At 33.6% G+C, this 144179-nt stretch overlaps 9 protein-coding genes and 1 pseudogene across 18 annotated transcripts; 5 read left to right on the plus strand and 5 right to left on the minus strand.

Annotated features, from left to right (window-relative positions):
• Window positions 1-4110: 4110 nt before the first annotated feature.
• On the plus strand, window positions 4111-6915 carry LOC145587444 (F-box/kelch-repeat protein At3g23880-like). The gene is made up of 2 exons (XM_081644176.1): window positions 4111-4205; window positions 5427-6915. The coding sequence occupies exon 2, from the start codon at window positions 5465-5467 to the stop codon at window positions 6551-6553; it is 1089 nt and encodes a 362-aa protein (XP_081500302.1). The 5' UTR covers window positions 4111-4205; window positions 5427-5464; the 3' UTR covers window positions 6554-6915.
• A 2668-nt stretch (window positions 6916-9583) lies between these two features.
• LOC145587445 (putative membrane protein At3g27390) lies at window positions 9584-15181 on the plus strand. The gene is made up of 10 exons (XM_081644177.1): window positions 9584-9729; window positions 11836-11944; window positions 12071-12263; window positions 12434-12570; window positions 12678-12966; window positions 13181-13287; window positions 13396-13567; window positions 13881-14076; window positions 14160-14400; window positions 14550-15181. The coding sequence occupies exons 1-10, from the start codon at window positions 9636-9638 to the stop codon at window positions 14773-14775; spliced, it is 1764 nt and encodes a 587-aa protein (XP_081500303.1). The 5' UTR covers window positions 9584-9635; the 3' UTR covers window positions 14776-15181.
• Window positions 15182-15519: 338 nt separating this feature from the next.
• LOC145587446 (F-box protein At3g07870-like) lies at window positions 15520-22396 on the minus strand. 2 transcript variants are annotated; one of them, XM_081644180.1, is made up of 2 exons: window positions 20288-22396; window positions 15520-15799 (listed from the first exon to the last, which is right to left on the minus strand). In XM_081644180.1, exons 1-2 carry the CDS (start codon window positions 21461-21463, stop codon window positions 15731-15733), a joined length of 1245 nt encoding a protein of 414 aa, XP_081500306.1. In that variant the 5' UTR covers window positions 21464-22396; the 3' UTR covers window positions 15520-15730. The 2 variants fall into 2 exon arrangements, with proteins under 2 accessions (XP_081500306.1, XP_081500305.1); XM_081644179.1 differs by having other exon boundaries at window positions 20246-22396.
• A 20000-nt stretch (window positions 22397-42396) lies between these two features.
• Window positions 42397-52631, minus strand: LOC145587447 (F-box protein At3g07870-like; annotated as a pseudogene). The gene is made up of 2 exons (XR_014101268.1): window positions 47866-52631; window positions 42397-42712 (listed from the first exon to the last, which is right to left on the minus strand). The product of XR_014101268.1 is annotated as an F-box protein At3g07870-like (transcript).
• Window positions 52632-63309: 10678 nt separating this feature from the next.
• On the plus strand, window positions 63310-66521 carry LOC145587448 (putative F-box protein At1g32420). Of its 2 annotated transcripts, XM_081644182.1 has the most exons (3): window positions 63310-64981; window positions 65792-66303; window positions 66402-66521. In XM_081644182.1, the coding sequence occupies exon 1, from the start codon at window positions 63799-63801 to the stop codon at window positions 64912-64914; it is 1116 nt and encodes a 371-aa protein (XP_081500308.1). In that variant the 5' UTR covers window positions 63310-63798; the 3' UTR covers window positions 64915-64981; window positions 65792-66303; window positions 66402-66521. The 2 variants fall into 2 exon arrangements, with proteins under 2 accessions (XP_081500308.1, XP_081500307.1); XM_081644181.1 differs by having other exon boundaries at window positions 65792-66521.
• A 6682-nt stretch (window positions 66522-73203) lies between these two features.
• On the plus strand, window positions 73204-80347 carry LOC145589409 (putative F-box protein At1g32420). Of its 5 annotated transcripts, none has more exons than XM_081645953.1 (6): window positions 73204-74478; window positions 76681-76901; window positions 77004-77616; window positions 77815-77863; window positions 79765-80018; window positions 80113-80347. In XM_081645953.1, exon 1 carries the CDS (start codon window positions 73264-73266, stop codon window positions 74431-74433), a length of 1170 nt encoding a protein of 389 aa, XP_081502079.1. In that variant the 5' UTR covers window positions 73204-73263; the 3' UTR covers window positions 74434-74478; window positions 76681-76901; window positions 77004-77616; window positions 77815-77863; window positions 79765-80018; window positions 80113-80347. The 5 variants fall into 5 exon arrangements, with proteins under 5 accessions (XP_081502079.1, XP_081502080.1, XP_081502081.1 ...); XM_081645954.1 differs by having other exon boundaries at window positions 77004-77195; window positions 77313-77616; window positions 77815-80018; XM_081645955.1 differs by having other exon boundaries at window positions 77004-77065; window positions 77313-77616; window positions 77815-80018.
• A 29078-nt stretch (window positions 80348-109425) lies between these two features.
• On the minus strand, window positions 109426-109824 carry LOC145588531 (uncharacterized). Its single transcript, XM_081645175.1, has one exon. It carries the CDS (start codon window positions 109822-109824, stop codon window positions 109426-109428), a length of 399 nt encoding a protein of 132 aa, XP_081501301.1.
• An 8440-nt stretch (window positions 109825-118264) lies between these two features.
• Window positions 118265-120536, plus strand: LOC145587450 (glucan endo-1,3-beta-glucosidase 4-like). Of its 2 annotated transcripts, none has more exons than XM_081644184.1 (3): window positions 118265-118393; window positions 118596-118871; window positions 120315-120536. In XM_081644184.1, exons 1-3 carry the CDS (start codon window positions 118327-118329, stop codon window positions 120347-120349), a joined length of 378 nt encoding a protein of 125 aa, XP_081500310.1. In that variant the 5' UTR covers window positions 118265-118326; the 3' UTR covers window positions 120350-120536. The 2 variants fall into 2 exon arrangements, with proteins under 2 accessions (XP_081500310.1, XP_081500311.1); XM_081644185.1 differs by having other exon boundaries at window positions 118281-118393; window positions 118602-118871.
• Window positions 120537-121054: 518 nt separating this feature from the next.
• On the minus strand, window positions 121055-125949 carry LOC145587449 (uncharacterized). Its single transcript, XM_081644183.1, has 5 exons — window positions 125792-125949; window positions 125618-125688; window positions 125452-125532; window positions 125289-125332; window positions 121055-121358 (listed from the first exon to the last, which is right to left on the minus strand). Exons 1-5 carry the CDS (start codon window positions 125871-125873, stop codon window positions 121259-121261), a joined length of 378 nt encoding a protein of 125 aa, XP_081500309.1. The 5' UTR covers window positions 125874-125949; the 3' UTR covers window positions 121055-121258.
• A 9397-nt stretch (window positions 125950-135346) lies between these two features.
• On the minus strand, window positions 135347-139004 carry LOC145587452 (uncharacterized). Of its 2 annotated transcripts, none has more exons than XM_081644187.1 (2): window positions 138622-139004; window positions 135347-137983 (listed from the first exon to the last, which is right to left on the minus strand). In XM_081644187.1, the coding sequence occupies exon 2, from the start codon at window positions 137875-137877 to the stop codon at window positions 135835-135837; it is 2043 nt and encodes a 680-aa protein (XP_081500313.1). In that variant the 5' UTR covers window positions 137878-137983; window positions 138622-139004; the 3' UTR covers window positions 135347-135834. The 2 variants fall into 2 exon arrangements, with proteins under 2 accessions (XP_081500313.1, XP_081500312.1); XM_081644186.1 differs by having other exon boundaries at window positions 135347-137988.
• Between the last annotated feature and the right edge of the window lie 5175 nt (window positions 139005-144179).

Here is a 144179-nt window from a genome sequence, read left to right on the forward strand (position 1 = left end):
GATATTTGATCTAAAATTATTTTGAATCGGATATTACATATCTGGAATTTGCAGTAAGTATGATATTTGTATCCGATATACGAAGTATTTGAAATCCGAATTATTATATGATTATTATTTTTCTAAAAATATTGTCATCAATAATATGCGAACCAATCAAAAAATTTAATATAGGTTTTTTTTTTTTTTTTTTTAAAAGATAAAGGAAATTTTGCAAAAAAACCATCTTTTATAAGCAATTTTTTGCAATAAACCACCATATATATATATATATATATATATATATATATATATTTTTTTTTTGGCAAAAACACACCTTAATCAAATTTATTTTTGCAAAACCATACCTTTATGCCGGAAAATGGGGTTAAACCCTATTTCCTGACGTTGACTAGCCCAACCCCACCCACGAAACCTCCCCCCTCCCCAGCCCAATTCACGAAATAACTCCCTCCTTCGCTCCACCCACGAAACCGCCTCCCCTCCTCATCCCCACCAACGAAATCAAACTTTTTTTTTCCACCACCTCGCTAAATCTGGATTTAAGGTGGTTCGAGTGTTAAAATTTAAGGTTGGGGGATACGGCTAGTGGTGCCGGCGCTCACAGTGGAAGGGAGAAGGGTGACTAGCGCTATAGAGGAGGGTTTAGGGTGGTCAACGTCGTTAAAAGGGTGTGTTTAGGGTGGTCAACGCCGTTAAAGGGGTGTGTTTAGGGTGGTCAATGCCGTAAAAGGGTGGTTTTGTGGGTGGAGTTGGGGAGGGAGGTTGTTTCGTGGGTGGGGTTGGGGAGAGAGGTGGTTTCGTGGGTGGATTGAGGTAATCAACGTCGTAAGATGGGGTCAAACCTCATTTTCCGGCATAAAGATATTGATTTGCAACCTCATTTTCCGGCATAAAGGTATTGATTTGCAAAAGAAAATTTGATTAAGGTGTGTTATTGCAAAAAAAAATTTATAAGGTGGTTTCTTGCAAAAAATTGCTTATAAAAGGTGGTTTTTTGCAAAATTTCCAAAAATAAATAATACAAAGTACTCGGTATGTTTTATTCATTTGATTTTTACTTTTCTATATTTATTAAAATTTAAATATTTTAGTTGTAGATAGCTTTTATTAACTCTTATGAAAACTTATTTGAATTTATTTTTTCTAAACCTATCTTGCCTAAATTTGGAATTGAGTTTGATAAAACTAAATAAGACCTTAGCATAAGTTTGTGAAAAAAAGGCAATCCATATCATCTCAACTAATTAATAAAAGTTCGTTTGGTGAAGAAAATAATGTACACAACCCTTAAGCCAATATATAAGTTGCTATGCTAGAAGTGGTAAAATAAATGAAAATTTTCGTTCATTACACTAATATATACGTGTGTTTGTGTCATGAATTATTAATTTAATACCAAATATAGAAATATATTACGGAGTAATGTTTATCTATAACTCATCAGGGCTACAGATATCCTTAGTTCATTACCTTTTCTTTAAAGAAAATTTAGATTTGTTAATGGACCATCTCAACCAAAAGGTTAAGCTGATGGTTGAGGCTCAGAATTATGTTTATACTCTATCACGCCCTCTCGGTATGAAGCCTCCCTCCGCAAAATTTTCCACTTGAAAGTGGGAGTGGATGAGATTTGAACCCGTGACCTTTGTGTCACGCTGGATCTGATATCATGTTAACGGGTCATTTCAACCAAAAGTTTAAACTGATTATTGAAGCACATGAATATGTTTTATACTCTATCAAGATTGAAATCCTTTAATTATTTTTTGTTAAAGGAAATAACCAATAGGCAAAATTCTAGACATATGGATCGAATATTTGTTACCCAAACCATATCGATTTGTAATCAGTATCAGATCAAATCCAATGTGAATTAATTTTTTTTTTAACATTTTGATCTTCAAAAAGACAAAATGTTTTGCATAGCCTAAGCTAAATTGTGTCAATTTTTCTTTGAAAAAATCAAATTAATTTTGCATATTAATTAAATGATTAAGCTCATACTACTCCTGAAGCAAAGGCCATTGTCATGGCTCTATAATTATCGAAACAGACTACCAGGTAGCTGTGAGTAGACTTTCTAAGGGTGCTTCCCACCTCACAGATCTTGACTCCATTTTAGGAGATGCCATTGCTTTAGGGAACTCTTTTGCTAGTCTATGCTGGGAACATGTTAGAAGGGGGAATGTAGTAGCTCATAAATTAGCAAAATTTATTACTTTTAGCTTTGAACAAATTTGGGAACATTGTAGCCCTTCAGAAATTGCTCCGTATGTACTCATGGATTCTCTAAATATGAATGATTAAGCTTTGCTTTTAGAACTGATAAGGGGGATTGGTATTTTGGCTATTCAAGCAAATATAATGCCAAAACAGCTCTTCAGGCCGAGCTCTATGCTTTGAGAGAGGGGCTGAAATTTTGCTCGATCATTCCCAGTGCAGTATCTTGAAATGGAAACGGATGCTAATATTATTAGATCCTTGCTCAACAGGGAATCTGAAATCATACACCATGAACTAGCATCTCTTATCATTGATATCAGCAGGTGTCTAAGGAACAAGGATGTGACTATTATTCTCAGTCATATTTCCTAGGGAGAGAAATTCTGTGGCTCATTATCTGAGTCAGCTTGCCATGCGAATGCACAGGGCATGTTCCGCACTATAGTGTTCCAACAAGTGTTCTAGTTGCCTATGAAGCAGATCGTGCAGCTTTACCTGCTCAACCTTAGTTATATCTGGAACTCTGTCTTTTATATGCTTCTGTTTATGTTTTGTGAAAACAATTTCTATTTCTGTTGGTTTAGTTTATCAAACTTGGTCCATGATTTGTATTTTGGGTTTATTCAAATCAGTGGACATTAGGTTGTAATATTTAGGGCTTTGCCCAAGTAATCCATGCTTTGTTTTATGTTTAAAAAAATTAAAAAAAAAAAAAAAGAGCTTTGCTCCCTTTCAAAAAAAAAAAAAAAAAAAGCTCATACTACTCAAATAAGCAGATAAAAAAGTTAAAAACTGACCAACTCACTCATGGTTGAATCAAATCGTATTATCGTATATATAAAAGCAAATACATCGTCAACATCAATCTTAAATATTTTAAGCATTGATGTCAATTGTCACGAGGATTCTAAAAGAGCATTCGAGCTAAAAATCCTAATACAAAAATTGATTATATGATATTAGTATCCGATTGGAAATTGATTTTCGAATATCTAAGGGTTTTTTTTTTTTTTTTTTTTTTTTTTTGACAAAGTTCGAATATCTAAGTTATTATACAAGTATTAGACTATTACTTCTCTTAAAAAAAATGTCAACAACAGTATGTGGTAGTCCAAATGATTAAATGTAATGTAGTTTTTTTTTGTTTTTTTTTAAACAACTTTGAATTTTTGTACATTTATAAAAAGAAAAATGATAAAATACACACAATTTTGGATGTTTAAACCGGATGTTTGTCACTTAAAATCGACTCGAAAGATGAATATAAAATCAGATATTGATATCTTACATTATTAAATTAGATACTTATTAGAGTTTTGAATTTGTATATACTACTTCCGTTACATATTATGTGCCAAATAATACCCAAAAGTTGCACATAATATATAACGAAGGTAGTAGGCCTTTACTCATCCCTACGCTAAACTGTGCTCATTTTGAGTTGAAATTTGAATATATCAACACTAAATCGACTAATTTATTAAACAAAAAGATCACCTTACCTACATATATTAGCGAATTAAAGGGCCAAACACTAACCAACTCACTCTATGATTGATTCGTATCGTGTTATCATATCAATTCAATTCGCTACATTACCGACATCCGTCTTAAATATAGTAAGCATTGATGTCATCTGTCACGGAGAATCTAAACGAGCATTCGAGCTAAAAACCACAATACAAAATTACAAAAAAATGATCATCAATCAAAATTCAAAAGAGATAGACATTAACAACCGAATTTCCTTGACGTGTTCCTTGAGTTGGAAGAAAAGTAGTGGACGCCTCTATCTTTTTCTTTATTAAATCAATTTCAAACAGACATTTTGCCTTTTTTTAAGGTGACAATTAAAGTTGACTAATTGCTTAACCCTCTTGTAATTTAAGTAGCTTAATTCACTACCCATTAATTTCATAGCATTTGTATAAAAACCCTTTTTGCTGTAACAGAAACCTAAAAACCCTTTCCTAATTCAGGTACTCTTCTTACTTTGATCATTCCATTTTTCTTAATTTTAGTGCCAAGTTTTGATTTTGTTCATACCCATTTCAATTTAACTCTAAAGTTGATACTTTTTATATTTTTTTCCAATTATTTCTTCCCAATTTTTAATTTTGTCTTAGCCCATGTTGATTTCAGTTTATTTATTGATTGAATTGATATTGCATGATATATATTAAATATATTATTTGATAATCTGATTATTAGAACAGGGTAGAATGATTTGGTTTTAGAATCATTCTTCTTATGGAATTAATGAAATTATTATACAGGTTGTTGATATTGTAGAATCTTTTATTTCTATTTTGATTTTGTGATTTGTATCAAGCTGAATCTTTGTCGTTGGTTTTAAGTTCTGATCATTGTCCATTATTATGAAGGTGGTTTGATGTTTGTTGGGTTTGGAATTTTGGATTGTAATGGATTAATTGAATAATTAATTTATTCTTTTGATTGTTTCATTGCTTGTACTATTTATTAAAAAATTAATTGCTGAGCATTAAATGGTGGTCGTGCTTTTAAATTAAGGGTCAATTAGAAACATCTCTATCATCAAAGGATAAGGTTGTGTACATCGATCTGGCCTTCTGACCGGGCCATTGCCAAGAGCCTCTTAGGAGGCACTAGGGTAATATCAGTATTGCTGTAATATTTCGTGTGTCGGAAAAAGGAATTATAGAGTGTTATTTCCTCAAAATACCATGTATAAGAAGCTAGAACATTTTGTGTTGGATACCAAAAAGATGCTAGGAGAAGAAGATTTTGGTAGTAAGCCTAGTATGTCTGGTGGATACATGAAGAGGCCGAACATGGATGAGGTTGGACCGAGAATAACTGTGTTTCTAATGGGAAGTAAGGGAGGCTAAGCCATGCTTAACAACTACTTAATATAGGAGAGGTTCTAATTGGGGTTGTAGTAGAAATATCTTGTTTTATTATTTGACATTTATTTAGAATTTAGAATATCCTTATAAAGTATGACTATGAATTCATAATGAAGGATCATATTGCTTGATAATTGTTGTTTAAGTTCCTATAGCATTTGATACCTTCGTGGTCAATTTCATTAAGAAAGACTTCTTATAAGATTAAGACAAATTGCTTATGAGATATTTTCTTGGCACTTTGTGTTGATTATTTTTGTATTCACTGTTCTTGGTCAGATTTGTGATGAGGAGAGTTTTGTTCTTTTTCAGAGTTTAACTACCAGCACAAAGCATTAAAAGAAGAATCAATGGCAACAGGGGGTTTATATGATGATTTGGTGCAGGAAATTCTAATGAGGCTACCAGCCAAGACTTTGCTGAGATGCAGGTGCGTCTGTAGGTCTTGGTATTCCTTAATTACAAATCCTGATTTCATTTTGGCTCACGTCTGTTACAACAAGGCTAAACGCCATCTTGTCCTTTTGCGAAGCTTTGATCATGCAGAAAAAAAGGTCAGGTATAAACTATGCCATGATAATGAACATTTGGATGAGATTATGACAATTGATTTTCCTTTTGTTAGTAAACATCATGATTATTTTAGGATGGTGGGTTGTGTGAATGGGTTAGTATGCTTGTCGGATGATATTGTTGAAGTAACAGATACTTTGATTTTATGGAATCCGGTTATTAGGAGATTCCTGACCCTTCCTGAACTCAAACTAGATGTTGAATCAACTGATTTGGGTCGATCAGTTTTTGGTTTTGGGTTTGACTCTTCTAAGAATGATTACAAGGTTATCAGGATTGTTTATCTTAAGAATCCGGATTTTGAAGCCCTCCAAGTTGACGCCAAAATTGCAATTTTTAGACTTAGCTCAAGTTGTTGGGAAGTTAATGGCTCTGCTTCAGTCCCTGTGCTTGATACCCGACAAGCTTATGTAAATGGTGTTATTCACTGGTTGGCTTATAACAAGCTAATTGTGGGGTTCGATGTGAAAGGCGAGGCATTCAAAGACATGATGCTTCCCCAAACCTTGCAGGATGCCAATATTAGCGATTTAACCATCGCCTCATGGTGTGACTTGCTTTCTGTATTTGAAAATGGGTATTGGTCAGGGAAGCTTAGTTTGTGGATTATGAAAGATTATGGTGCGCCTAAATCATGGGTAAAGCAGTTTGTGATTGAGTCATTTGTAATGGTCAGAAGTCTAAGAAGCAACGGCTGTGTTATACTGCAAAATATCGGTGGCAAACTAGTTTTATATAATGCAAAGACCAATCAGTTTGAGGAATTCAAAACCCATGTTGAGGGTTCTATTCGTGGTTTTCATATGAGATCATACCTAGAGAGTCTAGCTCTATTAGATCAGAAGGACTCACACGGTGTTCTCTAGACTGTGCTCGAATACCGTTGGATGGTTCAAGAAACCGATGAAGACAAATCTTACATGAGATGGGAGCTCAATACCCAGAACTTCTATCAGGATTATCGCGAGTTGTACATTCAGCCTGCCGGTATAAATAACTTTGTTTTTTTTTTTTTTTGCTTTGTTTCCCGTTCGTGTTTGTGTGTTAATATATGAATATAGGTTTTACATAGTGATGCTGCTGATGGATCTTGAATTTTCTTTGTAAATTCCATGGAGTGAATGAGGTCAAACTGTTGATCTTATTGATGCATCAGGTCACATTGCAGGATAAGATAGTGTTACAATTTTCAAAAGTGTGCTGTAAAATTATTTGAATCAATGTAAAAGTCACACCTTGAATTGATTTGATGAGCTTGTCTGCATATAGTCTATGATGAGTACATGAGACTGTATTCTTGACTTGAAGTCCAATGTTTATCCTTTACCCACTACCGTTGATCTATTGCAAAGTTTATAATGCATTTGAGTGCAATTAGAGTTGACTCATATGTGGAATTGCAAAGTTAATTATACATTGAGTGCACTTAAGGATAGTTGCTTGTGCGACTTGTATCAAAGATTATTTTATACTCAATTTGAGGGCATTTAATTATACAAAAATATAAAAAGAATTTCACGGTTTGGAACACAATGGAACATCTAAAGATATCACACCATTCGGAGCAGAGTTACTAATAGTCACAACTAAGGTTTCCCAACTATTAGGCAAAGAACTCAACATGAACAATGTTAACAATCTTCATAGTAGTCAACTTGTTAACATACAGTATAATAGAGATTGACTTCACACCTTTTAATTCAAATTAGTGTTAGGCCCAGGCGATATCCCGAGTTACTGCATTAATTCCATGATAAAAATCTTAATTAATATTTAATTTTTGTTGAATAACATGTAATATGGTAATAGTTTAGTGGCTAACACGTTGGAATTTAAACTTGGGGATATGGGTTCAAAACTTGTAAGAACCATACTTTTAGACATGGAGGATTAAATAAGGAGAGCGCTATGTGGCACCTAAACTTCTTTAGGAATGCCTTTCTGGCTTTGATACCAAGTTGTAGAGATCGAAAAGTGTTAATTACAACGCCCGCAATAATGTCACACACGAGACAATCAACCAACAATTCAATCTAATCAAACCAAATTCTTACACAACCAAATCACTAAATAAAATCAATAATAAGGCAGTAACAAAACCCAACAATAATAGATAAGAATCACGGGACCGTTTCAAGAGTCCAGCATATACTTCCCTTTTTGATAAATCAGAGGGAAAAGTACCCCAAATGAGGGACCATCAGGTCCATCTAGCAACAATTATGACCTAATCGGAGCTTAAAGCAATGATTCAACCTTCCAAAATAAAGCTTTTGATGCTAGGAACAAGCTGTTCAAATTTGAACTTTGAGCCCAATCCAACGGTAGAATTTTGGTAATGAACAGTTTTATAGAAGTTGCCATGAAATATCTGAGAATGGATACCCCTTTAAAAAACCTCACTTAGCTCTCTTGTGTTTTTTTGATTTTGTCCTTCACTCATTCTTTACTACCCTTATTTTCACCGAGGGTTGCTAGCACAAGCTTTCTCAAGAAACCACAAGTTAAGTCCCAAAATTAGACCTACTCCAAACAAGTAAAATGTTATAAAATGGTCCGAAGGAAAAATATATTTTACTACCACTTGAACCTGATCCATAACTTTTGTTTAAAAAAAAAAAACAGAACTCGATCCATAACACTCTTCATATTTCATATCATGACACCAATTGTTCCTCACTGGACAAAAAATTACAAAGAATAATAACCCAGGACTAGAGGTGTTAAAAGCATACCCGATTCGATCCTAAACTAACTAGAAAAATATCCGATTCAAATTTAAATTAGCGTGGATACCATAATTTGGTATGACTCAACTTTAAAAATTGGCCCGAGCCAACTCGACCACATCAAACCCGATCTGAATATCCAAATTGACACCTCTACTCGGGACATTGGCCGGGACATTTCTAGTTAATATTCCCTCCGTCTCATAATATATTTCTTGTTTTCATATTTTGGAGAACCAAAATATTATTCTTGTTTCTATCTTTAAATAGTATGTAAAGACCATTATAGCCTCACTTTTTTAACTTTATTCATTATACTTCTTAATTTACCTTTGAATTTTGCACATATTTTGTACTTTTTTCATTTTTCCTGTCTAACTTTTGTCTATGATTTTACTTTTTACTCTTATTAATGTAATTTATCCACTTTTTTCTCCTATTTCTTAAATACAGTGAAAAAACACAAATAAAAACTATATTATGAGATGGATGGAGTAACAATTAAAGTCATTGGGTGATTAATCCATAAAGCAAGATTTGAGTTGGATATGGTGGGGTTGAGAAGGACCCATCTAACGACACGGCACCAGCATTCATTGCCATTTAACTGACATGTGGCATCTTCTAGTCATGCTGCCACCACTGAATCTTCGCTATTTTCCCAACTAATTAAAATTTTCGTAACATTTATAATTAATTATGCACTCAAATATCATTAAAAGCAACTCTAATGGTTATAGTTAGGGACTTATTTGCAATTTCAATAATTTTCGCTATTACCTTGGCCACTGGAGCTAGAAAACTCAATTAGCTTGGTTAAGCAAATTAGCTTTGCCAAACTAATTTACTTGGGAATTAAACTTGCCAAAATTAAAATACTCATTGCACCAATTAAGCTATTTCCATATATTTTCTATTTAACAACTACTACTAAGCTAATAGCTAGCCATTGGAGCAAAAAATAACTAGAATGATAACTAGCTTAAAAACTTATATGACATGACAAGCTAATTATCAAATTAGCTTGCCATTGGAGTTGATCTAACAAACCAAAAAAAAAAAAAAAAAAAAAAAAGTATTACTATATTCGAGAAAATAAAAGTATACTATAATATTAATGTTAATAATAAGGCGGTTCATCAAATTCATATAGGTTAATTATAATTATTTTTCTACACGTACTATCAAAATTAAAAATTTCTAGAAAAATAAAATACAAATGAATGTACCAGTGGGATTTATAGCAAAGCTTTGGAGCTTCATCAAATTTTTGCCCTTTTTCATTTCGCTCTTTATTTTGGGCATCCTCAAAGGTTATACTTCTCAATTTTTTATTTATTTATTTTTTTAATAAATTTTTTGTTACAATCAATATATATATTTTTGTTTAATTTTTGCTTTTCTATTAAGAAAGTAGATATCTTTTGTTGCATGTTTTGTTATGTAATTAATTTGGAAGGCAAAGAGCTTGTATTCTTGCTTACTTAAGTTTTGTTATTTAATTAATTTGTAAGGTTATGAGCTTGTTTTCTTTCTTAATTGATTGCTTAATCTATATATTAAAAATTATATGGTTGCCTAACTTTTAATACAGATATAAAGTGTATGTGTAATAAATAATTTAAGAACAATAGGTTACCTTTGATTGAAGGTAGTCATTTTTTTAGGGACAATTGGGGAGATTACTACTCGTATTAACTTAAGGTGAATGATGTTTTGATGGTTACAGTTCGAGTTAAGAAACTTAATACAATCTTTGGAATCTCGTCTTATCACTAAGGCCCTATTCACTTTCCCTTAAAAAATAAAATTCAGTAAAAATAACTTCAGTTCAGTAAAAATAACTTCAGTTCAGCAAAAATAATTTCTATTAAGTAAAACTCAATAAACTTAAAGAAAAAAATATAATAGAAAATCAGTAAAAATATTTTCAGTTTAGTAAAAATAATTTAAGTTCAGCAAAAATAAGGTGAAGTGAACGGGGCCTAAGTGAGCATAAACTATCTCAACATGATACATAAGTACTCCGTAGTCCGTATAAAACTAAGTAGACAAATAGGCAATGCTAATTGAAAGTTTTTAACTCATGCATTGGAGGGTATATATAATGATATAAAGGTTTTGTAGTGTCCCAAATAATGGAGATTGTTAAAGTTCACTACAATCTATATTGTTCCTCTAGCAATGTCATTGAACTAACTATAAAAGAATACTTAATAAACGAGAGCCAAAATGAATGTATGGAATAAATGTCCACCTTATTATCTTATCAAAACTAAATCACTTTAGCTAGAATTTGAAATTGGATAGCCTATTATTATTTTGAACTAAACTAATCTGAACTTATAACAAATTTCATGTAGGATGGTGATTATGGTCTTATTGAGTAGTTGGCAGAAATGTAACACTACAATCATAGAGTTCCAAACGAAGCATCTAGTGTTTTTTTTTTTCAAGCACGTAGTGTAAATTTTAGTTGGTTGACAATATGATCATCACTAGTTGCCTTGCTACCATTCAAATCTAAATTGTATTGTATCAGAGATAGGAAAAGGGATACAGACATTATGAAAATTTATGCTAGCTGCATCATCCGAAACTTTGATAATTGAGGGTAGTCGAGTTTCATATCTAAATTATTATGTGTCAACCACATTCTTGTGTATTGACCTACCAAGTCTGGTTGTCCATGAGGATGTTAATGAGACATTGAGTCATTGAATGTATATGTCGACCGTGTTTATGATCTCACTTATTAACTTTGGCTTTGCATTTATTTGAAGATTTTCCGATATTATTAAGCTCGAGTCAAGCTCCTGGTAAAAGATTTTAGGAGTTGCCTGCACAATGTACAGAATATGTCAGACAAAATTGTTGTTTGAGACTAAATTATTTTCAGATGGCCAATTTGACTTCTTGTTAAAGGACACTTATTCTCATTTGGATTTTCCAAGAATCAAACAAGTAAATGCAAATTTACTACTCTGTAGTCTTAAACTTGGCTACAAACTCGCTTTTTGCATTTTGTATGAACCAATGACAGCCCCAAAAATATCTTGTTCTCTACTAGCAGTTTTGCAGTTCAAGTGTTACAAATCACAGTGTGTGCTTCTATTGTAGCAGATTATTGAAACCCATTGTAGCCCACTTGTGAGTGTCCCACATTGGAGAAAGAGGAGAGGTGGTTCCACTTTATAAGGTAGAGGAGTACTCCTACTATTGCCAATTGGTTTTAGTATGGAAGCTCCTAAGCTTAGTTTGTGGACCAAACTCTCCTCCTTATTCGGGTTGCCCAGGCCCAGATTCATACATGTAGTAATTTGTAACAATATACATCATATATAAGTGTGATCATGTAGGCTTTAGGCTAATCATATTTTGCACAAATTGATATTCTTGATCTGATTTACATATTACAGCTTTAGTCATCAGTCCGATTGCAGCTGGCATCATCGGTGTTGGAAACTCTTTGGTGATTATTGGACTTTGGCCTGCCCATATCTTTTGGACTTTCTACTGTGTAGCAAGGTGTGTTTTGTTCTCTTCATACTATTCTAGCAGAACAAATTATATGCCTTCATAAATCTATATCACTTTCATGGTATTTTACTATTGTGTTCTTAAACCTATTGTATTTTGGCATTTGAATAACAGAACAAAGAAACTGGGAATTACGCTGAAGATTTTGATGCTGCTTTCCTTGCCATTGCCTCTTGTTCTTTGGCCTATTGCTGGTATTCTTGGGAGCTTTCTAGGTGGCTTTGGATTTGGGTTTTTTTCGCCAATACTTGCAACATTTGAAGCTGTTGGAGAAAATGTCACTGACAAAACCTACCATTGCATAGTTGTAAGTCCAATTTGGTTATTATTTACCAAGAAATAGAGGATGATGACCATCCTGAAGGACCTCAAACATTATTCTTCTTGTCAACATTTTACTTTTTCCATTGCAGCATAGATGAATTCTATGGACTATTGCTATTTTGGATTGCTTACATTTGATATTTGTTGTCTTAGGATGGCTGTTGGGAAACGATTCAGGGAAGCTGCACGGTGGTACGGGACTTCACTGATTTTTGCTTCCACTCCTACTTCTCCTATATGGATGAGCTCATCATGAAAAGACCCGCTGATGAGAAGCCTCTGGAGATAAAGTAAAGATAAATTGTGTTTTTTCCAAAAAGATAATGTGCTTGTTCATGCATAAGAATTTTTTTAGGGTTGGATGTTTCTACTCATGCACTCTATTGTCTCTTTGTAGGCTATCATGGTTGCCGGGTTGTTTGTTGGTCAGCCTAGTCGGTTTGTTGATAGATGTACCTTTGGTAACAGTTCTTGCTCTTTGGAAGAGCCCATACATGCTTTTTACTGGATGGAAAAGGCTAATTGAAGATTTCCTTGGAAGAGAAGGACCGTTCCTCGAGACAGTATGTGTCCCATTTGGTGGTCTGGCCATTATCCTTTGGCCTCTTGCCGTGGTTGGATCAGTTCTTGCTGCATTTATGTCTAGTTTTTTTCTTGGATTCTATGCTGGTATTGTCGTTCATCAGGTGTGTGATCTTTACTTTGTGAGAGAGGATTTAATGTCTTTTTTTTTTTTATATATATATATAGCAAATATCAGATATAACATACTCCGTATCACAGAAGCAATTGCAACGTATATGATAATACGTAGTATTAATTCCTTACGTATCTAATATACTCTTACTAATATGCCTTGAAAAACCAGTGAGATGATGTTAAGTACTTAAATGGTCACAGGAAAAATCTTTGAGAATGGGAATTGCATTTGTTATAGCTGCTGTCTCACTCTTTGATGAGTATGCCAATGATTTACTCTATTTGGAACCCGGATCACGCCTTCCCAGGTATCTTACCGAACTTCAACCAATAAGTTTATTAATTTATATACAAAATTCTCTTCCCTCACTATCAGATTACAATTGAATTTTTATGGTAATTGTTGGGACAGCCAGGCCAAGATATCGTAATCATGTCCCTCCAGATAGCTTACATAGAAGAACCTCATCATATGACAGTGAAAATAATGTTGAAAAGGATGGAAAAGAAGAGCTAAGTGATTCAAAGCTTATCTCACAACGCTCGAGAACATTGAAAGCAGCAATTCAACAATATAAGCCTATAAAGGTAAGATGACATGCATGATCCTCAGTCCTCACTGAGTTTCTATGCCACTTTAGTAATTGCGTTACTACCACCGAATAATCCTGCACTAGTATTTACGAGAAATAATTTTATCACCTGTAACAATTCTTGGTTATGCGAGCCAAATCTCTCATTTTTCCCAACTTCGAAACACTTTCTTGATTTAGGAATGCAGGTTGGAAGGGTGTTTAAATAAATTAGAAGATAATATTGATTTTTGAATAGATGATTTTCTGATACAACTAGATTCGTTTCTCATGATATCTTACTGCATTTTATTGGTGAAAATTATTAGGTACTAGATTGGTTGTTTAAATCATGTGAGGTGAATGGAAGGAAATTACTTCATGAAGGTCTGATAAATGTGAAAGACATCGAAGAGTGTGTTGTGAAAGGGGACTGCAAGAAATTGGGTACTGCACTCCCTGCATGGTGCATTTTGAAGTGTTTGCTTGCCTCTGCTAAGTCGGATGCACCTGGTTTAGTCATCTGTATGGTTCTACCACACCTGACATCCTGTAATTTTTTCAGTATTGACGTGTATGCCCTAATCCTCGTGTGTTTCTTTCTGTAGCTGATGAGGCAGATTTGACGATTACAAATTGGCCAAGAGATAAAATGTTTCAGTGGCTAATCGAACCTTTGTTGGTCATGAAAGAGCAGATCAGAATATTAAATTTGGATGACAGCGAAGAGGCCTGTTTGCGACGAGCAATCATGATTTGCAAAAATGAGACACCTGAGGATTGGGATAATATTGGGTTTCCATCTGAAGATAATGTCAGAAGAGCACAACTACAATCTGTCATCAGAAGGTATGTATTTGCGTAACATAAAGATTATATCAATGCAACTCATAAAAGTAAAACTATGATTTTGCTTTCTACTTCCCAGCAATTTAAGTCATCTAGAGGGTTATGATTTAAAACTGCAAGTAATAAACAAAACATTATTGTCCCTCTAGATTGCAGGGGATTGTGGGATCCATGACAAGAATGCCAACTTTCAGACGGCGATTCCAGAATTTGGTCAAAGTATTGTATATGGAGGCTGCCAAAACTGGTGCCTTGGTGAACTACATTGTGTCAAACTCTACGGGAAAAAAAGCTACACAGAGTGAGAAGTTGGATCAAACCTCAGAAGAAACAGCTAGGGGAGGAAACGAGCATAACGTGGCAAATATTGTATAGGCAGGCATAGCATTTCTGAGATATTTTGGCAGTTGAGTTGCAGTCTTGCAGATGCTGGAATCAGAAAGGGAGTCTTTCAATGCCAATGAATGGAACTGATCAACCAACTATCAGATCTTTTGTAAAGATTAACTCAACTACTAGCCCACAGCCCCATAGTTTAGCCGGTGAAAGCAATACTATATACGAAGTATAGGTTATAGTTTTTTTATTGATGCTTTGCCAGAAGACCATGAATGAACTAATTAGTCGATTGCTCTCTTATAGGAATTAATTTTCTGATTTTGGTCGCTAAGGCACCTAGATGTCCTTGGTCCTCGATACAACCAGTTGTACCATATGCATGGTTCCAAGAATATATTATTTGACCCTGTAAACTCATTTGGAGTCCTTCCAAATGAATAAAAGAGCCAGCTTAAGTTGTACCATGCACATAGTACAACCAATTCTACAATCGTAGGTAGTAAAATGATTAAAATCCATCTTGTTTGTAGATAATATTTTTGATTAATCACTATATAAAATATCTTATATAAGTTGCTATAGTTTTCTGTAAGAACCTATAAATAGCTCTCAACATATTTGTTATATTTTCATATTTTATGTAATGCAAATTCTCATCTGATTGACAAACCAGATACTCAGATGCTAATTGAAAACCAGACACTGTAGTACTTCTAAAGAAGGGTAAAGAAAATTGAAACCAGGAAATCATTCAATTTAGATATGCAATCCAATAAAACATTCAAACTCACTAAAATCTCAAATAGTGTGCCGAGAACAGTAAGAAACAAAAACCACAACAAAAGAAAATAACAAGCTGCTTATGAGTTCGCAACAACGTTTATAACCTCCAAGGCTGCTGCAGCAGAGGTTGGAGTACTGAGAATTAGAGCAAAAAACTTTCTGAAAACAAATGAAATTGACAAGCTGCTAAACAAATGATCATAAACCACTAGGGAGGCCCACACCTACATCCCAGTCTCTGTCTGACATCTGCATGAGCATACCTCATCCTCTGGTCCTGTGAATTTTCAGGAAAAGCATGAGCACCTTTCACAATTATTTTGCTTACTCTGCTGACTTTATATAGATATAACACACTATTCAATATGCCCATAAACTATCCAGCCAGATATGAAGATTTTGATACAAAACAGACTATAACAAAAGATGACTCTTCTATATATATTAATAAACAGCAAAGAGTCAACATATAACTTAGGCAACTTCCTGTATCCAACAAGCTATAGCATTTTTAAACAGACTCATACATGCCAGACGGCCCAGACATACTCATTACTTCATAGTAACATCATAGATGTAGTTAGGTGCCTGAATTATCTCTGTTCCCTTAAAAGGAAACTGGAAAAGAGCTGTAAAATACAGAACACTTAAAAAAGCCACTTGAAAGGAAACAATTGTAGAGTTCATCATAATACAAACTAAAACGGGAAGCGGGGAAGATAATTTTTTAACATTGATCAGAATTTTTTTAGGATGTGGAAAGTAAGCTACTGATATATTTCTAGTTTTCAAATGCAACAATGAAAGAATCTGGTTTGGCTAAAGACATTCATGCTTGCTTCAAAAAGTCTAGGATCTCTAAATGAATCTTAATATACATACTTACATAGTATGAATGTGCTTTCCCCACAAAAATCTTAAATGGATGCACATACTACTTCAGCATAACATTTGACTAGTTCTAGTATGCTGCTAGAAAAACAGCTATTAAATATCATAAACCAAGATGTTTTCTACTAAATATCATAAACAAAGATGTTTTCTACTAAATATCATAAACCAAGATGTTTTCTACTAAATTTCTAGTTTATAAGTTACAACAATCAAAGTAACATGTCAAATAAAGTTGTATTCACATCAACATGTAAGTACACCCACACATAAAACAAAGTATTTGCAAAGAAACAAGACAAGAATGAATCCAGAGACACATAAGCAACATAAGATGATGAAATGACATATCATTATGTCCTAGAGAGAACACCCAGCTGTTTATAATACTAACCCTCCCAGTTGCCAAAAATGGTCATGAACAAAAAGTTCTCATGTGCGCATGAAAATATCAACGAATCAACCTGATGTAATTTAAAAATTTACTAATTTACCATGTATCCGTACTTAAATTATACAAATTAATACTGCAGCTAACAACCACTGTCACACTGTGCATTTGTAAGATGCCAAGGAAAATAAGGTCAAAGGAATACATAAATATATTTCTTACCTTACTAAGAAATGAAGAAATCAGTTCCCTTTTGTGGGTTTTTTCAAAAAAAAAAAAGAAATGGAAAAATCAAAAGTGGACTAGGTCATGACTCATGAGGGCTAAACAGCTTGCAAAAGCTGAACTCAAAGCATTTTTATCACCCTTTTTTTAATTTTTAAGCAAATATTTAGTTTTTTTTTTTTAATTCTAAGAGACTCTTGTTCAACAGCATAAGCATCCTTATTATACAAGAGTTTCACATCATTATCTGAAGTTACTAGTAAACCCTTAGCTAACAATAACAAACTGGTCAATTCTTCTCCTTATCATTTCAGAAAACATTCATAATCAATTGTAAGGAATCAACCAATCAATACTTTGTGCCCAAGTGGAACACTGTGGGAAGGGTAAATACAGAAAGAAATGCTACAGCAGCTGCAGCACTCAGCACATAGTAGTCATAAGTCTGGCACAATTTATGACTTTTATAGATATAGAACACACCACACTGATCCAACCACAGCTTGCATAAATCCAAGAAAATGAGATTTAAGAGACTATAAAAACTACAAGGTTAATTACATATGTACAGAACAAACCAGCCAAGTAATGTGACCTTTAATCCTTTTCCGTGATGTCAAAAAGTGTATCATCTTACGACAAAATAATTCCTCTAATGATAGTTCATAAATTGATGCACGGACGGCAATTTATTTGTTTCAACCGAAAAAGAAACTTTATCTGACCATTTATTGCCTCTAATAAAGTTTGAAATTAAAGTATTTTGCAATTCAAACCTGAGCATTAAGGTTCAGCCTTTCAATACAACAATAAGCACCAAGATTGGTAGTAATAACAGTGAATCAAATTATTACTTTCTGCATTGCAAAAGCAAGAGGGTAAATAGTAACCAAGATGCTGAATCACTATAGAATTTTTTAAAAGCTCTTATCTCGAGATATAAACGTAAACTAAGGTAAAGAAGAGCACAATGGATCTACAGTTTAGATCATTGCATAGATATTATTGATCAATTGTATGGATATTGTAAAATATATAAAATAATAAATAAAGAAGAGGAGCAAGTGTAGTAAGTCTGGAATGTTTTCATGTAGGTATATCTTTTGTAGATTTTATGATTAAGCTCAAGTACCTTTAAGGACAGCTTAATTAATGAATTTTATTCCATGAAATAATTCGAATTTTATACTCCTAATCAATGAATTCTATAACCCACACCCTAGAAGCAACAGAAATCCAATCTCTCCTCTCCTTTTTTTTTTTTATTTAATTTTTTAGAATCTTTTCACAAAGATTATTTGATCACTAACATTGATACATGGGAAAAATACAAGTTGATAAGCCCATTGGGCAAATATAGCAAAATTTGGGATGAAAAGGGTAAAACCACTAATGCCGGTATTTACCCCAAAACCCACTATTGGTGTTAGCGGTTTTAGGGGTAAAACCGCTATTGGTGTTAGCGGTTCTACAATTTTATACTAAAATATGCCATTTTTGCCCCTAATAGGGGAATCCACTTGATACGTGCTGGTCACAAAACATCAACAACAAAGCATTAGTCTCAAACGATTTGGAGTTGGTTATCATGAATCACCATAAGGAATGAAAGTGGAAGACAATGAGAGAAACATAGTGGCAACAGTGTAAGTTGGAAACTCAAAAGATGAAGATACACACATAGAATTTGATGAAGTCCCGTAAAAGAGGGCCAAGAGGAGATTTGAAGATAGGGAAACACATAAGAGGTTTGAAAAGGCCTTGCAAAAGAAAATAAATAAAATTTGCAAGCAGAATGAGAGTACACATATACGTCATTAGTTAATGAACCGTGTTAATACCCCTCTCTTCTCTCTAAAAACTCTAGCCTTCATTGTTAAACTTTGGAGGGACTTCCATCGGTTGTTACAGTTGAAAAGCCCCATTCTTTGTTTTTTGTGAGCCTTTTCTCTTTATTTTTGTTTGTTTTAGGTTTATAAAAACTCTTCCTCTTCTAGGAGAAACGTTTCTCCCTCAAAAGAAAAGGGTTTTCTTCTTCATTAGGAGAATTTTTTTCTCCAGCGAAAGAAAGGGATTTTTTTTTTTCCTCTTTTGAAGGGGGATTTGTTTTTTTGTTTGATAGATTGTTGTAGAGTTGTTTGAAGGGTAAAGATTTGTGCGGGATCAAAAAGGAAGTTAGTTTTTCAATTACAATCAAACGATGAGTCGGAAATTTTCTTTACGGCTACAACAGATCGATAGAACCCCTCGTCGAATAAGGTTGTAAATCATAATGATGTGAAAGAGGGTATAAAGAATGTACGATTTGCCACAACGATCGTAGCTTTGCTGAAATTTGATTTGATTCAATTGTCATGTATTTGTTAGATATAAATTTCTTTCTAGATTTCATTGACTTTATATTTATGAATTAATCTTTGTTAAAAAAAATTAAAAAAAGAGAGTATACATATTTAAAGTCAAGTCATTGTCTTTGCTTAAAATTTCTCCGTCCACTCTAACTGTCCAACGTCATATTTCCCTTATCCCCAATAGACTCATATCACTCTTAATCATCTTCCTCTTAAGAATAACATTTTTTTCCCTTTCCCGGATGGAATCTAGACAAGAGTTACTTATAAGTTCTAACAGTCCATTATGATACTTGATATTTGCACAGAACATGATTCAAAATTTAGAACATAGAAGTAAAAATTTAGAATATCTGCGTGAGTAATAATTTAGAACATTTGATTCGCAAAATTTAGAACATCTAATTCAGATTTAAAACATGTGCGTAAAAATTCATGTGACAAATATCAGTCACACACATTAGATCTAGCTAGATGTTTCAGGTTTACGTGACAAAGAAGAAAAGCATATGTTTTAAGGAAGGATATCAGTTAGACATGCATTAAAATTTGCAAGACATAGGGACTATAAATGCAAAATCTACACATGACCAAGAAAAACAAAATAACTCGTCCATGCAAATAAAGAGGAAAAAAAATGGACTAGACATGCTAGCAGAATATTATGACTAGATCAGAGACTTCACATAACAATCCACGGGCTTTTGGGGGGGGGGGGGGGGGGGGGGAACTTTAATATACACCCTGATTTGGGAAGCTATGGGATTATGACAGTCAGCTCATAAAATGAAACAACAAGATAACACTTTACCAATTGATGCAAGTTCAAGAACCCAGAGAGCCAGCAAGGAAAAAAGAAGCTTACATCAAATAGAAGGCAAGTGCACTCTATCCGCCTTATCCTCACCTCTGCATTCTTCTTCTCATTTTTTCGTTGCTGATAAGTTACACAATCGTCGTTCCCCAATAGAACCAGACTTTCCAAATAGAATTCTGCATGTGCAGCTACGTATGACTTCAGGGGCCGAAGATCCACAACTTCTACATCTTCCACAATCGGGTAGCCAATCCAGCTACCCTTCCCACATATAATCAATCCTCCATTCCTACTGACGCTAATTAAGTGTTTCTGTCCTCCATGATTCAAGTTAATTGAGAATAGTTTGGTCCATGACTCTTTCACATTATACTCTTTCATTACCCATATGTCATATTGATTCTCAGGAAGTTGATGGAACAGAAAAATAGTCCCAGAGGACCCCGCAATCCGATGATTTAAGCTAGCATTAAGTTTCCCACCCTGAGGACATGCCATTTCCACAAAAGTCTCAGCATTCAGACTAAATGACACAATACAGCACTGATTACCATCTTTGCGAGTCAAGAAATGGAGAGCGCCATTAACAAAAACCGGAACACTTAGTTGCTGCAAGGGCATAGAAAACTTGACACTTCTCCATGATTTAGTACTCAAAGAGAAAATGTCAGCGGAGCATGAAATGGGTTTAGTCGAAAAAGACAAAGGTTCACGGTCAACTCTCCTACCTGCTGGGCAATTACGAAACCGAAAGGAAATCCTCAAAATTTTATAGTCATTAGCTAAAGCATCAAAGCCAAACCCAAAAGAACATTTTAGGTAAGTCCGTGATGTACTACCAGGCGGTTTATCATAAAGATAAGGAACCGGATAAGACTTTCTGATGGCAGGGTTCCACAGAGTCACAAGGTCATAAGGGTCATCCCATAAGCAAATGAGCCCATCAACACAGCCCACAACTGTGTAGTACTCCCTTAGAGGCTGATAAAATGGAAAATCAAGTTCCCCAATTGTTTTCCTAAAAGTTCTTAAAGCACTAGATCTACACTTTTCATCAAATAAGGTGTAGATTTCTTTCTCGGTGAAACACCTAAAGAGCAGATTATAGTTACCAGTAGATTGGTTGTGAAGTTTGTGTGAAGAAATGAAATTGGGACTACTAATCAACAAAGACCAGGATTTGCAAACAGACCTGAATCGCAGCAGAGACTTCGTAGGCAATCGCACCAGAATTTTCAGCACCAATTCTTCAGGAATATCACTCATTTTTTTTTTAATTTCTTTTCAGAACAAGGAGAATGGGGGTGTAGATGAATCCAAAATCAGGTTTGAAAAGGTGTGAGAATGGCTGCAGAAACTATATGAAGGAATTGAAAGAGGATGGATGGCCTTCTGAAAACCTAGTCCACTATCCCTTCTGAATTTGGACCATCAAGGCTCCATTTACATTAAGTATAACACACCCAAAAGCTTCAACTCATATCAAAGTGAATCGAATCCCAAATGATACAGCCCATATTAATTGAATGTATTTATTCAATTCATTTATCAGAATGGAAATGAATGATTTCTAGCAGAAAGAATCCTGCATATTGATTACTTAACCATATAAAAATCACAACTATGATCAGATTGATCACATCATATAATTTAATAAATACTCCTTCCGATCCTTTTTGTTCTATCGAATTTTAATTTTAGGCTGTTCTTTTAAGTTCTACCCACTTTGCTTTATTTTATGAACAACAATACGACATACTCTCTTTATCATCTTACCTTTCCAACCCCACAATAATTAAACCTTTTCAAACTCTCTCTCTCTCTCTCTCTCCCTTACTTTATTCACTTTTCTTTACACAAAGCCACCTTTTAACATCCTCTCTCTTACGTTATTTTACACCCACTCACAGTGAGTAGAACATAAAAGAACGGCGGTAGTATTAACTAGGTTGAGAAAAGTTTGATTTTACTGACATAATCTTAATGATATATTTGATAAGAGCTAAATGGTAAAATGCTCCATAACAAATGATGATATTTACAATGCTAATGCAGGGAGGAACCTTCAAGAACAGTATATGTGCATAATCTTCTTCAAGACAGATTTTTTAACATAAAAATAAAATTATAAAGCTAACATCTTAAAGAAGCTAAAGGTAACAAAGTCCTAAACCTGTTTGACTATTTACACTTCCGTTTATTTCCCAATAGGCCTTTTGGTAAATTAAGGACGTGCTAATAATCCACAACAACAAAGTTCTGAAAGAATAAGTCAAACAAAACTCTTATAAATACAAACATTGATTGCTTGAAAAACTTACCCAAGAACACATCTAGCATTACATAGATGAATTTTAATATGTGTAAATTAGGGATGTGTTTATATTTCACCACAACAGTGTTTTGGAAGAATGAGTCAAAGAAGACGCATATAAATGCGAGCACTAATAAAGTTGCTTGAAGAACTTATCTAAGCAGAAATCTAGCATTACATTGATAGATAAAGCCAGATACACACCTTTGTCCTTCCCATCTCTTTAATAACAAATAATGGTCTTTGTTGCTGACTTGTTCACAGCATATGCTACACTCATGAATGGATCCAAAAACAGTGAACTTAAAGTATTGTATGCTTGAATTTAAACAGGTAACTAAATCAGCTCAATTCAAGGCAAAATCATAGTGTTGAGCTAGCAGACTTCTGATAATTTGTTTCATTTGGGATCGGATAATTCTAAAACCATTCACCAACCGAGCACCAATACATAAGTATAGAACTTGATTAATGAACACCTATGCATAAGTATGAGGCCAAATAGCATGATTACAGTTGGAAATAACAACTCCCACAGAGATTCATAAATTTACCTTGTTTTAAGAACTTGTTACATTTTTATGTTCTGAATCACATTAGACCAGACCTGATGCAGATTATACCAAGCCAAAACTTATTTCAATTAACTTATTTGTAAATATCTTTAATTGTGTATCAGTATAAAACATTATATAAAGTAGATATTTGAAAATTACACTAAGAAGAAACTAACAAGATCCCACATAATAATATTTATCTAAAAAATTTATGAAAAAATAAGGTCAAAGGTTAACTTACCACATTAACAATTTATTCCTACTATAAACAAAGCACTTCTGCCACAATACTCACATCAAACAAATGTATAAAAGTAAAATAAATGAATGTATATAAATAAGTACAATAGATTTCCCCAAATTTTACAGAAAAATAACAAATGCAATGAGCCAACAAAATTGAACCAAGAAAGTTGTTACAAACTCAGAGGAAAAAGAAATAACCCATTATTAGGTAGATTCGGATATGACATATGCATTTGTCAAAGTATCAAATATGTCATTACCTCAGCAACTTCAGCCTCTGGCATAAGAGATATGACACCGTCATTAAGGAAATCAATTGAACAATTCTGACTAAATGCTTTCTGGTTTAAATATGAAATGATAGACAAATACATGGCAAGAATTGTAAAGTAATCCCAGTAGACCAAAACAGCAATCAGCACAAATACTCAAGAAAATAAAAAGAAAGAAAGATAAATCCAGCCACACACCTTTGTCCTTCCCATCTCTCCAATGGTCTTTGGCCTATTCTACCACTTCTTCATGAGATTGTTCTTTCCAGCTTCCATAAATAATCTATACTGAAACACTCTTGTACTTTCATAAAATACCAAAAGTCTATTAAGGTAATAACAATTTCATAGGAAAACATACTAATTGTGAAATCTAACTTGTGCAATACACTTATACTCACAAATATATGTGAACTCGTACTCAAAGAGCTTGAAATATAAGTGCAAAACAAGGAACAAGATTCATTCATAAGCTTATCTATTACAAATTTATGATATAAGCTACTTCCTCTGCTTATGTATTTATTTATAAATTATTGCAAAGTGTAGAGGTTGTACAATATCTAAGAAGATCAAGTCACAAAAAGAGAAAAAGAGAGAGATATAAGAGGGACCCATGAGATAAGGAATGCGATAGCTCAGATAAGCCAAATCATATCCAGGTAATGTTGCAATTAATAATCATATTGTTCAATATTCAATTACAATCCTGAAAATTACCAACACCGATTTTTCTACACAAAAGAATTTACACCAAAGGCAATCACAACAGGCATGCACAACAACCACACAAATTGAACAAATCACAAATAGGGTACCTTAAATGCTCTTCAAATTTGGTTTTCTTCTTGTATTAAAACATTACAATCATAGTCCAGGTTAAGAAGAGTAACCAAACAGCTCATCGAAGCATCAAACCAAGCCTGAGATCTCTCTAGTATCGAAGTATAAAACTTATAGGCAACTATCGTGAACGACTCTGAATATATCCAAATGTAACAAATCTTACAAGCATTCAAGAACATAAAAAAGAAAGAAAAAAACATCCCCGCTTAAAAAACCAAGCACTTGAATTTATTATAAACAATAAGGAAACTTTCACTGAGATGGCTTGAGATAGATATTTCTTAATTACATTGAGGTAGCCAATTTGGTAATTACATTGAATTGGCCTATTCTACCACTTTTATGAATTTGTTTCCAGCTCCCGTAAATAATCAATTGCTAATATACTCTTATTTTTCACATACAATACCAAAAAGTGGAAATAACAATTTCATTGTACAAATCTAACTCATTAGTTTAATACTAGTAAGGCCCTGTTCTCTTCACCTTAAAAAAATAATATTCAGTAAAAATAAATTCAATTCAGTAAAAATAATTTCAATTTAGTAAAAATAAGTTCAGTTCAGCAAAAATAAGGTGAAGTGAACGGCGCCTAAGTGTGAAGTCTAACCTGTGTAATACACTTATATTCACAACTAGGTGATATATGTGAACTCATACTCAAAAAGCTTGACATATAAGTACAAAACAAGCAACAAGATTCATTCATAAGCTTATCTATTACGAATTCATGATTTAAATTTGCAGAAAATCAAAGGAGAACAGAAAACACACAACCCTTTGTCTGCAGTGCAACCCCATCTCTGTAAACACCCATCTGAATTCATGGATTAATCTGGAAAATGACAATGTAAAAATCAATTAGTATTCTCAAAAAGTTAAGCAATGAAAGAAATATTACAAGACAACCATTGATTTACCTAAGAGCCAGTGTGTATACTGGAAAAGGGTTGAATAATATCCAAATAAAATCATCTAAATATGCTTATTTAATCATCAAATCTTGAATCTTTGGAAGGAGAAAGGTTCGACAGGAGGAGGGTGTGTACTTGTGTTGTTTCATTTTTAGAAGTGTTTATGAATGAATGATGAGGTGATTGTAGAGCGTAGACTGGTCGGTTTCTAAAAATAGGTTGGAAGGTCCGGTGTTACGGAGTATATAAGACGTGTTTAAACTTAAAAATGGCTTAAAACTCGCGTCAAATTTGAAGCGATGGAGTGAGAGTTATGTCAAATATGCAAATTAGTTACTCTCTATGTCCTAGTTTAGTTGTAACATTTTGACTGGACACGCTTGTCGATGTACATGTTTGACCGTTGGTATCTTTTATTATATATTTATATAAGTTATTAAAAGTTTATATTAAGAAACTATACATTAAAATAGACCAAAAAACATCTTACATGATTACATTGACTTTCATGTATTAGTTAAAAAAGATGATCAAAGGGAGATGTGTGAATAGTGCAAAAAGTCAAACCATTGCGAGTAATTTAAGACGGAGGGAGTATGATTTTGATTTTAAAACTTATGTTAAATTCTCTAAATTTGTGGTTTTCAAGTCTTTATTATTATCGTAGATGACGCATGACTATTCATTAATGAAATTACTTAAACTCGTATTTGATGTTTGTTTGAGAATTGAGAAATTACAAGTACTTTTAGACAAATCAAATTTGTAAGTTAAATTTGATGATATAGGTGGAAATTATTATTATTGTTGTTGTTATGATTATTAAAGTATTACTCGTATTCTTTTTACCAGTTTTGGTTGTTGGCATTAGTGATGGAGCTCGCCAATGACAATGACAGTGGTAATAGCTACTTGGCGTGGTCGTGGTGGTTGTGGTTGCTATGATTGTTAGCGTAGTGGTGGGATGAATCAAGAGAGAGAAAGTTTAAAGGGTGAGGTAAAGTGGGAGAGTGAATATTAGTAAATGCATAAGGTCGCTTCAAACGTAATGTTGGCGTTATCCATAACAATAAGCTAATTGGGTTGTTTGGTGGCGAGCTGATTCAAACAACTAATTTTTTAAGGGTGTTTGGTAAGCAACAAGATATTTCACCAAACACTCTTATACAACCAGTTAGTCAAATAAGCTAATACAATTAGCTAGGCAAAACCAGCAAATACAATGAACTTAATCATTCAATTTTCAATTATTCACCAAACATAGCCTACTTTTTAAACACTTTAGTATAAATCATAGAATGTGTATGAATATTAAAGAAAAATTTGATTCTAATAATCCAACCTTTGTCCGGCCTTATTCAATTAATCCAACCTTTCGATTATTCACCAATAATCCAAGCTTTGGGGTGTTCTATTTTATTAGGCTAAGGTGACCGGTACCTTTTCTTCATGTAATTTTTTTTTAATTGTTTTTATAGTTTTATATTTTTTGACAAAAATAAAAATGGATTAAAAAAATAAAAAAATTGTCCTGCCAACCCCTTACAAAGCAATACTTATGACACATATAATTTAAGCTGAATCTGATATTGGTTGACATGTTCTATGTTTCAAGAAAATTTTCCATTTAGAAACATTAGCTTAATAGCTTATCATTCACATGCAAAACTTATATCTGCACAATCTCTATCACCCATCAATCTATCTATTTATTAATTTACTTTAAATAAACCAAACTTTACTATCTTTATTATATTCACTTTAAATCAATTAAACTTCATTATCTTTTTATATTCACCTCTAATCAACCAAAATCCCCTATCTTCTTATGAGTAGTTCTTAATTTATTCATTTTCCTACATGTTTTTAGACGTTTTTCTTATTCCTTTTGTCTTGACAAACAAGTTCTTGTAAGATGGATATGTAGGCTCGGCTAATGAAGAAATCAATGGCTCTGATCCATTTATTATTTTCTAATTGTTCCATTGATAGCTTTCGCAATGAAAATATGGAAAATTTGATAATGTACTGCTTCTGAGATTTGTCAAAGAAAGCCTCCTTCTGTTGCTGTTATTTAGTATTTACAATCTCTAACAGGAGTACAGGACATACAGGCTAGTCATTTTTTTTGGTAATTCCTTATCCGAGGATCCAACCATATGCATTTATTAAAAGAAAGAATGCTCGTAATGAGGCGCCTCTAATGGAGATAGCTCTAATGGAGATATTACATAATCATCTTATGGTGATTTAACCAAGGCAATGTAGTTCACAATTCGAAGCACAAATAATTACAGTATGGAGTGGTGCATATCAGTGAAGTAATGAAAGGAGGACTTGTCCATCTAACAAAACTATAGAAATGAGATGCAAATCTTTACTACACTGAGAGTTATCCACACTTTGTCATATAGCATTAGAGAAATGAAAACCATTCAAATCGTTTGACATGCACATCCAAAAGAACAAGTCTTTCATCACTTAGAAACATTTTCAGTCATGTCATCCAAAAGAACAAGTCTTTCATCACTTAGAAACATTTTCAGTCATGTGGATACATCCTCTCTACAACTACAGACAGGTGCGTGTAAATGATCTTTAGCCAAATCAAGCACAACCTAAGATCCACTTACAGCAGATAATGCTTTTTAGGGCCTAATACACTTTAGGAAACCAAAAGGAAAAAAAAAACACTAACGTAAGCCAAGACAGCCACAACTCGAAAAACTTATCAAGTTGCTGCAGTGACAGACCCTTCAGAATTAATGCATTACAGCAAATCTGCATCTTGAACTTAATTAACCTGCAAATTAAGCATAAATTAGAGGGGGGAAAAAGGCATCAGTGTATTCACATATATTGCATTTCCTGATTCAGCATACCCTTGAACTTGCACAAAGCACTAAATAAGCAAACCGAGAATAAAGCAAGTAGAATTAGCTGTGTAATTATTCATTTTCGTGAGGAGCTAAGGAAGACACAGGATGAATTCAAGCCATATCTAACAGGCCAAAGGGTCAGTGCTAAATTGCTAATTACCAAGGATGTGAGAATAACATGAGCTATAGGGCCAACTGACCAATTGCAAAACTCTTAACATGATCAGAAGGTTGGAAAACATGAGAATGAAAACCGTCCAAAATTCTACATGAAACGCACAGTGGACATTGCAGGATCTTTCATTCTTTCAGTTAAACAATTCATATCACAGGGTAAGCTACTCCAGTGTGCTAATGGAGAAGGATACAATTCGCATTTCACAAGCTTTAAACATTAATGAACCCTAACAAGATTTATGATTTGATGTACTCGAAAGTCTCATACATACTCAATCACTTCAAACCTAAAAAAAAATACTTGTTAAAAAAATAGATAAAATAAAATAAATAAATAAATAAATAAATAAAATAAATAAACCCTCTTACATCTAGTTTCCACAAATCAATTCTGATGATTTTCCACTTTTAACTTCAAAAGATTTCCAACCAAACTACTAATTAATTCCATAATTCTATGACCATAGTTTATGTACTTGGTTTAACTATTTTTACACATCATTTTTATGTAGGTTCTGTTTGAACTAGATAGTAGCAGAGCAACTTGTATTGGTTCTCATGACCAGAAAAAGTGTACTTTGAAAAGGCTCACATAACAAACCTCTTTCCCGATAGCTTCCCAAACCTGAACAATAGGATTCATTAGTATTTATGTAAGTGTGATTATCATTTAGGATTAGAGTGGAACAAATCAATTAAGTTGTTAGAAAAAGATATTTAAAAGCTCTTAATTGTAGGACAAAAGCCAGCTTTAATGATTTGGGAAATTTTCTATCATCATTCTAAGTTGTTTTTTTCTGAAAAGATCAAATCTTTATTTTTTTAGATATTCATTTTATAAAATCTTTTTTAATTTCCTATCTTTAGCTCAAGGAATAACTTGAGATTATAATTTTTTCTACATGATACTTATTCAATTTAAGAGCAGGTTGGTTGAAGTGGAAGAGTGCTTCATGGCATTCCTCATAGATTTAAGGGTAAATTTTTACCGAATGGCAGTTAGGCCTGCATTGTTATATGGTACCGAATGTTGGGTTGTGAGGCATTGTCATGTTCATAACATGAATATAGCGGAGATATGTATGTTGTGACGGATGTGTGGTCATGCAATAAAGAATCGACTGAGGAATGAGATAACTAGGAAGAAAGTAGGGGTTACATCAATTGAATGCAATATCAGGTTAAATCGCCTAAAATTGTTTGGCCATGTAAAACAAAGACCAAGAGACGCTCTGATAAGAAGGCTTGAAGAGCGACAAAGTGATGGGAGTGCGGGGGGTACAGGAAGACATAAGAAAATTTGGGAAAGGGTGATTGAGAATGATATGAGTACTTTCGGGATTAAGTAAAATATGGTGTTGGATATGATGGAGTGGAGGGGGAAAATTCATATTGAGGAAATGCGTGTAATATGAAAAAGTGTGTGTTGCATTTACAAGAAAACAGAAGGAGTATATACTCGATCTTTTGTTTTTAATTTATTTAGTATTTACTTTTATTATTTATTTACCTTGTGGTTGGAAAACTCTACTTATCTCCTTGTTAAGGTTTTCTTAAAGCTTTGTGTTTTATTCCGAAGTCTTCTTAAAACTCTTTTATTCCTTTTTTTCCCTCCCATTTTTTTTTAACCCCAACACTTTTTAAAATCTTTCTTAAATATTATTTTTATACTCTTTTTTGCTTTGTTACATACGGTTTCTTATAATAATTCATGTTAGTCAATCCCTTATTTAAGGACTAAGGCTTTATTGTTGTTGTTGATAGTTATTCTCTCAGCCAATAAGTTTGTTAAGAAAATCTTGGGTTTTAACTAACTTCTTCAAGAGTGCTGCTCAGGATCAAAAATTTCATGGGCCTCAATTTTAGGACAACGTCCAGTAGAGAGAAATTCAAGGATGGAGTTAGTGGAGGGCTTCTATTTGCCTTCCAATTAAGGTGATTTGGAAATCTATATAATGACACTATGTTATTGTTTACTCTCTAAAGTGACTTTATGGGTAGTAAAAAAAAATTTACTCAAAAGGATTAAAATGGACAACAAAACCAATAACTTTGAGGAATCAATTAGATGATTGGTAATTGAGAAATTAACTCCAAAGGATCATAGAATTGCAACTTAATATGCTAAGCTTAAATCTCAACTCTATCAACCTGTTATCAATATGGGAAATATAATTTCCCACAAAGGCCTCAACACCAGTGACTTAAGATACTAGAAATTGAGAATAACAAAAGGATCAGTGCCTTTATCATAAGATTGGAAGACAGATAGTTATACCAAACTGGATAATATGCTCGTAATCAAGCTAACAATCTTGATTACTATGATTTGAAGAAGCTCTTATATAGTTGTATCTACTTTCAAAGCCAAAAGGAGCATGGTGAGGAACAAAGAAAGTCTGCCTAACGGGAAATTAATGTTAAATTACAAACTTATATACAGACAAACTACCAACAACGCTACATAAAAATCTTTATTCACAAGTTAATAATATTTTTAGGCATTGTTTGGTTAATGGGTTTTGGCCGAAAAAGAAAAGAAAGGAAGTGAATTTTATAATTTTCCCATGTTTGGTATGATAAATGATATGGGATTTGGTAGGAAAGGAAAGAGTCTTTACAAAATTTTAAATTTCCTTTCCTCTCAGAATTGGAGGAATTTGAGAGAAAAGGGAAAAATAAAAGATGTATCCCTTCTCTTCCCTTCATTTCCTTACATTTACCAAACACCGAAAATAAAATCACTTTCCCTTCCATCCTTTTCCTTTCTTTTCTCTCCCTTTCCTTTCTCTTCCTTTTCTTTCTCTTCCTTTCCTTTACTAATATTGAACCATAAAGGGCCTTAATGTAAAAGTAATAGGCTAAATATTATACAGTATGTGAACAAAGAGTAACATATAAATTATATCAAGCTTGGAAAGGCAAATTAAATATGTTTGGTTCGATGAGGTAACAACAAAAATAAGATAACCTGGAAATGCAACTTTGATAAAATTATTTCAGCACCTAAGAAACAACAAATTTTAAATTAGCTGCCAAAAAAACTTACAATGTTCCCCCAGATTGTCACTGCTTTCCACATACATGTCACTGCCAAAGCTTGGTGGTTACAAGAGTAGAATATCACCTCCTTCAAGTAGAACTAAACTCTCTTGGTAGGAATCCACATGCCATCGAGTCATAAAGTTACTTAAAATTGGATCAGTTAAAGGTCCAGGAGGCACATAATTCGCAACTCGTGCATCCTCCAGATCAGACGAAACTGAAAAATCATATTTCCCTACAACTACCAACAGCCCTTTCTTACTAAACCCAACAATACAATGCCTCGGAATACCTCCACCAGGGTATACTACTGAGAATAGCTTGGTCCACACTTAGCAACACCATCATCTCCCATAACCCAAATGTTGTATCGATCGCAAGAGTCGCAACCCCAATGATTGAATTGTGCAAGAGAGTCGCGAAATTGTATTAACCCGGAATTTAACAGGCTACCAGATTCAACATCTACAGGACACGCAATAACCGAGAATACCTCATCCCTCAAATCAAATGAAACAATGTTGTGCTCAAAAACAGATATTGATATCAAATGGTACAAAAAACCACCCACATTGCACGGATTAGAATTGAAACAAAATAATCAAGGGTCTTCCACGATTTCGTCAGGAAAATAGTCATTTATCAAACTCCTATATTTAATGAACATAACAACTTTGAAGTCATTCGACAAAACATCATACCCAAACCCGAAACACGAACTACATCTAACCCTTTCAACCGATAGGTTCAATCTCAACTCAGGAAGGGTGATGCACTTGTTCAAGGCAGGATTCCAAAGTATCACAGTTTTGTAAGTTTTAGCCAGATTTTTATCCCACAAACATATCAAATCATTAGCACTACCAACAAAGGTAAAGTAATCAACTGGGAAATCTAGGAGTTGAGTTTGGTTGAATTCTTCATTATCAGAATGCAAACTATAAAAATCATGCTCATAATTCACAGTATATTTCCTAATTAGAACATTATAGTTTTGACTTTTGAGCAACCTGATTATGATGAAGGTGTGAAAGGATGAAATGAGAATGGGAAATTAGAGAACACCAAGATTTACAAACACACCTGAATCGAAGCAACGATTTTACTGGCAATCTGATTAGTATATTCACCACCAATTCTTGTGGTAAATGCAAGTCCATTTTTTTTGGTAGGATTTTTTCAAGGCTCTTTCTTTTAAATGGCTATTCTACTTAAATTGTAGTACTTCGTACTACACAAGTACAGTACGAGTACTAAATTACGGGGAAGCTCCAGTTTTGAGGAACAAAACTAGTTTGAGGCCCAGGCGCGGCAGGCGATAGACCTGACAAATGGTTCATTTGGGTCGGGGGTCAGGTCACTTTCGGGTTTTGGGTTGATTTTGGGTCGGGTCAAGTATGTTCGGGTCAGGTTAAAATCTGGTCGGTGATGTTCGGTTTATTTTATTTGTGAATCAAGTTTAAATCAATAATTTTATACGAAGTATATATTTTGTTATTGTTATATAAATACTATAAATTCAGTTTATGAGCTTACCTACGGTTGAAGATGAACAATTTGAGTTATTTTGGTACAAGACATTTTAATTTCAATTATTAGGTAATTTTAGTTCGGGTCAATTTCGGGTATCGGGTCAATTACGGGTCAGGTCAACTTCAGGTCAGGTCAGTTTGGGTGTCGGGTCAAGATCTGGTCAACTCCATTTTTGGGTCGGGTCGGGTCAATTTCAGGTTTCGGGTCATTTTTGAGTCAATGTTTTTGGGTCAATTTCAGTCATGGATCGGGTCATTCGGGTCGAGTCATCGGGTCTGGGTCAAGATTGCCAATTGTACCGGGCGATACCCCGGGTTATGTTTAAATACAAAATGAAAAAATTACCTTCAGCGTAAATAATATCTTGGAGCCATTACCTTAAGATTAAATAATAAAATAAAGGAAAAATTGCCACCATTAATCCCAACTTTGCCTCGTCCACCAATAATAATCCCTTCTTTCGATTATTCACTATCACTCCCAACTTTGTACCCTATTAATTTCTATTGCATCCAACCGGTCATCTAACTTAATATAGCAGGTTACCTAGACACGTGATAGGTCGAAACAAAATTTTTTTAAAAAAAAAAAACCAAAAAACCAAAATAGAAAAGAAAACAAAAAACAAAATTTCAAAAAAATAACCAAAAAATAATAATAAAAAAACCTAAAACCAAAATTCCAGCCACCCTCTCCCTACCCCCTAACCCGCCGAAACCCTAACCCCATCCCCCAAACTCGCCGAAAACCGGCCGACCAACCCCCCTAAACCACCGAAAACAGCCGGCCGTTTTCGCCCCCTTTAGCCCCGTAGCACCACGGCAACCACTGCGCACCAGCCATGCAACACCACACAAACTAGCCACCGCATCTCACTTCCCCAGTTCCCCCGCCGTTTTCGCCCCCTTTACCGCCGTTTTCACCCCCTTCCCTGCCGGATCCCGCCTACCCATCCCTTTCCCCGTCGAATTTTGCCCCCTTTCCATTCCCCAATTTCCTTTCCCCGGTGTTGGTGCATGAGAGGAGAGACAATGGGGTTGTGGTTGTGGTCGTGGTCGTGGAGGGTGAAGGAGCAGGGGAGGGTGGGTGGTGGTCGTGGCGTCGACACCAGGACAAGAAAGGGGGTCTGGGCAGTAGTCGGTGCTCCGGGAGAAGGTGTTGGCTGGCCATGGGTGGGTAGGTGTGGGCTGTCGCTGTCGTTAGCTGGTTTTGGTTTTTTTTTTTTTTTTAATCTTTAAATTTTTTTTTTAATTTTAACCTATCATGATGTGACACGTGTGCAACTAATCACAAGTCAGCAAAATTTACCTCTTCAATCGGTTTCAAGTCATTTGGGTGCAATAGAAATTAATCCCTTACAAAGTTGGGAGTGATAGTGAATAATCGAAAGTAGGGATTATTATTGGCGAACGAGAAAAAGTTGGGATTAATGGGGACAATTTTTCCTAAAATAAAGTAGTAAAAGTAGTTGGGATAGAAAGAGAGATGGAGTAGTATTTGTTTACAATAAAAATGCTTAAAACTTTTAGAATTCTTAATGAAAAGTTATGACTCATAAAAGTTAATTAAGTAATAAAGTTACAACTCATGGAAGTTAATTAATTATGTAATTCTTAATGAAATTTTTTATTCATAGTAAGTCAAAGTGAAATAATTGTCTACTTTTACGGTGGTAATGAAAAGTTCAAATTCCAGAGATATAATGGTTTAAATCTAAGCCAAATATTGATAAGGAGGTTCGAACCCTTAATCTCTTATAACACATATGACTATTTAAAAAAACTACATTCAAAGAATAACTCAATTTTGGTTTACAATGACATTTGCAGTTTTGAAAAGCCTTTTAAAAAAATTATCAATTGCACGTATTAAGTGCATACTAAAGGTACTAAACCGTAACTTTAGGCTTCGTTTGACATTGTTGTGGTTGTTTGTTTAATAATACAGTAATTTAAAAATTGACAACAGAAACATAGATTTATATATATATTTTTCTTGTTTCATGTTTTTGGTATTTTAAAAAAAAAATGCAAAACTAAATACAAACTATTACAAACAAGCCTTTAAATACTTTCATTTGTAAGGCGGGTTTACATTAATTTTATTATAAGATAGTCATTTGTAAGGGTAACTTTAGAGCAACTCCAATAGTTGTAGGTAGGGATTTGCTTGCAATTTTAATAATTCCCTAGCTACTAGCTTGACCATTGGAGCTAGAAAACTCAAATAGGTTGGCTAAGCAAATTAGCTTGGCATGCTTGGGAATTAAACTTGCCAAAATAAGATGCTTATTACACCAATTAAGCTATTTCCATGTATTTTCTATCCAACAACTATTACTAAGCTAATAGCTAGCCATTGGAGCAAAAAGTAGCTAAAATGATAATTAGCTTAAAAGGTTATGTGGAATGGCAAGCTAATTGTCAAATTAGCTTGCCATTGGAAATGCCCTTAACTATTTTTATGGTTACTTTAACTCCTTAAAGGATAACTTTTAATTTGTTGTTGGTTTGTATTTTATTTTAACGTGTAATTTCTTATAGATTCTTGATTACATATTATAACTCGGCAAATATGATTAGTCTAACACATTATAAAAAATTTGTAATATAAAATTTATTATTAGAAAAATAATAACTTTTATAGTATAAAGCGTAACTTTATATACTTTAAAATAACTTTAACCCGTCTTTCAATAAATTAGCGTACACCCACGTTTTTGGAGAATTTGTGCTAATTTTTTTAAGTGTAATTACTCCACTTAAATTCTCTCATCTCACTCTTAAAAAAAAATAAAAAAATTCTCTCTCATCTCATAAACACCACTAAAATTACGGAGAAAGTAGCAATTTGGGTATAGATTACCGATACTTTAAATTAGATTTAGGAGAGCAATTATACCAATGAATAGTGGAAAAAAAAAGTTGCATTTATTATAACTTTGACATTTATGAAATAATTTTATTTATCAATAGAGAAACTGGAATTTCTTCTAAACTATAGATGTAAGACTAGCGATAAATATAATATAGATGGAAGACTAGTGATACAGTCTCAAGTCTTTTATTTATACTACCTTCGTTTTTTTTTTTTCATCAATTGCAGCATAGATGAATACTATGGAAGACTAGTGATAAACTATAATATAGATGGAACACTAGTGATAAAGTCTTAGTCTTTTATTTCAACCATTAAGTTTATTAATTTATAAACAAAAATCTCATCCCTCACTATCGGATTACAATTGAATTTTTTTATGGCGTCAGGTTGGGGGTCCTGCTAATGCCCCTGACTTTCGTTCTGGTACCCTGCAGCAATGGCTCATCCGCAATATTAAGGTACAAGTTCATAATAATTTATCCCCCGAAATATGGCCTACTTACTTTGCTATTGTGGTATGGTGGATATGGAGATGGAGATGTGCTGTTGCCTTTGGCAAAGCGCATGAAATTCCAGTAGATGTCAAACAGTTTTTACTTGAAAGATTTGAAGAAGTTTGGAGGGTGTTGGGTGATAGTGCAACGGATAACTCTCAAGTGCAACCTCGAAGGGAGGCCTTTATCAAATGGGCTGCACCTCCGTGTGGATGGCTGGCTTTGAACTCAGATGGCGCAGCAAAAGGGTCTCCTGGACCTGCTGGAGGGGGGGGGGGGTATTATAAGGGACTCAACAGGGAAGCTAATATATGCCTACTCTCTAAAGCTAGGCAATTGTAATGCTTTCAAAGCCGAGGTACTTGCTGCAGAATATGGACTAGAGTTAGCCAAAAAGTTGGGTGCTAGGAAGTTGCAACTACAGCTAGATAACAAATCGGTGGTGCAAATTTTGACTAATAATGATGAATATAATGGGGAGTGTACACATGATATCCTCCACTGCAAGAAGTTAATCAAGAGGCAAGAATGGGAAGTTAGCGTGATGCATATTTACAGAGAAGCAAATCAAGCTGCGGATTGGCTAGCCAACCAAGGGGTTTCCCAGAACAACAAATTTCAGTTGATTCAAGTCCCCCCCTTAGCTTTAGGGCGCATTATGCATAATGATGTAGTAGGAGTAGCTTTCCCTCGTTTTATTCCCCCTTAGTTTCTTTTTTGTAGCTTTTAATTTCTGGGGCCTAGCCTCTCATTTGCACCAAAAAAAAAAAAAGATAGTTTACGAGGAGAACCTCATATGATAGTGAAAAGAATGTTGAAAAGGATGGAAAAGAAGAGCTGAGTGATTCAAAGCTTATCTCACAACGCTCAAGAACATTGAAAGCTACAATTCAACAATATAAGCCTATAAAGGTAAGATGACATGCATGGTCCTCAGTGAGTTTCTATGCCACTTAAGTAATTGCATTTTACTACCACCAAATAATCCTGCACTCGTACTTGCGAGAAATAATTTTATCACCGGTAACTAATTCTTGGTTGCGCGAGCCAAATCTCTCATTTTCCCAACATTGAAACGCTTTCTTGATGTAGCAATGTGGGTTGGAAGAGTGTTTTAATAAATTAGAAGATGTTCTTGATTTTTGAATAAGATTTTCTAATACAACTAGCTTAGATTCATTTCTCATGAATGTCATGATATCTTACTGCATGTTGTTGGTGAAAATTATTAGGTTCTAGATTGGCTGTTTAAATCATGTGAGGTGAATGGAAGGAATTTACTTCATGAAGGTCTAATAAATGTGAAAGACATTGAAGAGTGCTGTGAAAGGGGACTGCAAGAAGTTGGGTACTGCACTCCGTGCATGGTGCATTTTGAAATGTTTGCTTGCCTCCTTGTTTAGTCGTTTGTATGTTTCTTCCACAGCTGACATCCTATAATTTTTTCAGTATTTACGTGTGTGCCTTAATCCTCGTGTTTTTCTTTCTATAGCTAATGAGGCAAATTTGACGATTACAAATTGGCCAAGAGATGTAACACCCCCTGATTTACTAACAAATAATAAACAAGAATTAAAGGAAAAATAAATAACTTTTGAATAAAATTGCGGAAGTATACACCTAAATCGGAGGTAAAACTGCCACACTCGACAACTTGTCAAGTGTTAAGGCTTACAAAAATCCCAATAATTACAACCCAATAAATCTAAGTGAGCTATTTATACAACTTTACAAACTCGATATATAAACACTAATCGATCACGTGAGCTCCTTTAGCTACGATCACTTGATCAACCTGCTTAAACAATCTTGACTGCTCATCATTACGGACAAATTCCAAAATAGATCGTCGCAGGGCCATCATAAGAAAAAGACATGGCCGCAAACACAAATAGCACAACAAAATAACACACACGTCAGCAAAAGCTGAGTAATCACCACATATCAGAATACAAAGAATAATATAATAATTAACATTACTAGATCAATTAAACAATGTAGTTCAAAACTACATTACACATTGTACTCTGAAAATAACCTTTATCAACTCAACCTCGAATAATAATACAATCCTTCACTCAATTAACTCATAACCAATAAGTGTATCATGCTCTTTGTTCTATACCTAGCCTTGGACATGAGTAATTCGAATAAATAAACTAACAAGTATAAAAACTTGAATACACTCAATATCCTGAAAACACCTTCAACCAGATCACATACGGGCCAAACCCCACTATAGGGGACCATAGAAAAATATAAATAAAGATTGTACCTCATTCTTAACTCATGATCATTATCTCATTACCAACATGCCAAGGACTAAGGTTTATAATGCCGAGCCTCAAACTAATAACAAAATAATAATGTTCACTCTTTTGATCTCATACTTTGATCAAATAACCATTCACAAACTAGTAAATAATATCTCAATAATGGCACATGTTCCCAAACAATATGACATAACTTAACGTACTTGATTAATAAAATATCTCAACTCTTACAGGGCAATAATACTAGTTCCCAAATATAATTAATAAATTCTCAAACCAATATAATAATTTATATGAGTAACCCTAAAACTTCAATAAAACAATACTCCCTATAGCAACAACATTAAAAACCCTAAAATTAACACACTTAATAAATACAACAAGAATAACAAGACAATTAAATCAGATCATATCATATCATAAAATTATATACATCAATCATATATATAAACTCAAGCATATAAATATCAAATTATACAATAATAATATAAAGCAATAATTATATAAACAATTCCAAAGTAAATCCTTGTGATTACATATAATAATAAGAGTAAGCAAGCAACTCCAAAACAACGAGTGTGATTACCTTTCGAGAAACAATTAAGCTAATATTAGAGGTATACCATTGCCTCTCGATCGATTCACGACTTCCAAATCAGGCGGAACTTTGGATAAGTTAGCAAGAGTGTTAGTAATTGATCATGAAAGCACTTTATATTTGAAAAGTAGAGTTCGATACGAATTTAACTAGATCCCACATAACTATATTTTTCCTAATGTATAAATCACAAATGATGGTCAAAGAAGATTAAGTGAATAGTGTAAAATTCCTAATGATGTAATAAAATAAAAACGGAGAAAGTATATTTTGTAGAATTTCGTTGAAACGACATCATGCCGGCATATTAAACGAGATACATAAGCTTATCATGATAAAAGTTTGGTGGAAAAATCATAATAATAATCAAAAGCTAAAAGGTTTATGAAGAGAATTCTATTTTTGATTAATAATAGAGCTTAAGGTACGGCTTTTCCAATACACAAGAGATGGGGAGGAAGCTAAGAAAACAACAAATAAAGAGGATGAAAGCTAATACTGAAGCTGCAAATAATATAGTAGGGTTTTAGAATATCTCAACAGGTGCTTATAAAAAGAGTTATACAACTAATAGAATAGGATTAGAAATAAGAAAACCGTAAAATTATATTTTAACAAATCATAAAATAATCGGGTATTACAATCTACCCTCCTTAAAATAAGTTTCGTCCTCGAAATTTAAAATAGAAAAAATTTAGGGAAAAATTATTCAGAAAAACCTTTTAAAATGACCTTTTTGTTCAGAAAAACCTTTTAAAAATTTTTTGGCCAAGAGAAACCAGTTTTAAATTTTTTTTTGTTCAAGACAATCAAGTCCTACTTTCCGACTGATGTTTTTCAGGCTTTAACCACGTGTTTTCCCACATGTGTATGTCACATGACTTCTAATTTTCTAATTACACTCCCCTTTTCCTAAATCAACTATCTTTTTCCTCCAATTAAACACTCTCTCTCTTTCTCCTTCTTTGTATCCTATTTCCCCTCTTTCTCTGCTCTGTGTTCTCACACCATTGTTGGAGTGCAGTTAATTCAAGCAATAGAAGGTTTTCCCAACAAGTTTCGACTCGAGGTAAGTGTTTAATTTGTCCATCTTTGAGTTTTTCGATACTTGAATAGAAATTAGGGTTCCCCCCCCCCCTCTAAAAGTTTCTCAATTATGCAACAATTATGGTTCAAGGAGGTGTTATGAGGTGTGAGTGTGGCTTTCCTGTTGCGAAGAGGGCTTCATGAACCCATGACATGCAAATTTTAAAGAAACAAATTAAAGAATCGATTTTTAAAAGAAAACTTATTGTTTTGGGTTGGTGAAAATTCAATGCAGCTTCAATTCCTCATTGATGATGTTGTAGCCATGGCAGAGAAGAGTTATCACCTTGTTGCTTGTTCACAGAGAGAATAGAGAGAAGGAGAGAGAGAGAGAGGAGTAGGAGAGAGAGTGTTTAATTGGAGGTTTAATTGGAGGAGAAAATAGAGTGGATTTAGGAAAAAGGAGGGTGTCATTAGGAAATGAGTTATCACGTGACACGCACATGTGGGAAAACACGTGGTCAACGCCAGAAAAATATCAGTCAATGTCGGAAAGTGGGACTTGGCTGTCTTGAACAAAAAAAATTTTAAAACTGGTTTCTCTTGGCCAAAAATTTTTTAAAAGATTTTTTTGAACAAAAAGGTCACAATAAAAGGTTTTTCTGAACAAATTTTCCAAAATTTAGGGTATTACAATCTACCCTCTTTAAAAGAAGTTTCATCTCGAAACTTAAAGTAGAAAAATAACTTGTAAATTTGAAAGAGAGTAAAAACTAAACCAAACTTTTCTTTTTAAAATATATAGATAGAATACTAAAATTATTAGGGGTATTACAGATAAAATGTTTCAGTGGCTAATCCAACCCCCTTTTTTTTTTTTTTTTTTTGAAGGAAAGATCAATCATTAATAAGAAGCCATACGACATCTACAAAAGAAATCAGAAACGATAAATACAATGAAAATTGAATCAAATAACAATTCTAATTCCGTAGAACTACAATAGCGAGTGAGAATTGACATTGATTAATACCCTCGTCTCTTGAATCGCTGTCCTCTGCAGCCTTTTTCTACAAGGGGGCCTTGCGATTTTTGATAGTTTTAGAATTGAACAAAACCTGATTCAATTAATTGTAGTCGTTGATCTGACAATTTATTCAACGCCGCACGAATCACCACCCAAAAAATTAGAATTTCCGATGACCAAAGAGAAATCATCTACACTGATCAAGACCATCATAAGGATGAGATCTATTATTATAAGCGATTAAAAAGAATTTGGGGGCTTACCACTGATCAAGAAACCAGTGGTAGCCCCTACCAGTAATCACAATAGAGATCAAAGATAGAAGGATGAAGGAGAAAAAAGGGAGAACATCGAAGGAATACCCTGAAAAAAAAAAAAAAAAAAAAAAAAAAAAAAAAAAAAAAAAAAAAAACACCCTCTCAAGGAGAAACCTAGTGAAAAAACTATAAGAGAGAGTTTGATATGTAGATTAGGGTTACACTTAGTGCCCTTTGGCTAATCCAACCTTTGTTGGTCATGAAAGAGCACATCAAAATATTAAAATTGGATGGCAACAAAGAGGCCTGTTTACGACGAGCAATCATAATATGTAAAAATGAGACACCCCAGGAATAGGATGATATTGGGTTCCCATCCGAAGATTATATCATAAGAGCACAGCTACAATGGTATGTAATTGCATAACATAAAGATCATATGGATGCAACTCATGCACGTACAACTATGATTTTACTTTCTACTTCCCCACAATTTAAGTCATCTAGAGGGTTATGATTTAAAACTGCAAGTAATAAACAAAACATTATTGTCCCTCTAGATTGCAGGGGATTGTGAGATCCATGACAAGAATGCCAACTTTGAATTTGATCAAAGTATCGTATATGGAGGCTGCCAAGACTGGTGCCTTGGTGAACTACATTGTGTCAAACTCTACAGGAAAAAAAGCTTTACAGAGTGAGAAGTTAGATCAAACCTTAGAAGAAACAGCCAGTCTAAAAAACACTATTCAAAATTTGAAACCAGGAAATCATTTAATTTAGATATGCAATCCAATAAAACACTCACTAAAATCTCAATTAGTGTACCGAGAACAACAGCACAAAACAAAACCACAACAAAAGAAAATAACAAGCTGCTTAATAGTTTGCAACATTTAACCTCCAAGGCTGCTGCAACAGAGGTTGGAGTACTGAAAATTAGAGCAAAAAACTTTTTGAAAACAAATGAAAATGACAAGCTGCTAAAGAGTTTGCAACAATGGTTATAAACCACTAAGGCGGCGACACCAACATCCCAGTCTCCAGATTTGATGCCATTACCCTTCTCTCTAATTGATATCCCCATGAACATGCCTCGATCATAAACCACTAGGGCGGCCCACACCTACATCCCAGTCTCTGTCTGACATCTGCATGAGCATACCTCATCCTCGGATCCTGTGAATTTTCAGGAAAAGCATGAGCACCTTTCACAATTATTTTGCTTACTCTGCTGACTTTATCTAGATATAACACACTATTCAATATGCCCATAAACTAACCAGCCAGATATGAAGATTTTGATACAAAACAGACTATAACAAAAGATGACTCTTCTATATATATTAATAAACAGCAAAGAGTCAACATATAACTTAGGCAACTTCCTGTATCCAACAAGCTATAGCATTTTTAAACAGACTCATACATGCCACACGGCCCAGACATACTCATTACTTCATAGTAACATCATAGATGTAGTTAGGTGCCTGAATTATCTCTGTTCCCTTAGAAGGAAACTGGAAAAGAGCTGTAAAATACAGAACACTTAAAAAAACCACTTGAAAGGAAACAACTGTAGTGTTCATCATAATACAAACTAAAACGGGAAGATAATTTTTTGATATTGATCAGAATTTTTTCAGGATGGGGAAAGTAAGCTACTGATATATTTCTAGTTTTCAAATGCAACAATGAAAGAATCTGGTTTGGCTAAAGACATCACATGCTTGCTTCAAAAAGTCTAGGATCTCTAAAATTGAATCTTAATATACATACATAGTACGAATGTGCTTTCCCAACAAAAAACTTAGATGGATGCACATACTACTTCAGCATAACATTTGACTAATTCTAGTATGCAGCTAGAAAAACAGCTATTAAATATCATAAACCAAGATGTTTCTGCTAAATTTCTAGTTTATAAGTTACAACAATCAAAGTAACATAAGATGACAAACAGCTATTAAATATCATAAATCAAGATGTTTATAAGTTGTATTCAGACTATTCACATCAACAGGTAAGTACACCCACACATAAAACTAAGTATTTGCAATGGAACAAGACAAGAATGGATCCAGAGACTACAGAGTACAGACATATAAGTAACATAAGATGATGAAATGACATATCATTATGTCCTAGAGAGAACACCCAGCTGTTTATAATACTAACCCACCCAGTTGCCAAAAATGGTCATGAACAGAAAGTTCTCATATGCACATGAATTTCAGTGAATCAACCTGATGTAATTTAGTAATTTACCACATGTCCGTACTCTAATAATACAAATTAATACTGCAGCTAACAACCATTGTCAGTTTGTCACACTGCATTTGTAAGATGCCAAGGAAAATAAGGTCAAAGGAAAGACATAAATATATTTCTTACCTTACTAAGAAATGGGGAAATCAAAAGTGGACTAGGTCATGAGGGCTAAACAGCATGCAAAAGCTGAACATGCGTTTTTCAAAGTGTTTTTATCACCCTTTTTCTTAACTTTTAAGCAATATTTAGTCTTTTGAATTCTAAGAGACTGGTTCAACAGCATAAGCATCCTCATTATACAAGAGTTTCACATCATTATCTCAAGTTACTAGTTAACCCTTAGCTAACAGTAACAAACTGGTCAATTCTTCTCCTTACCATTTCAGAGATACATTCATAATTAATTGTAAGAAATCAACCAATCAATACTTCGTGCCCAACTGGAACACTGTGGAAAGGGTAAATACAGAAAGAAATGCAACAACAGCTGCAGCACACAGCACATAGTTATCATAGGTCTGGCAATACACCAGGCACAACTTATGACTTATAGATGTAGAACACAACACTGATCCAACCACAGCTTGCATAAATCCGAGAAAATGAGATTTAAGAGACTATACAAACTACAAGGTTAATCCAGAACAAGTCGGCCAAATAATGTGACCTTTGTTCATTTTCTGTGATGTCAAAAAGTGTATCACCTTACGACAAAATAATTCCTCTAGTGATAGTTCATTCATTGATGCATGGGCAGCAATTTATTTGTTTCAACCGAAAAAGAAACTTTATCTGAACATTTATTGCCTCTAATAAATTTGAAATTAAAGTATTTTGCAATTCAAACCTCAGCAATAAGGTTCAGCCTTTCAATACAACAATAAGCACCAAGATTGGTAAGTAATAACAGTGAATCAAATTATTACTTTCTGCATTGCAAAAGCAAGAGGGTAAATAGTAACCAAGATGCTGAATCACTATAGAATTTATGAAAAACTCTTATCTCAAGATATCAACATAAACTAAGGTAAAGAAGAGCACAATGGATCTACAGTTTAGATCATTGCATAGATATTATTGATCAATTGTATGGATATTGTAAAATATATAAATTAATAAAGAAGAGGAGCAAGTGTAGTAAGTCTGGAATGTTTTCATGTAGGTCAATATCTTTTGTAGATTTTATGATTAAGCTCAACAGCTCAAGTACCTTTAAGGACAGCTTAGTTAATGAATTTTATTCCATGAAATAATTCAAATTTTACACTCCTAAATCCTAATCAATGAATTCTATTACCCAAACCCTAGAAGCAACAGAGATCCAATCTCTTCTCTCCCTTTTTTTTTTTTCAGAATCTTTTCATGGATTTTAATTTTATCGTTTTTTTTTTTTGGAATCTTTTCACGGATATTATTTTATCATTAACATTGATACATGGGAAATATACAAGTTGAAAAGCCAAGGGGCAAAAATGGCAAAATTTGGGATAAAAAGGGTAAAACTGCTAATGCTGGTATTTACCCCTAAACCCACTATAGGTGTTAGTGGTTTTAGGGGTAAAACTGCTATTGGTGTTAGCTGTTATAAAATTTCGTACCAAAATATGCCATTTTTGCTCCTGATGGGGGAATCCTCTTGATACATGTTGGTCACAAACATCAACAACAAAGCATCAGTCTCAAACGATCTGAGGTTGGTTATCATAATCATCAATTCATCATAAGGAATGGTTCGGAAAAGTGAAAGAAGAGAAGTAATGAATTAAGTTAAGGAAAATAAAATAGAGAAAATGAAAACGGAAGAAAATGAGGGAAACATAAGTGAGGGCATTGTAAATTGGAAACTCAAAAAGATGAAGATATACACATAGAATTTGATGAAATCTCATAAAAGAGAGCTAAGAGAAGATTTGAAGAGAGGGAAAACACATAAGAGGTTCGAAAAGGCCTTGCAAAAGAAAATAAATAAAGTTTTCAAGCAAAATGAGAGTATACATAAGCGTCATTAGTTAATGAACCGTGTTAATACCCCTCTCTTCTCTCTAAAGACCCTATGCTCCATTGTTGAATTTTGAAGGGACTTCCATCGGTTTTTGCTAGTGGAAGCCTCAATCTTTGTATTTTGTGTGTCTTTTATAATAACTCTTCCTCTTCTAGGAGGAACATTTCTCCCTTAAAGGAAAAGGATTTTCTTCTTCATTAGGAGAATTTTTTTCGAAAAAAAGGGTTTTTCTTCCCTCTTTTGAGGGAGGATTTGTTTTTTTGTTTGATAAATTACTATAGAGTTGTTTCATGGGTAAAGATTTGTGCAGAAAAGGAGGTTAATTTTTCGATTAAAACAAGACGAATCAGGCGGAAATTTTCTTCACGACAACAACAAATCAATAGACCCCCTCGTCGAAGAAGGTTGTAAATCATAATGATGTGAAAGAGGGTATAAAGAATGTACGATTTGCGACAACAATCGCCTTAGCTAAACTGAAAAATTGTTTTGATTTGATCACGTATTTGTTAGATATATATCTCTTTGTAGATGTCAACTCTTTTTATTAATAAATCAAATTGAAAAATTGTTTTGATTAGTTCAATTGTCACGTATTTGTTAGATATATATCTCTTTGTAGATGTCATAACTTTTTATTTATAAATCAAACTTTGTTTAAAAAAAAAAAAAAACTAAAAAATTAGAGAATATACATATTTAAAGTCAAGTCATTTCCTTTGCTTAAAATTTCTCCGTCTACTCTGCGTGTCCAATGTCATATTTCCCTTGATCCCCAATAGACTCATATCACTCTTAATCACCTTCCTCCAAGAAAAAAACATTTTTTCCCTTTCCCGGATGGAATCTAGACTAAAGTTACTTATAAGTTCTAACATAATGATGTGAAAGAGGGTATAAAGAATGTACGATTTGCGACAACAATCGCCTTAGCTAAACTGAAAAATTGTTTTGATTTGATTCAATTGTCACGTATTTGTTAGATGTATATCTCTTTGTAGATGTCATATAACTTTTTATTTATAAATCAAACTTTGTTTAAAAAAATAAGAGAATATACATATTTAAAGTCAAGTCATTTCCTTTGCTTAAAATTTCTCCGTCTACTCTGCTTGTCCAACGTCATATTTCCCTTGATCCCCAATAGAATCATATCACTCTTAATCACCTTCCTCCAAGAATAACATTTTTTCCCTTTCCCGGATGGAATCTGGACTAGAGTTACTTATAAATTCTATCAGTCCACAAAGCATTCATTTATAATTGCAACCCAAAGATTTATATATATATATACCATGCTTAAATGAGAAATTGAGAATAGATCTAAAATTTAGAGCATGTGGGTAAAAAATTAGAATATAAGAATAAAAATTTAGAACACATGAATAAAAATTTAGAACACATGATTAAATATTTAGAAGATACAAGTAAAAATTTAGAATATCTATAATTTAGAACATTTTATTTAAGAATTTGAACATGTGAGTAAAAATTGAGAAAACCTGATTTAAAATTTAGAACACATGAGCAAAATTAGAACATCTAATTTAAGATTTAAAACATGTGAGTAAAAATTCACCTGACAAATACAATCACACACATTAGATCTAGCTAGATGTTTCAAGTTTATGAGACAAAGAAGAAAAGCATATATTTTAAGGAAGGATATCAGTGAGGCATGCATTAAAATTTCCTAGACATAGGGCTATAAATGCAAAATCTACACATGACCAAGAAAAACAAATTAACGTGTCCATGTAAATAAAAAAGAAAAAAAATTTACTATACATGCTAGCAGAATATAATGACTAGATCAGAGACTTCACATAAACAATCCAGACTTCACATAAACAATCCACAGGCTTGGGGGTTGGGGGGGGGGGGGGGGGGGGGGGGGGGGGGGGCTTTAATATACACCCTGATTTGGGAAGCTATGGGATTATGACATTCAGCTCATAAAATGAAACAACAAGATGAATCATAAGCAATTTAATTGTAACTTTACCAATTGATGCAAGTTCAAGAATCCAGAAAGTCAGCAAGGAAAAAGGAAGCTTACATTTAATCGAAGGCAAGTGCACCCTATCCTCGCCTCTGCATTCTTCTTCTCTTTTTTTTTTTTTTTGTTGCAGATGAGTTACACAATTGTCGTTCCCCAATAGAACCAGACTTTCCGAATAGAATTCTGCATGTGCAGCACCCACTCCACATAATATCATTCGTCCATTCCTTCTGACGCTAATTAAGCGGCTATGTTCTCCATTATCCAAGATAATTGAGTATCGTTTGGTCCACGACTCTTCCACATTATACTCTTTCATTACCCATATGTCATATTGATTCCCAGGAAGTTGATGGAACAGAAAAATAGTCTCAGGGGACCCCGCAATCTGATGATCTAAGTTAGTATTAAGTTTCCCACCTTGAGGACATGCCATTTCCACAAAAGTCTCAGCATTCAGACTAAATGACACAATACAGCACTGATTACCATCTTTGCGAGTCAAGAAATGGAGAGCGCCATTAACAAAAACCGGAACACTTAGTTGCTGCAAAGGCATAGAAAAACTAACACATCTCCATGATTTAGTACTCAAAGAGAAAATGTCAGCAGAGCATACAACGGGTTTAGTCGAAAAAGACAAAGGCCTACTGTCAACTCTCCTACTTGATGGGAAATTACGAAACCAAAAGGCAAATCCTCAAAATTTTATAGTCATTAGCTAAAGCATCAAAGCCAAACCCAAAAGAACATTTTAGGTAAGTCCGTGATGTACTACCAGATGGTTTACAATAAAGATGAGGAACCTGATAAGACTTTCTGATGGCGGGTTCCACAGAGTAAGAGGGTTGAGTTCATGAGTGCCATCCCATAAGCAGATCAACCCATCCACAGCCAACAACTGTGTAGTATTCCCCTTGAGGCTTATCGAATGGAAAATCAAATTCCCCAATTGTTTTGTTAAAAGGTCTTACAGCACTAGATCTACGCTTTTCTAATAAGATGTAGGTTTCTTTCACGCTGAAGCGCCTAGAGAGCACATTATAGTTACCAATAGATTGGTTGTTAAGCTTGTGTGAAGAAATGAAATGGGGACTACTAATCAACAAAGACCAGGATTTGCAAACAGACCTGAATCGCAGCAGAGACTTTGTAGGCAACCTCACCAGAATTTGCAGCTTCAATTCTTCTGGAATATCACTCATTTTTTATTATTTATTTTTTAATTATGAGGAATCAAGGAGAATGGTGGTGTAGATGAAACCAAAATCAGATTTGAAAAAGTGAGAGAACAGTTGCAGAATATAGGAAGATGGGCTATGCATTTATAGGTGGCCTAGCCAAGGCACAAAAACTACTACATACAGAAATTGAAAGGATGATTGGCATTCTGAAAACCTAGTCCACAATGTTTTTTGACTTTGACCATCAAGGTTACTTTTACATTAAAACGTATCAAGATGAATCGAATCCCAAATGATACAGCCCATATTAAGTGAATGTGCATATACAATTCATTTGTCAGAATGGAAATGAATCATTTCTAGTAGAAAGAATCCTCCACATTGATTTCTTACTTTTTAGGCATTTATAAAGCCAGAGCTGTAATCAAATTGATCACATTATATCACTTATGGCCTAATTTGGTAAAGAGCTTTTAAGGAGCTTTTAGCTTATTGAGGCTTACTAGTTTTGACCAAACGAAAAAAGCTAATTTGAGTGTTTAGTAAATAGCTTTTTGGGCTTAAAAGTTCTTAATAAAAAAAACCTTATAAGAAATGAGCTTTTTACATTAGCTTATTGAACATTTAGTTTTTTAGTTATTACATACACAAAAAGGATAATAAATAACAACTATTTACCAAACATTTCTATAAAACCAATTAGTCAAACCACATAATACAATCGGCTAGTCAAGCCTGTTAATATAACCACGCAACCAGCTATATCAATCAACTACCAGCTAATTACCAAACAGGGGCATTAAATATTATTTATGTGGAAAAAAAAAATAGTGTACCACGTAGATATTTTATCCTTTTTTTTTTTTAATTTTTTTTACTGGTGTCATATTAATGATATACTTTCTACGTTTACCTTTAGTTACAACATTTTGCTTTTCACTCTTGCCGATGAATAGTTTTGACCATTCATATCTTAAAATATAGATAAGTAAAAAAAACATAAAAATAAATAAAAATAAAAAAATAAAAAAAAATGGATATTGTGAAAATATAAATACAGACAAATCAAACAAGATCTCACATGACTATATTTTGCCCAACACATAAATTAATAAATCAGTTTAATTGTAAGAAGGTGAATAATGTAAATTTTTAAGTGTTGCAAGGACTTGCAACTAAAAGTGAATGGAGGAAGTACTTAATAAGAACTAAATGCTCCAAACAAATAATAAAATTGACAATACTAAAACAGGGAGGAACATCAAGAACGGGGTATATGCATAATCTTATTTAAGACATATATTTAAAGAAAAATATAAAAGTCTATAACTTACATCTTAAAGAGGCTATAGGTAACAGTTCTAAACCTGATTCTCTATATACACTTCCATTTATTTTTCCAATAGGCCATTTTAATTAGTGTATATTTAGGATGCGCTTATATATCACCACAACAAAGCTTTGAAAGAATAAGTCAAATAAGACGCATGGAGAATGAACACTGATGAAGTTGCTTGACGAACTTATATAAGCACATATCTAGCATTAAATAGATGGATTTCAATAAGTGCAAATCAAGGATGTGCTTGTTTTTCACCACAACAAAGTTCTGGAGAATGACTTATGACTCAAATAAGAAGCATATAAACAACGAAAACAAATAGAGTAAGTTGAAGAGCTTATCTAAGGCCCTATTATGTTCACCTTATTTCCACTTATTTCAGGGTTAATAAGTTGAGATAAGATAAGAGTTGAGATAAGTTGTGATAAGGGTTAATCAGGGCTACCCAAGTTTAATTTATAACTAAAATAAGTTAAGATAAGTTCTAGAAAATATCAGATAAGTAATCAGGTGAATAGAATGCACCCTAAGTAGACATCTAGCATAACATAAATGGATTTTTTTCTATATACAAGGTGTTTCTTGTGAGCTACACACCTTTGTCCTTCCCATCTCTTTAATGAGAAATAATGGTATTTGTTGCTGATCTGTTTAGACCATAAGTACAGTTATGAATGTATCCAAAAACAATGAAATTATATTTTCAAATTTACACAAGTAACTAAATAAGCTCAATTCAAGCAAAATAAGCAAGCTAGGTACTGGCAGAATTTTGATAATTTGATTCATTTGGGATCAGATAATTCTAAAACCCTTCACCAGCCAGCCCCGATACATAAGTATAGAGCTTGATTATTGAACATAGCCAATGAGGTTAAAACTGCATGATGACAGATCAGTTGGGAAGAACAACTCCCAAAGAGGTTCACAAATTTACATAGTTTCAAGAACGTGTTACGTATTTGTGTTTGAATCAGACTGAATCACATTAGACCAGACTTGATTCAGATCACACCACACCATCACTTATTTCAGTTAACATATTTGTAAATATCGTTAATTGCATATTAAGCAACAAAACAATATATAAAGTAGATATTTGGAAAACTTACATAGAGACAAAACTAACAAGATCCCACATGATAATATATTTTCTAAGAATTTTTTGTAAAAATACAGTCAAAGTCTAGTCCAAGCAGGAGAAAGAGCCACGGCCATTCTTTGATCTCACTTCTGTAATGATGGCAGCCTACAGCTTGGCCTAAAGGGGAACACAGCTCAGTAGAGTTCCTATAAGCTATAACCCAACCCATTTAGCTAAATGCTATTATAACATCCACTAATCTAATAGAAATTTTAATAAGGATTTTGCTAATGGTAATAAGTTGATAAGATATAGCAAAAACACAGACCACTCACTGTTATTAAATGTTTCATATTTCATATCTTTGGTTACATATAAAGCTCCCCAAAAATCAGAACCTAAAAAATAGGTTAAATAAATAAAAAAATATTTTTAAAAAATCAGTGTATTTGAATTTTATGCATTAAGAGACACAAGCTTTGCCTTTATCACAGTCTAACTTATTATAATCGGTCTTTGTTCTATACAGTGTTTCACCTATCACATCTGTTGAGCCTAAAAAGTGAATTGCAACCATGTTCTTCAGAAACTATTCAGTAATACCAATTACAATTACAGGTACACAGATTGGGGGCAAGTCAGGTATACCAAATTTAAGAGCTTTAGGCTAGCTTTGAAACAAACGAGGCAGATACACAAAGTTAGATCAAAAGCAAGTGAGCAAATCTTCTGGGAATAGAATCAAAACAGGAAAGTGTGTTATAAGAAGGTAGCTATTGTTGCAGTGTCTGAAGTAAACTGATAATTCAAAGTTTCACAAGGCTACAAGTCTTATGACACAGGAGCAGAATCCTCTAAAAAGCCAAGGTTGCTATGCTATTCTGCATTAATCATTAATAATTTAATTTCCTTTCCACTTCTTTCAGCCTAATCTTTTTTACTTGATTTATACCTTAATATATCTTTTCCTTACTAAAGATTAAAAGAGGGACTTTCGAAGAAGTGCCGGAAGAAAGAACTTTCCTTTTAATATTAGGAAACTCCAGATTAAGGCTTTGTCAACAACACATTCAAATTAAAATGAAAGTCCTACTTTAGATGATATGCCTCGCTGAGCTCTCTCTTGGGCTGTGAGAGCAGCGAGAAAGAAGTTGAGCTACCTTGCATATACTAAGGATGGACCTATATTAAATTCTGATAAAATATACGCATCTTTCAAAGTATATCAAATATGTCATTACCTCAGCAACTGCAGCAAATATGTTCTCTGGCACGGGAGATAAGACGCCAGATTATTTAGGAAATCGATCAAACAATTCTGACTAAATGCTTCCTGGTTTAAATATGAAATGATAGACAAACACAGGGAAAGAATTGTAAGTAATCCCAGTATGCCAAAACGGCAATCAGCACAGGTCTGACGAGTATATCAACCCTTTCAAAACTTATAGGCAACTATCCTGAACGACTCTGAATATAGTCACATAAGCAGCTCAAAGATTATCCAAATGTAACAAATCTTACTAGTATTCAAGAACATAAAAAGAAAGAAAGAAATATCCCCGTTCAAAAACCAAGATTTGAAATTCATTATAAACAATAAGGAAACTTTCACTGAGATAGTTTGAGATTTTCTTAATTACATTGAAGTAGCCGATTTGATAACTACATTGAATTGGCCTATTCTACCACTTTTTATGAAATTGTTTCCAGCTTCTGTAAATAATAAATTGCTAATATACTCTTATTTTTCACATACAATACCAAAAAGTCTATTAAGGAAATAACAATTTCATTGTACAAATCTAATTCATTAGTTTAATACTAGTAAGTGTGAAGTCTAACCTGTGTAATACACTTATATTCACAACTAGGTGATATATGTGAACTCATACTCAAAAAGCTTGACATATAAGTACAAAACAAGCAACAAGATTCATTCATAAGCTTGTCAATTACGAATTTTTGATTTAAATTTGCAGAAAATCAAAGGAGAACAGAAAACACACAACCTTTTGTCTTTAGCTGCAACCCCATCTCTCTAAACACCCATCTGAATTCATGGATTAATCTGGAAAATGGCAATGTAAAAATCAATTAGTATTCAAAAAAAGTTAAGCAATGAAAGAAAATTATAAGACAACCATTGATTTACCTGAGAGCCGGTGTGTATACAGGATTCGGTTATTGGAAAAGGGTTGAATAATTTGCTGATAAATTCATCTAAAAATGCTAATTTGATCCTCAAATTCTCGAGTTTTGGAAAGAGAAATGTTCGAAAGGAGGAGGCCCTCTTATGGGTTTTGTTCTTGTGTAGTGTTGTTTCAATTTTTTGAAGTGTTGATGAATTTGATGACTGATGAGGGTGAAAGCACAACCGAAGGAGGTGATAGAATATTGGTCGGTTTCTAGAAATAAGGGGTCGTTTGGTTTCAAGGAAGTACAAATTCTCATGAAATTTCAATTTAAGTTTGTTTGGGTAAGAGAATCAGCATTTACAAGGATGCTATAATGAGGAAGTAAGAAGGGAGTGTTGTGAGACAAAATAAAATGTCTCACAACTATTAAAAAATTAAAAAGGTACAATGAAGAGAGAGAAATGTGAAGAGAGATAGGAAGAGTGAAAAAGGTAGTGTGGGCTCCACTTCACGTGCAAAACGGACAAAAATTTGACAGGACCACTACCACTGAGTCTATATTTTGTTCAACTGAAACTCTAGTTGAATCTTTTTGAGTACCACTAAGACTATATTTTATACCACTGGGAGTGTATTTTGTACCACTGAAGTTCTAGTGGTATGATTTAAGAGCTCAATAAGACATCTCTAAAATGACGTCTGAAATGCCTATATTACCCTTGTGAGACATAATTTATTTGTCTCACAACCCTCCGTTTGGAACACCTCATGCTATAATGCTTTCCCAATTTCTCTCTCCTTTCCTTCATTTGACACATCACACTCTCTTTTTTCCACATCACTTTTCACTATCTCCAACCATTTACTTATCATCTTTCTTAAATATTTCCTACATCAATGAATATCCTTTTCCATTTTCTCTCTCCTATTTACATATACCCCACTATATATTCTCACTCCTATTTATACACTTAATTATTATTAAAGTTTGTAAAATATGTTTATTATTATTATTTTATTATTATTATTATTATTAATTAAACAAAAATACGTCAACTAATACATTTTCACATTAATATAAAAAATTAAAATATGAAATACATGAATTAAAACACATGAATTAAAAATATGAAATACACGGATGAAAATAAGCAACGAAAATAACATACATAATTTAAAATTATTAAAATGCTAATTTTCAACCGAGCTCCTTGAGCTTGAAATTGTGAAATATTATTGACATTTATTGGTCTTGATTGACTACGAAACCATTGCAAAGCAGCTTGAAAATGAGGATTTTGTAATAAATTTGGATCAAAAGGAGGATTATTTGGATTATATTGAAAGTTTGGATTATTTGGAAAATTCATATTATTCCCGTAATTTGAATTATTATGATCCATATTGAAGGGTATTTGAAATTGAAAGTGAAATGAAGAAAAAAAAATTTTGTTTGAGTGATATTAGATTTTTTCCACAATAAAAAATGAAAGTATGTGAAAATATGGAAAAACTATACTCATTTTATAGAGCAAAAAATTTTATGACCGTTGATGTTTTTGGTTTTTTGAAATATATTACCGTCAATAAATTATAGGCGTTTTAGAGATTTAAGTCACAAAAATTATGTGACCTTTTAACTTGTGACAAGTGTCACCTTTTAACTTGTGCTTTTGGTTTTCTGAAATCAAAATTGTTGCCGTTGCTTTGGCATTTTCCGCCAAACAATCACTTCTCTTTTTTTTTTCTTTTTCTGTTTTTTTCGTGTTTACTTTTTGGCTCATGGGACGAGGTGTGCTTTCCTTTCCACAGAAAGGAACCGGTGGTTTCCTAATGATGACAGGATCCTTTTAGCAAACCCAACATCAATAAGGAAGTTGAAAAGGAAGGAAAATGACACCTAAAAGGATTATAATCCTTGTGAATGTTGATGCTCTAAGAATGGAGGAAGTAAATTTCCATGGAATTTCAACTTACTAAGGGGGTAAGGTAAGTGAATTCTCATAGTAGGAAGTCAAAATTCTCATGAATTTTCAATGCCCCCATTTTCAGGTTTTTGTGTCAACCAAACAAGAGGTTAAATATGAAATTCTTAGGAATTTTGACTTCCCAACAAATATTTAGCCAACCAAACAAGGCCTAGGTTGGATGTTTGTTTGAGAATTGAGAAAGTACAAGTAATTTTAGACAAATCAAAAATTTTTTTAGGAAAATAATATATGCAATTTTAAGAGCTGCAAATAAAAAGCTAAAAATGGAAAGAAAAGACAACAAATAAACATTTATTACACCAATTTACTCGTGAATTGTCGATAAACTCCCAACTTAATACTAAAAAAGGAAGTATATTAAATGCTTATATGCAGCCTTTTACCTTTTTAAAAAAAAAATAAAATTGATTTATAAATAAAAGTTATACAACATTTACAAAAATATTTAAATTTAACAAATATTCGTACATAATGGAGCTCACTTCTCTTTTTTTTTTTTTTTTTTTTTTTTTTTTTTTTTTTTTAAGGATGGAGCTCGCTTCTCTTTAGTGGGACTTTCATAGTATTATTGAAAGTTGGATGGAGAAAGTCCCACTTTGTTTTTGTTGTTATGATTATTAATATTCCCAGTTTCGGTTATTGGAGTTAGTGATGGAGCTCGCAGATGACAATGACAGCGGTAATAGCTATTGTAGTCGGTGGGTGGTGGGATGAATTAAGAAAGAGAAAGTTTAAAATAAAGGGTAAGGTGAAGTGGGAGAATAAATATGGAAGAAATACAACGTAATCTTTATGATTAATAAAATATGTTAATCTTAAGGGTAAAATTGACATTTTCATGAATTATTTAGGATATTTTTGTAAATTTACTAGGATGTTTCTTAGTTTTAGCATCTTCCTTCCTCTTTCCTAGTACTTTCTCCAGCCAACTTTCTTTCTCCTCACTCCTTCTAATCTAACTTGACAAAAGCGATTCAACTTTAAAATTTTCTACCTCACTTCTTCACCACCACAACTAACATCACAATCAATCAATCATTGTCATTTGCTATCCCCTCTCCCTTCGTCATTGACATTATTTCTTTCATCATTTTCAAAAATCAACCTTTTCTGAGGGAGCTTTAATGGAGAACATAGTCACCCCTACTCTTTGGGGCTGACCATGCCTTTAATTTCACCCTTCATTCATAGGATTTTGTTTAATATCGGGGAAGGTGGGTGGAGATGGGGAAGCTTCATTGGTTTTGGTGTCGAGGAAGCTTCAACAGTGGTCGAGGTTGGGAAAACTCTAATGGAGGAAGAAGCATGAAGCGCTTTCAATGAAAAGAGTTTTGATGGTGGTGTCGATGGAGTAACGGCAAAACGGCTATTAAATCGGCTGTTATCTTCACTCATGAGGTGTCATCAAGTAATGTTATTCAATAATTTAGTAATGCCATTATATTGATGAATTTTGTCAATCATAAAGATTAATTGGGGCTGGCTTGCAAATATGAATAAAGGCATAAGGGTCCGTTCACACATAATGTTGGCATATCCATAAGGATAAGCTAATTTAGATGTTTGGTGACGAGCTGATTCAAAAAATTAATTTTTTAGGGTGCTTGATAAGCAACAAGATATTTACCAAATACTCTTATAAAATCAATTAGTCAAATCAGTTAATACAATTAGCTAGTTAAAATCAGCAAATACGATCCACGTAATCTTTCAATTTTTAATTATTCACCAAACACGACCTACTTCTTAAAACACTTTAGTATAAATCATAGAATGTGTATGAATATTAAAAGTGTCAAAGACTCTCCGTATCCTATATACCGATATACGACTTGGTGACTTTATCATATTGACATTTTTACTCGTAAGTAGAAGGGTCTGAAACTGACTCGATTTGACCTTACCCAAAAAAACCAAATTCAGATTTTGACTTGTATAAACGCAATAATCTAACATATTTCAACTCTGAAATACACCCGAATACCCGACTTGATCTATTCGAACCTAATCCACGTACCCAATTGACACATTTACTTGTAAGAATGATCAATATTGTCAAAAAAAACCTTTTAAAAGCACCATTTTGCGAAAAAAACCTTTTAAAAGCTTTTTGGTAAAAAAAAAAAAAAACACCACGTTCATTATTTTTGCGAGAGGAAACCCATTTCCTTAATTATCCTCTAATCAACTTAATTAGACTCTAATTTCCACCCATTTCTTCTAATTAACCTCTAACCCACCCAATTACTTAATAATTAGATTACTTAAAAAAAAAAAACCACCACCCCAACCACCAACCAACCACCCTTTCCCCTTCTTCCTCCCTTTCCCCCTCCCTTGGAAGTAACCCCCTCACCCACCGGACCGCCACCCAGATCTCGGCACCTTCGGCGACCTACCTCCATCGCCGGTTGACCCTCCCTTTCCCCCTAATCCCCGTTGGCAACCACCACCCCCTTCGAATTTTTGGCTCTTATTTACTCAAACATGCTCAAATCAAGTCCAAATTGATTGCAATTTGATTCTAAATCACCCTACCATTACAATATTACATACATACATAATCAAACCCAAAACAAGCATCAATTTCAAGCAAGATGCACAAAATTAAAAACCCCCAAATCAATTTTTGTAATACCCCTTATTTTTATACGTATTTTATTTAAAATAAGTATTTTGTGGGGTATTAAAATAATTTGAAATAAATTATTTATGGTATTTTAATTAATTTATAAAAGGAAAGTTTTATTTAAATTAATTATTTTATTAAGTTGGAATTTATTTTAGGAAAGTTTTATTTTAGTAAAGTTTGTTTAGGAAAGGGATTAGGAAAGAGTAAAAAGGGAAAGTTTAGGTAAGAAGGGTTTCTAGAGAAAAGGGTATAAATATTCAACATTTGGGCAAATTAAACTTTGCCAGAGTGGAGAAAATCCAAGGTAAACTTTTTCTCTCTTCTCCTTTATTTTTCTCTCTTTTTCTTTCTTTCTTTTTCCCCTTCCCCTTGTTTTCGGATCACCACCGCCGGCCACCACCACCGGTGGGCCGCCGGCTACCAGCAGCACCAACCGGCAGCAGCGGCGACCGGCAATGGCGTCGGCCTGCTATCAGGCCTTCTTCCCTTCGGAAAAAAAATTCAATCTTTGTTTTTAGTTTTTGTTTAAACCTTATCTAATTATAAATTAATTGTTTTGTGTTAAAATTATGATGATTGATATTACGTATAGTGTAATTTAATTTTCAGATTTTAATTTTAATTAAAAAGCCCCAATTTTGAAACCCTAGATTCATAAATAATTAATTATTGAAGGATTATGATTTAGGGTGGTTTAAACCTTTAATTTAAGTGTTTTAAAGCCTAATTACAATAAGTTTATATTAATATGTATTGCTGGAATTTTTTATAGTATACTAAAAATCAAGTTTCTTTAAGGAATTACCCATTAATTGGGATAAAAGTATGAGGTTTTAAATAAAATTTCAGCTTATTCTAATTAAATTATGAGTGGTTTAGTAAGAGTATATATTGCTGGAAATTTGTGTAGAGTGGATTTTAATACTCTATTATTATTTTAAATTGTAGGAGACTTTGAAGTGGGTGATTTCTATTAGTCGTGGCGATATTAAGATCGTATTCAAGGTACGTTCGCTTACTTAGCATATTTTTGATGATGTAGTAGCATACTAAATGTGATTAATTAATTCCAAATAGTATCATGTTAGATTATGATTGGAAATTGTAATTTGGTTGTTATTGGTGATTGAATTATGAAGAAATTTAATTGTGATTGATTATTGATTGGAAATAATCGTTTGGTATATTGATTATGAACCACACTTTTATTTATGGCATGATAAAAAGCATGTTTAATTAAACTAAATGTTTAATTTGGTTGGAATATTAAAAGGGAATTTTATATTGGTTCATATAATTTTTATTGATGCTATAAGCATGGGAAAGGAGCTATGTAAGTGTCTTGTACACGAGGAATAAATTGTATGTTGGTGCCTTAGTGCACTTAAGGTGTTTTAAACACCGAGGGATAGGATTTTTGGCGCATTAAGCGTTTAAGGTGTCTTTGACACCGAGTTAGATTTAAAAAGGGTTCAACATTAAATATTATGTGGTCACTAATTATTCAAGAATTAAATTGGAGTGTTTAGTTGTTTGAATAATTATAATGTTTGATGTTATTATGAATTGAGAGTCATCACCAAGTTTAATAATATGTAAAGAACGTAAAGTGAAAGAGATTACGCACCAAAACTCTTGGAATGTATATACCTTGAGTATGAACATATGGGGGGAGTTATGCGACTTTATATTTGACCATAACTTCTACTGGGAGTACAAGACGCTGTATTTTCCTTTTTATTATGCACAAGAATTCCGCCACTTACAAGTGGTTCTTTTATACTGGCACGATTAGCTCCAGTGTTAGTACCCTTTATTAGGGCAGGTTGGGGGGAAACCTATTCGATGCTTTAATACCTCGTATTTTTGTATGTATTTTAATTAAAATAAGTATTTTGAGAAGTATTTAATTAAATTGAATTGTTTTATTTAAAGTATTTTAATTATTTATTTTAAATAAGTTTGAAAATATTTTATAAAGGGAAAGTTTATTTAATTAATTATTTTATTTAAGTTGGGGTTTAATTTAAGGAAAGTTTTATTTTTAGTAAAGTATTATTAGGGAAGAGATTAGAAAAATTAAAAGAGGAAAGTTTAGGGAGAAGGGTTTCTAGAGAAGGGGTATAAATATTCAACACTTGAGGCAAATCAAACTTTGCCCAGAGTGGAGAAAACCCAAGGTAAACTTCTCTCCCTTTTCTCTTTATTTTATTTTTCTTTCTTTTTCTTTTTCCCCTTCCCCTTTTTCGGCTCCCCTCACCGCCGACCACCACCAGCAACGATGGCCGCCAGCCGTCAGCAGCTAGCAGCGCCAGCCGCCGGCAGCAGCCGTGTGGCTGTCGGCCGCTTCTTCTTTCGAAAAAAAAAATTTAAAACTTTAATTTAAAAATCAATTTAATCCTAGATCTAATTGTTACTTTTGAGTTTTGGGATTTGATTTTTGATGTTTGATTATGAGTATTATGTTAATTAATTTTCAGATTATGTTTTAATTAAAAAGCCCCAATTTTTGAAACCTTAGGTTCTTGAATTATTAATTATTGAAGGATTATGATATATAATGGTTTAAACCTTTGATTAAAGTGTTTTAAGACTAAATTACAGCAAGTTTTCATTAAAATATAATGCTGGAATTTTATGTAGTGCTTTGAAAATCAAGTTTCTTTAAGGAATTTCAATTATCCATTAATTGGGATTAAAGTATGATGTTTTAAATATAATTTCAGCTTATTTTAATTAAATTATGAGGGGTTTTATAGTAGTATATATTGCTGGAAATTTGTGTAGAGAGAGTTTTAATACTCTTCTATGATTTTAAATTGTAGGAGATTTCGAAGTGAGTGATTTCTATTAATTGTGGCGATATTAAGATCGTATTCAAGGTACGTTCGCGTACTTAGCATAATTTTATTGATGTAGTAGCATGCTAAATGTGTTTAATTGATTACAAGTAGTATCATGCTAGATTTGGAATGGAAATTATGATTTGGATGTTATTGGTGATTGAATTATGAAGCATGATTTATTTGTGATGGATTAATGGATGGAAAATTATAGTTTGGAATATTGTTTATGAACCACATATTTATTTATGGCATGATAGAGAGCATGTTTAATTAAACTAAAGGTTTAATTTGGTTTGGAATATTAAAAGAGAATTTTATTATGGTTCATATAATTTCTATTGATGCTTTAAGCATGGGAAAGGAGCTATGTAAGTGTCTTTGTACACGAGGAATAAATTATATGTTGGTGCCTTAGTGCACTTAAGGTGTTTTTAACACCGAGGGATAGGATTTGTGGCGTTTTATGCGTTTAAGGTGTCATTGGCACCGAGATAGATTTAAAAAGAGTTCTATATTAAATGTTATGTGATCATTAATTATCCAAGAATTAAATTGGTTTGTTTGATTGTTTGAATAATTATTGTTGATTAGATGATTATGGTTTGAGAGTCATCACCAAGTTTAATAATCTGTAAATAACGTAAAGTGAAAGAGATTACACATCAAAACTCTTGGAACGTATATACCTTGAGTATGAACATATGGGGGGAGTTATGGGGTTTTATATTTAACCATAACTTCTACTGGAGTATAGGACGCTATACATTCCTTTTATTATTATTATGCGCAGGAATTCTGCCACTTACGAGTGGTTATTGATGCTGGCACGGTTAGCTCTCGTATCAGTAACCTCAATTTATTAGGGGAGGTTAGTGGGGAAACCCGTTCGATGCGTAGTCAACATTAAATAAATTATGTAGTGTCTAGTGGGAACTTGTATTGAATGTTGTATGTTTGAAAAACAGGTGCAACAAGGTAAGTTGTGTGTTGATAGGAGATTATATGTTAGTGTGTTAATTACGCTTATGTATTCAGCTTTGCTGATTGTGTGTTTTGTGTGTTTGTTGGCCTTGTCTTTATCTTGGCCCTATGATGACCCATTTTTAATGGAGAGTAGTGGAAACAAGTAGAGAGAAGCTTTTCAGGTGATGAAGCATATTCATGAATGGGCATGAGTGAAGAGCGAATCATGCTAGTTTCTATAAGTATATGATGTGTTTAATGCTTTAATTATTTATGATATTATTATTATGCATGACTAACGCAAAAGTTTTGAAATTGGTTTGGTTTTAATAAGGGCCTATAATGGTTCCAAGTTGTAGGTTGATTTTATTTTACTTCGTTTGACTTTGGTTTGACTTTACTTTCGTTGATTGAGTTTTCAAGTTAACTTGTTTTGAATGGTTTTGAAATTAGTCTTCTGTGTGTCTTTGATAGTTGCCTTAGCCGTTTTCACGGTGGCGGTAATGTCTTAGATATTCCTATTTAAAGTTTTAAACAGGGCAAAACAGGTATTTTAAAAGAAAGGAATTTCTAGGGTGTTACAGATGCATAATCAAAACTAAACAATTTATTTAGTTACTTAGTTGAGGAGTTTTGTTGTATGTTGTGTGCTTGAAAACAGGTGCAACAAGGTAAGTTGTGTGTTGATAGGTAAAAGCATGTTAGTGTGTTTAATTACGCTTATGTACTCAGCTTTACTGATTGTGTATTTGTGTTTTTGTTGGCCTTGTCTTTACCTTGGCTCTATGATGACCCATTTTTAATAGAGAGTAGTGGAAACAAGTAGAGAGAAGCTTTTCACGTGATGAAGCATATTCATGATGCGCATGAGTGAAGAGCGAATCATGCTAGTTTCCATAAGTTTATGATGTGTTATTGCTTTAATTATATTATGATATTTTTGTTGCGAGACTAACGTAAAGGTTTTTAAATTGAATTGATTTTGTTAAGGGCCTACCGTGGTTCCAAGTTGTAGGTTTGACTTTATTTTACTTTGGTTTGACTTTACTTTCGTGAGTTGACTTTTTAAGTTAAGTCGTTTTAAATATTTTAAAGGAGAATTTTCCGCTGTGTGTCTTTGATAGTTGCCTTAGCCGTTTTCACAGTGGCGATAATGTCTTAGATTTTCCTGTTTAGAGTTTTAAAAAAGGCAAAGTAGGTATTTTAAAAGAAAGGAATTTTTAGGGTGTTACAATTTTCAAGGGTTTTCAAAATCAAGGAGGTGGTTGTCGGGCGGTGATTAGGGGGAAAGGGAGGGTTGTCTGGAGGTGGAGGAGGTCGCCAAAGGTGGGAGATTTGGACAGCGGGTCCGGTGGGAGGGGTTGATGACATGGGAGGAAGGAGGAAGGAGGAAAAAGGGGAGGAGGAAAGGGAGGAGGAGGGGAGGGGTAGTGGTTTTTTATATATATTAATTAAATTTAATTATTTAGTAATTTGGTGGATTAGAAGAAATTAGAGTCTAATTAAGTTAATTAGAAGGTAACTAGGGAAATATGTTTCCTCTCGCAAAAAAAAAAACAACATGATGGTTTTTTTTTTTTTTTTTTTTAACCAAAAAGCTTTTAAAAGATTTTCTTTTTTCGCAAAATGGTGTTTTTAAAAGATTTTTTTTTTTTTTTTTTTTTTTTTTATTTTTTTTTTTATAAATTTTCCATATTATCAATATGATTACTTTGTTTTTTTCAACCTCCAATTTCATATCCCCTTCTATTCACTAAACAAAGAGAAAATCCCAAAATATCTGATAACTTTGCAATTTCTGAGTTACAAAATGCAGAAAATGATCATCAATTTACCAGAAGAGCTGTTGCACCAAATAATCATCAGATTGCCAGTAAAATCTCTACTTCGATTCAGGTGTGTTTGCAAATCATGGTGTTCTTTAATCAGCTCTTCCAATTTTATTCTTTCACAACTTCATCATAATCAATTTGATAGAAACTATGATGTGCTTTTTAGGAAATATTTATTGGATTTAAAGGAGGAAGTTTATAGCATACATATTGATAATGAAGAATTTCAGAAAATTGAAACCCTTGATTTCCCTTTTAAGAGTTCTTCTGATTATTTCTTGATTGTTGGTTGTGTTAATGGTTTAATTTGTTTGTGGGATGAAACACCCAATACCCTGATGTTATGGAACCCTTCAATTAGAAAATGCTATACTCTTCCTGTGTTTAAAAGAAGTGAGAAAATGGGATTTCCTCGGTCTGTTGTTCGTGATATGTGTTTCGGGTTTGGGTATGATATTTCGTCGAATGACTATAAAGTTGTAAGGATTATATTCTATAACATGATGTTAGATGACAGTACTATTGCTTTGAGAACTTTAGTTGTTGTCTTCTCTCTTAGAAGAAAATCGTGGAGGAGGGTTGAATATGATGCTCCTTTGTGTTTGTATTCTCGTTCGTGTAATGTGGGTGGTTTTGTGTATCGGTTGAGACAAATCGATAACTATGGGTTCGAGATTGTGTCTTTTGATTTGAATGCTGAGAAGTTTAAGGAATTAGCGTGTCCTGAAGGTGTTAAGTCTGTTATTCGGTGTAAAACTGAGTTAACGATTTTTCGTGACTCTCTTGCACTACTCCATGAGTCGGATTACAAGAGATACCATATTTGGGTTATGAAAGAAAGTGGTGTGGATAAGTCGTGGATGAAGCTATTCTCAGTAGACCTTGATGGAGGTGTACCAGGGCAACGTATAGTTGGGTTTAGTATGAAAGGGCTGATGCTAGTGGTTGGGGAAGGTAGTTTGTTAGTTTCACCTGTTACGGAGGATGTTAAAGTTGTGAAATATGTGACTCCTGAACCTGAATCTGCTTGGCATGTGGAGTCCTACAAAGAGAGTTTAGTCCTATTCAATGAGCGTGATAGTCGACCCCTTTAAACAACAAGCCTTGGCAATGGAATACAGGTGACAACCATGAAGAATTTTGCAGAGCATCGATTGATTTGTAAGTTACTGGCTGCTAATATTTAAGTTTGTTGTTTGTAAATCTTATCAAACTTGCATTATTTCTTTTATTCTTTTAGTTTTTGGGCAATGGCTTATCAAGACGTAATAACACACATTTTTTTTTTTTTTTAAAAAAATTCTTTTAGTTTTTGGGCAATGGCTTAACAAGATGCAAGAACACACCCACAAGACGCAAGAACACACCCTCTACTCCTGGCTTATAGGCATTTTAGGGTTACACCAACATTACCGCTAACAAGACAAAATTATGACTACTATTATTTAAAGTTGCATTTCCTGTGACATCATCTCATATCACTGAACTACTGATTATAGTAATGGTCTTTCCAACTTATGTACCTTAGTCATTGTCCAAATATTACTATTGAGATTACCTGTAAAATCTCTACTTCGATTCAGGTGTGTTTTCAAATTTGATGCTCTCTAATTAATGATTCCGATTTCATAATTTCACATCTTCATCACAATCACTATCAAGTTGCTGGCAACCAGCTTTTTAGGAAATCTAATACCGGCAAGGAAATACAGCTTACATCCTGACAATCAAAAATTCCATGAATTTGATACTCTTGATTTCCCATTTAAGAGTTAATCTGATTATTTCACAATTAAAGGCTCTGTTAATAAATTAAACTGTCTGTTGGATAAGAGACTTAACCCCCTAATGTTTTGGAACCCTGCCATTCGAAAATGCCTCAAACTTCCTTGATTGAACAATTTGTCAAAAGAATGAGATTGGCCAGGCGAGTGATATGGTCTCTGATTGTTTGAATACTATGTGTTTCAGGTTTGTTTACGATTCTTTGTCGAAACACGTTAAGATTGTGAGGATCTTTTGGTATGAAACATACTGGTTTTCCTTCTAAAACTGTGGTTAATGTGTTCCCCGACTCTCCCTCCATAATAAGTCATGGAGGACCCTTGATTATTTTGCCCCGTTATCTCCGGCATACACTGTACTCATTTGTGTAATGTGGGTAATTTTGTGTATCGGTTGGGAAAATTAAGGACAATGTGTTCGAGATTGTGTCCTTTGATTTGATTATTGAGGTGTTTACGGAGTTAGCTCGTCTTGAAGGTGATGAATTTATTCTCTGCTCCTCAAGGGCCAAGTTAACAATTTTCGGCGAATCTCTTGCACTATTCTACGAGAGAGACTGGGAACTATACCTTGGGTTATGAAAGAGGATGGTATGGCTAAGTCATAGATGAAGCTATTTTTCATCGACCTTGATAAGGAGAGTTTATTGGGGCAGCTTATAGTTGGGTTTAATTGGAAAGGACTTTCTAATGGTCTTGGTAGGGGATGGTGATTTATAGTTTCTTGTATTTTGAATGGTACACAAATTGTGAAACACGTGCCTTCTGAAATTTTTATTTTTTGGCATGACATGTAGAATCGCACTAAGAGAGCTTAGCTCTATATCTGGAGGGTGATGATCTAACCTTGTCAGAGAGCGGCTATGGTTTTGTAAGTTACTTTGTTGCTATTTTTTAAGCCTGCTATTTCACAAGTATCTAACTGATCTTATCGAAATTGCATATATTGGTAGTTCTGCTTTGATCATCTTTTCATGGTTGTAGTTGTATTATTGGTTTTTCCTAGGGTTACAATTTACTCTTAGTTCACATCAGACATCATTAGGCTTTGTTCATTTACTTTATCAAAAAATACTACCTCCGTTAACAGTTATTTGCAACATTTGCCATTTTCGGTTGCTATCTATTATGTGCAACAATTTTTTTTCTTTCCACTTTTAGTAGCTTTTTGCCAACTAAATGACCATATTACCCTTACTTAAACAACTTAGACATCTAGTTTAACAACTTAATGAATCTGATTATTGTAATCATTCTCACCAAAAATCATTCATCTTCATCAAAATCATTATCTCCCTAACCCTTCTTCAATTGAAATCTCCAGAATTTTTACCCTAATCCTACATTTTGGTTCATCTTCCTCATTCTCTCTCCTCTTGCGATTTGGGTTTGGGATCGTCTGGTCGTGGGTCCGAGTTCGTGGATATGGGTTCGTCTTGCGAGTTCGTGGGGTGGTTTTAGGGGTTTCAGATCTGGTTCGTGGGGGTGGCGTGACTTTCGTGGGGATGGGTCTTCGTGGTCGTGGGTCTGGTTTCATGGGTAGTCGTGGGTTTGATTTCGTGTGGGTGGCATGGGTGGTTTCATGGTGGTGGCTAAATTGGGAATAATTCAAATCGTGGTGGTTTCAATTTAATTGGGTTTCGTGGTGGTTTAATTTGTTGGGTTCGAGGGTGGTTTGTTGGGTTTCGGTGGTTTTGGGTGGGTTCGTGGTTGGGATTCGGTGGTTTTGGGTTCTGAGTGTTGGTGGGCTTGATGGTTCTGGTGGTTGTCGGTGATTTTGGTGGTGGTACTGGTTTTGGGTTTCGGTGTTAATGGGTTTTGTTTAATTGTTTTTTTTTTTAGATAGGATTATTACTTAACCAAGTGCCATTATATTTCATTAATCATCCTCTAATAGTTTTGCCTAGGAGTCCGTGCTACCCCCCTTTGTTGCAAATAACTGTTAAAGGAGGTAGTATATATATATATATATATAATATATATATATATCTCATGAACTAAGCTTTCTGATAATAAGTTTGATGTTGTCTTTGTGGGTTGTGGCCTTGTGGGTAGCATATTACTTGTTCAATTGTTCTACAAATATTTATCCTGAATATAATCTATGGAGATTGACTTTACTTGAAAGTATCATTTTTTCAAATAAACTGTCCGAATATAAAAGTAAACCGGATAAAAATTATAAAAACCATAGTAAAGAATTACTTAATTAGTAGTGTCAAAAAATCAAGCTTTAGATGGAAAGAAAATCGCACTTACTATGTTATTTGACTTCCTCTTCGTCATTTTCAATTGATTTGGTTCTGGTATTAGATTCTCTTGTTTGGATGTTTCATGTGACACCGTGATCTATTTACATGAAAAACTAGACGTGTTAGTGTCTGGATATACCAGTAAACCAGATAAAAATCATACGCAGTACAGTAGTAGTAAAGAATTGTGACTTTCTTGGTTGTAAGCTGGTTCTCGGTTCTTTTACTCTGGTTTTCTGAACTATAATAGATCAGCTAGGTGAGCTTCGTTTGGTTTATGAAGTTGACTGCAAGCTTCCGTTAGTTTCTCTTAAAGTAAGCTGTTGGTCTGGTCCTCTTTGTCGTAAATATTTAAGATTTTGGAATGAAGTACTATATTTCATCTCCTTTTTTTTCTTCTGCCTGTGAGGGAGAGCCGAGTCTGGATATTGTGATAGGTAAGGTATAAGACACAATTGCATAAATGCTGCTTTATTCCTCCTTTTCGCATGTATTGCCTTGATTTTATCTCTTGTAACACAAGGAGATGTATATTTGAGTAGAAGAAAGTCAAGTAGGAAGCTACGCATATGCTGTATTATCTCTTGGTTTGCAGGGTTGAAGCTTTCAGATGTTCATAGTTAGTTTTACAACTAGAAATAGTCTCAAATCTGGAGAAGTGGAGATGGATCTCCTGCATTGTTCATATCTAGTATTGATTGCACGGCACACTCTTTCATTATCCACAGTCGGAATTGTAGGTAAGTCTTCTCCCTCGTTTAGTGTGGGTGCTTTCCAGCTAACCAAGAGGCATCATAATATGTACGAAGAACATCATGCTTAATACATCGAAGCACATGATCATAAACATTTGTATATCCACCATGGCTGACACCAAGGCCATCAACAGTACAAAGTCTACACCGTTGGAAGAAAATCAATCTATCCTCCCTTGTTGTGCCAGTGTTTTGGTGAGTAATCTGCTCTGATTTAAAACAGTTTATTGGCCATGACTCAGCCGCCCCGTAGCCACCTCAGGTCTGGTAGCAGGGAATGAGTTCATAATTTCGATATCATCAGAATGCTAATAATTTGTTCAGTGCATGTATAATCTGCAATATCACATATTCTTCACTGTACAACTAGTCATATTTGTAATTAATAAATACTGCCCTTGTTTTAAAATAGACTTTCACATTTGCCAACCCATAATTTTGATTATTTTGGACTAATATCTAATTATCTATGTTTATCTAATTATCTTTTTTTTTTTTTTTGAATGAATGTTTATCTAATTATCTTACTTCCTCCTTTACTTTAGAAAAATGATTTGGGCTTATTAGGTAAACTAGGTTAGATCCCGTGCCATGCACGGTAATTTCAATATTTATCATTAGTTTAATACAATTATTTTACTATAAAAAATAATATCAAACTGCAAAATAGGATGAAAGTTCTGTAATTACAATTTTTTTGAATCTTTAAAGAAAACAGAGGAAGAAATGCATGCACGACTAATAAAAATAACCACGGATTATATTATAATAAAGTTATAGATAATATTACATTATTGTATTATATGACTTTGTTTCCGTCATAAAATAAATAAATATATAAATCTTTGTTGAATGTGTAAAAATGAATATACTTGCCAAATAGAAAAGAAATATTATTGTAAAGTAAGTATTAAATTAAATACTTCTCTAAGAAGCTTTGAAAAAAAAAAAAAAAAGAACTTTTGGAGGGAAAATTTTTAACCAGGTTATGACAAGTGTCATTTCTGGTTTCGCCTTTAGTATAGGTATATTGATGAGAGTAGGGCTGTACACCGGTCTAAAACCGGACCAGACCTGACCCGAACCTGAATCTTTGATTTTTAAGGATCGGAGACTGGACCTGAATCCAGTTCTGGTCCAGACTTGAAAATCAGGTCCAATCAGGGTTTGGACCTTAATAGACCTGATTATTAATTTGTTCTTTTTTTTTAATTATTTTTTAAATAAAAAACCTATTGGACCTGTTTATGGACCTGATATGGACATGTTCAGACATGATATGGACCTGTTTACGGACTTGTTTAGACCTGATACAGGACCGGACCTGAAACTCGAAATCATGGATTTTTAAGGACCAAAACCGGACCTGAATTCGCCGTTCCGGTCCAAATAGGTCCGGTTCAGGTCGGTTTTCAGGTCTGGGCCAGTTTGTGTACACCCCTAAATGGGAGTATTTACGTTAAGTGTAGATAAATATTTTGATAAATGAAATATATGCTTTAGGAGTAGGTAAATGAAAATGTATGTTTTGAAAATAGGTAAATATTTTGATAAATGAGAATAGTTACTTTGAATTATGTAAATATTTTGGTAAATGATACAGAATAATGTTTTTTATTCTTTCTAAGGACTTGGAAAAGGGTATCAGTTGCATTGGAAATAGATAAATATGATGTTAAGTGTATAATATATTTTGTTTTCTTTTCACACCATTTTTAAAACAATTTTCCACGAATTGAGTTTTTCCATGAATTCCAATTTTTAATTACTCCTTTCTCTTTATCAATTGTCACATTAATTACCTTTCAAAAAAAAAAAAAAAAATTCATATTCGGTTTGTTTTGGAAATTGAGACTATTTTCCAACCTTTTAAAAAGTCGATTAAAAGTAGTGTGTGGACATTTATATGTTTTAAATTATTTGTTTATATATGAATGTCACCAACAACTAAATTTGTGACATAGGACTAAATCAAAATAACTCTCCAGACATGGCTGGCTATGGCGCACGCATTAACAGCCTTAGCCCTTGGTAATATAAAGATTAGAAACTCTATTACAATGTCTTAATGGTTTCACACTCACTAGAATTCACTTTTTACTCATTTTGAAATGAGAAGAATAAATAGGATCGAAAGGAGTACTACATAGTCAAAGATGTCACTCTGTAATGGGTAAATAGTCGAATTATATTTTGAAACAATAGGAATGTCAATTAAAAAGGTAAAGTAAAGTGGATAGTGAACTATTTTGATAAGGATGTACTCATAGTCGTAGTAATCCTTTTGCTCAAGTCGATATTTCTCTCTATTTTTTTTTTTTATAATTATACTCCCTCCGCCCACGATTATCTGCAACATTTACTGTAAATAGGTGCTCTCTATTATCTGCAACCCAAAATTTTTTCTTTTTATTTTTAGTAAATTTTAATCAGTAAAGTGACCACCTTACCCATAATTTTTTTAAACTTTGCTTAACATCTTATAATTACACTTACTTACCAACTAATTACCACCGTACCCCAGCCACTTCGCCGCCCCTACCACAAGCCCAGAGCACCAGCCCCATCGACCAACCATTCTTCGACTAGACCCCAGATCGCCTAGACGAGCCCAGAGCACCAGCCATTCTCCGACCAGACCCCAAATCGCCCAGACGATTCTCCGATCTACATTCTCCGACCAGACCCAACCGCGACCAGACCCCAGACGCCACGCCATTTTCCGTCGCCACTAATCCACCACAACCACTAATCTGAGTTCGTGAATTTCGGTGGTTTGAGTTCATGGGTTTCGTGGTGGTCATTGTGGTGGGTATTGATGGTCTAGGGCTGTGGGTTTCGGTGGTCTGGGTTTCGTGGTGGGGGTTTCGGTGGTCTGGGGCCGTGGGTTTCGTGGTGGGTTTTGATGGTCTGGGGCCGTGGATTTCGTGGTGGCCATTGTGGTGGGTTTCGATGGTCTGGGGCCGTGGGTTTCGTGGGGGGTTGGGTGGTGGCATGGGTGTTGGTGGTTCGTGGGGTTGCGTGGGTGTTGGTGGTTTGTGGGGTTGCATGGGTGTTGGTGGTTCATGGGGTAGCGCTGTCATGAGTGGTGGTGGTTCTCCTCTGCTTAATTTTTTTTTAATTTTAATTTGGATTAATTATCCCTTCTCTCTCCTCTTAATTTTCAATAATGTTGTTTAAGAAGTTTTGCTTAAGAGTCTGCAAAAAGGACATTTGGTGCAGATAATTGTGGGCGGAGGGAGTAGTATTTTCGTTTACATCCGTTTCATAATAATTACAACACTATCGACTACCATTTTTTTTAATGATCTACTATTATTTTATTACTACCTCTGTCACACATTATTTGCAACTTTGGGGTATTATTTGTGCGACATAAAATATTCCAAAGTTGCAACTAATATGTAACGGAGTACTGTATTTTTGTATCTCTCTCCTATAGTCCTATAAATTCCGCTTGTCCAATATTTTAATCAATTCGACTTACTCTTCCAAACTTCCCTACAGCTATGAAGTACTCTAATAGTTCAAGCGATGCACTTTAAAAAAACAAAGGGAGTAGAAATCATCCGAGTGGAAACGATCTAGAAAATATTCGTTTTTTTTTTTCTAGTTATAAACAAAATATTTACTCGTACCACATTATATTTTCGTAAGTAAATTAACAACGTTTTCATTAATGTGGGCTCCACAACTAATGATGGTTGAATAAAGTTGTTAATTTATCACTGAATAAACAAAAACAAATTGATGGTTTTGCCCCTAGTAATGGACACACGTGTCCATATCGAGTAGCGGTCCATCACGCCTCAAGAAATTGGGACAAGTTCGAAATGATCGCTTCGACTTCGACTTCTACGTCTTATAATTTTTCATTTTAAAATTATAGGGACGTGTATGTGCATTCATTGTTATTAAATTCTCGATTTAAATCTTAGAATCTTACGATTCTACGATTTATGCATGTCATACGATTCGATTTACGATTCTACCCGATTTTACATATTTCTCTTAACTAGCGAAACCTTACAAGTTTAAAACATACCTATATAGTTATTTATAAATATATATATTGTCAATTATTAGTTGTCTAATGAGTAAATAACTATTTTCTATCAATAATTAGGTTTCAAACTCAAAATTTAAATATATTCAATTAAATTTAGATATGACGTCTTAATTATGCATCTCGGTAGAATATTACGATTCTACGATTCGATTTTACGATTTGATTCTCATAGCCCCTTCCGATTCAAAATAGAATCCCGATTTTAGTAACTTTGTGTGCATTGATTGTTTTTTTTTTTGGTGCTTAGAGAGCCACAAGGGCGAGGGTTTAAAATCGATCCCATACTCTCCTGAAATCGAGAGGAGCTCTAATAAGTTGAGCTATCCCTCACTCATTTTAAAATTATACTGAAGTTTATGTGCATTGATGATATGCATTATGCAGTGGAAACTGGATAGTCAATCGTTGCGTCAATTTAACAGTTTGACTTGCGTTGAACGTCATTGTCAGAAGTTGTACCATGCAAGAACAACACTTTTAAGTAGAAGTTGAGCTTTCATTTCATTTCCCCCTTTTTCTTCTACCCAAATTAAGAACCCTAAAAAAAAATTCCAGAAAATTTTCAACATCAATTGGCGTAAAAATGGATAACTACGAGTATTTACCGACTGAAATTCTTTTCCAAATCATCATCAAATTGCCTGTAAGATCTCTGGTTCGATTCAGGTGTGTTTCCAAATTTTGGTATTCTCGAATTGGCAAATTTAAGTTCATGCTTTCACATTTGCAACATAATAAGGAATCTGGAAATTATGATGTGTTGTTCAGGAAATATTGTCAAGATTGTAGAATGGAAAATTATAGCTTACATTCTGATAATCAAATGTTTCCAGAAATTAAAACCCTAGATTTCCCATTTCAGTGTTGGTCTAGTTATTTGACTTATTTCTCAATTGTAGGTTGTGTTAATGGTGTGATCTGCTTGTGGGGTGAAAAATTAAAAATGCTAATTTTGTGGAACCCTTCAATTAGAAAATATATGACAATTCCTAAGTTTGAATTGGAACCACCCATGAAATTGGGTAAAAAAATGAGAGCTGACTGGAATCCTGTAGTGGTTCATGATATGTGTTTCGGGTTAGGGTTTGATGCGGTGTCGAATGAGTTTAAAGTTGTAAGGATCATTTTGTATAAGGATAACCTTGAATGGCTTAACCGTGAGCTTGTAAGTTCAGTTTCTGTGCTCTCCCTTGGTAGAAAAACGTGGAGGAAACTTGATTATGATGCTCTGTTTGAAATGCACTCTCGTTCGTGTAATGTGGGTGGTTTTGTGTATCGGTTGACATCGGCTATAGGGGAAAGACGGTTGAAGATTGTGTCCTTTGATTTGAGCACAGAGGTGTTTGCAGGGATAGCATGTCCCGATGAAGCACGATTTGCTATGGACTCTTTACCCGAGTTAACAATTTTCCGTGACTCACTTGCATTACTCTATGAGTGGGATAAGAAGCGGTACCACATTTGGGTTATGAAAGAAGATGGTGGTGTGGATAAGTCGTGGATGAAGTTCTTCTCAGTAGACCTTGATGTAGTTGTACGTGTACCTGAGCAACGTATAGTTGGTTTTAGTATGAAAGGGCTGATGCTAGTTGTTGGGGAAGGTAATGTTGTAGTTTCGCCTGTTGTGGAGGATGTCGAAGTTGTGAAATATGTGCCTCCTTGCCTTGAATCTGCTTGGCATGTGGAGTCCTATGTAGAGAGTTTAGCTCTACTCAAGGAGGGTGAAAATCAACCACCAAATTTGGTTATGTGAAGCAGGAAGAGGCTGGATTGAGCGACTTCTAAGGGCTTTTAAAAGGTACTTTGTATTTAGTAGTTTGTTATTTCTTAGGTGTTTGATTAATCAACTTGAAGTTGCATTTCCTGGTTATTTTGTTTTGATTGTTTGCGCAATTGCTCATGGTACTGAAATTCTGATATAGTAATGGTCTTTCAATGTTTTTTCTAATTGCTCACATAAGACATCATTATGAAAATTAGTGTATATAATAAAATTGTTTATGGATTATATTTTTGTGATCCTACAGTCCTACTATGTTGTGAGCAGTACAGCTTTCAGATCACAAGAACACTTGATGCCCTGTACTTCTACACAAATTACTTTGTAGAAGTACTCCGTATATAATTTGAACAAAGCTACAGATTAGATGTTACATATCTGATGCAAATAAGCATCTACAGATAAACTTAGGCCATTGAAAAACTGTAGTTAGATCACTTCCTAAGGTGTATTAGGCCCTAAAAAGCATTATCTACTAGAAGTGGATCTTAGGCTGTGCTTGGTTTAAGTTAGTTTTTTTCTCTTCTTTCTCTTGGTTTCCTAATGTGTATTAGGCCTTAAAAAGCATTATCTACTGTAAGTGGATCTTAGGTTGTGCTTGGTTTGGTTTGGCTATATTCCACATGACTGTAAATGTTTCCAAGTGATGCGGACTTGTTCTTTTGGATGTGCATGTGTAATGAATTGAATGATTTTCATTCCTGTAATGTTATACTTATGACAAATCGACGGCAATTCTCGGTGTAGTAAAGATTTGCATCTCATTTTTATAGTTTTGTTAGATTACAAGCCACAAGCCCTTTCATTACTTCACTGATGTGCAGTTTAAAGTTATTTTTAAAATATAAAAAACTGAGATTTTATAAATAAATAAATAAATCTTACCCCTATGCCTTATGATCAATATTGTAGTGAAAGAATGAATAAACAATAAATGTAATGGATTTTACTTTTATTATGCATTAAGTTGATTATAGATTATAGTTTGTGAAATATAATATTTGAACTTTTAATTTTACACCGTGTAATTGTATAGTTACTATTCTAGATTACTTATTTACTCGTATATTATAATGCTTTCTTACCCCTTTTCTTTTTCTTTTCCTTTTGCAATTTGCAATTTTCAATTACTTTTCTACTTCGTATTTGATTGTTATGTTCTTACTATGCATTATGAAATGGGAGGAAGTATAAATAAATGCAGGGTTGTGAGCCAATATACCCTGCCTAGTTGAAATTTTTTATATACATTTGGGTGCACCATGTACCCAAATTAACTTATGGTTAGTTTTTGCTCTTCATTTGATGATTAAATGAATAAAATTATCAAAATGAAAACAAAATACTCATGAGTGTACCGTGCACCCCGGTTGTATATAACAATCTCTCATGCTCTGTGTTTGACACGAGTACTCGTTTTAAGTGTTCGACTCGGCTATTTTGTGAAAAAATTCCATGATTTTGAACTAAAAGTGAAGTGTTCGGATATCAAATCCATGTCCAAGTGTCGAGGGTCCGCACGGGTACGTGACGTGAAATGAAGAGTTCGAGTAACATTGCTCCTGTTTAACAAGTATTTGATACTTTCTTCGTTTTTTAATACTTGCAACACTTTCCTAAAATGGAAATGTCACTATACTTGTAAGACATTATATTTGAATAGGTTTTTTTTTTTGCCTTTAAAAAAAAAAAAAATTATGTTATTATCCTTATTTAAAGCTCACCAATTTCGGTTTTAAAAAAAAAAAAAATCATAGCGCACTTAATTACTTTTAACAATCTCTCAACCTATATTACTTAATTGTATTAAAATTGTGAGACCCACTTTTCTAATGTAGCGTGAAAAAAATGTGTGTGGCAAGTACTACAAAAAGGAGGAATCCATACCCTATAAAAGCACCAACACTCAAAAAATTGGGGTTCCTTATGAACAGTGTGCTGACCAAATTGCCCCTATATTTGTGCTGGCATTTCCTTATCTACAGTGCTGTGACTGATTTGCCCTCAAAAAAACCATGTGCATCATTGCTGCCAATTCACTGACCCTTCCAATTCTCTGCTAAATTAGCTTCTTCATCATCTTTCTCTCTCCTCTCTAATCTTACCCAGGTTCAATTATGATCGTCATTCTTCTGTAAAATCAAAGCCCTCATTTCAAATTTCACTATCAATTCCAATTTTTGTAAATTGGCCTTTTTTTTTTTTTTTTTTTTTTTGCAGCAAAGAAATCGAATTCGATCATTTTCAGTCAATTCATCAATGGCGGCGGCATCATCGGAACCCAAGGAGGCTGTTACCGGAGGAGAGAAGATATGGGCTAGAAAAGCGCGCGTGCGGGTAGTCAGTCCACCGCGCCGCCAAAGATTCCGAAGCTTTCAAACAATCCTGGCCTTCATTCTACACCTGATAATGCTACCAAGGGTTATATCATGCAGCAAACTGTATAATTCAAGCTATTTTTTGAATTTTTGTATTTGATTTGTGATGTTATTGTGTTTGATTTATGAGTTTTATGATTTATTTTTGGGTTTATTTTTCTTCAGATGTTTCGAATTAAGGACCCGAAAGTGAGCTTGGATTTCTACTCTCGTGTATTGGGCATGTCGTAAGTTCTTTTGCTTGATGATTAACAATAATTTTTGCAATTTGTGTGCTTGAACTGCTTAATATAGAGTTTTGGGAATTTCTCAAGAAATAAACCATCAACCCACCTTATTTCTCCTCTTCGAATCAAGGTAATTCTTCTTCTCTTAATTGCAGAAGCCGCCTCTTCACTCAAAGTTGATTATTCAATTATTCATGAGATTATAATCCCGGCGATTTCTAACCTCGAGATGCCGTTTCACTGTCAGAATTTTCGGCGAAAATCACGAGAATTCCGACGAGGCTAGCCGGCGGAAGAAGAGTTAGGCTTCGTAAATTCGCATTTAACGACTTAAAATTAGCAACTAGAAACTTCAGACCTGAAAGTCTACTTGGTGAAGGTGGTTTTGGGTGCGTGTTTAAGGGATGGATTGAAGAAAATGGTACTGCTCCAGTGAAACCTGGTACAGGTCTTACTGTTGCAGTAAAGACACTCAATCATGATGGACTTCAGGGTCACAAAGAATGGCTGGTTTGTTTTATTTACTGTTGCAGTAAAGACACTCAATCAAGGTACTTCTGGGGAAAGGCCTTAATTGTTAGTATAGTTAATTTGTGGTTTTTGCTTATTGAGTTGGCAATTTAGCACCGCCAATTTTGGTTACTTGAAATTCTCCCCCTTTTTCTATGGTCTGGATTTTTGATTTTTTAAAAGTCTAATTTGCAATTTGCATGAATGTAAGGCTAACTCCCCATTGTTTCTGATTGCAGATGCATTAATTCGATGCTCATGGTGCAGTTGTTGGTTTTCACTTCTAAGGTATTATTCAGTTTGGCGTTAGAAAATAGTATTGCACATTTAGCTGATTATGTTCCATGTAAGTGATTAGTGAATTAAAGGGTGGCAATCAATTTCAGTTATTTGTTTGTTTAGCTGATTAATTTATGCTTTCAGTTATTTGTTTGTTTAGCTATTAATTTATGCACCTTTGTGGGATTTCCGGCAATTCAGTTATTGGAAAAATGGATTTGGGAGGACTAAATTGTTTGTTCCTTTTTATGGTATCCGTAGGTCTATTGTTTTGCATGCTGTGTAAGAGTGTTTCTCTTTTACAGCTTCTGCTCAAGTTTTGGGAAGTGGGATTAAGGTTTTAAAAAAGATTAATCCACTGTTTGGTTTGCTCAAGTGTTGGGAAGTACGGTTAAGGTTTTAATTTTAAAAAGATTAATCTGCTGTTTGGTTTCAAATCAAAACAAAATCAATTTAATCTCTTCTTGCAGCTTCTGCTCAAGTTTTGGGAAGTGGGATTAAGGTATAATAAAAAGATAACTTTGCTGTTTGGTTTCAAAATCGATTGGTTGTTATTTGAAATTCTTTGCATTAATTTGGACAGAAATTAGGGTTTGAGTGATTGATTAGGAATTAGATTAGGTATTTAGTGTTGATTTTTTAGAAAAAAGTGTTTTTGAGAATATCGGATACCATCTTCACAATCTTGGGTTATCAATAATTTTATATGTCAATTAAGGATTCTTTCAAGCTGTATTATTTAGGATTTATCTTATGTTTTCTGTATTTTTTTTTCTTGGAAATTTATAGGAAACCCAAGAATCTAATTCATCATAGGGTATCTAAATTGGTAAGCTGTTAGGAGTGTTGTTTCTTTTGTTGATTTTGATCTAAAAGCTGGTGCTTCCATGGCTGATTTTGATGGTGTAAATAATCAAGAAAACAGGGGAAATGTAAATTGGGAAATAAAAACATGAGTTTTACACAATCGAAAATCTTTTGATTCCTTGAGTATCCATGCTCAATTTGTATAGAACCAGCACTTACGGTTTTACTAGGTATCTTTTTATCTATATGCATTATTTAATTTCATTTTACTAAGTGTCATTGGATTGGACTCTGTGGCCCATTTGGATTGAAATTTGCTTCAATGATGGTCACAATACACCTTTGTCTTTTGATTCTTCTTTGACAGCTTGTTGAGTCTGTGTAACATAGTCAGTACCAATCATATCAAAGTGTAACAATGCCAATGTTGAAAGCAAAATCAGGTTGTAAGATAATTATGATTATTAAAAGAAAAGAAAAAAAAAAAAAAAAAAAAAAAGAGAAGATAAAGTTTTTCTTTAGTATTTTCTTTTGGGGTAATTGAATATATTGTGTAGTTCTACTGACTACTATTTCTATTTACTAATAATAATAATAAAAGTCTCCAAAGGGTTTTTGGCTCAAAGATTTAAAATTTAGCAGGATGGAGGGGTAAGGCTTTAGATGGATAGTGTAAAAAGGAAATTATGATATTGATAGTGTAGACTGCAGTGTAAAAGAAAGATAAACTTTTTTTTTTTTTAAGACGCACATCACTTGATAAAATTGGGGTGAATATGCCATATATAAGATGTTGATTTGTAGACAGAGGAGTATAACTTGGTTTTACCGGGTGGGTGACAGGTTTGAGAAGGTGGGTATATAGGGCAGGGTGGGTGAATGGCTCCTAATTTATGCCTGGTCCATGGCCAATGGCTGGGTATAGATTTCATGTCCTTCATTTACATCACTAACTTATGAACTCCTGGCCTAAGTGGTCTGTTGTCTCTCCTGCTGTTTCCCTGGTAATATATGATATCGCAATCTTGCATGAATGTGTTCTGAAGTGTGATTGGACTGTAGAAGTCCAAAGTTTTTCTTTATTTGTGATTTTTGTCATTCAGAGACGAGCAAAAGAGTTTTCAAACTGTCAGAGCCAGATTATGAAGCATCGACCAGATGAACTTAATGGATCGGCAGTAGAGGTAACTCTTACACACGAATCGTCAAATGCACTTAATAAAACAGAAGTAGAGACGCCTCCTGCACTCAAATCATATGAACCTAACATAACAGCAGTAGAAGTTACTTTTGTACCTGAATCTCTTGTTGAGAGGCCTCAAAGTGCATCACATCCGACTTTGTTGTTATACTTATGGTAAGGGTTCCATTAATAAAAAAATTCTCTCTTGTTAAACACTTATTGTCACATTTACTGAAGTGCCTTGTCCTACCTTTGAATAATTATTTAGGTTGGATCGTTGAAGAGTTTTGTGTACAGAAGGATTCAGATTGAGCTAACTGCAACTGTGTGCTTGATAGGTTTTTGGATGTTGAGCACGATATATTTAGGATGTCGCCATTTGAATTTGCGGGTTGCACCCTTGGATCCAAGCATAACATAGGAAGTTGTATAAATCCTTTTTTGCTACAAACTTGAACTATTACTATTTCTGAGGCAATGTAAATAATTAACTTCCTCCTTGAGTTCAGTATTTAATTTTTTTTTCCTATTGATCCTAATTATAGATCTTCTCCCTTAAAATTAATGTAATGATCTATGTGTCATACTTTAATTTTTGGGCTATTAAATGACCATTTTGCACTTGATTATCCATTGATCTCCAAAAGTAAATTCAAGTCGTTACCTCAAATAATACTACTATCATATATGCAGAAATATATAAATGGAACCTGCTGTATAAATTAAGGATATATGCAGATGATTGGTGTCATACTGTAATTAGGGCGATCGATACAAGAATTGATTCTCTATTTGTTAAGAACATGGATTCACACACCAATAAAAGACCCAAAACTTACCGCATTAAAGAACAGTACTAAAAAATTTCAGATCATATAATTGGTAATTGAAGATTGAAGAATTCATACTCAATTTTATATTATCATAATAGCCGTAATCAAAATTGGCACAAATCAAGAGATCACTTAAGAAAAATAGGGTAATTAGGTAAATTAGCTTAAGAAAGAAAATAAAGACAATTATCTTAGGATGTCAAAAAAAAAAAAAAAAAAAAAAAAAAAAAGAAAAAAGGAAAGTGATGGAGAAACAACTTAGTCTTTTATACCAAGATGTTCAGGTACTAAATATTGTGTCATGAAAATTAGTTTCTTAATAGAATACACTTCATTTATTTCCCTTACCAAAACCATTATTATCAATTTTTTAAAACAATAACCATGCTCAATAATCCTTTAGACATATGTAACAAGCACCCTCTTTTCAGACTCATTATATATTTGAAAAATAAAAAAGAAAACCCCCACATTTTCACACCTTTAAACAATAATCACACCTTAGAATTCCAACTAGCAATGCGCGCGAAGCGCGCACAAAACACCCTAGTTATATAAAAACGTACAACGAGAGAAAAAGAAGTGATGTGGGCCGCACCATTTACATTCACATGCAATAGGAGAAACAAAAAAATCACATTGATCTACCGCTAGATGTAATATACAACTGGAATTTTTTTAGTACCACTAAGGGGGCATTTTGTATCAAATTAGTAAACGTAAGAGATTGGTGATAGATTAGGGGTAAAGGGTAATATATAGTGTTATTGTACTAGTTGTTTGGTATCACTAAGGAAATGTGAATGATTATAAACCAAAAATCAAACCAAAAGTGGTGAAATTGATATCGTATTAGGCCTAGAAATTGAACGAAAGATCAATGAAAAGTAATTATGAAATCGAAATTAGGCAAATTAAATAACAATCTATGTATTTCGAAATAAATACTACCTCCGTTTCATAAAATCTGCAACAAAGAGGGATTCACATTTTCCAATGCAAAATTTGATAAAATTGTATTAGCAAAAGTAAGGGTAGGTGATTAATATTTGATGAGAGAGAAAGTGGGGATCAAAAACAAACCCCACATGCAAACTGCCAGAATTTTTACAGTTTTGGAGGGAGAATTTTCGTTGGAAAATTTAATTTGGCCTCCAAATTTAAATTCTTCAACTTTTCCCAAAATTCAAATGTTGGCTCCAACTTTTTTGTTTCAACCTAAGTTATAAATACAACACTTAATACACCACCATTTTAGTTCAAAAAATGTACAGAGCTTCATTAAATACAACCTTCAAAATAAAACATCTACCATCCTAATTTAATTAAGTTAGCATTTCAAGCTTCCAAAAAGTCAAGGCTTCAAGCATCATCTTCTACAGCATCTGTTAGTGGTGGGTTACTTCCTCTATTACAGCAGCATCTGAAACAACAAAACAGAAACAAAAAAAAAAAAAAAATGGAAGAAGGCTCTGGTGATGATTACTTCAACTTAGATCAGATTTTAATGGAGGAAGATCTACTCCAACTTGATGAAAATGCAAATCAGAATGAAGGCAACGGTCATCAACAAAATGACAGAACACAACTTACTCTTGCTGAAAAACGAGATATTGGTGATGAAATTCTAACACAACTTAGGGAGGATGACACAATGCAACGTGGTATGCAAAGTAAAATAGCAGCAAAATTTGGGGTCCACAGATCAACAGTTACCAGGTTATTCAATGATGTAATCAAGCAAAAACAAAGTGGGGAGCTGATTGATGTCAGGAATAAAAAACTAGGAAGTTGATCCCAAATTCAAGCACTACTTCGAAGAATTTCTCCGGTCATGCCCACTAAGGTTGAGAACCACAGAAAGAAGTTATGCAGGTTACTTAAAAATATCTCATGTAACAATACCCACGCGGAAGAAAAGAGGGCTGTTTAGAACTCATACTAGTTGTAACCATCCAAGGCTGACTGACAACCACAAGATAGAAAGACTAAGATGGGTGTTGGCACACCTCAGCCCTGCCACAGAAACAGAGGATCCAATGTATAATGACATGGACCATGTCATCACATTGATGAAAAGTGGTTCTACATGAACCCAGAGACAAGAAGGTTTTACCTTCTGCCCAATGAGGAAAACCCCTATAGGTGTGAGCAGTCCAGAAGGTTTAAGGTTGAGGCCATGTTCATGGCCATGATAGGAAAGCCACAATACAACACAAATGGGAAATGATCCATGATGGCAAGTATGGAATTTTTGGGTTTGTTCATGAGCAAAGGGCAAAAAAATCAAGCAAAAACAGGCCAGCAGGAACAATGGAATTGAAAGCACTGCAATCAGTAACTAAGGATGTGATCAGAGAAATGTTGATCAACAAGGTCATACCAGCCATTATACAGAAATGGCAAGCACACTTGTCTAAGGAAGTTGTCCTTCAATGGGATAATGCAAGACCCCATAAAATTCCAACAGATCTTGAGTTTGTGGCAAGCTTGTACACGAAATGGATTCAACATCCAAATGGTGTACTAACCCCCATAATCTCCAGACCTAAATGTGCTAGATTTAGGGTTGTTCACAGTTATGCAATCAATTCAATATCAGGCATTTCCCAAAAATGTGGAGGAGTTAGTTAAAGCTGTGGAAGATACATACAACACATTTGATTCAATATCAAACAAATTCACATGGGTCACATTACAGTCTTGTATGACTGAAATTCTAAAAAGGATGGGAGGCAACAACTTTACTCCACCCCATATGAAAAAGCAAAGACTAAAACAGCTAGGAAAAAGCAAAAACTGGAACAGCTAGGAATTCTGCCAGAGAGGCTCACTGTGAGCCCTGAGTTGGTGGCACAAGCTGTAAATACCTTAATGAAAGGTTCAGACCAGTTAACCAGGCACAAGCAGAAGAAGAGGCTGAAATGGAAGTAGATGCTGATTGAGCAGAACAAAGCATAATTATTCTGTGCAAGGACTCAAATTTCTATTCTATGGTTTTTTTTTTTTTTTTTTTTTTTTTTTTTTTTTGTGTAAGGTAGTTTTTGGGCAGTCCTTAGGACCTACATATAAGGGTGGACTGCCACTCATAACCATTTTGTGATGTATGGGACTCAAAATTTGTGGTTATGTGTAACTTTTGTAGGACTCTCTCTACTATGTATGCATGTTATGCCATGCTTTTGTTAATCATGAAATGAAATTATGTTTATTGTATTGGTAGCATTTTGCTTTTAAGTATCACATATTCACAACTTCTTTTAGGTTCACAAATGTCAAAAAGAATTCCATCAGAAGGTTTGTTTTCTCATCACAACAAAATACACTTGTTTGTTACCTCAACACTACTTGATTCTAAAATGCATAGATCATATAGTGGAACAAATCAAACAATATATTGTTTGTCAAACGATTTCCTTCATCATTTGGAATTTAGGGTGGTTGATGATCTCTCTCTAAATGCCATTGAGATCTAAAAGGGGCCGGGACTCAAAATTGAACATCAACCAACAACAACAAATGATCTCTCCAAATTGGTCATTGAGATCAAGAGGGACTCAATTTAGGTATTCAAACAACCTAAAATTAGTTCACAAACCTATCATCATCCATCAATCAACATCCCCATCAACTAACTAAATGGCCAACAACAAAACAACAAGAAAGCCAACAACAATATCCAATGCAGATCAATATCCAACAACAGAACATCAAAGCAGAACAATGTCCAACAACAAAACAATATCCAACACCTTTATATCCAACAACACAATATCCAACAGCATTATATCCAACAAAACAATATCCAACACCATTATATCCAAAACAATATCCAACAATATTATATCCAAAACAATATCCAACAACATTATATCCAACAGAATAGTATCCAACAGAACAATATCCAACAACAAAGCCAACAGAGCAAGAAGCATAAGTAACCAAAGGGACTTGGAAATTTGGCCATAAACCAAAAAAATCGAACCAATTTCAGGGGATAATGCAACAATATATACACATGCAAAACAATATCCAACAATATTATATCCAATACAATATCCAACAACATTATATCCAACAGAATAGTATCCAACAGAACAATATCCAACAACAAAGCCAACAGAGCAAGAAGCATAAGCAACCAAAGGGACTTGGAAATTTGGCCATAAACCAAAAAAATCGAACCAATTTCAGGGGATAATGCAACAATATATACACATGCAAATCAAAAATGATAATAAAGTTAAGGGTCAGAGAATTTTACGCGTCTGAATCACCCAGAAGGGTGGAATTTTCGATCCAGAAACTTGAGGAACTCGAGATACGTTAGATCAAACTGCTCCTCATCAACCTCAACCCCAGTTCTCACCCTTTTGCTCCCAACCTTTGCATCTTCAGAGGGGAAATACAACTTCGGTGGAGGATTAGACATGATATAACCATACCATTCCTCTTCCTCTTCCTCTTCAGCTCCGCCTTCCACCTTCTCCTTCCCTTTCCCTCTGTCGTTTTTTTCAGCTTCAACCTCCTTCTTTTCCTCTTCCTCAATTTGGTCACTTATGTTAACCCCCCTCCCACCAATCTTCCTCATAACTTCACATCTACCGATTTTTCGTGGTCTGTAAGTAGGGCATTCCCTTAAGAGAGTGGTAGGTTCTACATCTGGCACATCGAGCAAGTTTATACCCCCCTTCGCTTCCTCAATTGAATTCAAGACCTTACCCAGAGCTACCAACCCAGCGTCAGACAGAACCAAAGCAGCTTCACCAAATTCGAAAAAACGGCGAGGCCACTCAGAATCCGTCTCAAGGGACATGATCAGATCGGAAAGTACACCACCTTCCGCGTCATCGGTGGTTGCACAGAAAATCTTCTCTAAGGGACTCAAGTCAGCGATTTTCCGATTATCCACGGTTTAAACTTGTAGATCTACGAAAAATGAAGGGAATTATGGTAGATCTGAAGGAGAAAAGAAAGAAATTGAGAAGAGGAGGAGTTGATGAAGGAGATGGAGTGAAGAGAGAGAAAGAGAGGCGTGAATTGGGGATGAACAAGGTTTAGGGTTCTTAAATTGGTTGATTGATGTTGAATCTGAATGTTAAAAGAAGAATGGGTGGAAGAAATAAATGAGAGTAGTTGGGAGTTGTTTTAATTTTGGTGGGAGAGATTAGGTGAAAATAATTAGCTTAGTAATTTAATCAGAGTTGATTAGGATTTGTAAGTGTAGATTAAACAAAAAAAATAAGGGTATAAGCGTAATTTCACACAAAAAAATTTACTAAATTTGGAAAGTTTCTACTTTGTTGCACATAATGTATAGCTTCCTTTTTTGGATATTATTGCAGATTTTATGAAACGGAGGTAGTAATCAAAATGCAAAAAAATCATACAAACTGAAAAATTTAACACAAATTCAAAATTTAGTGTTTCTTTAACAAAAAAATTGATAGATAACAAACTTGTGATGGTTGAGATTGGTTATTTGTGGAGATTTGAGATAGGAGAATTTATCAACTTGAGCGGAATCTGGAGATTCGATTTATCAAAGAGAATTGTGGAATGAGAGGGGAAAGAAGAGGTAGAGTTGTATTTTTTGGGGTTAGAGCCCTTAGAGGAAAGAAATGTGATTTATTTCCTCAATTTTTACTTCGGAAATAAAGTGGTGGAAGGGTTACCATCTAGAAACGGTTTTTGTTACTTTACTCATTAATTACATAGATTCTAACGAAAATGGCAACTTGATTTTGTTCCACCCCTATAAAAAAAACTCATACGAATCATCGTTATGAGTGTATTTTGTATCACTAAATCTCCGATGATATTATTTGATAACCCAATACTCCGTAAGTCTCTTAACCCATCTATCTATAACTATACTAAAACAAAGGGCACTCAAAATAATTGCTCCACGTGTCGTCTCATCATTAAAAAAATTCCCGCCTTTCCCGCTATTCTAAATTAAACAATTAGCTCACCAAATTTTTTTAAGACCTTTTCTTTCCTATAAAACTTACACATAAAATTCAAATATTATATAATATGATAAAAATATCACAGTTCGTATATTAGAATAAAAATAGTTGATCTTATATAATAGTTTTGCCAACAAAATTAAAATTTATTGATCTTAAGTGATACAACTTTTGTCTAAAAAATTTTAGGAAAATTTGTTAAAATCTCAATTTTCGTGTATTCGCTTTAAATAATCCCAACTTTGGGGTGTATTCGCTCAAAATAGGCCCATGTGACCGGTAACCTGTTAAACAGGTAATTTTTTTTTTAATTATTGACACGTGTCATCGTGTTAATGGTTGAAAATATAATAAAAAAATTTAAAAAAAAAAACTAAAAATAAAAAATAAAAAATAAAAAACCTAACCCCATATGGCCAAGCCCCCAACCCACGACAACCACCGTCATCGGGCCTGCCACCGGCCTAGCCCAAGCCCTCGACCTCAGCCTGCTGCGGCCAGACCCCCTCCCACATGCGGTCACGTTGGCCCACGCCGGCACCGCCCTAACCAACACCCCTTTCCCTCAAACAACCAATCCCACAACCTTCACCAAATCCTTAAAATACCATCCCCCACTGCTAAAAACCACCGCCCGCCCCTCCACCATCATCGAAACCCTTGCGCTAGGGTTCTGATGGTGGTGGAGGGGCGGCTGGTGGTTTTTATGCGGTGGAGGAGGTGTTTTAGGGATTTTGGGTGGTCGGGTGGGTAGGATTTCGAGGGTTTTAGGCTACGAAATTGGTGGTTTTGGGGGAAAGGGAGCTACCGGCGTGAGAGACGGAGTTCTGGCCGGCGCGTAGGTAGGGAAGGGGGTTCCGGCCGCCGCGGCTGTTGTAGGGAAGGTGGTTCGTGGGTAGTGGGGAAGGTGGTTCTTGGTGGTGGTTGGGTTACATTTTTTTTTTAAGTTTTTCTCTTTTTTTAAAAAAATTTTTTTTGTAAGTTTTTTATTTAAATTTTTTTTTTAATTTATGAACCAATCACATGGTGACACGTGTCACCTTAACCTATTATAACAAGTTTGTGACCGATTTGGGCCTGTTTTGAGCGAATACACCCCAAAGTTGGGGTTATTTAATATAATCCAAAGTTGTGATTATTTAAAGCGAATACGTGAAAGTTGGGATTATTTTTGACATATTTTTCAAAATTTTAATGCGTAAGATTTTAAGAAAATAAAAGGTCTTAAAAAAATTTAAGCCATTTTATTTTTAGTTTATTTTCATGTCATTTTTTTAATGACACTCTTGTGAGCACAATAATCTCCTACAAAAAAATACTGAATCAATTAGTGTTGGCATATTGCCTAACTTTCAATAAAATAAAAAAATATCATATTTAATAATAAAAATAACATTGATGGGAGAGTTATACATGGACAAGCTATTGTTATTTTCGTTAATAATCATGGATTCATGCTATTTTCCAAACTCCAAAGTAAAATATTTATAACCTACACAGCCATGCCCCTACCAATAAAAATGCTAACATTTATAAAAAATAATGACGGTGAAAATGAACTAAGAATAAAATGATCTTAATCAAAATATCAAAATGTATTAGTCACAGACTCACAATTTTATACTTAAGATTTTTATGAAATAAACTAAAAATAAAGCAATTAGCTAACTAAATTTCTTAAATACCTTTTATTTCCTATATATTTTATGTATAAAATTCGTGTAATATAATATAATAAAAATATCAAAGTTTGAATAGTAAAATAAAAATAATTGATCTTATATAATATTTTTGACATCAAAATATAAATTAATTAATCTTATGTGATACAATTTTTGTCTAAAAAGATGAAAAAAATATATACACTATATTTCACAAAAGATATTAGATAAAATTATTACCATGCATAGTGGAACTAGAGTAAGAAGAAACGTATGTATATCATATTTATATTATATAGTAATATTTTTGTCAAAAAAATATAAATTTTATTGATCTTATGTGATATAGTTTTTGTCTAAAAAAATTTAACTACATATATATGTACATAATATTTCATTATTATTTTTAAATATAAAAAATAAATTAAAAAAAAAGCTTTTTTTTTTTTTTTTTTTTTTTTTTTTTTTTTTGTAAGAATGGTCAGGGTTACTTGGTCAGGGGTTACTCGGTCAGTCAGAGATTACTCAGTCAAACAGGGGTTACTCGGTCAGTCAGGGATTACTCAATTAGTCAGGGGTTACTCGGTCGGTCAAGGCTTACTATTCTATACTAAAACAGAGGGCACTAAATATTTTTGCCAAAAAATATAAATTTTATTTATCTTATGTGATACAGTTTTTGTCTAAAAAAAATTAATTGCATATATATGTACATAATATTTCATTATTATTCTTAAATAAAAAAATCATCACAAACAGTGTGGCCAATCACATATTTTTGAGAATGGTCAGGGCAGGTTACTTGGTCAAGAGTTACTCGGTCAGTCAGGGATTACTCACTCAATCAGGAGTTACTCGGTTAGTAAAGGGTTACTCACTCGATCAAGAGTTACTTGGCCGGTTTGGGGCTACTAGGTTAGCAGATTACTTGATCAGGGGTAATTTAGTCGGTAAGAGGTTATCTGGTGAGGGGTTATTGGTGTGTTAGCTGGCCACACACAAAAGTTGCTGAAAAATCGTCATATCAAGTAAAATTATCAAAAATAAATATCATGTAGTAATATGCATGAATAAAAATATAAAGATGGAAGAATTTGGGAATATTTCCTTTGCTATTCACTTTACCAAAAGTCAGCATATATACATAATACTAGCCTCAAACTAGGCGTGATGAATTAAATACAATGAGGTACTAATCTTATGCTTTGACTAGAAGATATACACTATATATAATATATACACTATAAACCAAAGATAATAACTTTTAGATAAAATTATTATCGTGCATAATATTTGAAGTGCATGATTTTAGGACAGGTATTACCGATATACATGCAATGGGGTAAAAAATTAGAGACAGAAGGAACAATTGGACACATTTTTCTACGGCAAAAAAATAAAAATGGTGCTGCAAAATAACTTAAGGACGTAGAAAATATGGCATTAAGATATAAATATATATATATATATATATATATATATATATATATATATATATATATATATATATATATATATATATATATATATATATATATATATATATATATATTTAAAAAAAAAGCTTAATGTATAATTTTATAATGTAAATTATACAGTCTCCATTAGATAAGAAACATAAGCTCTCCATTAAATGGGTAACTTTTACTTATAACAGGGTAACTTTTATTTATAATAGGGTAACTATAGTTTATCTTGGAGGTAACTAAAGTAACTGATTTAAAATTATGTGACCACATTAAGAGATAGAGAAAGTAGTTTATTAAGTTGATTAAATCAAAAGTACACATAAAGGGTAAAATATGAGATATATGAATGGGCACGTCATTATGATCTAATAGGTAATATATGTAAAGAACATAAACTTTTTTATATCTCTAAATTAATTTATTTTCTTTAACATTGAATTAAAATTATGATACGCAATAATACAAATTATTGTGAATGAATAATCATATAATGGAAAAAAAAAAAAAATTACTACTATGCATTAAGCTAACTTTGGTTTTGATTTTGTAAAATTTAATATTTAAACTTTTAAAACCGTGCACGGATACTGTACTAGTACGGTATGTAAAATATACTTTGCGACTCACCGTTAAGCCGATTGGAATGCATCAATGAAACAGAGAAGGAAAGTAAAAAAAAATGGCTTTAAATTACTCCTATTATATCATCGGATCATCCAACAAAACGTACTTGCGTATAAATTAGTACTTGTGTAGAACCAAGTACAAGTTTAATAACCAACTAGCATAGCATCTGTGCGATGTGTGCGATGTACGACTTACAAATCTTATTACTTGTATTCATTTCACAAAATTTTAAGATAAAAGGAATTAATGAGTAATAATGAATTTACTTACATAAATGTCTTAATCATGCATTTTTAACCTTTTAAAATAATGATATACTGCTTTAAAGACAACTTTTTTATTCTTAAATTGAATAATGTAAAGTTTTTAAATATAATTCAACTCAATCAATGAACTGATAATCAATCAATGAACTGATCGAATAACCCTTGACCAAGTAACCCCTGATCTACCGAGTAACCCCTGACCAAATAATCTCATCCACACGGTGTAGCCAACCACATATAAAACTTTGTGAACTCAATATATGCTTGGAAAAATAATTTCTATTAATAAAAAACATGATCATTGTATTAATATTGTATTTCGTATATCACAAATAAAGTCATATCTTTTTTCTCTATGGCCTCTAAAACAATTGAAATTTAACATGTAACTTCTAAAAATAGGATTTTTTATATTCACATATAGCATGAATATAGTCACATATTTTTAGACATTTGATATGTTTATCACAATTTTTTGTATGCGGTCTGCTGTATCGTGTGAACAGGATTACTCGAGTTACTCGGTCAGGGGTTATTCGAGTTGTTGAGGTTACCCCTCAACTCGAGTAACCCCTGACCGAGCAACCCCTCAAGTAACTCCTGATCGAGTAACCTCTCAAATAACTCTAGACCGAGTGAACCTCTCGAGTAACCCCTGTCTGAACCCCTCAAGTAACCCTGACCGAGTAACTTGAGTAACCCCTGACTGAATAACTCGGGTGACCTTTAACAAAATAACTTGGGTAACCCCTGCCACACGGGGTGGCCTGCTTCACCAAAAAGTTGTTGTATTTTAATTATGTATGTAAATATTACTTCTCATATTTTTCTTTCACACGTGGAGGATAAAATATATGAATTATCTTGTCTCATCACCTACTAAATTTATCACATGATGAATCAACCTCATCACCACACACATATTACATCTTCCATGTCAAAAAATTTACACGTCTAAAAATCTGAAAAGCCACTGCTTAGTATAATTTTTTTTTCAAATATTGTAAACTTTAACTATATATGACCTTAGAAGGATGCGTAGGCTTGCCCTTGATTGTTTGATTAATTGTCTTTTTATTATTATTATTATTATTATTATTATTATTATTATTATTTTATGTAATCATTTAATATTTTTATTGCACATACAAGTATATAATAGTGAAAAAAAATTATATGTACACAGATATAAGAAAAGTTAAAAAAATGCATGCAAATTACTCTTACATATCACCCATGATGACATATACAAAATATACAACACGGTTTCTATGCGATTGGCACACCGTGTGGCTACTTGTAAAAAAAAATAGTAACGCCTATGACACTGACGAGTTAACCCCTATCTTACTAACATAATAGAGTAGCCCCTTATTATACATATTGAGTAACTCTTAAATAATTAACAAATAAAGTAACCCCTACAACACTCACAGTGTAACCATTATAACACTTACTAATAAATAAGCCCTATATTTTCCTAAAAAAAAAAATAAAAAAAAAAGAAAACCCTATATCACTAATTGAGTGACCCTTATAACACTAACTGAGTACAAAATGTTTTGAGTGAGACCGTTTCACGTTAGTCCGGTTTATAATGCACACACTCATCCCCTATGTAGGAGTTTATAGGTACTACGCAGCGGAAATAAACATGAATCATATTCATATAGTACCTAATCCAAGGATCTAATGCATAACGCATAAAGAACAAATAATTGTACCTTTGAAGCGTGATTCCACGTGCGATCGAGCAAGAACAAAGGGAGATAAAGAACCCCAAGCGTGATTCCTCTACTTGGTCCACGGGCACAGATTAAGACCTCCACTAATGCTAGTTAGTCGTGACTGAACGCTTCAATCAACCTTCAACGGAGAGGAGAGACATACTAACCAAGAACCACCACGATAACCACCACACGCGCCACAAAGGGGTGGCCTGCCGTACAGACGTGGGGGGAGGATGAGGGCCGTGAGTTGGAGAGAGGATTAGAGTTTTGGGATTGGTTGCATTGATGTCAAAATTCACAGTGTGTGAATTATGACTACTTACTACAAACCCTAGGCATGGATCTTATTTATAGATCTCATCTCTAAATAAGAGCCCATGTCAAAAGCCCAAAACCTAATTCCAATCTAACTATGCTAGCCCAATCCAATTCATGATTAGTTAATTGCTCATGAGGCCCATTAATGGGTCTCTTACTTGCTTAACCCAATACCCTTGTGTGTGACCAATATAGGATCCATTCTAAAGGGCTTTGGACTATTTGACTAGTCCAAAGATCATCTCTCATAGTCTAGCAATAGAGGATGACGCCCCAAAAGAACGAACTTATTATCTCCATAATAGTGATCCTTGATATATCTAGTAATTGCACTTATCGAAGACATAGTTCCTTCAATCTCCCACTTGTTTGAGACAAGTGCGCAATATTCAAATTCCTTAAGTCAATGTGTGTCGATTTGATAATATGATTGCATCTCATGTCGTGATCATATTAATCTGCTAATCTTTCTTGAAATCTGAGTTAGAATTACAAAACAAATGGTTACAATGTAATCCATTTGAGCACGGCCATGCATTTTCTGAATTCTCCCTCTTCAAGGGGCCAAGACACATTCCTAATTAAATAGGTAGACTCAATCCAATCTTATGGCAACCAAAACTCCCACTCAACTCATGAAGTAACCGGGAAACATCCTTTATAATCTCCAGTTACGGCCAGACGTTTGAATGTACCACAGTTAAAACAATCATTGAATGAGATCAATGTTCCACTCATGTCAAAGGAATCCACTAATATATCCGGAAGCTCTATACTTGAACTTCAAAGTAGGTCTGTAGTTCGATCATGCATCATTCATGCATATCCATGTGATTGACCGAGCATCACTACGCTCCTATAGCCCATGAAATTGCGCTATCCAATCAATTTTAACATGCTAGTCCATTATTGGAAATCATTTATGTCCAGTTTAATGATTCCGAACTAGGAACTTAAATAATATATGAATTTAGTTCACCTGTGGGGTTTCATTCAAAAGGTCATCAACCTAGTGAACCCATCAATTCATAATTATTTTGGAAATTTTATTTAATCTTGAAACCACGATTAAATAAGATTGAAACTTTGTTTCAATTGATAAACATAATTCTGCAAGCTAATGTATTTACTTTTGTAATATGCTTTCTCAAAACATACACAACTAAAATTACTTAACTTGCTTCAATCCAAAAACCTTAGTATGACTCTCATACCTTGGTCATGGAAGGGGTTCAGTAAGTAGAGTTCATGAGACATTCTCATAAACATGAACTTTGCAATTTCTAAATCTTATAATCATTTTTATCTCCATACACTAAGAATTTTCCTTCGCCCTTTCGCAAGGAACTTAGGAATTTCTAATTTGTATTCCAACGTTACATTGGATTTCGATTGAAATCTATCATCACTTGTTCTTAAAACACGTGAATCAAATAGACGAGTATAGTCCATGGTATGCATGATGCATCCTTTGCAAATTGCATAAGGATCATCACTCAAAGTCTTAATTTCATCAATCCTTTCTCAAGGTATTGAATCATTAAGCAACGTGCCATGTCACAAGGGATTGAAACTCTTTTCAATATAATGTTGAACCTTATAAGAATCTTATCAATATAAGCTTCTTAACCAAAACTCAAACATCCTTCGAGACCTATGTATATAGATCTTGAATCCCAAATGTACTCATCTTCTTCTTCAAGATTTTCATACAAAATGCATTAACCATTACTTGACTATTCAAGCAACAAATAATCGCTCTTTGTACTAGACCAAGAAGACTTCATAGCTCCCACTAAACATCTTGTACACACAAGACCTTTTCTTCATTTTACGAGAACATCAAACGATTTGATTAACTCCCAAAATTAAGAACATTAACTCTCTGATGCTAACTACAATCTATTATGGATCTTCTATGCATCCCTAGGATTATTGGATCTCCAAACTTTTGATTGTATCATATACAAATCTTATTTCATGAACAATTTCAAGAAAGTGTTTTGAAATCCATCTACCAAATCTTATAAGGTAAAAATCACTAAAATATCTTTAATAGATCTTTGCAACATGACTAATGTAAAGGTTTCATCGCAATCATAGTCATACTAAGAATTTGTTGAATCCCTTAACAAGTCTTTGCTTTAGTTAGAAAACGTTTTTCTTTCTTGTCTGCTTTGTTTATATTGGGTTTCACCCAATTTAGGCAAATTACTCAATTGTCATACACTTGCTTACAGACTTAGGATCTATTTCAGATTCATGGTTTTTAAACCACTTGGAGTCATAACTTGTCAAATCATCTTTATTACTTGCATAATCATCATGTTCCAAAATAAATATTTTAGAACTCTTAGTCAATATGACATCATATTTCTTTGACTAAGTTTTACATATGCTAGTCATCCTTGTGGGTTTTACGCAACAATTGAAACTCATACAACAACTTTGTTTAGTTTTCAATGAGAAACGACAATAGAGGATGTGCACTTGGAATGTACTACCTTCGACACATGGTTATTAATCCCATTACACATAATGAGACCACGCGTTGTCATTTGTAACATGAGGTGAATCATGCTCATATTGTTGCTTTTATTCGATAACTTCTCAAATTTCTTCGAGATTTTCGAAATCACTTTTCTTGAACTCTTTCAAGGCTCTCGAACCTTTCGAGATTCTTATACTCCCACTTGCCTTTTGAGGAGGCATATTTAGCATAGGGTGAACCAACCAAGGTTTTGAACCATGTTTGTTTGTTGCTTTTCTCGAACTCTTTTGAGATTTACACTACTCCCACTTGACCTTTTGGAACAATTTCCATAAGGGCACCTACTTGAGCAACAAACATTTTGTGCTAAGTATGGTTTGTGTAGTAGTACCCTGTGCTCTATATAGGAATCGAACGTGCATCAAACGGTTTAATACATGTTTTATTCCTTGCTTTGTAGAAAGACTTAATAAGAACTCTTCTTATCCATATCACATATGAAGTCTTTGCTACTTTTGATTTGACGTATGTAGTTTTTGTTTAGTTTTGAGCTTATCTTAAAAGTATATCCCTTGAACAATGGTTGGAAGATAGGTAATTTACATCCATTATCAAAATATATCTCATATAGATTGATAGCTTCCTTCATAAACACTTCACAAGGTTTTCTTTTGGACTTTGTTGTAAAACGATTTCACAACTCTTGGATGTTTATCAATGTCTTGGCTTAAATTCTCATTATTACGATCATATCGCAATACTTTGAATGTGTTGCCAATACATGTCTCGACTTAAATTTTCACAATTACAATCATATTGTAGTGTAATCATTATCTTGTCAAGTTGATACTGAACTTCATACTGAACATTTTGAACTTTTCAAAATTTCACTCTTATGCTTCAACTAAGCACAAGTAATGATAGTATCATAAATGAAGTTTCATTGTCCGCCTCTAGCCTTTGAACCTTTGGTTTTCTTACATCGATATGTATTCGACCTCGAGTTCGCATCATCATTTATCTAAATGGTGACTTAGTCATAATTTCAAATTAGAATGATAATTACATATATCAATGGATTCATAATCCAATGATATTGAAAGTCCATCCCTTTGGATCTTCCGCATGCAATTTTCATTTTCATTCGAATTAATTGACATGTTTAGAGACAACTTATATATATATATAGAAATGGTTTAACTATTTTCTATCATATAGAACTTTAAACCTATTTAGCAATTCAAAACACATTATGACTCAATGAAGCATAGAATAACATTTATTCCACGTTTTGAATCTTCGATGTTTAGTCATTACTAATCATTGAATGGTGTTTTGATAATGGCAAGAACGAATAACATTTATTTAATTCTAGCCAATACCAAGGTAAGGTGAAATATAGGTTCTACTTGTAAAGTTGCAACTTTTGCTTCCAAACTTGTAGATTCTACTTGTGAAGTAGCAACATTTGCTTCTAAACTTGTAGATTTATTCCTACTTTAGCTATAACTTCTTCCTTTAGTTCAATCACATTGTGCAATGAGTGATCTAAACAAGACATCATATGTCCAAGAAGTAGCAATATGCTAAATCAATTTCTATAATATAATTCTTAAATTGGAACATTTCCATTCTTTTACCTTCCAACTATATGAGGTAGTATCTAATCAATTGGAATTGGTCCATTTAATTTGAAACATTTGTTATTCATAACAACTTTTAGCATGTAAGTAGTTCTAGGTTTGAGAAGTAGCAACTTGTTTGCATTTCTTGGCCTATAACATCTTAATGCAATCCTCATATATTCCTAAACCTTTCCCTTTGAGCCACTTAGAACATTTCTCTTAGGTTCAAAATGATACCTTGTTCAACTACTTTAAGCATTTTTCATGATTTTGCTAAGTCTATTCTATCATTATTTATATTTGAGTTTAATCAAGTATTAAACTCTATATAAAGTAGATGAAGAATACTGTTATTTGATCAATTTTTGATCATAGAGATTTCCAATCACTTTCTTATATTCAATCATATTGAGGATAAGAGATTTTATTGGATTTTTATACTTGTCTTTTGGAGGGTTTGTACCTCTCATCTCATTATATCCCTTGAAACATTTTTCAAAATGAAGATGTGTTGGTATTTTACTCAAACATTTTGAATAAAACCAACCTTAAACATGTGACATGAATTTCTAAAACTTGTCTTTTAGAACAATCTTAGCAAAATTGGAATATAGGTTTATGGATTATCTTTTAAACTTTTTGAGAACGTTTCTCAACTTTATTTTCAATCGAGGAGATTATATATAATAATAAAATTAGAACGACATGTTACTTATAAGTAAACGCAAAATTCAATTATGTTTATTAACTTTAAAGTACCATAAGCGAATTAAATTGGTAACTTTAAAGCATTTATTCAATGTTAATTGATCCCAATTGAATTAAATGATTCCAAGATCCTTTATTCGTGCAATAATTAACCGGACTTTGGCCCTGCCATCAATCATTACATTTTCAAGGTGAGTAAACTCTTTACTGATTACAACTCTTGTAATTCTTGGTTGAATAATTAACCATCACATGTTTAATTATTACCCTTAGCTTCAAGGTTCTAAACTTTATCTTTAGGTAACCTTGTTGAGTATAACCAATTAAAAGTGTAGAATTTGTCCTACCCCCACTCCCCAATGAAAAATATGATGCCCAGCTTTGGCATGACCCATCATAAATGTCAAAGGTTTCATCGGGTTTTTAATTGGAAAAGCTGCCTCAATACTACCGGGACCTAGATTTATTATGTTGTGATTAAATAGTGAACTCTAGCGCATCATCACAAAACATCAATAAAATCTAACATGCATAAAATACTGAATGCATAAATAAGACATAGAATGACCCCTAATCCTAAGAAAACTAATAAAGTAAATGCTCCCACTTGAACCATCATGGATCGCATCCACCTTGCTCCTTTGGGCCTTCACTTCATGGGCTTCTTGGATTAACTGCAACCTGTAATTCTACTCTATTCTATCTACGACTTAAATAAAATAAAATAAAATTACAAAATACTTTATCGGTTCGTAGACCGTACTAAGATTACAAAAATACATCACGATGCGCAGATCGTATTTAGCAATCTACTGGGCCATACTAGTCATTATATAGCAATAAACAACATCATATATTATAAAATTGCCACATAATAAATCACTCATCATGTTTTTCTAAACTACAACATTGAATGTTCACAATTAAGGAAACATGACATCTAAATATCTCATATTTTAATTAATGTAATTAGATAATATCATATATTATTCATGATCATCAATAAAATATCATATATTCTAAATTAGTCATGAGATAGAATCAAATCTTATTTTAATCTTAAAAGATAAATCATATTTATCCTCAAAGATTATCCTAACAAAGTTAGAAAATTCTATCCTAATTACTAGCCAATCACAATATTTTAAATCAATTATATCCAAAAATAATTATGGGATAATCACATTATTTGAATCAATTATTATCCTTTTGGAATATGCTCAGAATATCCTAACAAATCTTATCTAAAATTAACCACTTTAATTTAGGATAATTACCAATTTAACAACTTAAATATGGATAATATCAAATATACAAAAGAGTAAATATGGATAATATCAAATATAACAACTTTTGAATATTTGATTTTATCCTAAAATAAAAGATTTTATCCAAATAAAACCAATTTTATCTTTTAAAATAAAAGATCATATTTTCAAAATATTTTAACTTATCCAAAATAAAACTGATTTTATCCCAAAATAATTCATAATTATCTTGAAATAAATTTTCAAAAACTGTTTTTTTTTTTTTGAAAATACCGCAACCACCATCGCCGCCCACCGTGGTTGGCTAGCTGAAGCTAGCCACGGTGGCTGGTTGCCGTGACAGCAGCCACTGCCTCAAAGGGCAGCAGCGTGGAGCTGCTTCTGCTGGGCTGCAGGCCACCGTGCGTGGCCAGCCAAGGCTAGCCACGGTGGCTGGCTGCTTTGCAGCAGCCACTACCGCGCAAGGCAGCAGCAGCACCAGCGGTGGCAGCCGCGGCAGCAGCCGTGCAACGGTTGCACGCTGCTGCCCACAGCCACCATGGACCGCCGCCCTCCCTAACCCTCCCTCTTGGACCACCACCTGGTCGGCAGCCGCCGTGGCTGCGCCACCCAGCCGCGGTTGCCGACCTTAAATAAATTTTTTTTTTGTGTTTTTAATTTAATTAAAACAACATTTATCATAATTAAATTAAATTAGTCCATAAGATTAAAATTAAATCACATTCAATTTTAAAAATTAGGGTTCATCATAAAATTAATTCCAATTTAATTATAACTTTTAAAATTAAATCTATGATCATACATAAAACATTTTTATGCATAAATCAACCCAATTAAAAATATGAAACATAAAACAAATCGAATTAAATCAAAATCAAGCACAAAAATCATATTTTAGGGCTATAAATTTTGAAATTATTCGAAAATTAGGGTTAGGGTGTTCGAAAAATTCGAACATATTAGGGCATAAATTCGGTCCTCTTTATGGCTATTTGAGCATAATTAAATCGCATTTAATCTATTCCAAAAGTTTAATCACATTAAATATAATAATCGAACCATAATTAAATATTCTCCCTCCTAATTGAATTAAAATTGTGGATTATCAAAGAATTATTGGCAATATGCGTAAATGCAATAGGCTAACTGATACCACTGTAGGAGTTTATAGGTACTACGCAGCGGAAATAAACATGAATAATATTCATATAGTACCTAATCTAAGGATCTAATGCATAACACATAAAGAACAAATAATTGTACCTTTGAAGCGTGATTCCACGTGCGATCGAGCAAGAACAAAGGGAGATAAAGAACCCCAAGCGTGATTCCTCTACTTGGTCCACGGGCACAGATTAAGACCTCCACTAATGCTAGTTAGTCGTGACTGAACGCTTCAATCAACCTTCAACGGAGAGGAGAGACATACTAACCAAGAACCACCACGATAACCACCACACGCGCCACCAAGGGGTGGCCTGCCGTACGGACGTGGGGGGAGGATGAGGGCCGTGAGTTGGAGAGAGGATTAGGGTTTTGGGATTGGTTGCATTGATGTCAAAATTCACAGTGTGTGAATTATGACTACTTACTACAAACCCTAGGCATGGATCTTATTTATAAATCTCATCTCTAAATAAGAGCCCATGTCAAAAGCCCAAAACCTAATTCCAATCTAACTATGCTAGCCCAATCCAATTCATGATTAGTTAATTGCTCATGATGCCCATTAATGGGTCTCTTACTTGCTTAACCCAATACCCTTGTGTGTGACCAATATAGGATCCATTCTAAAGGGCTTTGGACTATTTGACTAGTCCAAAGATCATCTCTCATAGTCTAGCAATAGAGGATGACGCCCCAAAAGAACGAACTTATTATCTCCATAATAGTGATCCTTGATATATCTAGTAATTGCACTTATCGAAGACATAATTCCTTCACCCCACCCACTGTCACTATCTAGCCACTTGTCGGCGGCCGGCAACCACCTTCCCCCTCCCATCCCTCGGCGCCGACAACCCTCTTCCAACCATTCCCCGACGCCGGCGACCTTACGACATTGTATAAATTTCTCAGAGCATACACCGAACTCAATTATCCCTAAGCTGCTGCAAAGATTCTCCAATCTTAAGAAGATATAGTTCTGCAAATCCGCAGTGACTTCAGAGGAGACCTGGATAAAGTTGTTGTTGCGATTGCATGATCCAGGTTGGACTTGGAAGAGTTGTTGGCTTTGTCAGATGAGCAAAGTCAAGAAGCAGTTTGGTTAGAGGAGATGGCTTCAAACATGAAGAATCTGAAAGTACGCAAGGTTGACAATTACAAATATTCTTATCAATATTGTCTAATACCTGATACTTATAAACTAATATCTGACTATTATAATCTAATTTCTGACACTTTTAATCTAATATCTGATAATTATAATCTAATTTCTGACAATTACAATCTAATATCTGATAATTATAACCTAATATCTGACTATAATAATCTAATTTCTGACAATTAAAACCTAATATCTGACACTTATAATCTAATATCTGATAATTATAATCTAATATCTGACCATTATTATCTAATTTCTGACACTTTTAATCTAATATATGATATTTATAACTTAATATCTGACCATTATTATCTAATTTATGACAATTAAGAATTTTATTTTTTTCTATTTGTATGACCGGACTCACGTGAGTCCGTTCTACACAATACTTTTCGAACTGAGTAACCTTATAGTGGCTGCCCACATTGATGAATAACTAACACAATCAAACTTTGCATACATGTCGATGCAATAGTTTGACTTAGTTTTTATGTAATTAAATATCAATAAAATTATAATCTTTTTAATCATAAAACCTTACATCAGTATATATATTAACAACTTAAAATGATAAAATATGAATTTATTACATTTATAAAATAAAGTAAAATAAATAAATAAATAAACTACAATCAATGTTAATATTATAGATAGTGGAAAAAAGTCTAACGTGTCAGTTATAATGGGAAGAATTGAGTAAAAATTAGTGTCGAACTTCGTATTTAAAAATGAGAATTATAGTTTATAGATAATTATATATCAATCAACTTTTTTTACATTTTGTAGATGTTATGCATGAGTGTGTTGTGAATTTAGTTTTCGAATTAATGGTTTGTTTATAGGTTTAACAAAAGTTTTAAAACTTGTTATAATAATTAAGAGATTTCATGTTTAGGAATTCTGTAACAAAATATTATAGCAAATGATTTATATATAGCATTGTATAATTTTTTTTAAAAATTAAGTATGATATACCTAAAATCATATCATGTGGTAGAAAATTAGTAAAGTCATTACAATTGTATCACAATTTACATTTATTTGTTTTAGAGAAAACACACAATCTACGTATTATAAGCTATTTGCGATTCACAACATATCTAATTGTTTATATATAAGCTAGGAAGCACATTATTATCAAGTTTGATCTTATTAGATTAAAATTGTTATAACTTTTCAATATATCAACTTTGTATAATTTAAATTAATGCACAATTTAAATATATCTTTTACTAATCCGTAATATAAACTTGACTTAAATATATTAAATATGGATGGAGGAGGCCAGGGTGAGATCCATGAAGAAACTTGAAAAGGCCATATCCCACAAGTATAGTCTCAAGTTGAATTTTTCAGGATAAATAATTGGTTGAATTGAGTTTGATAATATTAGTGAGGTTGACAAAAGAGCACAATTAGCTTCAACATCATTAGGAATGGTGTTAGTAGCCATAGGAATAATGTGGTGAGGAAAAAAAAATTAGGTTGAAGGAATAACCTACTCTAGTGTGCTAATAAGGAAACCTAAAATATAATATACAGAGTATAAAATAACAAAATATACTCTTCTTGAATTAAGCAATCTAGAGTCAAATGATGTTAATTAAATATATGCTGAAAATCTATGAATAATATTAATTAAGAAACAATATTAAGAAAATCAAGATATTATCTCGGAGTATCTTTAATAATAGGATCTTTAACAATTATACATTTTACCAAAAAAAAAAAATATATTAAAAAAACCTAAAAAAGGGACACGTGGCAGCCATGAAGCTAGTGTACCTTATTTTAGTATAGTATATAGATAGATAGATAGATTGAAACGAAGAACCCTAAAAAAAATCCAAGCAAAAATGGGCATGCATTTACCAGAAGAATTGTTGGTGAATATACTAATCAGATTGTCAGTAGAATCGCTGCTTCAATTCAGGTGTGTTTGGTGTTTTCTAATTTTCCATTCTAATTTCATACTTTCACACCTTGGTCATAATCAGGTTGCTCAAAACTATAATGTTCTACTTAGAAAATATACTTGGGATTATGAGCATGATTTCTATAGTTTGCATTCTGATAATGAAGAATCCAATCAAATTCAAACCCAATTGATTACTTTACCTTTGCTGGTAGTGTTAATGGTTTGATATGTTTGTGGGATAGAAAAATTTACAAAATACTTCGGAATCCCTCCTTAAAAAAGTTGAGATTGAACCTATCATCGATTGAAAGGGTTGATAGTAGTTCGTGTTTCGGGTTTGGGTATGATGTTTCGTCGAATGACTACAAACTTGTAATGTTGATTACATATAGGAGTATGATAGATGATCATTCTCCTGACGAAATTGCAACTGCTGTTTTCTCCCTTAATCGAAAATCCTGTCAAAAATAAATGAAAAACTTCCAATGCTATACAATCCTAATCCGTGCAATGTGGGTGGTTTTTTGTACAATTTGGTAATAATATATTTTATTAAGCACAAGATTGTTTCATTTGATTTGAGGACTGAGACATTCGAGAATATTGCGTGCCCTGAAGATGATGATGATGAATCTAGTAGGTGGTTAAATTCTGGGTTAATACAATTTCGTGACTCTCTTGCACAATTTAATCTTTGGAGTTCCAACTCTTGCGATCGATACAACATTTGGAGTTGCACAATTATGTGCCTTATGGCCCTCAAACTCTTGAAGATATGGATAGTTTTATGAGTCTATGGCAAGCGGACTCATACCTAGAGAGTTTAGTTCTACTCGAAGAAGGTGATGATCTACCCTTGTCACCAGCAAGCTTTGGCAGTGGTGAGAGAATATGTGAATATTTGCCGTAGTTTTCTCATTGATCAAATATCATTATATATACAAACGTATTCTGGGGTTAGGGCTAAGGATACAAAAGTAAATTACAAGCCCAAGTATATACGAGATTATTTACATAATCTAACACACCCCTACAGTCGAAACGGGAGGATTGCGAACGCTGAGACTGTCCTTGAAATCATCAAATAAAATCTTCGGCAGACCTTTAGTGAAAATGTCTGCAATCTGGTATCGGGACGGAACATGTAATACACGGACCTCACCATGCTGTACTTTTTCACGAACAAAATGTATATCCATTTCAATGTGCTTTGTTCGTTGATGTTGTACGGGATTGCCGGAGAGATAAATAGAACTCACATTGTCGCAATAAACCAATGTAGCCTTGGGGATTGGACAACTGAGCTCAAGCAATAAATTCTGTATCCGGCATGATTCGGACACAACATTAGCAACCCCTCTGTACTCTGCTTCAGCACTAGACTTAGACAAAGTAGGTTGACGTTTCGAGGACCATGATATTAAGTTAGCACCAAGAAAAACACAGTAACCAGATGTGGATCGACGAGTGTCCGGACACCCGCCCCAGTCAGCATCCGTGTAAGACAAGATAGAAGTGATTGAAGACTTATAAAGATGTAAGCCAAAATCAGTCGTACCTTGAACGTATCACATAATGCGTTTCAGAGAATCCATATGAGCGACCCTGGGAGCATGCATAAATAAAAAGACCTGTTGCACCGCATAGGAAATGTCAGGTTCGGTGAAAGTGAGATATTGCAAAGCCCCACATACATAATCGACGATAAGCGGTCGGATCATCACATAGAGGACCAGTAGTTGTGCTCATTTTTCCTTTCGAATCAACAGGAGTGGAAGCCGAGTTGCAGTTAGTCATTCCTGCTTTCTCTAGAATTTCCTTAGCATACTTTTAATTTTCTGAGACAAAAATAAGCTATTGTTGTTTCGAGAGACCGCAATACCTAAGAAATAACTCAGGTTACCCAAATCCTTCATCGCGAATTCAGAACTAAGTCTGGAAATAATGTGACGACGAAGAGACTTTGAGGAGGTTGTAAGGACAATATCATCAACATATAACAAGAGATGGGCAATGTCATTTCCATGGCAAAAAATGAACAAAGAATTATCAGATTTGCTATGAGTGAAGCCAATGGTAGCCACAAAATCAACAAACCGTTGATACCAAGCCCTAGATGCCTGTTTGAGACCATAAAGAGACTTTTGAAGGAGACAAACATGATCGGGACGAGCCGGATCCTTGAAGCCCAATGGTTGATACATATAAACAGTTTCATTCAAATTTCCATGAAGAAATGCATTTTTAACATCCAATTGATTAAGAGTCCAAGACTTAGACAAAGAAATGCTAAGTACCACCCGAATAGTAGCCGGCTTGACAACCGGACTAAACGTTTCATCACAATCAATACCTTCCCGCTGTGTTTTACCATCACCAACAAGCCAAGCCTTATGCCTCCCAAAAGAGCCGTCAGACTTAGTCTTATGCCGAAAAATCCACAGAGATCGAATAATATTGGCATTAGGCGGTCTCAGAACCAATTTCCATGTACCATTAGCAATGAGAGCATCATATTCTTCCCGCATAGCAAGTTTCCAATTATGGTCACGTAAGGCATGAATCGGGTTTTTGGGAACGAGTGATATGGAGGTTGAACTGTGGTGAGCTTGGTCATGGTACTTGGGATTTGGCTTGACAATCCCGTATTTGCTACGAGTTGCCATGGGATGTGGTTGTGGTAAAGGAGTAAGAGGGTGTGGAGAAAGGGGTGGACTGGAATGGAGGGGCTGCTCATCGTGGCCATGCGTAGTGTCCGCCGCACCTCTGGCCACTTGTATCCCGGCGGGGGTGGCAGGAGGTGGCGCAATGCCACGCTGCCAAGCAGTGGGGGAAGGCAGACGCACAGGGGAAAAGCAGCCTGGCTTAGAAGAGCTGGGCAAGGTACTCCGCAACTGAGTTTCGGAGGAAGAGAAGATACTGCAGCCTGGCTGATGTATGTGGCAGGGCAGGCTGCGGTATAGGGCTGGCAGCATGTTCCACCCTCCCCGCACCTGCACTAGGTGGGGTTGTGATGGGTGAGGGAGGAGCACGTTGCGCCGGAGAGGGAGCTAAGAGGTGACGCACTAAGGGGCTGTCAAGAGTGTTCAAATCATTACCCAAAAAATCATAAGTGTGAGGTTAGGGGGAGTGAATTTTCGAGAAAGGAAAAACCGACTCGTCAAACAAAACATATCATAGAATTTATAACCGCGATGATTGGATGGATAACCAAGAAAAACATAAGGAGTACTTCGAGAGTGAAGTTTGTGAATTTTAGAAGAGGGGAAGAGAAGGTAACATAGACAACCGAACACCCTAAGATGAGAGTACTCGGGATGCTTTTGATAGAGAATTTGAGTCGGAGATTTATAGCCTAGAATTTTTGTGGGCAAGATATTGTGAAGATATGTGGCCATCTCAAGAGCATGATGCCAGAAAGAAGGTGGCATAGATGCGTGACAAAGAATAGTACGAACAATGTTATTGATCGTCTTTATTTTTCTTTCGGCCTTCCCATTTTGAGGAGAGGAGTAAGGACATGAAAATCGAAAATTCATGCCATGTTTTTGACAGAATTTTTGAAAGGGATCATTTGCAAACTCAGTTCCATTGTCACATTGGAACGCTTTCACCTCTCTCTCAAATTGGGTACGAATATATGTCCAAACACGAATAAACAGATTTGGATGATATCGGAAAAGTCCATAAAAAAATTCGTGTAATTGTCAAGAAACAAAACATAGTATTTGTGGCCAAGAGAACTAAGAATAGGAGACGTCCATAAGTCACTATGAACAATATCAAAAGGCATAGTAGTATGAGACATTGAATCGTAAAATGGCAATTTCATTAATTTTCCCAAAGGACAAGAATGACAAACATGTTTGGTTGCCTTATTACAATCAATAAGCTTTCTACTACGCAAAGAACTAAGAATTCCATTTCCCAGATGACCTAAACGGGGATGCCACGCGCTAGGAGACACAACTGCAAAATCTGACAAACACTACTAAAATTCGGCCAAATTGCGACCGTCTCTGACGGTCGCAGATTATAGTAAAAACGGTCGCAATTACTCTAATTGCGACCGTTAACGGTCGTAAGGTGGTGGTCGTTATTCACGTGGTCGCAAAAAAATCATTATTGCGACTGTTTGGCGGTCGCAGATTTTTTGCGACCGTTTTTATTAATTTCAACGACCGGTTAGACAACGGTCGCAAATATGGATTTAGCGACGGTCCTAGGCGGTCGCAAAAAAAATTAAAAAAACAAAAAAAAAGAAAAAAAACGCAGCCACCTCCTGAACTTCGCAGCCTACCCCACCACCACTTCCCACCCAAACCCTCTTTACCCACCACCACTGGCCACCCTAAAACACCACCGCCCAGCCTCAACCACCTTTAACCACCACCCATATTTAACCCAAAAATTGTATAAATTTATCAAAAAAATTCAACCCCCAAAAAAAAAACCCACAAAATTTCGAACAAAATTACACAATCAAACCGAAAATGTAACAAAAATTAAATCAAAATTCGAACAAAATATAACCCGCAAAAACTAATTAAAATTTGAACAAAAAAAAAAAAAAAATTAAACCCAGCAAAATTGAAACCCACAACGAACAAAAATCACAAAAAATTACGAACAAAACTCGAAAAACAAATCAACAAAATTTGAAAAAAACTTCGAACCAACATTCAAACAAAAATTCGAACAAAAACTGAAATAAAACAAAAAAAATCGAAAATAAAACAAAATTATTTTAAAAAAAATCAGAAAATCAACATACCTTTCCTAATATTTCTTCCTCATGGGGTTTATATGGTCAAATTCGACCATGAAAACTCCAGATCTGGAGTTTTCATGGTCGAATTTGACCATGAAAACCGAAATTCTTGAAAAGGATGGTGACGGCGCGTCGATCTCGTTCATTCGTTGCTTGCTGTGACTGTGGGGCTTGATCTGATGTGATTTAATGAAGAAAGGAGATGAAGAGAAAGAAAGAAAGAGGAGATGAGAAAGAAATAAAGAGGAGATGAAGATCGAGAAAGGAGGGCGTGAGAAGGGAGAAAGAAGGAGAAGATGGAGAAAATGAGGAGAGAGAAAATGATGAGAAAAACGGCTGCTTCAACAGGCCAAATTAGGGTTAGGGTGGGTTGGCAGCACTTTTATACTCCATTTTATTAAAAAAATCATTATTTAATTACGACCGCTATTAGCGGTCGCAATTGGTCGCAAATTGCGACTGTTTCTATAACGGTCGTAATGGTTGCAATTTGCGACTGGTTTTGGCGGTCGCAAATGGTCGCAAATTGCGACTGTTTATGTAACGGTCGTAAATGTCGCAATTTGCGACCGTTTTTGACAGTCGCAATAAAATTGTTTAAATTTAGAATTATTTTTAACGTGTATATTATTTTAAAAAAAAATTTAAATACTTTTACGACCGTTAAATAGCCTAAAAACGGTCGCAAATCTGCGACCGCCTTAAAAACGGTCGCAAATATTATATTTTGCGACCGTTTTAATGACGGTCGTAAAAAAACGGTCGTAATTTGACCGAATTTTAGTAGTGAAAATGGAAGTGGAAATGACTCGACGATTCGTGAAGAAAGGATAAAGATCGCCACTGCTATTACATCTCACTATTTTGCTCCTTGTCTGTAAGCCCTTCACAGAAAACCCAAAAGGATCAAACTCAATAGAAACATCATTGTCAATAGTGAACTTTATAACAGAGATGAGATTTTTGACTAATTTGGGTACATGTAGGACATTTTTGAGGTGAAGTGTGTTGTGGTTTAAGGATTTGTGACCATAACCAGAAACTGGAACTTTGCTACCATCACCAACAATAATCGTAGTATTTTTATTTTTACACAAACTAGAATACGATGACAAGTTACCTTGTGAGTGAGTCATGTGAGATGTAGCACCGGTATCCATGTAGTAGTTGGGATCGGCTAAGGACATCGTGTGGATAGCTTGCTTAATGTTGGTAGGCACATAACCCGAAGCAGAAGAGGGTGGAGCCGAAGGAGGACCCGAAACATAATACGCCTGAGATGGACGAGGACCAAGGAGTCCTTGCTGCATTGAGGCTTGGTTTGGTCGTGGACCCCATGGAGCTGGGCCCGGGCCCTGAGCAGGGTACAGACAGGGAGGGGTTGCTCAAGGGCCCTGATTCCAGTAACCCCAAGGTGGGGGGTATATCCACCCCTGCTGCTGCGCACCCGCAGCCTGCTGAGCACCCCACTGATGTTGTGGTGGTTGCTGGGCCTGCTGAGTGTCGTGGCCATCGGCACCGCCCTTCTTGCCGCCTTTTCCCTTAGGTTTCCGGCCACCACGAGCCGACTGTGAACCCCCACCGCGAGAAGAATTCTACTGGGAATCATCCTTGGCGTGCTGCGATGATGAAGAAGATTGAGAATAGTGCGCTTCAGCACTCGAATCCGTGATCAAATCAGCAGCATTACTTTGTTCCTCTAGTTCAAGCATCGAATGTAGAGCATCAAAGGAGGGTAAAGGGGTGATATGGCGAACGGAAGTGCGAAAGGGCTTGTACTCGTCCGAGAGACCCTTTAACAATTGCAAGGCCATGCGGTTGTCGGAGACTTTATCCCCGACATTTTTCAAGCTATCGGCAAGGGACTTCAAATGACTACAATATGCCTTGACACAGTCGAATTGCTCCAGCCTAGTATCGGTGAATTGTGCGTCAAGTGCAAAAGGGCCCTGGCAGATTTGTTGTTGCGGAAAAATCCCTCCAACCGATTCCATGTATCGGCCGCTGTGTCATCAGAATCAATAATAGAGGTTAAAAGGTCAGTAGAAAGAGTCCCATAAATCCATTGTCGAACGATGTCATCAAGGCGTTGCGTGAATGCCTGTTCAGCGGGAGTGGGTTCGGGTTTCTTGGCCGAAGGATCCACCGATGGTGGAATTATGTGATCGATCACCAAATTCGCACGGCAATGGAGTTGGAATAAGGTCGACCAACTATTGAATTGCTTTCCCTCATAATCAAGGGTAATGGGAATACAAGACTTGATGTTCGTCACAAGAGTGGCGGGATGAAGCTTGCTTGATTCGGCCATGGAGGATGAAGAAGAAAGTAGAGCGGAAGAGAATTAGGGTTTATCAGGAAGAAACCTAGACTCTTGACACCATGAGAGAATATGTAAATATTTGTCGTAGTTTTCTCATTGATCAAATATCATTATATATACAAACGTATTCTGGGGTTAGGGCTAAGGATACAAAAGTAAATTACAAGCCTAATTATATACGAGATTATTTACATAATCTAACAAGTGGCATGTATGTAGGAAGTAGTGACAATCTGGGAGAACATTGTAAGTTTTTTTGTTTCTTAGGTGCTGAAATAATTTCATCAAAGTTGCATTTTCAGGTTATCTTATTATGGTTGTCACCTCATAGCACCAAACATATTTTCCTTTCCAAGCTTGATATAATTATATGTTACTCTTTGTTTACATACTGCATAATATCTAGCCTATCACTTTTACATTAAAAGTGTTAACCCGTGAATAAAGACACTTTTGAAGCGTTATTGGCAGGCTGTCTATAATTTAGCATAAATTTCCCATTAGGTAGAATTTCTTTGTTCCTCACCATGCTCCTTTTGGCTTTGAAAGTAATCAAGATCTTCTTTAAATCATATAGTAATCAAGATCGTTAGATTTTTATTGAGCATATTATCCAATTTGGTATAAATATCAGTCTTCCAATCTTATGATAAAAGTGCAGTGATCCTTATGTTTTTCTCAATTTCTCGTATCTTATGTCGCTGGTGTTGACGCCTTTGTTATTAGGAAAATTACGTTTCCCAGATTGATAACAAGTAGAGACTCAAGCAATTCTATGATCCTTTGGAGTTAGTTTCTCAATTACCTATTATCAAAATTGATTCTCAAAGTGTAGTGTTGCTTTTGTTGTCCATTTTAGTGGTGTTGATAGGTTGAAAGTTTATTCAGTTAGCTAAAATTAATTCTGGGAGGGTAGAATTATTTAATTAGAGACCTATTTAGTAAGTTGTTTTTTGCACATCCATAATTATCATAGTTACTTAAATTGATTTAATTTTTGTGTAAATCTCGACAGAAGTCATGTTAGATAGTAAACAATAACATAGTGCCATTTAATAGATTTACAAAACTTATTGCCTGTCAAATGTAATTTCAGTAATTTTCTTTTATCTTCGGATCTAGTTAAGCTTCTATTCTATGTACAATTTCTTTCATTTTTTTTTTTTTTTTTGACACAGTACAATTTCTTTCATTGATTTGTTTACAAAGTTTAAATTTCATTTATATAGTGTCTCTAAGTAGCTTTAGAACCCAATTTATTTACACTCATGTGCACATAGAGGTAGGTGCACCAAAGAATAGTTTTTTGCTCATTTGATATTTTTTTTTTCTTCTCATTTTAAGATTTTAAAATGACAAAAAAAATATTAGATGAGCAAAACGATGTATATAAATTTTTTTAGTAGTATTAGACCTAATAATAAGAGTTGTTTTATAACACCATCAAAATTTAAAACCCCCCAATAATTAACTGGTGGGGGAGATAAGACTATAGAAAATAAAAAGTCTTGCAACACGCGTTGTAATTTAGATGAACACTACAAGAGGGGGTGAATTATAGTTTGCTAGTTACGGCTAATTTTAGCGGAATTTTTCACTATAAGAGAAATTTGTACGTGGAAAACATTTTCTACCCAACAAGAAATATAACCACAACCACTTGAGAATTTTTCAACTCAAACTCTTTTCTACAATAGAGCAACTGCCTATTACTTTGTACAAACTAATGCACTTGCTTTTGATGTTGTTTTGGTCCTCTTACCATAATTGTATCATAGTACGAGCCCTTCCAAGTTAATCTAGGAGATAAACTCAGAACTTCGCTGTGGCTTTCTTGGTTTAAGTTAAATTTCTCTTTCTTTTGGTTTCTTAAGGTGTATTAAGCCCTACAGTAAAAACCATTATCTTACTGTAAGTGGATCTTGGCTGTGCCTGATTTGGCTATAGGTCACTTACAAGCTTCTGTGTGTAGTTTTAGGGGAGGATGTATCCTCATGTCTGGAAATGTTTCTAAGTGATGCAGACTTGTTGCTTTGGATTTGCATGTCTAACGATTTGATTGTTTTAATTTCTCTAATGCTATGTAACAAATCGAGGACAACTCTCGGTGTAGTAAAGATTTGCATCTCATTTTTACAGTTTTGTAGGATGGACAAGCCCTTTCATTACTTTTTTTTTTTTTTTTTTTTTTTTGAAAGAGCCTTTTCATTTCTTCATTGATATGCACTTTAAAATTATCTTTAAAATTTTGAAAAACTTTTTTTTTTTCCATAATAAAAATCAAATCTATTACAGACAACACTTTCTTGTTGTAAACTCCTTTTTTTTTTCTCGGTAAAATGAATCAGTTTGACCGACATATTTACCGACACGTACTTTTAAGTTTCAACCATTAATATTTTTAATTGTCTGTTAGTAACAAAAATAATTATGAAGGTAGACATTATAGTTAATTTAATGATATGCAAAGTATTATATGCTAATATTTATTTATTTTATAACAGTAAAAAATCAAGTAAAAACATGATAGATTGGTAGGTGAATAGTGCAAATATCGAAGTTACGAATTAAAAAAAAAAATATAACCGTAGGGAGTACCTTGCTTGATATTATTATAGTTGAATAAGGAAACTGAATTAACATAAATAAAATATTACAAACTATAAAATAAGTTTGTTCAACTCCTTAAAGAAATTTTACTTCCTCCAATATTACAAAGAGTATAACTAAATTACATAGTAACTTTTGGTTTGAAAATTTGTGAATTTGCCTTCAAACATGCTTCATGAGATATCAAAAAATAACTTAGCTTGTTTTGTATACCATATGGGCATATCAACTGAGCTTGTGGAAGGAACAAAAGAGCATAGAACACACTACTGATAGCTTCCAGTTATTTCGAGCTTAAAAAGACACCAAGAATCTTTAACGTAAGGTAAAAGCCTTAAAGGAGTAGGAGAAAAGGACGATCAAAACTTAACAACACAAACTGAGTCACTTTACTCTAATTGCGGATACCTTTTGACCCCCTTCCCTTGGGAAGAGACTATTACATACTAAAAAGAGTAAAACCCTCAATATATTCTTTTGAGAGCCCTTATGTTGCAGAACAAGGTTAAGATAAATAATCTTCAAAGCTATGAATTGACAATCAGTTGCTAAGTTGAAAGGAAGATTGAACAATACCCAAACAATAAGCCAAGCCCATGCATCCCTAAAAGCCAAATCACCAAAATACAGTGCGACGCCCAACTAGCTCCATTATAATCTTATATAAACATAAAATTAAACACGAATAAACCAAAGTAGAACAACTAAAGTATCGAGAAGAACCACACATTCAACAAGTTTTGAAATCAAAATGCATTCGAAGATTATTTATAAGATTATTTTTGACAATAAATTGTACGAGTAATAATGTTATGTATGAGATATGTGAGTAGGCATGACTTATTCGGGTCAATATTGTTGTGAAATAATCAATAATCAATTAATGTAATGGCTTTTGGAATTATGGATTTCATTTGAAATCCAATTTGGGCCAAATAACTTGTTTGGGTAATAGAATTTGAATTTGAATTTGCATGTGGTGCAAATCCAACCTTTAAAGAATTGAATCCAATTCAACAAATTTTCAAATTCCATCTCAAAGCCTATCGTTTCAAATTCTTACTTTCATTATGAAAAATAAATGACTTTCTCTCTTTTAGGGCTAGACTAGAGTCAGTTTCCTCTTTAATTTTCTCTCTCCATCATTTTTTTTTTAAAAAAAACCCAAAATAGAAAACAAGAAAAAAAAATATTTCTATTTTTGATTGTTAGTTTTCAAAATTACTGTATCATTTTTATTGCAAAAAAATATATAAAAAAATATTACGGTATAATTTTTGATTCATTATATGATATATAGAATATGATGTTGAAAAATAAAATAAAATAAAATAAAATAACCACAGCAATATCCCTCCGTTTTGTAATAATCGCAACGGTAAGGCATGCACATAGTTTAAAAAAAATATAAAGTAGGCTTTCGGGCTTTAATAAAAAAATACTCGTAGTTAGTATGAAAGATAAATAATATATAGTAAAATGTACTTGTAAGGGTATGTTTTGTTCAGCTTAATTTTAGTTGAGTTGAGTTCAGCTCAGCTCAGCTCAGTTCCTAATTTTCTTCTCTCATAAACAATTCATTTCAGTTCAGTTCAACTCCAATTAGTTCAATTTAGTTGTTTTCAGTAAATCAAAATAGGTCCTAAGTGGAAAAGATAAGAGAGAGAAATAATACAATATGTGTTGTTCCTTACAAAATAAGGGTGTGTTGTAATTAAGACATCCGTTTCATAATATAATAAAACACACATAAAAGAAAGTACAATTCTACAATTTGAGTAGAATAGCCTTTCGAAAGAACCCTAAAAAAATCCGAGCAAAACCATTGAAAAAAAAAATGGACATGCATTTTCCAGAAGATTTGTTGGTGAATATACTAATCAGATTGCCAATAAAATCGCTGCTTCGATCCAGGTGTGTTTGTAAATCTTGGTGCTCTCTAATTTCCCATTCTGATTTCATTCTTTCACACCTTCATTATAATCAGGTTGCTCAAAACTATAATGTTCTACTCAGGAAATATACCTTGGATGATGAGCATATTATTTATAGTTTGCATTCTGATAATGAAGAATTCAACCAGATTCAAACCCTAGAGTTCCCAATTGATTACTTTATCTTTGTTGGTAGTGCTAATGGTTTGATATGTTTGTCGGTTGAAAGGGTTAGATGTAGTTCGTGTTTCGGGTTTGGGTATGATGTTTTGTCGAATGACTTCAAAGTTGTTATGTTCATTAAATATAGGAGTTTGATAAATGACTATTTTCCTGACGAAATCGTGGAAGACCCTTGATTATTTTGTTTCAATTCTAATCCGTGCAATGTGGGTGGTTTTTTGTACCATTTGATATCAATATCTGTTTTTGAGCACAACATTGTTTCATTTGATTTGAGGGATGAGGTATTCTCGGTTATTGCGTGTCCTGTAGATGTTGAATCTGGTAGCCTGTTAAATTCCGGGTTAATACAATTTCGCGACTCTCTTGCACAATTCAATCATTGGGGTTGCGACTCTTGCGATCGATACAACATTTGGGTTATGGGAGATGATGGTGTTGCTAAGTGTGGACCAAGCTATTCTCAGTAGTATACCCTGGTGGAGGTATTCCGAGGCATTGTATTGTTGGGTTTAGTAAGAAAGGGCTGTTGGTAGTTGTAGGGAAATATGATTTTTCAGTTTCGTCTGATCTGGAGGATGCACGAGTTGCGAATTATGTGCCTCCTGGACCTCAAACTCTTGAAGATATCAATGGTTATAAGACTCAATGGCATGTGGATTCATACCAAGGGAGTTTAGTTCTACTCGAAGAAGGTGATAATACCCTTGTCACCACCAAGCTTTGGTAGTGGCATGTATGTGGGAAGCAGTGACAATCTGGGAGAACATTGTAAGTTTTTTTGGCAGCTAATTCAAAATGTTTTGTTTATTAGGTGCTGAGATAATTTTGTCTAAGTTGCATTTCCAGGTAATCTAATTTTGGTTGGTGTACTCTTTGTTCACATACCACATAATATATATGTCATAGAAATATAGAGTTAGTAGTTTGGTTGGAAGTTTTTTGAAGTTAAAAGTGGAAAATGATCATCAAGCAAGGTTGTATTTTTTGTTTAGGTTTGAAGTGATTGATTATGTATGAACACTTTCGAGTACATGAAATTATAAATCTTGTGATGGTTCATTAATGTTTTAAGCTTGTGAAATGTGAATTGGATCCATCTCCATTAGCTCACTGGAGTAGCTTACCCTGTGATATGAATTGTTTAACTGAAAGAATAAAAGATCCTGCGATGTCCACTGTGCATTTCATGTAGAATTTTGGATGGTTTTCTCATGTTTTCCAACCTTCAGATCATGTTAGTGTTTTGCAATTGGCCAGTCGGCCCTATAGCTCATGTTATTCTCACATCCCCTCGGTAATTAGCACTAACCCCTTTGGCCTGTTTGATGACTTGAAGGCATGCATCTTGTGTCTTCCTTACCTCTCCACGAAAGGGTAATTACAGACAGCTACGTCCGCTTGCTTTATTCTTGGTTTGCTAGTTTAGTGCTTTTTAAAAGTTCTAGGATATGCTGAATCAGGAAATGCAACACATTTGAATACACTGATGCCTTTTTTACCCCCTCTAATTCTGCTATATTTGCAGGTTAAGTTCGTTCAAGATTCGGATTTGCTATAATGGCATCAATTCTGAAGGGTCTGTCACTGCAGTAGTTAAGTTTTTGGAGCTGTGGTTTTAGTTTTTATTTTTTTCTTTTCTTTTCTGGTTTCCTAAGGTGTATTAGGCCCTAAAAAGCATTATCTATTGTAAGTGGATCTTAAGTTGTGTTTGGTTTGGCTATATATCATTTACACGCTCGTGTCTCTAGTTGTAAGGGATGATGTCGTGTTTCCAAGTGATGATGGACTTGTTCTTTTGGATGTGCATGTCAAATGATTTGAATGATTTTCATTTCTCTAACGACAAATTGAGGATAATTCTCAGTGTTGTGAATATTTGCATCTCATTTCTATAGTTTTGTTAGATGGACAAGTCCTCCTTTCATTACTTCATTGGTATGCACCACTCCATAATGTAATTATTTGTGCTTCGAATTGTGAAATACATTGCCTGGTTTAAATCTCTAAGATGATTATGTAGTTTCGTCATTAGAGGCTCATTGTTACGTACCCGTATGTCCTATTAGAGATTGTAAATAACTAAATACTAATTAAACAGCAATAGAAGGCTCTTTGACAAATTTCAGAAGTAGTACATTGTCAAATTTTTCATCGTTTTCATTGGTAAAGCTGTTAATGGAAGAATTACAAAATAATGAATGATCAGAGCCATTGATTTCTTCATTAGCTGAGCCTACGTATCTCACATCTTAAAAGAACTGGTACTCCCTTCTTTTAAAGCTCATTGTAAATGATCTTCCAACACATACAATACATTGTTCCAATAAGCAAACTAATTAAGTTGTGAAGAATTAAGCTTTTCATATGAATGATAAAGCCGTTAAGCTAATGTTTCTAAATGGGAATTTTTTTGAAACATAGAACAGGCCAACCAATATTAGATTCAGCTTAAATTATCTGAAAGAGGTTTTTGACTGTTTCAAGAGTTATAACTTATAAAGAAGGATCATCAACATTATTATCCAAGAATTTGAATGTAAATGATCTACTTTCATCTTTATGTTTCGGCTGATCCCTGAAAAACTGTTCCCTCACGCTTAATCAGGTCCATACTTATAATCAGCTATCGCGTATTATACTATTTATCAACTTGCTTCTGGTTATGAAAGTCTTGCAGATTGCTAGAATCAGAATTTGCGGTTAAATAGGAGGTTTTGGTAGTGATTTACACTGTTTGGAAATGCTGGTAACAATGTTTGCTGCATGTTTCTAGCTCGTCTTAAAGATTTCTCTTCTGATGCTTGTCTTTCAGCAGAATTTCTGAAGAAAATAATTCAATTATTCGAGTCTGTTGCTAGTTAGTCTTTCATTGAACAGAGTCAAGAAGAGCGATAGCAAAACATGTACTATCTCATTCACAAAATTTGATTGTCGTAATAAAGACACAGGGTTTATCTATCCTATTTTCAACATTTTCAGAGTACAGGGGTCAGGAAGCCACAAAGAACAATGATATATACTCCGCATAAAATTCAAAATCCATTCTCGAGGTCACTGGTGCTACACTACGAAAACAGAATCCAGACTGGCAGCGACAGCGTATAAGACAGTCTGAATAATTTGGGAGGACAACTCACAACTCTTTCCTAGCAAAAGACGAGTAATGAGTCAATTAACCATACAAGTTGCTCCATAATTAGTGCCAAAAAGTATTCACACTAAAATGTCAATTAGAATCAGATCCAAAGGACCCATTTACAAGTCGGTGACTTACTTCACTTTGATTTCTAAGCAATTTTCACACGCACCCATCAAATATAATTTAATACATTATCAATTGATTTTTTTTTGCTATATAAACTGGAGTTTCCTCTTCTATTTGTTAATCCAGCAATTCATCCTACCTTAAATAGTCCCAAAATTTTCTCCTCTTTTAACACACAATGTATTCCTCTTCTTTGAAGTTGTTGCTTCCTTTGCTCCTCCTCCTCGTAGTTCCACGGATTTCAGGTATCTTCTTTAACATTCACGGCGTTGTATGTAGCTTTCTAACAATTAAGGGTAAAACCGCGGACATCTAAACCTCCAATACTGGTGTGGATCCACAAGTTTTTATAAAAATAGTTTTAACTTTCTTACATGATTTTGAGAGATAACCTCTAAAAAAAAATTCTCTGTTTCTTATAGCTCATTCTGTAGTTGGGTTGTGAAGTTACAGGAGATGACGGTGGACAGGATGATCCAGGGCAGCAGTGGTGCATTGCGGATGTGCAGACACCAGATGATGAATTGCAGACTGCGGTAAACTGGGCGTGTGGACAGCAAGATGTAAAGTGTGACATGATTCAAGAGAATCAACCATGCTATCAACCCAACACAACCAAAGATCATGCTGACTTTGTGTTTAACAGTTACTTTCAAAATCATAAAAACAAAGGTGGTAATTGCTACTTCAATGGTGCTGCCCTTATCACTGAACAGGATCCAAGTATGTCTTTTCATTTACATTTTTATCTTCCTTTTTTTATTTTTATTTTATTATTTTTTTTTTATGGCATACATTGAACAACTGAATTCAGTAATCTACCATGTTAAATTTACATGAAAATCACTATTTTAGCATAATGTTAGTATCGGTCATCATCAAAATCCACTCTCTCCTACAGATGAATAATTGCAACATTATCATTTTCGATATATCAAATACTTCATATGCAGTTTTTCTGTCTATGATGTATACATTAATTTTTCAATAATTTAAATTAACTGTTTTGATTAAGGTTCTCGATTATAAATGTGACATGCAATATTTATTAAAAATTTGAAATTATCGTAAAATGATTTTGCTATAGTAATACTCCAATCCGTGCATAAGTAATTTCACTAATTATACTTGTATATATTGTTAATTTTTTCAATTGAGCAAAGAAAAAACTCATACGAATGTGGAAGATCAATTAGTTTTATTGGTTAAAGTTTTGAGAAGTGGTATGGAAAACTAGAGAACAAAACTCGTCCACATCAATTACCCTCGTGGCTCTCTCTACTCCCCCGTTCAGCCAACAAAATGAGAGTATTATGGCCATTTTGTCAAAAGTATTAAAATTTTATATTTTTTTTTGTTTTGATAGCCTAATTGCATGCAAATATCTTTTTTAAGTAAGGAAATTTGGGGGTTTTTTTTTTTTTTTTTTACATTAATAAATTAGTTACATTGTAACTAAGTGTCCAAAAAAAAAAAAAAAAAAAAAAAAAAAAAATGTGGCATACCTAGACCTATGGAATCATTTAGAACTTCTAACCTATGGAATCTATATAACTTACGCATTAGGAAGTTCTAAACAGAGATAAAAGAATCCCAAAAAAAGAAAGACAAAATATGTAAGCAAGTTAAAAGAAGCACGAAGGGTCCTAGCATCATCATCATCATCATATCCACATGAATTTATTAGTAGACTAAGATTAAAAGCATATTTATGTGCATTATGTGCATGTGCATATATTGATGGGCATCCTGACATATACATGCTATCTTCACCTGGCCTTTTTTGGTTTTGGTGAACCAAACAAAACAATAAAACAATAATTATCACGCTTGTGGGAAAATACCCGCAAGCAGTTGATGCAACTCTCTAGTCAAATCAGCTAATATGTTTTGATATAGACTAGTTTCATTTAGTTGTTTAAAGTTGTTATAAGCAGTTGATGCAACATGCTAGTCAAAATAATTACTCATATATTCCGATAATATTGACTAATTTAATGTTAGGTGTTTAAAGTTTTCAGTGAATGTTGCATGTGTTATGTTACCAATTCTTTAGCAATTTCCAGTTGTACACTAAAAGGGGTTAAGACAAGTTTCTACTTTCTTCACTGTATGAATCTTACTTTATCCTTCTAATGATTTGCCTTTGTTATTTTTGCCGTGCAGGTCATGACAACTGCCACTTCGAATATCTTTCTTGAGAATTACGTTTTAATTTTTATTTGTAATACTTTTAATTATTAATTCTACATTCTTTATATGTCAAGTTGTAAATGAGGTTTTGAAAAAGAAGCTAGAAGAAAGCTGATATTATGTAAGAACAAAGTAGTTCACATTCATATTGTATGAACAATGGAGTAGAATATTCAATTGCAAACAGAAAATAAACATATTTTCCCTTAATTTCAGTAGCAGTTCGCAATGTAAATCGCTACTCTATCCTATGTTACTCAGACTCGGGCAACTATGTCTGACACAAATGTGTCTAAATGTCTGACTCGGCTATTTTGTGAAAAAAGTCTATGATCTTGAAGTAAACTGAAGTGTCCAAGTGTCATACCCGTGTACGGATGTCGAGGGTCTGACACGGGTACTTGAGATAAGATGAAGAGTCTGAGTAACATATACTACTTCATATTTAGAATAACCAGAAAAGAGTTGCGGAGGCGTACATTATTAAAGACAATTCGATTATGATGCATGCCCCCACTTAAATAGAGTGATGACTAGAGAATGGAAGGAGAAAAGTATAACGGGTATTATGGTTATTATTTCTTGTGTATCTTGCTTCAAGACCCTTCAAATGCAAGAATAAAACAATCGCAAAATTAGTACTACGTTACATATCCACAGTATGACAGCAATACTCGTGTACACAAGAAAATGATATCAAGACTTGAAAGTAGTTGATGGTACTGGGAAGATGCATCACACTTATGCACTCAACATGATAAACTGGTAAATGCAGAAACAATATATAGTTTAACAATTCAATTACACTAATGTCTGAAATATTTTGATGCATTGTACCAAACTACCAGTCCAAGTAATAATTCCGTTATCTGTTTACAATGAATAAGTGTGCATACTGTCTATTGTACCTCGAGTTTTCAGAAAAGCAGGCTAGCCCAGCCAGCTATAAACGCAAAGCCGCCAATTGGTGCCAATCTATTGAACTTTCTGTCTTCTAGATATGCCACGGTGTAGCACCTGCAAAAATAATCAACTCTAGATGCATCAGTTCAATTAAGTTAACATGCTTATTTGCACTTTACATATCCCTTGAATGAATTCCTTCGCTATCAAGAAAGCATCACTACAAGAATAATTCAGGATGCAGTACATTAAAATAAAATAAAAAATAAAGTGAATATTAGCATTTTGCATGATCACTTCCGCAATGATGCCAAAGTCTTTGAAAAGAGAAGGAAAACTCTTTCCAGAAGCCATACAAGAAGCAAACTCAAGATTCTGAAGTACTTCCAAAAAGAACCCTTTAATCATATAAAATATTGACACATCTTCAAAATCATTTCTTAGCCTTGCAATACCATTCTGCAAGCTATGCCTGTACCTAACTGCTACTCCAAAAAGTGTAAAACCACAAGTCAAGTTGTCCTCAACTTTCATGTAAAAACTGCCTAAAGCGTTACATCACCTGATTTGGCTTAGAATGATTTGCTAAAGCAATTGGAAGCACATGTTGCTAACTATCATGAAATCATTAAATGCAGAACAAATACAAAAAAATAGCTCTGCACAAGCTGCCACCCACCTCCTCGGAGGTAAATTACAACTAGATGCACCATAGGATTTAGTATCAATAAGTTGTCACTCTAAATATAACATTCCACCTGAAGAACACTCAACACCTGATCATTATGCCAAATATTATCAATTATCCTACGCAGACAAGCTGTAAATTCAACCAAAGTTGTTCCTCCCATCTCATACCACTGATCAGACAATTACGGAAGATTCAGAGCTCTATTCCACCATGCATCACCAGTCAATATATTGTTATCTTCAAGACTATGCTTAAAATGCATACCTAATGCATTACCATATATAATACTCTGTCCATCTATAAGTCCTACTTGTGTGCCTACTGCATTAGAGGTTCTAAGTTCAAGCCGTGACAATTGGACAAAATTGAAATGAACAATTCTTAGTAAGGCATACATTTGTTCCTCAAAGTAACCTCAATGAGAGAAAGTTTCTCTAGGATACAGCAGACTCAATGCTAGAATAAAATGAAACTATATGCAAGCTTTCTCTTAATGTACCAAATGCAGAGATAAGCATCTAAATAACAGTTATAATCAAAGTTGGGTCGGTGTCCTTTCATACTTTACTCGAGCACTTCAAATATACTTGCAATCAGATCCAACAAACGATTGTTTTAAATAACTCAAAGCTGGGATTATTTATGAGGCTTAGAGCCATGATTTCAAAGCATCAATTTAGAAGAATTAATATATCAGAGTTTAATTCATAGATTAGGAGTGATGCACAATTTCCACATCAATAAGTGACCAAAAAAAATGGAATTGCATTGGCAACTAAGCAATTGCCAAGAAGCTACGCATTGTAATGCACTAGGTTTGAACTTCTATTCAGTGACCTCGCCGACTGATTTTAACCTTAATAAAGTTCACATTCAAAGAAATGGGTACATAATTAAGGGCTTATCAACTCATAAACATCAAATGATTGCATATTATACATAATATGTACAAAATGAGTTCTTATAGGAGCCTTTGAAATACATGCAATGAACTAGCGAGAGATTGCTTGTACAAAATATATCTCATTATAAACTAGAAGCACTGAAAAGAGTAATATAGTCCTTTTCACCAACTAATGCTTCATTCTATGATTTAATACTCCCACCTCTCACAAAATCTACACAACATTGGTGACTTCCAAAGACCATGCTAATTTGTCAAGCAACTACAAGGTTGATCATTCATCTTTCACAGAATTTCAAAATTAGGTTTAAAAGATTTTAGGTCTTCAAGACAACATTACGAGCTCTTACATAGTTTTGAAATGCATGAAAATCAATGTTTTGAAAGGTTGTGGGTTGTGGCTAATAGTTATTGTTTGAATTTACAAATTACACCTTTCAAAAAAACTAGCAATAAAAAAAGTAAGGACAATCATCTGTCCCATCCCCCCCCCCCCCCCTCTTTCCCCCCAACCCACCCCCATCAATATATATAACAGGTAGAAAAGGACAGATTATTTTGTTATCACTTTCCCATCTTAGGTGAAAGTAGTCACTCCAGAATCACTGTTTAGTCTATATACATCTCCATCATCAAAGCCCCCCCCCCCCCCCCTCCCTCTTTCAACTCTTCCATAACCTGCTAGCTTTCGAGAGGCATGATTCATTCCCAAGATCTAAACAGAAATTACTCTGGATGCCATTCCATCTTCTAACTAACCAATTAACTTCTAGAATTTGTTATATACACCCGGATGCACCATACACCCAAGATTAGTTTTTGCACTCATTTGATGATTAAATGAAAAACAATTATCAAAATGGAAACAAAATATTCATGGAGTCATGGGTGTATGATGCACCCGGGTGTATATAACAATTTCTCAATAACTTCCTCTTCAGGCTACAAAAACAACTAATCTTGACCCAATAGACCATGCTAATTAGTCAAGCAACTACAAGGTTGATCATTCATCTTTCACAGAATTTCAAAATTAGGTTTAAAAGATTTTAGGTCTTCAAGACAACATTACGAGCTCTTACATAGTTTTGAAATGCATGAAAATCAATGTTTTGAAAGGTTGTGGGTTGTGGCTAATAGTTATTGTTTGAATTTACAAATTACACCTTTCAAAAAAACTAGCAATAAAAAAAGTAAGGACAATCATCTGTCCCATCCCCCCCCCCCCCCCCCTCTTTCCCCCCAACCCACCCCCATCAATATATATAACAGGTAGAAAAGGACAGATTATTTTGTTATCACTTTCCCATCTTAGGTGAAAGTAGTCACTCCAGAATCACTGTTTAGTCTATATACATCTCCATCATCAAAGCCCCCCCCCCCCCCCTCCCTCTTTCAACTCTTCCATAACCTGCTAGCTTTCGAGAGGCATGATTCATTCCCAAGATCTAAACAGAAATTACTCTGGATGCCATTCCATCTTCTAACTAACCAATTAACTTCTAGAATTTGTTATATACACCCGGATGCACCATACACCCAAGATTAGTTTTTGCACTCATTTGATGATTAAATGAAAAACAATTATCAAAATGGAAACAAAATATTCATGGAGTCATGGGTGTATGATGCACCCGGGTGTATATAACAATTTCTCAATAACTTCCTCTTCAGGCTACAATAACAACTAATCTTGACCCAATAGATATCATTAGCAATGTTTTGAGGACAGCACCATGATATTCAATTACAGCCTTACAGGGACATACAACCAACAAATTCCTTACCTATACTGAATCTAAAGTCAAGCACAATTGTCACTTATCAAACCATCATATTTCACAATTCCTTATCAAGTCACTAGACATAATGTAAGCAATCCTTCCAAAATCCAAGTACAAAGGGTCAATTCATAAGGGATGAAATCTCTTAACTTTCTAACCATTTCAAGCAACATGTGAACCACAATAACAGGCCTAACAAGTAGTGTAGCAATATGATCCACATTCCATTAGGAATCCTATAACAATATGAATACTTTCTTGCTCATTCATACTCATGCTTTCTTATCAAACAGAATTGACAGCCAAGGGCTCTTCCTTTCATGTCAATCAGCTATATTGAACACCCGATGATCAGGCTTAGATTAAGATACTTAAGACCTAAAGCTTAGGCCAAAACAATCAAAATTCTTAATTGGCAGCCTGATCACACTTGGATACACATCCATAGTGGATAATTACATTTGGCACACCCTAAGATGACCACATAACTAACTCGATAAATCACAATCATCATCCGAGTTTCATTTCTCAAACTACCCAATAATCATCTGTTTGACATTCACAACAACACAATAATCCAATAACCAATACACCTAAACTTCATCCACAAAAATAACAACAAAGCTCATTATATACACATTAAAGCAGAAGAGATGAAAACTTACGTCCCCGAAAATAAGACAATTCCAGCACTCATAAGACCTCCAAACTGAAATCAACAAGAAACCCAAAACAAAATTGGATATTTCAGAACAAAATTGTGCAGTCACAACATCAAAATTGAACAAACAAAATTCAAATTGAACTGTGCAAGAAATATACACATACAATGTTGGGATGTTTGGTAATTGGGGCAGCTAACAAAGCTGCAGTGTGCATCAAATGGTACAAAGAAGCTGTTTGCCAAACCTATCAAAAGTTTCGAAATTTCAGAAAGAGTACTACAAATTATGAAATGGGAAACTCAAATCAAGAAAATTAAGTAGAAATTGACCTGTTTATAAGCGGGTTCTTTGGGTTTGAATCCATGAGCACCATATGCCCCTAATCCAACAGCTACTGCCCCTGAATTTTGCAGAAATTGGGTTAATCAGTGATGAGCTGATGTTGCTTAAACAAAGCTCCAAAATAGAGAAGGGAAGAGAAGAGAAGGGAGGAGAGAGATTACCAGAGATAGCAGCAACTTTGTGCCAAAGACGAGGATCCATTTGTGTTTTGATTTTCAACTTTCTGCTCAACAATTTTGGCATTTTGATGATCTCCAAGAGACAAGAATAGAGTAATTTTGATACAAACCTGGAGACAGACCCGATGGGTCAGGAGGGGAGACAATACGGGTAGCAATATGAGAGCACGGGTTGTATTCGGGTTGACTTGATTTTGGTCAAAGTATATTTGAATGAATTATGAATGGTATTCCGTAATTAGGGTTCATATTGGATTTGGTAAGGAATATGATTGTTCAGGTAGGATTCGGGTTGACTTAATTTAGGTTAAATCATATTCGGATGAATGGTACTATGTTATATGGGTTCATATCAGATTTGGTAATTTTTAGTTTATTGTTAATCGGGTGTTATGATAAATATTAGATGCATTAATTTAAATATTTAATGATTGACTCGATAATGATTTGGGTCAATCTCAAGTCATGTGACGACTTTGAGTGGATTTCAAATCCGATAAGTTTTGTCAAGTCTACTAATAGATCTATTTAGAAGATTAGTGGCCGCCAAAGACATACCTTTGGGAACTCTTAAGCCTAAGTGATAGGATGTCATTTACTTGTTTGAATTATTGCATAAAAGTTACAAAGTAGGATTATAAGCTTAAAATCTAAAAATACCATGGATGAATTTTTGAAGGAGGAAGTCCTGACTAGAGCATTCTACGACTTCTCCCTAGGAGATCAACTTAGAGATCCATTGATTGGCGTCCCAAGCAGCTTTGTGTTTGGAATGGAGCACCATAATTCCTTCCATCCTTGAAAGAGTGTAGATATAAAATGTGTTTTTCATGTTAGCTTTATGATATTATTACAATATGAATGATGTATGGTTGGTTATGGTTAGATAGCTAATTAATTACATGCATATATTTGGTTTGAGCGAGAACTTTTCTACATAATTTATGTTAATAAAACAAGGGACTAGTATTTTCTAGGAATTTCCTTCGCCTATGTCAAATAAGTGCAATTAAACAAGCACTAAAAGAGCTTTGTGGGAGTCTAGGATCACTTGTGTAGCATTTTGAGGGTTGTCGAGCTATTCAATGAGGGGAAAACATGTTTGGTGGGAGATCACCTTTAACCCCTTGGACTTTTCCATTATCACTAGACTTCTTTTTTTTACATCATCCACAAAGAGACTAGTAGAGTTTGACTTAAGATTAAGTTTGGATACATTTGAGCAAGAGGTTGTCTGAAATGTCTGTCGGTACTTTAAGATCCCATGTTGGTACATTATATATACAAACATGTGGTCTAAAAACGTCAAGAGTATTGATACTCTTAGATCTTATATTAATACAATATTTATACCAACATGAATTCTAAAAGTGCTATATAGTAGACATTATTTCTTATTATCATTATGATTTGACTAAAGTAATTATTGACGTGAACTTCCTTATTTGAGCTATGAAGAGATAGTTTTTAAATTGGTCTTTTCTTTCACCAATTCATGTGCTAAGGGCCTAAGTCTTTAAAAGTCATCTTGTTGGTGTAGATAAAAGGTTTGGGCACGGTTCACTCTACGTAAGAGATATTTTTTGTAGTTATTTTCTTAACATTCAGATTGGTGTATAATGCATGCCATACGCGAGGCTAGCTAAGGGTGAAAATAGAGAACCGAGACAAAGCTTGAGTTGCGCAAGCCAATCTTGTTAGACTTTTTTTTTTTTGGCGTTTAGATCCACAAGGGCGGGTGATAAAAATCGATCCCAGGAGCTCTAAGTCTCTAACCACTTGCCCTATCCCTCACTCTCAATCTTGTTAGACTTAATTTTATTCAAACTCAATCCAACTCAACGTAGTCACGAGTTTTATCGAGTTTAAAGTTTTCAAGTTTAAATTACCATAAAACTTGATTTCAAAAAATAGAACTTATTTTATTTACTTCCTCTGTTTTTTAATATATAGTTACAACACACATTTTTTCACGATATTTAAGAAATGTGGAATTCACGTGATATAATACACTTTAAAATGGGATGAGTAGTTGTTAGGAGTGTAATTTAGTGGGTCATGTGCTTTAAATAAGGGGAATAGTATAATTTTTTCCTAAAATAACTTTCTATTTATAGTGTGTTGCAAGTATTGTGACATTTCCATTTTAGGAAAGTGTTGCAAATATTAAAAAAGGGAGGAAGTATATTAGAACTACTAAATTTTAGAGATCCATAAAGTATCAAAGCTTATAGAGCTAGACTTCTAACACATTTTTCCTAAGTTGAGCGAAAATCAATGGACAAACTTTTAAAAAAAATCGGATGTAAAATAAAATATCGTACGTCCGTTATAAAGTTACCCTAAAATGAGTAAAAGTTACCCCTGAAATGAATAAAAGTTATCCCAATATGCATAAAAGTAACCCAATACAAATTAAAATTATCTACGCTTTATTAGTAAAGAACCACATTTTAAATGACTAAAAATCAATTATTAGTGATTGAATGTAATTATTTACCTTTATTAAACTTTTCTTGTTGTCTATTTATATAAAAATTGTATTATGTTTAAAGTTACCCAAAAAAGACAAAAAGTTACCCTAAAATTAACTAAAAGTTACCCTAATACTGCTCGATTTACACTAATATTAGTGTAAATCGGGTGTATATAAAAGTTTTTCAAATCACTCTTGAACTGAATCTTGATAAATCATTATAACAACGCATACATTATTTTACAAGAAATTATTAGTAATCATTCTTCCAACTAGTAATACAGTTATAATTAAGCAAAAAATTTACAGTTTGATTATAAGTTTACAGTGACTTAGTACATATACTGTCATGATTTCAACATTCTACTAATAGGATTTTTAAAATTATTATTTTATTTTAATTTCTTTTACGTAAACGATTAGCAAATAATAATTATCAATATATAACAAATTGAGAATTATTCTTTGCTTAGAATGAAAACTTCTCTTTTTTCATATGTGGTCCCTATGAACCCGAAGTTGTTTAAATAACTCAATTATACTTTTTTCTAACTTTTATTAAATTCATTTTCTACACTTGAGCATGTCACCAATTCACCATACCTCATAAATCATCAAAATGTTACAATGTATTTAACCCAAAAAAAAATTAACACTTCGTATTAGTGAAATTTATTATATACATTCGGGTGACCGGGTGTACCGTACACCCATATGTATTTGTTCTCATTTTGATAATATTTTTATTTATTTAATCATTAAATTAAGAGTAAAACTAACCTTGAGTTAGTTGAATGTACAGTGCACCCGAGAGTATATATATAACAATCTCTCTCGTATTAGGGAGAAGTCAATAGCTTTGGCCTATGTTGAAAGGTGTTGACTTGTTGTGGTATGATTATACATTTATACTCCATAAATATCTAGAAATACATACATCAATTATTTTTAAGTAATGCATGTTAAGTCATAAATGTCAAAAAAAAAAAAAAATAGTAAAGGATATACATTACCAGATATCAACTCTGACCTAATGATTTTTTTGGTCTAATATTTATAGGTTGGACACTTAGAAATTTGGAAGGGTAAGGAAATCTCGGGTCCGAATCTTCTATCCCATTCTTGTGTTCCACTCTTTTTGATTGGTCCACGTCACTTTAAATATCAATATTAATGTTAAAAAAATTTAATAGCAAATTAAATAATTAAATAAATTTTATATAATTTATATTCAAGTCCTTATCTTTTTTTTTTCCTTTATACAATTACATTTAATTCAATTTCATCATTTTTTTTCTTCTTTATACTACCTCCATAACTCTAGAAGAACCCCTTGATAAACATGATAAAACAATTCGAGCATATCAATCATTATAATAATAATTCATAATTGAGTAAAGATACAACTTCGTTCATTGTAAATTCAAAACCTTTAGAAAATTGAAAATGCAAAAAACACACACACAAAAATAAAAGCAAGCTGGAAACTAGATTAGCTTAGTTGATGAAAAGATGTGAGCACAGACGAAAAAACTAGGCCATAATTTCCATAAGATCTATCCCTCTAGTCATGGAATGTGATTCATTATCCTGCAACATGCCAACAACACATGAGATCAAAGTTACAAAGTATCAAGCCAATCAACTATTTAAAATATAAAATTTAAGTAAAGTATTATCAAATTTTACAAGTATGTCATATACTTTGGTTCAAAAAAAAAAAAGTATGTATCCAAAACCTAAGTAATTATGTACGCAATATAATTTTGACAATGTTATGGCTTATACAAAAAGTAATTATCAATATATACTCTAATAGCTTCCCTAATGACCAAAAATAAACAAAACATATGCATATAATATTTCATAGATACGTAATTCAATAAGAATTAAACTCAACTAAAAAAAAATTCATACCTCGTATGGTAAAGTGTCGAAATTGCTCGTCAATACTTCTCGTGGAGTATCCATTAAAGTGAATTGTAGTGCTTTAATATTTATGGATGCAATTAGAGAATTGAGGTAACTTAAAAACAAAAAAAATTAGGGTTCTTCTAGAGTTATGGAGGTAGTATAAAGAAAAAATGATGAGATTGAATTAAACGTAATTGTATAAAGAAAGAAAAAATGATGAGGATTAGAATATAAATTATGTATGTTTCAAAAAAAAAAAAAAAAAAAAAAAAAAAAAAAAAAATATAAATTATGTAAAATTTTTAATTTAATTTGCTATTAAATTTTTTTAACATTAATATTGATATTTAAAGTGACGTGGAGCAATAAAAAAGAATGGGATATGGAATGGGACACAAGAGTGGGATAGAGGATTCGAACCCGGAAATCCCTACTCCAAACATCCTCATTTTACAAGATTTAGACCGGCCCGAACCTCTAGAGTGAGCCATAAATGTCATATTTAATACTACAAGTAATTCCTTTTCTTTTTTTCTAAATACTTATAAGGCACACTATTTGAAAAAATGATTAGAAAATACTCCCTCTATATTATAATTTAGTTCTTATTATTATTTTCATAGTCAAACTTTAAAAATGTTCCAACAAATTCTCATAACAATGTCATAAATTATCATTGAATATGTCACAATGTGTAGTTCTATAATATTAGCTTAAAAATAAAAAAAAATAATAAAAATAAATTAAATGTATAATTAACAATATTAAGTCAAAGGCATGTTTTAATGATAGTGTAATATGATTTAAACACTTTATTATGGAACACAGAAATAAAAATAAGTTTATCAATAATAAGCTTAATCTTACTAATAGTTATTTTGATTAATTTGTCGATTTATCTCTTCTAATATATTTCTCATATGACGAGTAAAAAAAAAAATTATAAATACCATTTTTTTTAATAGTTTTTACTCCCTATTTTATTAAAAAATAATTAAATAATGGCCGACATACTTGAAAAGTTGAAAGTATATTCTCCAAATACTCGGCCATTGTTTCCAATTTCTACCACAATTGATAAATAACAAATGGGAAATTCTACCTTGTAACCCTATGGTATTGACTTTTTACAAGCTGTGTCCCCTCTTTGTAAAAGTTATACATTGTAATCTTCAATTTACAATTATGTATCAATAGTAACCTTGTCATTATTTTACCATAAACAGTTACCATTAGTGGGGCCTACTTTACACCTTTTAAATATATTTTCTCGGTTTGCATGCTAAAAAATGTTTAGTTAAAGGTTTTAGGGTCATTTTAAACCTCTTAAGGGTCCAAACTGAGCTCGGATTTGGGAAAAAAAATGTAAAAGCCCCGTTTGTGAATTCAAATAGTTAAAATAATAATGACAAAAATAGGGCTTTTATATTATTTTATAGCCAAATCCGAGCTCAATTTAAATCCTTAAGGGTCTAAATAACCCCTAAAACCTTAAACGAGATATTTTTTAGCATGTATGTCGAGAAAAAAAAATATTATCGTTTAGAGTGGGCCCTACTAACAGTGACCGTTAACGGTAGGATAATGACAAGGTCGGTATTAATACATAATCAATCAATATTATTATTAAAAACTCAAAGGCAAGGAGTTCCAATCCGCCATGCATGTGTCACTTTCTTTTCCTTATTTTGCCACATCATCAAATTGCCACGTCATCAAACCTTATCACCCTATCATTGGCAAGCGCCACATAAGCAATTACATATCAATGGGATAACAATAGCAATTTTTACCACCAACAAGTCATTACTTGCTTCTTTAATCATAAATTTAATTTTTTTACCTTGATTTACACTAAATAATTCAATGGTTTTAATGAATGGGCCAAAATATAATTGTAACTGACATTATTCATAATCATAGATGGAGTAGTCAATTATTTATTCTCATACTAATTAAGATTTTAACTATGGAGTAGCTATTTATTATTTCCATACTAATTAAGTTTGTAACTAAGAATAAAATCTAAAAATATATTCAACTTTTTCACCTTCATATGGAGTACTATATATGATTCTTGGGTTTTTTTTTTTTATTTTAATATGTTTTAATGTATAGTCAATAACATCACCAATTTTAATCTCAATTAATTATTTCATTACTGCCACTAAACCCTTCTATATAAATCCTCCATTTCTATCAAATATTTCATTACTAATCACCCCTATATAGAATATGTCAGCTTCCACTATTGGAGGAGAGATCATTAAGAGAACGACTAATATACTTTGTAGTATTTTGTGTTTGTGTTGTTATATAAGGAGAGGAAGATTGCATAGAGATCAATAAAAGGAGGGTCTAAACAACCAATGCAAGAGTGAAAAGGTAAACAATTATCATCCATATACATGATGAGCACAAGGGTATAGTAGTCTGTTATAATTGTTGTAAGGTCTTAAGAGTGAAAGGAGGGGCCAACTATTGGCTTAGCTTAATTCGTAGCTTAAGTTCAGGGATTCAAAACAAATACCATATATATCTCATCTTATTCTATAGTTCAACAATTCGCTTAATTCATTCATGCAATGCAACCCAGGGCAACACCCGGGTCAACAACTAGTTGTAAGTTAAATGTTACAATGTGTAACTTTTAAAAAGAGGGGGCATAGCTTGGAAAAGTCCATACCAGAGGGTTAAAATAAAGTCATTGTGTATTTTCAACATATGTTTATTATTGTATAAGAATATAAAGGCTATCAATATTAATAAATCTTATTATTATGAATTCGTGCATTGCACGAGGCCAAAAAGTAGTAAAACGAAAAAGTATGTTGATAAATTCTTCTTATTTGATGTAAGTATTTTTTTTTCTTAGTGTTATACTTTGACATATACATAGTTTTTATGAAAATTTTACAGTAGTCTTTTGAAATATAAGTTCAGATCAGATCAGAAAAAATAAGTTCAGATCAGATCAGGAAAAATAAGTTCATCAGATCAGATCAGAAAAAATAAGTTCAGATCAGAAAAAATAGTTTTTATGAAAATTTTACAGTAGTCTTTTAAAATATACTACTACTACTACTAACACTACTACTACTACTAGTAGTAGTAGTAGTAGTAGTAGTATTATTATTATTATTACTACTACTACTACTATTATTATTATAATTATTATTATAATTATTACTAGTGTTATTATCATTATTATTGTTATTATTATTGTTATTATTATTATTATTATTATTATTATTATTATTATTATTATTATTATAATTATTACTATTACTATTATTATTACTACTATAACTATTACTATTACTATTACTATTATTATTATTATAAAAAATAGCACAAACAATAAATGATAATAATTATAATTTCATTATAAGCTCCAAATCATAAACATTTACAAATATAATTTTCATTACAAGAAGTTCCAAATTTCCTTCGCTATATTAAGTTGTACTTCGTTCATTACAGCCTTACGATTTTCGTTAAATAAATCATAATCTGCTCTTGGTTCGATTTCTATACCACTATCAATGGGTATATCCAACTCATGTAATCGAATAAAATTGTGAAGTGTGAATGCAGCAACCATAATCGCCAATTGATGTTTAGTGTTCATATTTGGCATCATTGTTAGTATTTTCCATCGAGATTTTAATTGTCCAAAACATCTCTTGATCGTTGTTCAGGGTGAAGAGTGAAGATAATTAAAATGTTCAAGTATGCCTTGAGGTGGTGGACCATTTCGAAATTCGGGCATATGGATTCTAATATCTTTATCTTTTATTGGACTCAAATATCCAACGGTGTTCGGATATCCAAAATCTACTAGATGATAATAATAATAATAACAATAATAATAATAATAATAATAATAATAATAATAATAATAAAACATTAATATTGATTAAAATTAAAAGTAGAATACTGAAATAATTAAAATAAGTTCAGATCAGATCATATCAGAAAAAATAAGTTCAGATCAGATCATATCAGAAAATATAAGTTCAGATCAGATAAGCAAATATAAGGCGAACTAAACAAGGCCTTAGTCTGGACTATAAGGAAAGAGTGAATTATAATATTTAAAATTTTAAACCGGTAATGCTGCTAAAAAAAAGTGAGACACTTAAAAAAAAAAAAAAGTATAACACTTAAATAATAACGAAAAGTCCTAAAATAAGGTAAACTAAACAATTCCTCTTGAGTATTCATTAGAATCACGAGTGGATGCAAGAAGAATTGGATGATCTCTTTTGAAAAAAAAAATAATAATAATAATAATAAGTTGTGGATAAATCAAAAGGTACTATTTGGGAAAAAAAAAATAGGATTAATTAAAATTTTGTAGTGGTAAGAACTTTTTGAAATTGGCGAAAATTGATTTTGAAAACAGACATAGGGTGTGTTATATTCACTTAATTTTTACTTATTTGAACTTACCTAAACTTATTAGAGCAACTCCAATGGTTGTAGCTAGGAACTTGCTTGCAATATTAAATAATCCCTAGCTATTAGCTTGACTATTGGAGCTAGAAAATGCAATTAGCTTGGATAAGCAAATTAGCTTTGTCAAGCTAATTTGCTTGGAGAAAAACTTACCAAAGAAAATAAAAAATGGAATCAATAAAATGAAATATAAAAGTTAATTAAGGAGGTGAAATTCATTTAAATTGTAAGCTAATAGCTAGTCATTGGAGTTCAAAGTAGCTATAATAACAATTAGCTTAAAAGCTTATGTGGCATGCCAAACTAATTGTCAAATTAGCTTGCCGTTGGAGTTGCTCTTAAAACTTATATTAGTTGTAATTTAAACTTAAACAACCCTTATCAGAACTTATTTTTCTTCAACTGAACTTATTAGACCTTAAATAAGTGAAAATCAAGTAAACATAACAGGCTCATAATATAAAGGATAATTCTACTAGTAATTTTTTTTGTTTATGTTAACTAACTTAGGGTCTGTTCTCATTGACTGAAATAAGCTAAATTAAACTGAACTTATTAGAGCTGAATTGAACTGAAATGAATATTTTATGAGAGAAGGAAATTAGGAGATGAACTGAACTGAACTTAACTTATTAGAGCTGAACTGAACAGAAAATAATCTAATGAGAACAGGGCCTTAGTTGGTTAAATTTTAGGGAAATACTTATAGTACTTGTAAGATCAATAATCAATTATACAGTAGTAAATAAGACTGGAACACTTAAAGCAACCATGAGGAATTGTAAGATTATTTGTAACACAACGATGGAAGCATGCAATTGTGATAACGCCACCCAACGGCAAACCATCTTCAACATGCACAAAATTCTTGCATGAGAATTCACAGCTAAATCTAGCAGGATGATCAAAAACCTGTAAAACACAAGTAAAATCAATTTAAGAATTGAGTACCAAGATTGCTACATGCCTACATAGCACCCATCACTCAATGATCAATGAACCCTCTAAAATCATTAGGGTTCAAAGTTCGTCGATCAGCTTGTGACCAACATCAGAACTACTCTAAATCATCCTATGGTGAACTCCTGCCCTACTTTATGATATTTCTCTATCAGTATTGAGTTAAAGCCAACCATTCATTATCAGAAATGCCCAAAAAGAGCAGTATTTAGTTTCAAGAGTCTTTCTCACTAGGTTTATTTAAATCTTGGATCTCGGTATCTTTCACCGGCTGAAGCAGCTGGTCTGGAATGGCAGCAGGATCCAGATCCCAGCATTCATCTGGCAAATTAGTCACCTCTTTGAGCAACCAAGATGGCACCTGGTGCGAGAATCTGACCATCTCTCTCCTCGGGATCAACTTAACTGCGGCCTTGTCGGTGCTTCTCTGATACACTGTCTTGTACCCCTCTACCTTAACAAGTGGGGTAACACAAATCCCAATCTCTTCGTTGTAATCATCCATTATCTCAACCATTTCATATTGGTGCCTCACATCGTAAGGAGTTGACCGATTCCAATCCTTTGACCAGTTCTGGTACACTGCCCATATGTCTCCGCTTCTTGGGTAAAGACGAACACACCCTCCTCGGCCTGCCTTCTCCCGGCTTAAGACGTGAGAAAACATGTTGACCCCTTCAATGATGTCAGTAGTGGTCGCTCGGAAATGTCCACAAGATTTTGTGAATCCAGAATCTATCCAATTTACTGCTCCGAACTCAGTGTCAGTTTTAGAACCCAAGTAGCTAATTAGAATTTTGAATGGATTCACTGAGATGATCTGGCGTATCAAACAATAAAGGCGGGGCATGCCATCCTCTTCATCATACAGTGCCCATATCTGCTTGGGTTGGAAGCACTCTTCTGTCCTGTCCTTGTCAAAATCATGGAAGTCAGAGTCAGGAACTGTTAGAGTGACTGGCCCGAGTTTCTTGGGTTCCAAATGGGAGATACCCAGATGTGCTCTTCTCCGAGATTCTCCAGGTTTACCAGGTATATGAGGTTTTTCACCATTCTCAATTGATTCCGATTTCATCTCTTCAAGCCTCTTCCGGATTTCTTTTCTGGCCTTCTCTATCAACAACGTTCTGATATCAATCAGCGGAGGAATAGACCGCTTGACAGAGGATTCGTTAGTGGCAGAAAACTTGGGTACAGTGCATCCGTTTTCCTTAGGCATTGCTGCTTCGGTAACAACCTTACCACCTAACTCGTCACCATTTACAGCAGAATTACCACCATTTTCAACTTTTCTTTTCTTATACGGCCTTCTAACATTTGTTGTGCCCGATGATTGATTACAGCCAACTGAGCCATTGGCACTTACATCAGCTTTCACCTTTTTCCCAGGTTTACTTGGATATCCGTTATTCTGGTAAAGCGTATCAGCAGAATTGGTAAATCCATTAGGGCTGACATACCCACCAGAGGATCCCGGGGATGTACTCCACTGAAAAGACACATTTGAAACATAGTCAGAGCTGTGACCAGAGTGATACACAGGAACCCCGTTCCCTGAAACATATACAGGACTAGTAGGGTAGAATGACATGTTATGCCCATGACTACTATTGTATCCATTTTCAGGCCCATATGAAAACTGTGAAACAGGATAAGAACCGTTGATCGGAGCTGTTCCCATTTCCACGGCCATAAAAGTAGCACGGCAGTTCTTACATGAGAGCCTCTTATTGACATACTTCCGAAGATATTCGTATTGAACTTGACAAGAAGTGCAAACTGTCCAAAATGTAGGAGGAAGAGAAGACTTTGCACAATTGGTAGGATATGTAGCCCCAGCAACCACTGTGGAAGACAGTTGACCATTCCTCTTGCGATCATATGTAGCTCTTTTAGAAATATCTGACAAATGAGTCCACGCTTCCGAAACAAGCCTAAATGCCCCATCAGCTCCCACAGTTCGATTCTTATCTGGATGTAGCAACACCGCGAGCCTTTTATACTGTCTTTTTACTGAAGATTTATCAGCGGATGGTTTTAACCCAAGAATAGAATAAAAATCAACTTCACCATTAACTTTCCCCTCAGACGCAACATATATATCAAACGTTGCCACCATCTGCGAAATACCTTCTAATTCGGGATACAGCATTTGAGCCTTTAACGCGAAATTCTTCGCACCAACAAAATCCTTCTCAGCAAATCTCTTCTCAGCATGCTGTTTCGCTACAAGAGCCTGCTCTCTCTTCGATTCCATGTCGAAAACTCAACAACTCGACTCGATACTTCAATTATAACTAGGACCACAAATAGCGCCCATACACTGAAAGCGAGTGGTGCAACAACAGCCCATATCTATATCTCTGCACTTCAGTCAAACCCAGTAGCCAAAATTAAGACCTCACAAAACTAATAAAGACCCAAATTTGAATTTAGTCATTTTCAGTCTTCAATCCCAAATATAAATCAATCCTCTAATTTCTAGGGGACAACAAATCTATGAGGATTTCAATATTATAGCAGACAACTTTTAATTTACGCTAAAGCAAGTACATGAAAATAACAAAATCTAATTAATCAAATATAAAATCTTCTAAGCTATGTAACAAATTATAACACAAATTCAAGAGCTATTTTACTGAAATTTTAGATCTATAACACAAAAATAGACCCAAATCAACAAACACAAAACCCAGTTGAAAAATACAAAAACCCCAGAAAAATTCAAGGGAATCCTAATTCAACATGCGCATTAAAATTAAAGAGCATAATAAAAATCAAAGCATTAAAAAACCCCAATTCATGAAACTACAAATTACCCACAAAAATTCTACCAAAATGTAAACTTTATTTTGAAGAAGATCGCAGCTAAAGAATCAAATTACAAAAATGCCAAAAAAAAAAAAAAAGAAAATCAGCTAATAAATCAGTAGAATATCAACTAAACTACTAAAATTAGCAAAAATAAATTCCAAAAAAAGAAAGTAAAAGTTCAACTTACTGATAGTCCAACTGGGGTGAAAAATGAAGAAGACATAGATCGTATAAGTCTTCAAATCGATCAACTAATTTTTCTTCGAAACTTCACCAGATTCAAATTATTTATAATTTTTTATGAAAATTTCTGGGTTTTACTGAAAAAAAATTAAAGCTAAAAACTCAACTATTTTATCACCCTTTAATTTTTATTTTTCCTAGGCTCAATAATTTTTTTTGGAGACTAGGAAAAATCAAAGGGGTTTGAAAATGCAAATGGGTAATCAAAAAAAAAAAAAAATTGAGGGGTAAAATTCCGGTGACCGGAAATTAGGAGAGAGAAGAGATTAAAGAGTTTTTAAGAAAGGGAAAAAAATAGTTTTACCAAAATGAAATAAAATGATACTTTGTGTAATGTATAATCTGGTTAAAAAAGTAAGCGCCGTTTATGGTATTGCTATTTAATGGGAAGAAATACTAAAATGCACCTTAGTGTATAATGCGCATTCATATTTTTTTTATAAATATAAAAAAAATATATAAGTATAATAAATATAATAATTATAAAGTTTGATTTATAAATTAATCAAACTTATTATTTGGGAGTGAATTTGGTGATGGGTAGTTTTGTCCATTTAAATATAATGTGATGTCATTATATAATTTTTTATTTATTTGTGGAATTAATTATTCTTCATCTTAACATATCTGTTTTTTGATTATATATTAATATTGCAAATTGATATGTTTTGCTTTTTATGGTCAAGTTTGGTGAACAAGACAAAAATTACAATAAATATCCCATTAAATTTCATTCATTTTATTACCTCTAAAGTTAAAATATTGTACTAGTAATAATAATAATCTTAAATGTGGTAACTCCTTATTTGAGTAATATCAAAATTAGAAAATTAATTATTATTTCTCCATGATTCCACAAAATCTTGTTGAACCTTAAACACAAATTAATTAGGTAGCAAGGCTGCTACGACTTAAGATCATGACTAAAATTAAAATGAAACTGTCATTACAAGAATTCCTTGCTTAATTAACAATGTATCATAAGATTATTACTATGATTTTATAAAAAAAAAATAAAACAAAAAATAAAAAAAATGCATTGGTTACATGCATCATGGGCACACAAAAAAATAAACCTAGTATGTACCCATAACAACATACCAAGTCAGTGAATGGGAGTATAGCAATGTCAATGCTATATTTTAATTTCTTGGTGAAGAATGCCATTGCTACATTGATATATAACTATTAGGGTTTTTAACTTGATCCTATAGTCCATATTAGATACTTGCTAATTGTTTATTTACATTATACTTACTATTAACGTGAGTACTCGAAAATAAGATATGGTTGCTCCCGTCAAAAAAAATGATTGATTCATAACCCTTAGAAAATAGGAGGGAAATTTTCAGTAAAATTTTATAATGCATGCCATGTTGTGGGAACAGTTACACGGGTCAATGTTTGGGGGAAAAAAATCCTCCTATTCCAAAGCATATGTAAATGGTAGAGCTTGAACTTGTGACCTCAGGTGATTCTCCGGTATAACCATACTCTTGGAGTTTGCTAGATTCAACATATATTTTCGTAAATCATATTATTAAAACTTCTCTCAACTTAATTACATTTATTTTGTTGTATGTAACAAAACTCAAACAAAGTATGTGAATGTGTTAAAAATTATTTTGGTAAAACTTCTCTAAATAAATTCTAACTAATCAAAACTTAATTTGTCTAAAATAAGACGATAAAATAAGTTGTAACAAACAAACCCTAAAAGCACACCATAAGAACCAAGTTTCCTACTATAATAACTCTTGTTTTGTTTTTCCTCTACAGTTGACTCTTATCCTCTCCAAATCATTTAATTTGTTGCTTCCCATAATGCTAGGTTCTCAACAATTTTTATCTCATACTTTTTGTACACCCTAAGTCCTCAATTGTAATCCTCCACATCACCACATGTCTCTGCATATTATTGCTCCAATGTTTTGGGGAAGTGCTTTGAACCTCAACCTCCTCGTTAATTAGAGTTTGTTTTCTTTAGCTTATTTTTAATTCAGTTCACTTCGGCTCCAATAAGTTTAGTTCACTTCAATTCTTATTTTAATTTCGTTTTAACATTAATATTCAGTTCAATTCAGTTCAGTTAAGCTCCAATAAGTTCAGTTCAGTTCAGTCAATCAAAACATGCCCTTAGACAACTTGCCATAACGGTGAGCAAGGTAACCCTGAATGAAGAGAATGAAATATTATATTATAAGGGTGTAAATATCTCTTCAGAGTTAATGAAAGTCTAAAGACCTGTTCTGATTTACTGAACTAAGTTGAACTGAACTGAACTGATTGGAGCTGAACTGAAATAAATTGTTTATGAGAGAAGGAAATTAGGAACTGAAGTGAACTGATTGGAGCTAAACTGAACTCAACTGAAATTAAGGTGAAGAAAATAGGCCCTAAGTAATTAGTTAAATATAATTTTCTTATACTTTGTTTATACAATGATAGGAATTTTCCAACAACAAAAAAATGCCTTTCTTTTTTTTTTTTTTTTTTTTTTTGCTAAATATACTTTGCTTTATTATGAAGGATCGAACTTGTAAAAAAAAATAAAAGGCTGAAATAACATGACATGCAAATGGAGTTTTATTAATTCCTTTAATTTTACTAATTTTGCGAATGGTACTTTCAAACGGACTCATTGATGTGCAATTGAGGGATAGGCATGTCCATAATGTTTACGTCTTTGATAGCCCAACTTAAATATGGGCCTCAATCTGCAAACACACTGACAATCAATCCCCTCCGTTGTGGATCCTAGGTCGAACAATCAATATAGTTTGTAGACTTGACATTCATTGGTTGTCATTTTACACTCTCGCACATTCTATTTCTCATTAGGGCATATGATGAACACTATTATCAAGTTTTTAGATTGCCTATTTGGCAAGAAATAATTTGGTTCAATTTTCTAAAATTTTGTTGTATAATATAGATTTTAATCATATTCAATATCACGGTGGTCGTATGTCGCCCGGGGTGGGGAGATCTGGGTGGGGGTGGGAGGGGGAGGAGGGGGCTGTCTAGTGGTGGTGGTGGTTGTGATTTTTTTAATTATAAAAATGTAATTATTATTTAATTAAGTGAATTAGAGGATAATTAGTAAAAATGGGGTGGGAATAGGAAAAAAATAACATGTGCAGGGCACATGAGGTAATCAACACCGGAAATAGTATAGTCAACGCCGGAAAGTAGCCTTTGGTTGTCTTCAACAAAAACTTTTTACAATCATATTTCATTTTGCCAAGAAATTTTTAGAAGGCTTTTCCAACAAAAAAGTTGCTTTAAAAGGTTTTTTCTAACAAATTTTCCTTTTAATTTAGAATAATTTTAGGTACCAACTGAATCTAATCTTTTGCTGCAGATTGGGCCTATTGTTCACTGGTGAGTTGGAGTTCAAACTCACGGACCTTCAACAATAATAAACCTGGGCTTTAAGTCTTTAACAATTACTACTTGTATTGGACTGCAACAATAAATAATGAATTACTGTAATATGTTATCAAAGTAAATTAATATGTCTGGATAATTGAGTAATTGGATATCAATTTTTTTGTTAGTTACAGTTTCGAGGGAGGTACTCAACCCCTTAGAACAAATTCTATTTACATCACTACCTTGCAAATCTATTTCTACACCCAAAAAAAAAAAAATTACTCCCTCCATTTTATAATGTTAGTTTCATATACTCCGTATTATTTTAGGCATTCAAAAAAAGATCTGCCCATATCGAATATATTCCATTTTTAATTTAGTTTTTATTTCATAATTTATACATATTAAATTCTGATTGTTAAATTAATTAATTGTTGATTGAGGAGATAGCTCTAATTAAGGAACTCCCTTCCTTAAATTATGCAATTATAGCCGATCCTTTCCAAACATATATCAAAAAATTTAAATAAGGCAAAACTAATTATGATTTGTTTTTGTACTTTAATGTTAGGGCCGGTTCTGATTAACTGAACTAAGCTAAACTGAATTGAATTGAAATTTATTAGAGCTGAACTCAACTGAACTGAATATTTTATGAGATAAGGAAATTAAGAATTGAGCTGAACTGAACTGAACTGAACTTATTTGAGCTGAATTGAACTGAAAATAAGTTGAAGAAAACAGGCCCTTAGATTCCAATTATTCTTCTGAGACTATCATATGGAAACGGAGGAGTATCAATTAGTTTAGCCTGTGTTATTTTTAGATGTAATTTCCGAAAATAACTTTGAATTAAATCTAATTGGTATTACGGAGTACAAAGTACTTCTTCCTTTTTTTTTTTTAATGTAACACTTTGACTTTCACATTATTTATACATTTCACATTGGCTAACTTTATTGCCCAGTTAAAATATAGCATATACAATGAATTAGAAAGCGAAGAGATCTCCAATTGTATGATCATTTAATTAAAGATAGTTGCATTAGTTTTTGTAAGATGTTTCAAAAAAAAAAGAAGGTGTTTTTTATTGCACATAAAGGATTGAAAACTCATGTGAATTTAGAAATAAGGGCTTTTTAGTAGGCCATAAAAGTGAGAATGTAGAAAGTGTAAATTCAATATCCTACTCACATGCCCTTATGGTAATTCACAATGTCCATGATTTATAAATATCTATGTAACAATCAAACAAGTTAACTATTCTTAGAAAATTTGATGTGGGATTTTAATTCTTATGTTAACCAATCAATCCTTAAAAGTCACTTTAGTAAAGTGTTTCCAATATCCTCCAGTTAGATTGATCAATTAAAAGAGGAAGGAAAAAAAAATCTTATTCTCTACATCCTAAATTAAAGGTAACTTATTCGAAATGCCTTCAACCTCTCTTCCAATAAACTTTTGCTCAAATAATCAAATTTGGCCCACACTTTTGATTAGTTCGTAGTGTATTTGCACATACAGACCTAAATCATTACCTTTTTCTTAAAATTGTGTAAAATCAAAACGCAGCAGTCACTTTAGGTATAAGATTAGATATAATTCACGTGAGTAAAATAAACATTATTTCAAGAATAAATTGTACACAATTTCATAATGAGTTTAACCTCTCCTCCTATAACTTTTGCTCAAATAATCAAATTTGGCCCACACTTTTGATTAGTACATTGTGTATTCAAACTTACATACTCAAATCATTACCTTTCTCTTAAAACCACGTAAAATCCAAACGCAACAATCATTTTAGGTATAAAATCATATACAACTCATGTGAGAAAAATAACCAAGTCGATCGGGTGGGTTAACATACTCGATCATAACACACTACACGTCAATGATTGATTACTCTAGTGAGAAGCAAAAATTATGTCACAACAACTTCATCAACTAGCATTACTCAAATAGTAGAAGAAAAAAAACTTTAACTTTACCCCTTCACTCTACCATGAATGGAAGTATCAATCAACATATCTATATCTACTACTACTACTACTACATGCAATTTTTAGCAATTTGGCATTTAGTCCAATTAATATATAATTATATAAATTCATATAATAAAATTAT

This window comes from Chenopodium album, chromosome 17 (genome assembly GCF_948465745.1).
Source record: "Chenopodium album chromosome 17, dcCheAlbu1.1, whole genome shotgun sequence".
Classification (NCBI taxonomy): domain Eukaryota; kingdom Viridiplantae; phylum Streptophyta; class Magnoliopsida; order Caryophyllales; family Amaranthaceae; genus Chenopodium; species Chenopodium album.

Bases quoted from the DNA above. Each gene is read 5' to 3' on its own strand.
- LOC145587450 (XM_081644184.1), top strand. From the start codon at position 118,327: ATGTATTCCTCTTCTTTGAAGTTGTTGCTTCCTTTGCTCCTCCTCCTC. The intron at 118,394-118,595 runs GTATCTTCTTTA...TGGGTTGTGAAG, and splicing joins CGTAGTTCCACGGATTTCAG to TTACAGGAGATGACGGTGGA. The intron at 118,872-120,314 runs GTATGTCTTTTC...TTTGCCGTGCAG, and splicing joins TATCACTGAACAGGATCCAA to GTCATGACAACTGCCACTTC.
- LOC145587446 (XM_081644179.1), bottom strand. From the start codon at position 21,463: ATGAGTGATATTCCTGAAGAATTGGTGCTGAAAATTCTGGTGCGATTG. The intron at 15,800-20,245 runs GTAAGCTTCTTT...GAAAATTCACAG, and splicing joins GCACTTGCCTTCTATTTGAT to GACCAGAGGATGAGGTATGC.
- LOC145588531 (XM_081645175.1), bottom strand. From the start codon at position 109,824: ATGGAATCGGTTGGAGGGATTTTTCCGCAACAACAAATCTGCCAGGGC.
- LOC145587444 (XM_081644176.1), top strand. From the start codon at position 5,465: ATGGCAACAGGGGGTTTATATGATGATTTGGTGCAGGAAATTCTAATG.
- LOC145587449 (XM_081644183.1), bottom strand. From the start codon at position 125,873: ATGCCAAAATTGTTGAGCAGAAAGTTGAAAATCAAAACACAAATGGAT. The intron at 125,333-125,451 runs GTATGTGTATAT...TGTTGATTTCAG, and splicing joins TTACCAAACATCCCAACATT to TTTGGAGGTCTTATGAGTGC. The intron at 121,359-125,288 runs GTAAGTTTTCAT...TTATTTTTGCAG, and splicing joins ATTGTCTTATTTTCGGGGAC to GTGCTACACCGTGGCATATC.
- LOC145587452 (XM_081644187.1), bottom strand. From the start codon at position 137,877: ATGGAATCGAAGAGAGAGCAGGCTCTTGTAGCGAAACAGCATGCTGAG.
- LOC145587448 (XM_081644181.1), top strand. From the start codon at position 63,799: ATGCAGAAAATGATCATCAATTTACCAGAAGAGCTGTTGCACCAAATA.
- LOC145589409 (XM_081645952.1), top strand. From the start codon at position 73,264: ATGGATAACTACGAGTATTTACCGACTGAAATTCTTTTCCAAATCATC.
- LOC145587445 (XM_081644177.1), top strand. From the start codon at position 9,636: ATGAATGTACCAGTGGGATTTATAGCAAAGCTTTGGAGCTTCATCAAA. The intron at 12,571-12,677 runs GTAAAGATAAAT...GTCTCTTTGTAG, and splicing joins GAGAAGCCTCTGGAGATAAA to GCTATCATGGTTGCCGGGTT. The intron at 13,288-13,395 runs GTATCTTACCGA...TGGGACAGCCAG, and splicing joins CCCGGATCACGCCTTCCCAG to GCCAAGATATCGTAATCATG.